Genomic DNA, 144,179 nt, shown 5'->3' with positions numbered 1-144,179 from the left:
GATGCATACTATCAAAACTTAATTCCTAAGTATTTTGATAGCTAATTAAGCTTGAAATACTCTCGATAATTTTTTCTAAATTTTTTTTACTTATAATTATTCATAAATAGAATTCTTATTGTAAAACACATAATAATTATAAAAAAAAATAAAAAATTAGCATTGCAGATTTCTATATCAAAGATGCATTTGATATATCAATAATCAGATTTATAAGTCAATTTTTTCTATTATCATTGAATTTATCATTTTGTTAGAAAATAATGAAATCTACATTGCTATTGATAATTAATGTGATAAGAAAATACTTGTCTTTTACATTTTTTTTTTCTATTCTTGCATTTAGTACAATGTTATAATGGAGTATGATTACACTAATCAGGGAACATGATTTTATCTTCTAACCCTAATGATAGCACCCATTGAAATAAAGTGAGCATTGCTTTCTTGTTACAAATTAGGAAATGCAATCACGTGATTTTTTCACTTGACCTTATGCACAATCATTGAAGATGATTAGGCTGATAATTTCTAAGACATTCATGTTTTCTACTTCTCAAATGGACATTTTTTCACTTGAACTTATGCAGAATCATTGAAAATGATTAGGGTGATAATTTGTAATTTTTCTACCTCTCAAATGGATAGGATTGCTTGGTGTTCTGCTTTTCTCCATTTTGTATTTCCATTTTCTAAAGTCTGATTACACCACTGCTTACCAAAAATCCAACTTACACTTCTGCCAGCTAAGGAATCACTTTTAAATATAGGGAAATTATATATAAACCGAGTTACATTTCTTTCCCTTTTTGAACTATTTTGTTGTCACAAATAGAGCACAAAGGAAGCTAGGCAGGCCCCTTCAAAACACACTTGTTGCCTGTCGGCTTTGGTTAGAGGTGACAATTCGTATTTTCAGATCATGTTCACGTCGTGTCAGTCATGAACATTCGAATATATAGGTCAACTCAAACCTGACCCGTTAAGCTAAACGTGTCAAACTTTCAAACCCTAGCCCAATCCATTTAGATAACGGATTGTATCGTGTCAAATTTTAATTTTGAAAATAAAATCCAAACGGGTCAAAATGGGTTGATTTCGTGTTAAACAGGTTAACCAGTTATTGATATGTTAGCAAACCGTGTCTTAACAAGCTAATCGGTTCGGACTCCAACCCACTAATTCATGTCATATTCGTGTTGGATTTATGGGTTATGTCACATATTGCTACCCCTAATTTTGGTAGACTTACTCCAATTCTTTGGATAATCCAATTTGGAAAGAGCCACAGAATCTAGACACTACTATATTGGTACGAAGTTTTAGAACATAATGGACATTAACATTGTGTTTTTCCTTCCCAAGTTGAAGAACCAAATTCTGACCCTCTTGCTAATCTCCTCTGTATAGGAACAAGTTCTTTCTTGTGGTGGCAGTGAATGGCTACATTTTCAATAAAAATTCAAGTAACATTTACATGTCAATACAAGGTTAAACAGCCATAACTAAAACTCATAAAAAAAAATAATTGAGAAAGATATAAAACTCTCTTATCTCCCATTAACTGGGCTATCAGCTCTGTCATACTTGGGACTTCTTTTTGGTTCAGGTCTAGAACATCAATGGCCATAGTCTAGGCTAGTCCTATTCCTACAATAAGGACTTAGGGATTGCCAGTGATCATATCTTTTATTGGGAAATACATTCTGGTCTCCTCTATGTCCATTTCTTCTATCATCATTATCATCATCTTTGAACTGCATATTCCAATGAAAGGACACGATCCATGAACTTACTTATTGCATCTCGAATATTAATAAACCTAAGTTAACATAAAGTTGGTTTAAAACTAACTGTTAAGCACCCATAAAATAAGTTATAGCAAAGATTTCTCTCTGTTGGTAGTAGGTAACCTCCCATGACCCATGTTGTGTCCAAATAGATGGAGAAGACGTTATTAATTAACTCCCCACCACTATCACAACTTCAAATAAGTTAAGTGTTCATGTGAAAACTCTTTAAATAAGAATTTACGTATGTTAAATTAAGTATGTGGAAAAGTCTACGTACAAAAGATAAAAACTCTCATCTCTCTACAATTTCTTAGAAAAACCATCTAAATCTTTTAATTTTGAAGCATGAAATTTTTTAGGAGATTCTAGTAGCCTCCTAAGCGACGTAAATGTGCAAATAACAAAATGACGTGGGCTGTAAGACAAAGATCCGACCTTGTGGGAATTTTTTTCCTCGAGATAATTCGAATTAATCTTATTTAACATTGGTATCAGAGCTTATGCTGCTTGTTTTCACCAATATGAATATGATTACATGTTGTTTTAAGCTTTGAAATGAGTATAAAAATATGTAATTGATGATATGCCAATATTGTTTGTGTTTTAGATTTTTCATTAGAGTCTACATAATGACATGTTTAAGGTTGAATTATCTACATAAAAATATTTTTTATAATTTAAGAAACATGTCTCTTAAATTTAGTGAAATTTCGTTGCATATAGAAAAAAAAAATCTGAAACCCTAGTTTTTAAAGTTCCTATTTGGACCATGACTTTGGGCCAGCTTTTAACAAACTAAATATTATTTTCTGGACATACTTTTTATAGGATTAGAAATCTGGATTCATAAGCTTTAATATGACATATCATACGCTTAATTTGGACTTAATATGACTAAGTTATGACCGATTGAAAATAAATAGTCGAAATCAAACAAAACGAGTAATTTGGGTTGAGGACGAATACCATGAACAGTATTTTTTTTACTAGTCTCACTCTCGGCCACGAAGAGTGTCATCCGCCCTTGCAATTGCTATGCGTTTATGCTCAATTCACTGACAAACATACAAATTAAGATGACTGAATATTGTGTTTGGACGTCGAAAAATATCGTGAGAGGTAGATGTGATATACACTCTCCACTAGGGTACGTGAAATAGAGGCAAATCATCCTCTAGAGCCAAAATGAAGCCCACACATGTAGGAGGTGCGTGGGGGCACGTGCGACGTCTTTCGATGTCCAATTTTTGACACATGTGGCATGTGTGATCTTATGTTGGTGTCGAAAGTTGATTCATATAATTTTTGTTAGACAAAGAGCTGAAAAAATATTTTTAAATCATTTTTAAAAAAATATATATATATTTTGATAATACTGAAAAAATATTTTTAAGAAAGTTTTCATACTTCCTCAAGTCTAATTTTTCTATAGTATGTGAACATTTATATAAATTAGTTATGGATACATCTATTGAATTATTGTCAAAAACATGTTCATATTGAATATGTGTGATAAACGGTCAATTATGCGTTATTAATACTCTTAAATATCTTGGGTTAAAAGAGCTTTATGTGTTAAAATAAGAGTATTAATTAGATAATGTGATTTAACTTTGTTTGGCATGTGAAATGAACTTCTTGTCCCTAATTAATTTCAGATGGGCTCCTATAGCTTATGATGTTCCAAGTTTAATCAAGAGTTAGAGTTTATCACAAGGAGGCCATGTATAACAGCTGAAGCCCATGTATGAAGGACCCATGGACTTGTAACTAAATAACTAATTGAGGCCTAATAGATGGCCATGGGTAGAGGCAAATGAGGAACACGCCTCATGCTTATCTGCAGTGTTTTGGGAGTGGAACAAAAGAAAAAGCAGGAGCTGCTGCGCACGTTCGTGAAGCTGTAGCTAGGACGTGCAGGCGTGAAGTTGGAGGCACGGGCGTTTCGCGTGAGGGGCTATTCTTCTAATATATACTCAACTAGTTTTTATTTTTTAAAACATTGCACTATTTTTATTTTTCTTGTTTTGGTTCAGAGAGGTATTTGTCATTTTAAGGTTTATTTTCTTTGGGCCATTAAGCAATGTAATTTTAACATTGATGAAGCTGGTTGTGTGATGAAATTGCAGCTGTCTGAGATGGATGAGTTGAGGATGGATGCCTACAACAACTCTAAGTTGGCCAAAGAAAGAATGAAACTTCAATGACAAACACATCTAACGTAAGACTTTTGAACCTGATCAACAAGTATTATTGTACAATTCTCGGTTACACTTGTTCCCTGGTAAGTTAAAGTCTCGGTGGAGTGGGCCTTATGTGGTACAAACTGTTTTTCCCATAGTGCTATAGAGATAATGAATCATCTCAATGGTAAAATTTTTAAGGTTAATGGTCAAAGGCTCAAGCCTTTTATTTCTAACTTTGCACGTGAGAAATCTACTCTACATTTGCTTGATCCTAATTACTAATTTCTTAATCTGTCCATTTCTTTTCACTGTTTTCTTTTGTTCAGTCTTTATTTTTATTTTAGCTGCATTCCTTTCAAAGCTGCCCAAGTACTTCTTTTTCCTCTTTCCTTCAATTTTTCTTCAACTACTTATTTCTTTTGTTAGCTGTTTTGATCCTTAACTACTCTCTTTGTGTAAATTCTTTCATTTCTTCTACATCATTGAGGACAATGCTACAATCCAGTTGGGGGTGTGGAAGAGAATTTATTTTTCTGTTTACATGCCTTAGACATATATTGGTCCACCTTGGGGGATTGTTGGTAATGAGTTCAAAGTAAATTAAAATCCTTATTTTTTAATTTTACATACTGAAAAATGATTTGTTGAGGCCATGGAACATGTGGAGTGTAGTGCAAATCTGAGTATAGGTCAAAAGAGAGCCTTATCCATTTTATTTAGTTTTTAAACAAAGAGAAATATGTCAAAAGTTTTGCTAAAACACACAACACATGTCCAGAATGCTTAGAAAGACTACATTGAATCATTATTTGTTGATTTTCACTTTGGTTATTTGGGAATCTAATAAACTATATCCTAATGGCTTAAGAAGAAATCTGAAGTGTATTAAATGAGAAAATTGACAAGTTAGGGATCAAATTTTGAGAGTTGTAAAAAAAAAGAGAGAGGAGAGAGAAAAGAAAAGAAGCAAAATAAGAAGGTTTTCATGCATGGTTTACATTTGTGTATTAGAAAAGGTTGCCTATTACCGGAGTCCTTACTAAATAAAAGAGTATGCGCCTTTTAAAGTGTAATAGCGTGAAAGCCGCCACTACAATGGTTTTGAATTAGAGTAAGACCATATGGTTATCTCATATTAGCTGTTGTGATTGAAACTATTAATGTCTCTTGGTAGTCAATATTGGAATTCTAACCTTATTCCCATGCACCTGGAAAGCAAAATTTGTTACATTTAAGTCCCTTAGTTGATTAACAAAATGGTGTATAAATCTTCCAGTTGATACAAAAAGTCAGATTAATCTATCTCCAATGTTCTTAAACTTAACAAGTTTATTTCATGGCATGTGATTTTCCAATTTATTGGAATTATAGTTGGTAACTTCCTTTTTGTATGATCTCATTCAATTTATTTGCTAGAGACTAGCAAAAAGTCAGTTGGAGAGTGTGATAAATAGTCAATTATGCGATATTAATACTGTTAAATACCTTAAAAAGCTTTATGTGTTAAAACAAGAGTATTAATTAGATAATGTGATTTAACTTTGTTTGGCAAGTGACATGAACTTCTTGTCCCTAATTAATTTCAGATGGGCTCGTATAGCTTATGATGTTCCAAGTTTAATCAAGAGTTAGAGTTTATCACAAGGAAGCCCATGTACAAGAGCTAAAGCCCATGTATGAAGGACCCCTGGACTTGTAACTAAATAACTAATTGAGGCCTAATAGATGGCCACGGGCAGAGGCAAATGAGGAACACGCCTCATGCTTATGTGCAACGTTTTGGGAGTGGAACGAACAAAAAAGCAGGATTTGCCACACACATTCGTGGAGATGCAGCTGGGACGTGCCGGTGTGAAGTTGGAGGCACGGACGTTTCGTGAGAGGGATTCGCATGAAGCAGAGGGGCTATTCTTCGAATACATATTCAGCTAGTTTTTATTTTTTAAAACATTGCATTATTTTTATTTTTCCTACTTTGGTTCAGAGAGGGATTTTGGCATTTTAGGGTTTATTTTTTTTGGAGCATTCTGTTGTTTTATAAGGATGATCGACTAAGTTTTACAACTTAGGTTGCGGTAAACACTTTCTTTTATCTGAATTTTTGCAAGATTTCTATAGATTTCAAATTTCTTACCTTGCTTTGTTTGAGACCAAATTTTGGGATAAAAATGTTAGATAGATTCTTTGCTCTTATTTTTATTCTATTGTTGACATGAGGCACAACAGACCCTTGAATTAATCAAAGTTTCTATTACCCAAATGTTATAATGAGATTGATTGATGCTTTAGTGAGGATATTTGCACATATACTTTGAGTGTATATTGTTTATAATCTATGAGCTATTAATACCTTAATTGGGTTAATAAAAGATAAGTAGTGCCCAGAATTCTTGTAGAGTGTAGAAACAAAGGAAGCATAAAACCGTGACCCAAGTGTTTGTTAAATCATTTTTTTGGAACTGTTATTTTCAACTTTATATTAAAAATTTTGTTTGTTACTTGTAGGAATTGGAATTAAAGTTTTTCATCGTTTAGAATATTAAATTTTCAGTAGCTATTTCTTTTATGATTTTATCCATCTTTCTAAGATTTACAAAACCGAGATCCTCAAAGTACAATCATATATTTCGTTTTCATTAAATCTCTCTTTGTGAATAAATAAATATTCATTTTGTTCATTGTTTATACATACATAAAAAAAAATACAAAAAGAAAGAATTTTAAACTTCGTTTTACTTCTTCACACTTCTCATACATCATCATACTTTCCAATTTAATTTCACATATACTTTAATAATCTTTTGTCCCTGTGGAATACGATCCTAGACTTATCCTTGATACAACTTGACACTTTTATACTTGGAAGCACATTTGAGACTGAGTCAATGTGTCTCTAAATTTAATGACATATTAAACCCGTCTCATTAGTTGAGAATGTGGGTTCTCTATCCATTGAACCATCATGCATACCACTATGATTGAATATTTGAGTTCATTGGTATTATTATTAAAATTGATAGAGTTGACATTGGTAATTTGTTGGGCTCATGTATAATGTATGTATTATTTTTATGTGAATGGATAAGGTGTACCTTATAAGTATATCAATAATGTGGCATCCCTATTTATTTATTATTTTCCTAGAAAAGTTTTAGTAGGATTTTCTATAGAAATATAATATTATAAATGTAATTTTATTATTGAGACCATGTAAAAGGATGTATTTTACATCTATCGATATACTTTAAGGTCACCTTAATATGATGTACCAAATTATCAATGAAGATTTGGGTGGAGCTTATGCGCAATGTGTTTAGTGCAATGATTATAGATTTTTCATATTTGGTGAATGAATTATATGTGCATGAGTTTTGAGTATTTTTTTGAAAAAAAAAAAAAACTTCTCTATAAATTTTATTCAAAATTAATTTGATATGATATTTAGACTTATATAGTAAAAGATGATTACTTGCTTTTTGTAAAATTTTTGATCTCACTATGTAGGTAGAAATTTCATGGTCTAGTTAGATTTTGGAATAAAATTAAATGTGTTAATGTCAATCTCGCACAATGAATGTAGTGATAATACTCACTAAGAACGTAGTTGTTAACCTTACTAAAGGTAATAAACTAGATGGAATCAACTATGACATGTGGCATATTAAAATCCAATATTTGTTTAATGAACAATAGGTACTTGAAAATTTGTTCCATCTTATGATACAATCTGATAAAGGAAATACTTCCCAACATCGTCATGATATGGAATCCTATCAGGCTTGGGCAAAGAAAGACCGATGTGTGCGCTTTACCATACTTAGCAGCATGCACAATATCTTATTGAGGAATTTGATAACTGCTCAACTGCCCAAGATATATGGAACCAATTGAAAATTGCCTATGGGGAGACATCAGCTACTAGGCTTCACGCTCTCACTTTGATATTTGAGCAGTATGTTATAGATTCTAAACATACAATGACTGAGCATTTGAGGTCGATGTCTACCATTATGTGTATATCAAACGTATAAGGAAGAATTTTCTAATTTTGTCTTTGTATGTAGATGGCATCTTATTACTTAGAAATGATATGGAGATAATGGTCACCACAAAAGAGTGGTTGTCCTCTATTTTTGAGATGAATGACATGGGTGCAACAAATTATGTGTTTGGAATTTAAATTTCAAGTGATCGATCTAGAAAGCTTCTTGGTTTGTCTCAAAAAACTTACATTAAGAAAATTCTAGAACAATTTCGTATGCACAATTCCAAACCCATAAACACTCTAATTGAGAAGGGTTATACATTGAGCCTAGAACATTGTCCTAAGAATGACGAGGAAAAGAAAGAAATGGCCAGAGTTCCTAATGCAAGTGCAATTAGAAGTCTGATGTACGATATGTTGTGTACACGACCTGACATTTGTTTTAAAGTTGGATTGGTTAGTCATTATCAGAATAACCCAGGACCTATTCATTGACAAACAATTAAGAGGATTTTTCAAGACCTTCGTCGGACAACAAACCTAGCAACAAAGATGATAAAAAATTCACGATAGGTTATGCATTTATGCTTAGTGGGTGAGCTATTTCTTAGTGTAGCAATAAACAATTATGCATTGCTCTGTTCGTGATGGAGTCAGAGTACGTTGCTTATTCAGTAGCTGTATAAGAGGTTGTATGGTTGAGGAGATTTTTTCAACACCCAGATGAAGCCGTTAAGATATACAGTAATAGTATGACAACTTTGACATATGCCAAGGATCCTAAATACCATGGCAGAACCAAACACATAAATATTCATTTTCACTACATTAGAGATGTTGTTACGCGAAGTGAGATGATCCTACAACATATCTCTACAAGCAAGATGGTAGTTGATCCTCTTACAAAGGTTACTAGTAGAAATGTTTTCCAAACTCATCGAATTTGGTATATATTGTATTAAGGATACCTTACACTTTATTATATATTTGACACTATAAGTATCTATTGCAGTAAAATTATTGTATTTATCTCATATTATTAATTAATTAATACTAAGTGAAAAGCACATATTATAAAAATGTCACAGGGCAAATATCAATCCACTCATATGGATGATCACCTTGGTACTTGAATAACGAGCAAGAGTAGACAAATCGATTACTTTGGCGCTTAGAAAGCGAGCAAGTAAACATCTTAATTCTTTTGGATCATTCAAGATAAATTTAAAAAATGTCGTCTTAGTTTGGCTAAGATAAGACTTTCAAGAGTCGTGTATGAAATATTTGCACAATTTCATGAGGACTGATTAAAGTGGAATGTGAGATCTTAGGCAGACGCGAGATGAGTGAATGTGTTAAGAAACTCAAGTTAGAACGCCTTTGTGGTGACTAAGCTAATATTCCTACAACGTTTGAATGTGACAAACCCAATTAGGTGGGAGTTCCACCGTAATATATATTCCATATTGTATGTACCATGGACGACCGTATGATGGAGTGATTGGATGAGTCTCTGCTCCATCACTATGTGAGCCCTAATAGATCTATAAATAATCTATTCCTATGCCCTTGAATCTAGAATTATGTCATAAGATGAAAACTTGATATTGCTACTTTAGCATATTTTCTTAGGGCCACGAATGATACGGTCTCGCGGAACATGTTTAGGAAATCAATTAAGTCTAATTGAATTGACATGAGTGTTTAGGAAATATTGTTTGGATTCTTACTTGTTATTATATGTTTCATAGCCCAGGAGATTTTTTTTTTTTTTTTTAAATAAAGGAGGACAACACCTCCATATTTTATTAAAGAACCCTCAGTAAGGCGGAGGAATCACCATAATTACAAGAAAAAACCAATAAATCACCAAGAACTTCTCAAAAAAACTCCTAACGCCTAACGTAAGGTAAACTCATTCTATCCGTACGTATAAGCCCCTTTAATCTCCCCGGATCCACCTCCTCTCCAAAAAAATCCCAAGTTTCGCCACTAGCCCCATGTTTTGATAAAAAATCAGCAATCATATTCACTTCCCTAAACACATGTTTAAACTGAACATTAAGAGAAGAAATAATAGATTGTGCTTCCTCCCAAAAATCCCACAAATACCAATATTTACATGTTCCCGTGATAAACCAGCCCACCACCACACTAGAGTCCGACTCCACCAACACATCTCTCAGCCCCAATTGTTGACAAAGATGAAGACCATCCACAAATGCTCTACATTCAGCAATGGTATTTGTTGCTTGACCATAATAATGGGCAAAACCTCCAAGCACCCTCCCTTACATATTCCGAATCACATCGCCCCCACCACCACCACCACCACCCATCCCTGGATTACCAAGAGAGCACCCATCAACATTAAGTTTGACGGAGGAACCCAAGCAATTAACATTGGTGGTCTTAATCGAATGGGCACCACTGGACAATTTAAAGCTTCCATAATTCTCAAATCACATTCACCCATTGACTTAAAAGATCTCAACCCCCCCCCCCCCCCCAATATCTCTAAAATAAAATATTTAACCATTCGAATGATGCTCTTCCAATCATACCTTGCATCTTCCATGCGCTCCTCACATCTAACTTTTCAAAGAGCCCATGAAATGAGAATAGAAACAATACCACGGAGCCAACGTACCTGTGATGATAAAGAAGCCCGCCACTACCATACATTCACCACATCAACCCATACACGTGACCTTGGTAAATGTACATGGAACACTGCCGCAAAAAAATCCCACACTTTTCTTGGACCCTCTCCATCACAAAGCACATGATCTAAAGTCTCAACCTTATTTGCAATGCAACATTGGCACTTAGACACAGTCGGGATACCCAACTGTTGTATAACATCATCAACCGGAATTGCATTTTGACGTGCCCGCCAACAAAAAAAGGACATCTTCTTTGGCACATGCTCCTGCCATAACCATTTCTTCCAAATGCACAAGCTTCCACGAGATCTAATCAATTGCCAAGCCAACTTAGTAGAAAATCTACCATCAACTGTATACTGCCAAACCAATACATCTCTCCCTTCTCTAACCCGCAAATTTGAATGCAGAATTTTCTGCACCATTTCTTCATCCACCAAGCGTCAAACTGCCTCCAAGTTCCATCCCAAACCCTCCCATACGTTTTGTACAAGCAAGTTTGGATCACCCACAACTGGTAAAGAATGTGCAATCGGTCCCTCTCCAAGCCAATTATCAAACCAGAATTTTACAGCCCCCTCTCGAACTACCCACTTCGACCACTTAAGCATCAATGGCAATATTTCCATTATATTTTTTCAGAAAACAGAGCCTTTTACTGGTACTTCAGCCACTGCTATCAGCCCATCCCCAATGTATTTTTTCCTGAAAAAATCAGACCATAAAGAACCTCCCAAAATTAATTTCCAAGCAAACTTCCAGAATAAAGATTTTCGGACCTCCACAAGATCCCGAATACCCAACCCTCATTCCTCCGTTGGAAAACAAATATAACGCCATGAGACCCATTTTCTTTTTTTCTTCTCCACACTAGACCCCCAAAGAAAATTCGAAAAAATGCTCTTCAACTTAGTAAAAATTCCTTTAGGCAAGTCCATCACTGACAACAAATGTAGAGGCATACTAGCAAGAACATGCTTCAAAAGAATTAATTTACCTCCAAAGGAAAGTAATTTACTCTTCCAACCCGCTAATTTCTTCTGAGCCTTTGCAATAAAGGATCAAACATATTCAAAATCCTTCTTCCAACGTAAAGTGGCATCCCCAAATACACACAAGGCCAAACCCCTTCTATAAAGCCCGAAAGTTGCATCAATTGCCTCTTACGACCATAGGAGAAATTCTTTGAGAAAAAAATAGAAGACTTACTTGGATTAACAAGCTGACCCGATACACTCTCATATTTCCGAATGACCCCCATCAAATTCTTGATAGAAGCCTTACCCCCATTTGCAAAAACCAAAAGATCATCTGCGTAGAGCAAATGAGATATCCTTATTCCCCCATTCGAATTAAACGCCTTTATTTTTCCCGTCTGAAATTCATGTCGAAGCATCCGAGAAAGCAATTCTTCCAACAAAATAAATAAATATGGAGAAAGAGGGTCCCCCTGACGTAACCCCCGAGATGGCTTGAAGAAGCCCTTAGTACACCCATTTAACATTACCGAAAAAACTAGGGAAGAAATAGAATTAAAAATTAGAGACCTCCATTTTTCTGAAAAATCCAAACGCCTTAATCCCTCCAATTAACTCTATCGTAAGCCTTCGCCATATCAATCTTCATCATTACATTTCCCCATCGTCTTCCGATTCAGCCCATGAACAAGCTCTTGAGCAATAGTCATGTTCTCAAAAATACTCCGACCCAGAATAAAAGCTGCTTGTTCCGACGAAACAATTCCCCCAATAATTGGTGCCAATCTAAAAACCATGATTTTTGCCATGATTTTATAAACCACCGAACATAAGCTAATAGGCCTAAATTGACCAAACCCCTCCGGTACATCCACCTTTGGAATCAGAACAATATTAGTGGCACCAAAAAAATTTGTCAAAGGAATACCTTCAAAGAATTCTATCGCCATCTCAAAAAGATCTTGTTTCACAATCTCTCATGCAAGGATAAAAAAACTTGCCGAGAATCCATCGGGGACAGGACTACTATCTTGAGGAATAGACCATAAGGCTGCTTTCACTTCATCCATGGTTGGACTCGCACATAACAGCTCATTATGCCTATTGGTAATAGCAGGCTGCAACAAATGCAAACATTCCTCATTCACGTCAAGTGGTTCCGCTGTGAGTAAATTCTGAAAAAAAATTACAGCCGCATCATGCACTTCTTGAGCTGAGGTCAACTAAGTCCCATCACTAAGTCGCATACATTCAATCAGCTTATTCTTCTTCTTCACCCGTAAAGAGGAATGAAAAAAGGATGAGTTCGAATCTCCCTCCGATAACCATTTAATTCTCGACTTTTGACAACTCAAAATTTCCTCTCGGTTAATCCACATCAAATGCCGATGTTTGCACAAAAACAGCTCACTCTCCCTTTCTTGCGAGAACTCAACACCAAGCATTTCTTCAAGCTCCACAATTCTTGCTTCCACATTTTTAATCTCCACTTCAACTCTCCCAAAAGTTGCAATATTCCACTTCCTCAAAGCTTGCTTCAGTCGTTTCAATTTTTTACACACCCTCACCATAGCACATCCCTCCACCCTCAGATTCCAACACTCCCAGACCAACGGTAAAAAATTCTCATGTGTCCCCCACATCCTCTAAAACCAAAAATATTTAGCCACTCATTCTCTCTGTCTGCAAATAAATTAACATAGGACAATGATCCGAATAAGTTCTCGGCAAATACTCCATACTCGCATCACCAAAAATATCAAGAAACAAAGAATTTGTCAAGACCCTATCCAGTCTAGCCCAAATCCTTCTTCCCCCCAGCCGTCCATTGCACCAAGAGAATTTACACCCCCCAGCAGGGATCTCAATAAACCCACAATCTTGAATACACAAATTAAATTCCTCTCTAGCCCGAGGAGCTCGAAACAAACCCCCAACTTTCTCTTCCTCACTTCGAACAATATTAAAATCACCACCCACAAACCACGGCCCACCTTCCGCATCAAGCTCACACAAATACTCCCATAACTCCCTATGCTTCCTCTGAAAACAACTTGCATAAATTATGGACACCAACACCTTCATATTGCCACACACACACACCATCCAGACAAGACTTGATCAGCCATTGAAATAAACTCAAAATCAAAACTATCATCCCAAAACAGCCAAACTTTACCCCCAACTTCAGCATTATTCACAAAAATTGACAGACACATCCATCTCGCCCATCGCCCACATTTATTTGAAGCAAGAAACGGTTATAAAATCGCCACCATCTGAGGCCTATTTTTATTCAAAAGACACCGAAGCCTATTCTTCGACGAACAAATTCCCCTAATGTTCCATATAAGAATCTTCATAAATAATTAAAAAAAAATTTTGGACCTAGTCCTTCTCTCCATACGGCCCCACTGCTCCTTTTTCTTCACCCCCCTTAGACGTTTGAGAGGAATATCCAACTCCGAGTCCGAATCAAAACATTTATTGGCACCCTCTTCAACAGCCTCATCCGGCTCCCCCTCAGACAACGAGCACCATTTATTAATTCCCCCGTCATCTCGTGCATCCCCCACCCTCGCCAATCTAGACAACGCAAATTCAAGCACTTCATCCACCACTCGCAGCGAACTCCTAGGCGACTCTTCATCAAGATCAACTAGCATCTCCTTCACTGGCAATGAATCAGATTTTTCCTCCGAAATGTCCAACCAACTAGTCGACCTGTGTTCATCAACGGCAACATATAAATCCTTTCAGCACCATCCTTCAAATTACCACATCCCGTTCCCTCCTCAAACTGACTCTGCGAGCAAGTTGCCCCCTTAACATCAACATACAACACTCCCACCACCGACGTCTCCACCCCCCGTTTACGTTGATTAGCCTTACTCAAAATCTCTTCCCGTCGCCTAACACAAAAATGATCCTTCCCCATCCTTACTACATCATCATCAACATTTTTATTTTTATTATCCACTCCCTCTGCCCTCCCTGCTACCTTCCCTGCCTCATTAATATTTTTACTCCCCACTGCTTTCCACACCTTTTTCTCCCTCTCTCTTTCATCCCCCTTTTGGCCATCCTTCCCAACACCCGTTGTAGATACACGATGTTGACGCCCACATCGACTCTCCTCATGCCCCTGCTTCCTATACAGTGAACAAAATAGAGGAATCCCCTCATAAACAACCTCCTGGCGATGACTGGAAGGCATACCCGGAACACCCAACCAGAAACCAATCTTCAACTGTTTAGATACATCCAGCTCAACACAAATGCGCGCCGCCTCAGGCCTAGTGACACACGCAGTTGCATTGTCACGTTTCAGATATCTCCCAAATCCACCCCCAATTGTTCTCAGTATAGACTCATGAAAGAAATTTGGTGGCAAACCTGGAACCAACGGCGAATCTTCTTCCTCGACAAAATCCGGTGTCCATTGGTATACTCTATACGGTGCTCCTGTGATCTCTGAGTTTCCCCGAGCCATTACCGAGATAAAATCCTCCTCGTTGGATAACCAAATAAGTATATTCCGAGGGTTCTTCAATTGTCCCACCACTGGCATTGCTCTCAACCCCCAACGAGATTTTATGAATCCTCGAACGTAATCTAGCGAGGGCCTTCGTCTCAAGAATCTCAATACCACCGAAAATCGGAAGGGCTCGGCCGATTTATTGATCTCTGCTCGGGAAAATAGGAAGAACATTTCTCCATCTACAAATTTTGGGTCTCTGAATGCGATCTCAACCTCAGGAAGCATCTGAGGTCGATCCATGACCACATCTACGAAATCCCTACCTCCACTGAGTACAGCACCCACCCTCTTCTCCAATCTCGTCATCACTCGCTGCTCAGCATCACCATCCTGCCCCCCCCCCTCGCGCAGCCGAGGGGCCTACGTCTAACATTCACAACCCTAATCCCCTATCAAGGTTGAGAGAGAATTAAATTGTGTGCCACGTCAGCTATTATACCATCCAGGAGATTATATCGTTTTGACTTGATTTAATCATCGGCATACTATATAATGTGAGGTCAAGAATTGCTTTGAGTTTTAAACTCGTGAGCGATTAAAGACCTTTGACCTAATGAGATCAAATACTCAGGGACATAGACAAGATGTTATGAATGATGTACTATGTTAGTAAGATAGTGATTTAATATAGTACTCCTACCATTTGCCTTCTTGTTAGGTCGCACGTTTTATTTCTGTATGAGAGATAATTGATTGAGAGATCGGAAGGAGACTATTAATGGGCATAGCACCCATAGTGGACAAGTGGGAGATGTTGGTAGTGGGTAACCCCCTATGGCCCATGTTGTGTCCACATGGATAAGGAAGTTATTAATTAACTCTCCACCACTACCACAACTTCAAAGAAGTTAATTAACTTTCCATGTGAAAAATCTTTAAATAAGAATTTACGTACATTAAATTAAGTATGTGAAAAAGTCTACGTACAAAAGAGAAAAACTATCTTCTCTCTCTACAATTTCCTAAAGAAACCATCTAGATTTCTTGATCTTGAAGCGTGAAATTTTCTAGGAGACTCTAGTAGCATCCTAGCTAAACAACGTAGATGTGTAAATAACAAAGTGACGTGGACTGTAAGATGGGCAAAGATCCTGCCTTGTGGGAATTCCATTCCTTAAGGTAATTTGAATTAACACTCAAAAGTAACTCTACTGAGTCTTGGTAAGAACTTCTTAATCAAGGACAGTGGAAAGCGTACACAATGTAGAATTTTCTAAAGGAAAATACAACCTCATGTTTGTTGCATCTAATGCTTTTGTAGCATCCTCCTATGACTTAAACTGAACAAATGAAAAATCCCTTCTAATCCTTATGTTCAATATTTTCCCATATGGATCGAAGTGCCTCTATAGTAGGGCTATGCATATAATCTGATAAACTGCTAAGTCCGATTAAAATAATCCAACCCGACCCAACTTTTAGCAGGTTTCATCCTTTTAGATCTCCAACCCGACTAGTAGTGGGTCTGTGTTTTCGATGTCAACCCGTTTGACTATAAAAGCATACTTATCTTCAATTTTCAAACCTTAGCCACCCAAATCCGGATGAGAACCCTGCCTCCCATCTAAAACTCGCCGATCAATTTGTACACAAGGTTGCCTTCATTGGACAAGGCGTCTATGTATAGGATAGTCGCATGGCAGAGCTTATTCAGGTCGCAAGATACAGGTAGGAGTAGAGTCTTGGTACGGGTTTTGCGGGCGAGAAAGGAGCATGGGATTGGAGAGTAGGAAGAAGATAGAAGTGGATTGAATATGAACTGGAAGTTTGGATTTTTTTTACAATGAAGCCAAGAGAGTTCACACTCGTGTCGAGGACCATGGTAACGCTCTGTGGGGGCAAACCTACGATTAGTGAGACTGTTAGGGTCACATTGTGGTGGAAAGGGAGTTTGTTTGGAGGTCTTCAAGCAGAACATGGTGAGAGCAGCGTCTGGGCTTTGAGGGGCAATATGACTATTTCATGTGTTGCAAAAACAGAGTGCTGTTGCAGAAACAGAGTGACTGTTTCATGATGAATAATCGCAGAAGAAGAAGGAGAAGCAACGATTGAAGAAAGCCCATGGTGGAAGAAATATCGAACAAAGAATCACCATTTCTAGTCCAATTTAATAACCTTTACTTGCTCCAATAAATACCTTTTCCCAAGCCAAGAGTTGTTTTGGAGAAGATATTGAGCAGTTTTGAGTCCGCCAATGTTTTGAGTCCAATATTTAGTGGGTCTAATATGGTTATTTCAATCCAGTAATTAGTGGGTTTGAACTTGTTTCGTTTTCGAGAAAATGTAAAGGGGCAGGAAGCAGTAATGACAGTATTTTTCTTGTTCATAATATTTTTCTTTGTTTTCTTTAAATCTCGGCATTTCTGTAGAGATCAGCATAATAAAAATTGTAGATAAGATTGAAAGTTGAAATTTGATTAGGGGGGAAATTGGTATTCAATTAAAAAATAAAATGGGTGTAAGGCTCCCTACCCAGATGAAGAAGAAAAACATTCAATATTTTCAATTTTATATTAAAAATAAAAAATAAAATTATAAAACATAAAAATCGAATCATACGGGTTCAGCCCGATTTTATTTTAGATGGGTCAAATCGGGTAGGTTTGATGATTAAAAAACAAAACAATTTCGGGTTGGGTCGGGCAGAGAACTAATCATGGCAGGGCAGGTTGCAGGCCTACTCTACAGGTCCCTTGTCCTGGTATAACTTGATCAATATAAATGACAAATAGGGTTTTTTTATGGCTACGTATTAGCCGAAGATCTTGATCCGCCAATATACCTTCTCAATATTATTTTTAACCCCATGATTAAGATTGATGGCTTCATTAATCGAGCTGTGGAAAATCCACAGACCAAGGACAAGTACTCCCTAAACTTGTAAGGAGAGTAATACACTGTATATTTCCATTTTTTTTATTTGTTTCTTCATTTTCTTTGAATTTTTTGTGGCCGTGGATCGAAGAGTTAATTATATATGACCATGCATGGACATTATAAAAAGGATTAAAATTCAGGCAGATCGAATGTTCCAATAGTAAATTTAGAAATTTAGATCTTAAAATAGAAATTTCCCAATAGTACTCAAGGAGTCATGTCGATCTGTTAAAAAAAAAGAAAAAAAAAAAACCTAAAACACTTTGGCCTCCTTTCTTTCTAAGGGAAGTCTCAACGGAATAGACAAAGGTAAAAATAAAGTCATTTAGCTATTACAGATGAAAAGCTGGTTGTAATGGATTAGGCAAAGTCACGCTGACTGACTTTTAGCTACAGTATTTCTAAAAATAAAGTCAAATTTGCTTGTAACTGTTCAAAGAGCAAATGTTTATTTTATTATTTGTTTAGAACTCTCTCTCCTCTTTATATTTTCTCATGCAACCACCATCGGTTTCTTTCCCTCGAAATTTTTTTTCCCACTTTTCACTTCTCTGCTTCCTTTCATCATTTCACCTCGTGAAATTGTAGAAGGATCAAGGAGCTAGCGGAGAACATCAAAGGGAGGTGAACCACCAGGGACGCTACCGCACCACCCTCTCCTCTCTCTATCTCTGATCCCGTGTGGTCTCTTCCTCTCCCAATTCCAAGTATTTCATCTTCCTCCCACAAGTAATTATCTCCCCATCTGCTTCCCTCTCTCTCTTAAAATTTGTGTGCAGATGAACTTGATCTTGTTTATTAATTTATCATTTGTTATATGGAGAGAATGTTAGGACCGAGGAATTTGGGACTTACCATCTATGAAGATCTTTTTGAGGTTTATTGGGGGGGTTTTAGGGTCTGATTTGGGGCTTACCATCTGCACGCATTGCATCCCACAAGTTATATGCTCTGCAGTACTGCTCGGGCAGAGTTAGTATGTTTCTTCCAAAGTTTTTTTGTGGCTTGGTAATGTTCTAGCTCCTGGGGTTTGCCATGGTTATTGTTTTACTCTGTGTTTAGTTCTCAATGGATCTTTCTTAAGAGTTACAAACAATGTAAGGCCATCCATTTCCTTTTTTTTTTTTTTTTTTTTATAATCACATAGAGCCAAGTTTTTGGGTATTAAAATATGGATGAATTGGAAGCCTTGGCAGTCAAAGACAAGGGAAGGATGTTATTTTAGAGCCCCTTTTTTTGTTTGTCAGTTTGACTCAAATTGCAGAGAGAGTAGGGCTAACAATATATATCACCATATAGAATATTACACTGCAAGTTTGAAAAAGGATTTTCCCACACTATTCATTGACTATTCAGAATGTAATATATACAGAGGCATACAAAACTATTTTAGAAAATAATTGCAATGGTTACAAGAATTATAAAGATCACATCAATGAATATACAATCAGTTTTGATTTGCAGTGATAGCAGAGTATCGTGGACAGCTTGATTGTTGGCTTGATAATTTAATTAAAAAAATTAAAATATTTTTGAAATTATTAATTGCTCATTATTATATAATGAATAAATGGATAATCCAATGTGGAGATTTAATGTGAATAACCAAAGTCAAATTCATCTTATATTATTTTATTGTCATATAATAAAAAAAATAGTTATTCCAATATGGAGACTTATGTAAATGGAATAGTTAAAAGTTAAATTCATCTTACATTCATAAAAAATGTACTTTAGCTAATCCAGTGACAGTGCTCTAACCTGACGGTACATGAACAACATCTTCTGAAGAACGAATTAAATATTGTTAGCTAATTAATTTAGTCGCATTTAAATGATTATAATTGGGAATAATATAATGGTATATTTCAAGAGAGTTTTCATTTAGTGTAAAGTAATTAAAAACGTTTTGTTCATTTCACAGCTTAGATATTAGCATCATGTATTTCTTTTTTTGAAAATTTAGATTTTTTAGTTGGATAATTCTTTTAGAAATCATGATCTATTCCACTACTATGATGAGGTTGCATTACCCATTAATCTTAAATATATTTTTTTTTATTAAGAGATTGTCTAAGGATAATAGAAAGTATATAAAATGGAATGAAAGTAATATAGTACGTAGTGTGTTATGTAGCATTAATTATTTTAATTAAATGAGAAAATTCAAAATATTTTTGTTGATTCAAATATTCGGGCAGCTAGTTACGTACACATAGCATAGCATGACTAATTGAAACGCATCTATTACATGATCATTATAAGATTTGATTTTGGGATTTCTCATCTTATCATGTATATATGCGAATATCATCAAAGAATGTTTATGTATATCATCACATACTATGCATGCATGTGATGGCTAAAATGCTCTCTATATATATATATTGTACGTGAGAGATATTATCCATTAATTGAGATGGTCCATTGGAGTGATCCAATTCCTTTTCAGTAGGTAACTTTTATGCTGGTTTGGTTACAGAACATCAAATTATCTTATTTTATATAATCATTATAATTATTTTAAACTCTAACATAAAATATAATAAATAATTTAATTTTTTTAAATCTTAAAATAAAAATAATATTAAAATTTTATATTATAATAATATTTTATTTAATTTTTAATAAAATATCTCACTTTATTTTATTTTATTTTATATAAACTAGATAACCAAACGAAGCCGTGCAAAGCGTTGAAGAAATATTGTAAGTACTAGCAGTTAAAAGCGAGCAGCAGCTACTTCTTTAAAAGTCTGATCTGCTCAAAACAACCCAAACAGAAAAAGAGTTTTTGAAGTCTCTGATCGCCATTAATAGAGGTTTTGTATAGATCAACAATTAATATTATTATTAGTCCATCGCTGATCAATGCTAGCTTGATCGAGTTTCACCATTAATTAATATTTCAATGGTGAGAGATCAACTGTGAAATTAATGCCTCTCCTGGCGACCGGATACTAATTTCCCAATGCTACCAAAAGCATGCATGAAGGTACGTACGACCAGTTCAAGACCTGTAGGGTCAGATCAATAATTTATAATTTAGTTTTGCGATAAGATCGCAAATCAAATTAAATGTAAGGGAATTTTCTCCCACTAGACTTCGACCCGATACCTGCCCTAGGGCCCAAGCTTGTCCCTAAAAGTAAGTTGTCCGCATAGCGACTTGTATAGTATAGAGAAGAAAGGATAAAGAATCTTTGATCTTTTAACAAGAGAATATCGACGGATTACTAAATACACTAGTAGAGTAAAATAAATCGAGAAATCACGCCACATTAATGACACTACTATCTGAGCTACACGTCACATTAATGACACCGTTACAGAAGTACGCTGTATTAAAGAACTCTAATAAAAGGAACAAAAAAAAAAAGATACAGACTTCATGGGAACAAACACGATTTGTCCCCCCCCCCCACCCCCGACTCTGATATAAATAGTCAGTCACAGATACGAGAAACGATTTCTAATCCCTAGGCTCTCTCATTATTTACAAACTTTCAAGATATTTTACTAACTTTGACATCGTAGACTCCTCGACCCAAGGCCCCTCTCCTAGTTGCTTTCTACTTCGTTTTCGCAGGCTCAGTTCTAAAGACCTGAGTTGCTGGAATCTGGCTCAAAGGCTTGCATAACACGACGTTAACACTAAGAGATAAAGTCATGAAGAGATAGGACAAGTAGACTCAGACTCCTAAGAGGAAAGACATATAGACTCTTAAAAGGAAAGAGACTCAAACTTCTAAAAGGAAAAGGTTTCACAAGGCAAGTTAGACTTAATCACTTCAAGAAAATAAACCTTCATATATATGAAGAGATCCCCCACAAAATGGACAAACTCTCCACAAGCTCTCTACACAGAAGCTCCTTACGCCCAAATTCCACCACACACAGCAACTCCAATTGATCTTCTCTAAATTCCTCCATTGTATTGTGCGATATGTGAGATCATGATAGATTGTAAAAACACACATTATAGTTTATTTCTCCCCCAAATAACTTGTGGACGTAGGCATTAACAAGATTTTTTGTATCTCTCTTTATTTACTTATTTATTATTTACCATATAGATGTATGCGAAGAGCATGATCATGTCATAACCCAAATCATTGTTGTGAGTAAGGGATGATCATTTCATCTCTTCCAATCTGTTGTACAAATTAAGGCATTAACAAGATTGACAGACTTCCAAATTACCCTCTTCCTATACTTTTTTCATCTTCGTAACACTAGCAACTTGGTTTGAATAAACAATTCGCACGTACGTACCATTCATTCGCTGATCTCTTGATATTTTTGTAAACAGTACTGGATGTATGATGATGTGTATATATATTGTTTGTGATCTCGAGTGTAGACAAATGATCAATCCAATGTACGTACTTGCGTGAGTTTTTCCTCCTGATCATGTTCGATCGTGTACAACCTAGGATTGATTTCTCATCAATAAATGGAAAGAGATCATCATCAATGAGATGATCATACTGATCTTTGTGACCCAATCGGGCGGTTGCAAGTTTAAACCGAATTAATGGACTTTTTACATGTTGAACAAAGATCCGATCGAGGAGCCCAACCTTACGTACGAATCTCCCATTCAAGAGTACAAAAGCTATCCTTGATCACTAGTCAAAAGCTGCAGCAACTTCTTAACAACTCTCTGCTCAAAACAACAACATGCAAAAAAAGAAAAAACAGTTTCTAAAACCTCTCGCCTTTTGCAAAGAGGTTTTTATTTTCTTTTCTTTTTTTTTATAGATCAAAGATTCATATTGGTGATCCATAATCGATCCCATAATTCAAATTTCACCATTAATTATATGGAGACCCGCTAAAAGTTGGAGGCACCATCACAGAAGAAGAAACCTTGAACCTCTTACTCCTTGAACCCTCACCAGTACAACTACCGCCAAATACACCCATTTCTGGGCTATCCATCCACCCCCCAATTTGGTGATCCATGATCAACCCATGCTCATGACCAAAACTAACTTCCCCAATATCTGATCCATCTGAATCCAGTCCATGTTGCCTGCCTAACCCAACCCACTCGGCAGTACTGCATTCCGAGACACTCGAGCTTTCCCAAGAACAAGGCTCAGTCTCCACATGGGGTGGCACAACAATGCTTGGCTGCACCAGTACTTTCTCCATGCTGTTGTTGTTCATATCCATTTGGCGGCCACCTTGGTATTGGTTATAATTTCTGAAGTGAAATATCTTAGCAAAAGTAGACTGATCACTCACCCTACTTTTTGACGAGGACTTATTATTCTCAGTAGTGCTCGTCCTTGCCATGATACTCTGCAGGTTTTTGCTTAACCTAGCCTTTAAGGAAGAGAAGCTGAGTCCATGCCGCCCATCAGAATGTGACGGCTGCAGCGCCCCTCCCACGTTACAAAGGGAAGCAGAACCCGACATGCTCGAGTTGATCAGGTTAACCGGAACTGCAAAGTTGGTTCGGGCATTTTCCCCACGAAGAGCTCGAGCAGCTTCATCGTAGGCTCTAGCAGCCTCTTCGGGAGTATCGTAAGTTCCCAGCCACAGCCTTACACGCTGAGACGAGTCCTTGATTTCTGCTACCCATCTTCCTGAGAGCCTTTGTCGAACTCCCACAAATTTCCTAACTGCCACCGGTTTGCTTGATTGAACGTTGGCGTCGGTGGTGGCGGTGGCGGTGTTAACGGTGGCTTTTGTGATTTCAGGCCCAGCCATTATTAGCACAGATCGATCGAGGAGATAGATTAGGCGATCGAGGAGTAGATCAGGTGGGAGAGATTTTGGTTATTGCATGTGAAAAAACACCCTGGCCTCGCTTTGCTAGATATATAGTTCGATCGATCTGGGGCTATGTGTATATATACAAGATAGCTAGGTAGCTGCAAGAAGTAGTACCGCTGATATTTATAATTTTACATGTTGGCATATACCTTTCTCTATGATTGATTTAATTTGTTTCTTTGTAATATTTTACTCTTCAATCGATAATTTTTTGTTTAACATGCATGCAATCTTGTGCATAATATACTTCCAAAATTGCCTCAGCTTTGGCTCCATTAATATATATATATATATATAAAAGAGGGATTAGGCTCGGCTTGTTAAACTACGTACGTCAATATGGTATTTGGAATCTTGGATTATTACGATCGATCTCTATATTAATGTATTTGGCTTCGTGAACTTCTTTTTTAAATCATTATTTTGTTTTAATTGATTTTCTATTCTATTGTTCTAACAAGAACATTGTTAAGAATATAATAAACTAATTAAATCTATAATTTTTTATCGTTTTTGAAACAAGTAGTTATTTTACATGATATCATAGCAAATCAAGCATATATGAGTTTGAATTCTAATTCTATATTTCATATATCTTATTTAATTAAATATTTCATATATTGAATCATTTCGTTACACAAGAGTAATATTAAAATAGATAACTATATCTTAACTATAATTTAATTATCCTTGCTACAAATTAACTATATATGAAAAGTTACAATATGAAGGGCCTTTAATCCAAGCTGGGCCAACCTGAAAGCCAGCCACGGCTCAATATCAAACCGAGCTAGCCAAGCAGCTTGGCCATGGAAAAAAAGGTATATATTACAGAGAGAAGCGGACAGAAGAAAAGGCGGTCGGAGTACGTCGGGTAGTAAATGAAAAAACGGAATGGTAACGTTGCCATCGGAGTTTAGAAAACTCCGGCGGGGAAGTGTTTAGTTTAATAGGGTTTGGTTGTGACGTGGAAGGCTGAACGCTTGGATTTTAGTACTTATATATATATGCATGATTTGTCTGCGCCTCCAACTCTACGTACCGTGTCCTTTGTGCTGTCTGCATTTTCCTCTGAAACTGCCCCTTCATTCTCCGCAAATTCATGGCATCCATTACAAGATCTTAACTTGTTTTGGTCTTGGCTTTTGTGGGCTTAATCGGAAACAAAATTTTCTCTCCGTCTTCACGTCTCATCTGCAGATTAGCTCCGAGTGACGAGGCTTTTGATTCCCCATAACTCCATTACTCTCAAGTTGGAGCTCGCTCATCTTGTCTGCCAGCAACCTGGCTTTTGCGCACATGACGCGTCTGGAATGACACGTGGCACGTGCGAGAAGTGCTTGGTCTCAACCTTGGCCGTTGTCACTATTAATGGACCTAGAAATGATTTTAATTAAGTCATTTTAGATTTATCCACTTTTTCGAAAAGAGTATACAGATAGTGCACACTCTAAGATTGTATATAACATTATCCTAAAAGACCAAGTAGTTCTCCTTGAATAGTTGTTTGAATTTGAGAGTCAAGGGAAAGAGAGATAAACTGATTATCAAATAGTCTCTAGAGTATTTATTAATTAAGGAATAATTGGCTTATGGTTTACTTAATGTATCTATCTCTCTTGTACTACTCTCAAGTTCAAGTAATAACTTGAGCAGATTTTTTTCCGGCCACTTATAGATGGTGCTGACAATTGATAGAAAAAAAAAATATCTTTCAATTTTGGGTAAGAATTTGAAGGACGTTTCAAATGAGAGAGGGATAAATACATAAAATGAATCATTTTATATTTATTGCTACTCATACGTATAACTATTTCGAACAACATTAAATGAGTAATAAATTATGTAGAACCTGTTTTACTCTTAGAGCAGTGCTACTCTGCCGCCCGAGTAGCAACGCTCGGTGTTACCACTTGTTGTAAAACTAGTTTTTTTTTTTCTATTCACATTTTTTTAATGTATTTAAATATTTTAAAAAAATACATCAATACATTTAAAATCACTTTCTTCATTATTCGGTTAAAAAAAAAAGAGAGAGAGAACCAAGTAGTATGGTTTGGGCGGCATAGTAGAGTTTTCCTTACTCTTATCCACTTGAAGAGACATAGTCGATAGGTCTCTAAAATTAACTCATTTATAAAACAAAGTTGTTGATCCTTATAATATTTTTTTTTATGCATATATAGAATAATCTGGCCTAGGCTTCAAAATGTATTGGAGGCGGCTAATTATGTAGGGTACAATGAGGCAGCATGTTCCCCCATTAGATGATCAACTGACTTAGCATTTTGCTAAGTGTTGTTTTTTACTTGATGTTGGGTAGCAAACTCAATCATTATTATGTGCATCGATGATATCAGAAAAATAGAAATTAATGACTGACTCACCCGTGCAAGCGTGCAATGGAGTTGAATCAATCTTTTTTCTTCTTCACTGGTCATTTTCTCATCATCCAAACGGCATCTTCCATCATAAAAGACAGCATCATTCTCCCCTATCTCATCAGCCATTTACATCAAAGATATAGGTAAAAGAACAGTATTGTACCATCAACGACATTAATATATATATATATATATATATATATAATGTGTGTGTGTGTATGCATGTATGACATGACAAGTTCATTGATCCAAAAGTAATTGACGTGGAATGCTCTTTGGTGAGACAGTATTTGGAGAAGATAACACACTTGTTCCTCTGCAGGCTAATAATGTTTAGGTGAAATCCCCAACTGCAGCAATGTTCCATTCTTTAATTTCCAAGTTTATTTTTAGAAAATTGTAAGAGCATTAGTAGTGGACTCAACAAAACTATATTTTGGTCAAAATTTAACTAGGTTGCATAAAAACTCACTGTAGTAGACTCAACAAAGCTATAGTACTGTTTTTAATTTTGATCATTTTCACTGGTCAGATCTGTTGAGCCCAAGTTGCTGGCCAAATATTATTTTGGCATAAAAAAATTCTTCTTTCTCGTGCCCAAATCTCAAATCGTCGTCTCCCACAATCCATTTTGCAACTTCTCTACAACATCTCCCACGACTCCGTCGAAGTCTTCAGATCAACCAAATTCAACATCAACCATATCAATAACAATGTAAACTGAAGGTCTTTCTTTCTTTGCAGTTGTAAGTTCTTGATCTAAAAATGTAAATGTCATTTAGTACAATTGAAGACATCATAGGAATATTCAACTCAGAGGCAATAGTTTGTAATCCCTTTACCATCTCTACATAGAGCTCTCTGAAATTCTACTCCCGGATGCTTCCAAAATTTTCAAGGGCAAAGTTGAAAATTTCCAATTTAGAACCCTAGCTTCCTATCAGTAGAGAGAGAGAGAGAGAGAGAGAGAATAGTTTTTATAGACAGTTTTGTGTATTCGTCAAAATTAGAATATTCAAATTACAATTAAAATTAAAATAAATGAAAATATTAAAATTAATATTTTAATAACATAATGATAGATTTGAAGAGTTTGTTTTTTGATGTTGTTGAAAAATAAATTTATAAAAGTGAATTTCTTAATCAAATTTTGGTCAAACTTTGTTGAATCCAGCTCTAAGTGGTCTAACATAGATGGAATGCCATTTTTTATAATAGTACTCAAATAACCTTGAGCAATAATAATTGCATCGGACCTTTTAAGTCAATAGTATGATCAATAGGCTTCACCTTTTTAAAGTGATTCTATACTACAGACGGATTGTTGGGAGGGACCTGCTAACCCATGCTGCACTTGGCCGCATGCCCTATGGATTAAGTTATTTTTTAAAAAAATACTTTTATCATTATTTTTAAATGACACATGGTATCTAATTATTGGTGCTAACATGGCTATTTAAAAGATTGATAACCATAGGTTAACAAAAGGGTTGACTTGATCAAAGCAAAGCTTAAAGGTCCGAGTAAAAAGTTCAAAATTAGCCTATAGAGACTAATCGGTAAGATAACCAAACAACAAGGACTATTTTAGTCTTGATTGATTTGGTCTTAAACAAAGCAATTTAAAACAACATGGTGATCACACTCAAACCAAGAATAGGGTCTCATTTGGTTCTACATATGAGATAAAAAATCTATTAATAATAGTGAGATAATTTGTAAATAGTAATAAGATTGTTTGAGTTAAGATTTTTATGAAATTTTGAAACATTATGCTACATATAATCACTTTTACGTATTCTTTGCGCACTCCCGTACTTATTGAAGACTACCTACAAATAAACATACATATTGTTATATATATTGGAGAATGCATGTGAACAAGAAGTTCGTATATATCTCTTAAACTCGATATGAGTAAGGCACAAAACAGTAGGGAAGCAAGGGTATATGTCTCTTAAACTCGATATGAGTAAAGCCTACAACCGTGTTGAGTGGTGCTTCTTAGAAACTATTATGGTTGCTTTGGGGTTTGAGAAGAAGTTTGTTGATATGGTGATGAAATGTGTTACTACTGTAAGTTTTTCTGTGCTAATAAGTGGTGAGCCAAAAGGACCTATTGTCCCTAGTAGAGGGTTGAGGCAAGGAGACCCCATCTCTCCTTATTTATTTTTATTATGCACAGAAGGGCTGACTGCCTTACTACAAAAGGCGAAGAGAAACCAAGTGCTTAAGGGGATCAAAGTTTGTAGAAGGGCTCCTCATGTTAACCATCTGCTATTTGCAGATGACAGTGTAATTTTCTGCAAAGCAAATGTTGAAGAAAACAAAACTGTTCAAAGGATTCTTAGTACCTATGAGAAGGCATCGGGTCAGAAGATAAACAAAGAGAAAAGAACTATGGTTTTCTCAAATAATATGACAGGTGCAGTAAAGGAGGAAATTCTGCAGGTGTGGGGGGTTACTGAGGTGCAACAGTTTGAGAAATACTTAGGCCTTCCTCCCATGGTAGGTCGATCAAAAACAAGGGTTTTTTCTGACATAAAGCAGAAAGTTTGGAGTAAATTGCAAAACTGGAAAGACCAACTTCTATCCCAAGGGGGCAAGGAAATTTTGATAAAAGCAATGGCTCTCTCAATTCCAACTTACTTGATAAGCTGCTTTCTATTACCTGGAACTTTATGTAGAGAGCTGGAATCCATGATGGCGAAGTTTTGGTGGGGTCAAAAGAAGGATGAAAGGAGAATACATTGGCTTAGTTGGGGAAAAATGTGTGAACCTAAAGCTAGAGGTGGGCTGGGTTTCAAGGACTTGCAATCCTTTAATATGGCTCTACTTGCTAAGCAGGGTTGGAGGATCCTACTGGCAGAAAACTCACTAATCCATAGGATATACAAGGCAAAGTACTTTCCACATAGCTCTTTTTTTTACTCTAGGCTGGGTCACAACCCTTCTTTTACCTGGAGAGGAATATGGACAGCTAAGAAATGGTTATGGAAAGGATGTAGGTGGAGGATTGGTGATGGCAAAACTGCTAAGGTGTGGTCTGAAAGCTGGGTTCCAGGACATCCAAACCTTTTAAGGGGTGCTGGTGCAATAAGGCTAGGGGAGGATATGGAGACAGTGGATAGTCTATTTGCTAATATAGGGAATGCTGGTTTAAGATGGTGGAATGTAGAGAAGATTCGAGCCCTCTTCAATCCAAATGTAGCCTCTAATATTTTAAAAATTGTGATAGTCCCTAGAGATCAACCAAATAGGTGGGTATGGGCTCAGGAAAGGAGTGAAATTTCAGTGTTAGAAGTGCTTACAGACTCATTAGAAGGCAGTTGCAAGAAAATTCAAGGGAATGCTCTTCAGCTAGCAGAGGGCAGTCTTTGTGGAGAGCAATGTGGAAGATGAAGATACCTCATAAGGTTAAAGTTTTTGCTTGGAGGGCGTGTAAAGACGGGCTCCCAACTCTGTCAAATTTGAAGAAAAAGAATGTGCCAATGGAGGATGTATGCTGTTTTTGCAAAATAGGTACTGAAACCCTTCCTCATGTTTTATTTTACTGCACACAAATTAGACCTTACTGGTGTAGTTTATTGCCTATGGTGGGAGCATGGGGTAATGAATTGTCAGCTATGGATATGGCAACCAAGATACATGAGGATGGTAAGGATGATGATCTAGTTGTACTCTTCCTGGTAGCATGGGGATTCTGGTTTAGGAGGAACAAGTTGGTAAATGAGAAAATTTGTATGGAGCAGAGACAAGTAACTGAGCATGCTTTATCCTTGAAAAAGGAGTTTTATGCTATGCAATCTGTGCTGAGCAGTGAGTTAAGGAGTTTCTGTAGCTGGAAGCCTCCTGAATCTGGTTTTCTAAAATTAAATGTAGATGGGGCTATGTTTAGTGACCTACACAGAGCTGGTGTTGGGGTGGTGTTAAGAGATGATAAAGGAGAGATCATTATGGCGGCTAGCAAGGCAGAAAATGAGGTGGCAGAGCCTGAGGATATTGAACTCTTAGCTATTTTCAGAGACCTTCAACTTTGTGCAAATATGGGAATTCAGAAGATTATAATTGTAAGTGATTGTTTGCTGTTAATTCAGGACCTTCAAAAGGAAGCTGACTTGTCCTCTATGCGTAGTATCTTGTTCTTAGAAACAAGGAAACTGTTATCTTTGTTTACTAAATCTAAATTTCTACATGTTGGTAGGTTAGGAAATGAGGTTGCTCATAGACTAGCTAGACATGCTTGGAATGTTGACTCACTTGATATGTGGTGTGATTATTTTCCAGATTTTCTCTCTCAAACTATTTGGCTTGATAGATATCTGTAAAATGTTTTATTATGAATGAGAATTTTTATTATCAAAAAAAAAAAAAAAGAAGTTCATACTTATTGTCTTTATCGTTTAGTTGAAATATACATATACAAATACAAGTACATACACATATAAATAAATGAACCATATCATCTTGACATGTGTTCAGGTATGCCCAAGCCATGTTTCTAAACAAGTGCAATGGATTTAACATTCCATGCTAAAAAAACTTCTTGCACATCCTTTTCACATGGTATATTAATTGAGAAATGCTATTTATCATCTCCACACCACACACCATGTGATTTATTATTTTTGTCCTTCAATTTAAATGCACATATATTAATGTGTAAAGGATGTGCAAATATGTGTGTTTAAATAGAAGGACAAAAATGACAAATTACATTATGATGTGTGGTGTAGGAGATAATGAGTAGAAATTTTCATATTAATTTGGTTCTTTTAATAAATAAAAAGAAACTAGAGATCACATTCAGAGATCATGGCACAATGATAATTAGGCACACAGCAAACGTACATATACTAAGGGTAAGATTCTCATTTGCATGTCTTGATTTTGAATGATCTGACGACTCTATACCGCCCAGCAATGACAACATACACTATACAGGAGCAAATGTGAAGTTTCACAAAGTCCTCTTTCAAAATCTACACATTTCAATTAAACAAGTCAACATTCACAGTGTATTATTAGCCTATATGAACATAAAGTCCCGCACAAAAGTTTCTCATAGATCCAATAAGCATCCAGATTCCAAATAGAATGGTAATAGTCAAAATGGCAGCAGGCACTTAATATGTGTCTGGAAAGCTAAATATTGAAGAATAGAAGTGATTCAGATGAAAATGAAACATGATATTCCAGGAATATTGTTTAGGTTAAAACGTAACTATTGATATATGACGGCCAGATTGCATAGCATTTGTGATACCCTATATGATAAGAATAAGACTAGGTGGTGTATGAGATCTCACATTGCTTGGAAATGAGAATTTCTTGCTCTTTATAAGGTTTCAATGAGGCTCCAATTGTATCATTGACTAATCATTTTGGAGTATAGGTCATGTGGTTTGGGCCTTCTATTGGGGCGTTATAGCATTCTAGGAACTTTCTAACTTACAGTAGAACTTTCTAGTGCAAGACAACGACAACTAACAACAGAAAAATGTTTTGTTGACACAACTTAAGCAGAAAATGGCATACGAGGTAAGTAGCACGATCATACCTTTACATAGTTGTACAGTAAAAGGTATGACTTTTATAAAAGTATTATGTAAGTATGCCCTTCATTAGATGCCTCTCTTTACATACTCAGGTCATGAAGGAAGTGATTTTTTATTGTCATAATAGATTTATAAATGTCATGATTTTATGCACAAAGTTTCATGTTAGTTGCCTGTATTGTGACAATTAAGGCGGCACCATGAGATTAAGAGGCATATTGCATTGCCAAGATGACCATGTTCGTAGTGCATCCAATGTTGTCATTCTTATGTATGGATTCTCAACACGTGGCTACAGGCAGAATCGGAATATTCGAGATTCACTAACCCTAACTCACTGGGGTCAATAGTTGGTACCGACTAATGAGGAAAAGTGAAAGGCAACTTAAGGCATTTCATGCACAATTCAAATCCATGTTCATGTTATTTATGTATGTAATTATAAGTATACATGCTTTCCAAGATAACCTTGTGTTTATATTATGTTTATTGTATGATATATTGCATATTGAGCATTCGACTCATTTTTGTATATTTTTATATTTTAACCACCTTGGGTGAGAATATTTATGAGGATGGAACTGCGGAACGAGACTTGGGCCAGGGAGGTGAGACAAAGGCCTAGATCATCATGTATAGAGATTTCAATTTATGACTTTTTTTTTTAATAAGTAAACGATTATATTGATATGAATAGGCATAGCCCAAGTACACAAGAAGGTATACAAAAGGTCACACCTATTTAGAGAGAAGTAAAAGAAACAAGAAAATCATGAAAATCGAGGTCACGACAATCTATAGTTGTGGTCCAAAGAAAAAGAGTGCTAACAAAAAATAATCTAAATTCTTCTAGTGAACGCTTATTGTCTTCACATGTCCGGTCATTTCGCTCCTTCCATAGGTACCACATGATACAAATCGGGATCATTTTCCAAACCGTTGAGATTTGTTGGAGACCTCATAGATTTATCCAGCTGGTCATGAGCTCTGTCACTGTGGCAGGCATAACCCAAGTTAACTCCATTCTATTAAACACATCATTCCATAACGTTCCAATAACATCACAATGTAATAGTAAATGATCCACAGTTTCACCTTTTTTCCTACACATACAACACCAATCTATATGAGCACCTTACGTCTCCGTAGATTATCCGTCATCAAGATCTTACCTAATGATGTTGTCCATACAAAAAATGCCGATTTGGGAAACACCTTGTTTCTCCATGAGAATTGCGTATTCTCTGGTTGTGTATGCAACTTATAAAAGGAAAGACAAAATGTACCTTCATCAGTGGTTATCCACGACATCTTATCTGCTCCTTGGGTTCTCGACATCATGGTGTATAGAAGACCAAAGAACTCCTCAATGTTGCCAACTTCCCAAATCTTAGGCAGCTATAGTGAAATTCATATTCCATTGGACTAGGTCCCCAAATAACTCCATACAATTAGCCACTAAGGCATCTTTCTCACCTGCAATCCTAAGAACTTATGGGAATGAATCCTTTAGAACTTGGTCTCCACACCACGGGTCAGTCCAGAATTTTATTCTAGATCCATCACTCAACACCAGTCTAGTATGCCAATTAAAGATTCCCCACCATCTTCAAATGTGTTTCCAAATTCTCACTCCATAAACTCCGTGAACCTCCTAGTGCACCCTCCCCCCCCCCCCCCCCCCCCCCTTCCAACATGCCTCCATATTTGCAATCGATCACTAATTCCATAGGGCTTACGACTTAGTATAATATCTCCACAGCTACTTCTCAAGCAAGGCTTGATTGAAAATCCTCAAATTTCTAATACTCAATCCACCCGAAGAGACTGGAAAACATACATTATCCCACTTGACTAGATGATACTTGAATTCTTCTCTTATCCCATTCCAAAAAAAATCATGATACAGCTTCTCGATACGATTCACCACACTTGCTGGAATTGGGAATATAGATAAAAAAATACATTGGTACATTAGAAAGAGTATTTTTTATCAAAAACTCTACGTGCAGTCAATTTTGCGTACTCCTTGCGCACTCCACTACTGTGATTGTGTGCTTCACTTTTTTTTAATATAAAATAACTACTTTGGCAAATCACATCAATGAAGTGCGCAAATAATACACAAAAATGATTGTATGCAACAGAACTCATTTTTTATAAGGGTGATCTTACCACCTTTCGAGATATATAATCTCTTCCAACCTGCCTAATCCTAAAACAAAGAAAAAAAAGGACATGTCTGTCATTTGAAGTTCATGCTGAGAAAAGTCATCTGCCATTAATGAATCTCAAAGAACTTGATCTTGTTACTTGATTTCCCAATATTACATGGACTAATGACTTATTAGGCATGGATATATACAGGCTTAGCAAAATACCAGAAGACTAAAGAGCATATGTATTGACAGATGTAGCTACAAGGCACTAAGACTCAATAGTGTAACTAATGGTTTTCCTTAAAATAAAGACAGCATTTACAGAATGCGTCACCTGGAAAGTCCTGGCTTATTGCTGAAGTCTTGACGACACCATTTTACTTCATATGCCACCTTCCATGCGTATTATCAATCAGCCATGGCAATCTTTGCACATCACAATATAGTTGACTTATCTCGGTGTGGAGTTGCTTGGCATCAATATTACTGAATGCAGAATCATATATTGTCCACCGTCATTGCTCAATGATGTCCTAACGGTTGATTACGGGAAATATTTTCCTCATTATAACACGGTAGTCAGAATGTTCTAATACAATAATTTACTTGTCATCAAATATTCAATTCCCAGTGCATTTTCACCACAATGTGACTACCAATGAGGTTCTCAGCCAAATGCTAAGACGTTAAGACTGCATTGAACATTGTGACCTTCCAAAGCGTTATTTAATCCTGTAACAAAAGGAGGCTGGAAGCGTAAGGTTCCAAGCACTGCCTGAAATATCTTCAAAGACTAAAGCAGTTCAATTTGCACACCTGATAAAAATATGGTTCCAATCATTGTAGTGCCAGTGCATCAAATCAATGCACAGCGCAGCACTCCTAAAACCCAAACGATATCACCTGGGTTCGATCAGATCTAGAAGGACAAATGACTTGAGAAGAATAACAATTACAAAGAGAGAAAAAATTGATTTGCACAGATGCACAAGAAGAAACATATTGTCTGGCTAGAGGAAAACATTGCGAGCCACTCCATACCACGTAAACCTAACACTTCATTTACAAAAATATCCCCCGCCAATATCTTTATATCTCAACTCATGATATCTACAAAATGGCAGCTAAGGATCAAAAAGGTTAAAATGATCTAGTTAAATAAAAGGCGACGTCTAACAGACTTGGAAAGATTTGGACTTGAAACTTCCCTTTTCCCTTTTGAGTTCTCCACACCCGAACCATCCGAAGCCTTGTCTGAACCTCCTGGTTTCACCTGAATTTGTACTTTGGTTGAACGATAGAATTCAGTGATACTTAGCTGGACACCTTTTGATTCTGGCTTTTCGATGGTCCCTTCAGATCTCAAGCTTGAACTCTTTCTTCGTTTTGATTCTTTCAGTTCCTGCAAAATTTCAAGCATGGAGAATCAGATACACTATAGCTCCAAAAGTAATGGCCAAGTTGATTTATTCAAATATTTTTTCTTTTACTATTCTTTTCTAGGCTCATCTTTTTTTTTACAAGTAAAAGTTTATTAATATCAACAGGTATAGCCAAGTACACTGGATGTATACAAGAGAAAACACCTAGCTAGGGAGCAGAAATAGATACAAGGAAATCATGATTGATTGTAACAACCTTTTTTTTCTAGGCTCATCTTTTATTGGTTGTAAATCTCTAAAGATGACCAAACCACATTCACAAAATCTCAACCAAGACAAAAGAAGTACCCAAATAGCACAGCACAGAATTCCCTGAAATAGCTGATCTTTTTATTTTTATTTTTTTGTGGAAAAAGGGTGTGACTATAGTAGAACCTCACCCACTAGAAACCGGACAGGAAGGGCCTAGACAGTGAAAAGCAGCAGGCACCCCCTCAAGCCGGGTTTGAGCCATAGCTTAGACCGTTTTTTATCGATAAACAAAAATTTTATTGATCATGAAACAGACAAAAGCCCGAGTATACAGGACATATACAAGAGCCATAGCTTAGACCTTAACCTCACTAGGGAATTAAATAAATCCTTAGGCGGCTAATACTAATAGTGTAAGGTGAGTCCCTACTTGGTTTCGAACCCAAGACCTAGTACATGCCAAGCCACTTGGGAGTAACCCAAGGACCATTGAGCCACCACCCTTTGTGGTAAATAGGTATTGCTCCTTACCAGCTATATCTCCAACTTCTTGCACACACATCATTATCTATTTTTCCTTTCCAATTCTCTCTCTCTCTCTCTCTCTCCCCCCCCCCCCCCCCAAAAAAAAAAAAAAGAAAGAAAACCCACTTTTACCCCATTTTTCATTTTCTTTTTCACCTCAGAACCCCTTTCAAAATCAATAAAATTTAATGGATTGGTTATCTTCAATTTTCTTGGCAGTCAATTGTCACTATCTCTTGTTACAACAACTAGCTTGAATAATTAACTAGAGAAGGTTTGGACAGCCGGTTGAGGGATGGTATACCGGGAGTCCTTTGCAAGCTGGACATGGAGAAGGCCTATGACCATGTGAGCTGGGATTTTTTGCTTATGTTAAGGAGATGTGGTTTTGGACATAGGTGGTGTGGTTGGGTTAAACATTGTGTCTCAACCGCTGTGTTAGTCAATGGCAAACCTTGTGGATTTTTTCAGAGTTCGAGGGGTTTGAGACAATGGGACCCATTATCTCCTTTTCTATTTGTTTTAGTAATGGAGGCTTTGAGTCGTATGATGGAAGATGTTGTAAGGGGTGGTTTCTTTGCTGGTTTTTCAATGGGAAACACAGGTTATCCATCTCCCATTTATTGTATACGGATGACACTTTAATTTTCTACGATGTTGACAGTGGAAATATTCAAGCTTTAAGGGCTGTACTTTTGTGTTTTGAAGCAGTTTCGGGTCTCAAGGTGAACTTGGGAAAGTCAGAATTGGTTCCGGAGGAGGAGGTGGGGAATATTAACCATCTAGCTGATTTGTTGGGTTGTAAAGTGGCTGCTCTTCCTATGAGTTACCTCGGACTTCCTTTGGGAGCCTCTTTTAAAGCAAAAACTATTTGGGATGTAGTAGAGAAGGTAGAAAAAAGATTTTTGGGTTGGAAGCGACTTTACCTTTCAAAAGGTGGGAGATGAACTCTTACCAAAAGTACCCTCACCAATCACCGTGCATACTATCTCTCTTTATTTCCTTTACCGGTAGTGGTGGCTAATCGGATTGAAAGACTATGGGGGGGCTATGGGTGAGGAATACAAGTTTCATCTTGTGGGTTGGCCAAAAGTGTGCAGTCTAAAGGAGATGGGAGGCTTGGGGGTGCGTAACTTGATTACTTTCAATAAAGCCCTATTAGGAAAATGGTTGTGGAGATTCCAATTGGAAGAGGATTCATTGTGGAGAATGGTAGTGGGTGGGAAATATTTGTGGTTAGGGGGGTTGGTGTTCTAAGGAGGGTAGGGGGACTTATGGAGTGAGTCTTTGGAAGTTTATTAGAAAGGGGTGGAAGGCATTTGCAACACACACCAGTTTGGAGGTTGGTGAGGGCACAAGAATTAGTTTCTGGTTTGATGAATGGTGTGGTGAGAGAGCTCTGTTTTCTGCATTTCCAAGAGTTTTCAGATTAGCCGGAAATCAACAGGCTGCTGTTTCAGATGTTTTATGTCGAGCCAATGGCACACTGTACTGGAATCTAACCTTTTCCAGAAATGTGCAGGAATAGGAAGTTGAGGAGATAGCAGGTTTTTTCAGTTTTCTTTATTCCAGGAAGCTAGGGGGAATTGGGGGAGATAGAATGCGGTGGAAACATTCAGAGAACAAAAAATTTTCTGTCAAATCCTTCTATAAGGTGCTGCAAGACCACCAGCCCATAGTGTTCCCATGGAAGGGTATATGGAGAGTTCCAATGCCACCTAAAGTTGCATTTTTTGCTTGGACTGCTGCTTTAGGTAAGATTTTGACAGCTGACAATTTAAGAAAATGAGGGATGATTGTATTGGAGTGGTGCTACTTGTGTAAGAAGGATGGTGAATCGATTGATCATATTTCTCTGCATTGTGAGGTGGTGAGGGAGTTATGGGATAGCATTATCAGTAGGGCTGGGTTGACTTGGGTTATGCCCAAGAGTGTGGTGGACCTCCTAGCATGTTGGAATAGGCAACATCATAGCTCTCAGCTGGCGGCGACGTGGAGGATGGTCCCTTTGTGCTTATTGTGGTGTATTTGGTTGGAAAGAAATGAGAGATGCTTCAACAACAAGGAGAGAACAGTGGGGAAATGAAACTTTTTGGTATTTTCTTTGGTTCAATGGTTTTCTGCTATTGTATTAAAGGGAGGGAATGTTCATGAGTTTTTGCTTTCTTTTCAGCTTGCTAGAGTGCAATTAGATGTGTCTCTTTTGTATACTTCTTGTCTACATGGGCTTTGCCTAGTTGCATTCGATCAATAAAGTTTATTACTTAAAAAAAAAAAAAAAAAAAACTAGAGAACATACTTGAATAATACTAAATCCAACAATCAAAAAAGAATTTTAAGTTTGGGCCCGGGGAGGGGGACGTAGCACACCTTTTCACGCAAAAAACTGTCAACCTTTTCTGAAAAAGCAGCCTGAACAAGGTCCATATTTTCATCTGTCAACAGGTAGAAGCAGCCCTCCTCATCAACATGAATCTCTGGAACATTGGGCCCTTCCAATAAATTGGCAGATTCATCAGATGCTATAACATCTTGTTGCCTATCACACTCCTCAGTAGGGATTGTATACATAGCACTCCCCAGAGCAGATGCAACTTTTATCCACTTGACCAAATAGAATGGATGTCCGTATCTGATCTTTACACGCAGTACAGAGTCAAACTCATACTGTCCATACAACAAAGTTTTTACAGGATTTACAGCCATTTCTCTCAAGAAAATGGTCGACAACATGGGAAACATCATCCGCCGAATATAAGATGGCTCCCAGATCTGATTAAAAGCCAAGAAATCAACAAGCATTTCAGTTTTTGGGCTTCCCCATGATATGCAAGGGCCATCTTTTCCTGTAAAAACATTCAAAAAAATCTCTGTTACAGACATGTGCAAGATATAGTCCGAACAAAAAGTTATAAAATGAAAAGAAGAAGAAGAAGAAATTTTTCTAGATTATCAATAATTTTGAATTTGTTTCTTTTTTTGGAAGTCCTAAAGGCTGCACTGAAACGCCGTGGGTCAGATCGGGGAGCCTTGAAATGCAATACCAGTATAAGTAACCTTAAACTAATCCAAACCAAAGGTGGTGACCATATGTTATATGCAGTACCGTATAGCCTCACATGCAAGACCATATAGACTAAGGCCTCGTTTGGATATTCAGATGATATAAGATGAAAAATCTATGAATAGTAATGAGATGGTTTGTGAATAGTAGTAAAATAGTTTGAATTAAGATTTTTATTGGATTTTGGGAAAGGAGAGAGAAAAAGTTGAATAATAATATTATAAAATTAAAATATTGTTAGAATATAACTTTTTAATATTATTTTTGTTTTGGGATTTGAAAAAGTTGAATTGTTTTTTGTGTTTTATATGGAAGTTTGAGAACGTTGTAATGATTAGTAATGATTAGATGAAAAAGTATGAAAAAGAAATTGAAAAGTGTTTGTGTTTGAGCAATGTTTGGATGTTGAGTTGAGATGAGACCAACAATGTATCCAAACAGGGCCTAAGATCTATCAATGTCCCAAGTGGTAACAAAGTCACAAATTCATTAAATTATGGTTAACATATCATTTCATTGATTACTTATTAAAAAAACAGATCATTTCATGGATTATTTAGGCATCTTAATTTATATTCAGTCCAAGCATTTCGGGAAGTTCATGCCAAAAGCACATCACTAACTTTCTGATAAGCACCCCTTAATCCTTGCTATCAAATACTAAATAAGCCAAACAAACTTACCAGCAAAATAACCATGGTTGTCGCACAAATACATTGCAATTATCTTCTCATTGGGAAAATTCGACTGCATTGCAATCTTGTTGCAAACTTTCATTCTCCAATTTTCTTGCTTTTTATGTTCCTTCTCCTTCTGAGCCTGCGATTTAGACACTATTAAATGCTTTTAATGTTGAATAGAATTCACACTCCGCACGGACAAGACAAAAAAGAAAAAGCAATTTCAATTCTCAAGCAAAACAGAGGTTATCCTAAAATGTCACTACGACAGTTTCTGAAAGAAACAATAAAAACACAGCAATAAATAAGGGCATACCACACCACAGGAGGGGCAATCACATTTAAATCCATCTGGCTTTTTCATGCAACCTTCACCATTACTAGTACTGCAGTATTCACAAGAAAACTTAAAATGAGCCCTCTTGCCGCCAGGATGTCCACAGAAGGAACAGTGACAACATCTTATCTTTGGTGAGCTCTTATCCGAACTAGGCGTATGATCATCTAAAGATTTAATGCCACCTTGAAACAGTGGAGTATCCCCATGGCCTATTTCATATAGCCTACAGGAAATATCATCTTCAGCATGGAAGGTATCAATCCCAACTCGATCTAACATTACCACATGTTCATTTCGAATTTACAGCTACAGAAAAAAAATGACCGACATCAGTTAATGAGCACACCTATTCAGTATCTCATCTTCAGCAAAAGCTTGGACAAAGCGAAGAGCTGTATCAAGCCCAATCCCTTGCACCCCGTCCAAATCATGGTCATTGCCAACCAACAGAGATATAGCAATCAAGTGTTTCCTCTTCAACCCAATACCAGCTTCAATATCTGATATGTGGTAGCATTCAAATGGTTCCTGCATACCATGAGATTCTCATGCTTACCAAAAAGGATATTGCAAAGTCAAATGATTTAATCATGAACTGATAGGAACATGAAGAAATTTGTGAACTACAATTACGGCATAGATGTCATTGTCATATTGAAAAGTAAATGATTAGATGACACTTTAAAATGCAACCTAATGCTCAATAAGGGCACAAATAAATCACTTGTACTTACTTTGGAATTGGGCTGAACACATTTGATGACACATTTAGCCCCATAGAGGAATGCATCACTGTCGGCAGTGATGCAAGCATCTACATAACCTTCACTGTTTAACTGTGCACACAATGCTTCTGCCTCTCCTTTTGCTTTTACCACAGGCAACCCAAAAAGCTCAAGCAGTTCCTATCAAGCCACTATTAGTAAAAAATTGCATCAAGGTCCCAAAAGCATCACCAAAAAATCTAGGGAAACTGAAAAACCTGCAACCATCCAAAAGGTGGAATGCAGACTTCACCATACCAAATATATTTAACAAAATTGATGCCAACATAGCTAAAATGATCTTACACCTCAATTCAATGCAAGCCACAAATGAAGTACAAAGACGAGAGCTTGTTCACATAAGTACGCAACTAAATGATGAGCCAAAAAAAAGCCCCTCGGTTGCTAAAAATCTCACAAAAATAAGTTTAATGAGTAACCCTGCAATACCTACAAGGAAATTTGTAAGAACTTCCCCAACACACATGTACACCAAGAAAAAGAAAAATTAATGTGACATATGCTTCAAACTTGTCAGTAACATCCTTATGTTTCTTCATCACAAGTATTGTTACCAAACCTCAACCTCAAAGAATAAACCCCCAAAATGCCTGTTCATAATGTATTGTGCGGGTTTTTAGTTTATAACAGTAATAAACGTTAAAAGTTTTTTCAGTTCATACTTCATATAGGGGGGTTTCCTAGAGTTCACACATACTTTCTTCTACATGTTAAAATATGGACATAAACATAAAATGAAATTAACTGTTTTAACCTCATTTTGTTTTCTCGTGGAACCTCACCAAGTTGGTCCCTTCAGGCCCACCCACCATAAATGAGTATTAGGTAATAAAAAAGAACTCCTAGTCCCAGGATGTCAAATATACAGCTCATCCCAAACCTACCCATTGATCACTAGGTTGCATCCTGATGATGGTGGGTCTATTTCCTCAGTTAGTCAACAATCAGAAGAAGAAAATCCCCAAAAAGAATATAGGTTGATGCACAAAGGGGCGAAACCAGAACTCAACCAAATATGAGTTTATTATGATGATAGAAATTTCTAGAACTTGTGGGTAAGGTATTTGTTAATTGTGTAAACGCCTTTCCGATGAATTTGGAAAAAATGGAATGAAGGAAGCAAATATTCACCTCCATTTATCTTAACATTCGCAAAATCTAACAAAGTTGATTGCAATTATGATGAAATAAACAACCCACCACGCACTCTCGAACACATTTTGAAAATGCACCATTCCTCTCAACCGAAACGCCCTCTTCAGCAACCGGAAAATCTGACAAATCAATGCCAGAAGCACGAAAAAACCTTGCAATTCTTGCCTGCGATTTAAGCGGTGATGGAGTTCCATCGAGGACAAAGACCGGAAATGCACCAAACTGCAAATACCACAGCACCATTGTTATCAGAACAAGTCAGGCAACATTATGTTGTAAAGAAAATGTGGAAAACAAAACAAAATTATTATTTAAACGTTGGACATTTTTTGGGACCCAAAACAAAATTTCCATTTCACTGAGGCTAACACAATCATTTAAGTAATACATCCTACAACGAAGAAAGGAGAAGGATTGCATCAAAACAATAAACAAAACCTCAAAACAATAACAGATTAAAAAAAAGTAGGAACTTCAAAACAAATAACAGATAAAAAAATAAAATTTTCTTTCCCGTTTTTCATTATTTTTTCTTTTCTATGCAGCCAAAGAAAAAATTTTAAATAAGCAAAACGATTTGGGCCAAATAAGACAAGAAATTTATCTCAGCCAAGATAAGTCTTTCAAACCATAAGCCGAAAACTTTGGTTTCTTGGTAACCAAGCAGGAACCGAAAATGAATGAGAGAAGGAGAACCAAGAGCACCTTAGAGAAGAGATTGATGGTACGGAAGAAAGTAAGCCTGATGTGTGGCTTTCTGACATGGGTCTTGATAGCGGTCTCGTGCTGGACGATCCAGAAGGAGAGGTCTACGGCGACTCGTTTGTTCCTCAGGAAATCGAAGCCTTCGGTTCGGGCATAGGGCTTCAGCAAGTCCCAGAAATGCCCTCCCACCCCATTGCTTTTCCTTACAAAAAAATGTGGGTCAGAAGAAAATGTAGGAAAAGAGCGGGATTTCGGCTTGCATGCACAAAGATGGTGACAGTACTCGCAGTAGCTTCACAGTTCGGAGAAGAAGTGGGAGGCGAAAGGGGTTGAATGGGCGAGTGTGTTTATGTATGGGCCTACGGCTGATCCAAAATCCGAAAGTTCATTTCGAATTTGTGATCAAATTATTTCCCTCGTTACGTTTTCTCTTAAATCTCACTTTGTAGCTCGTTATTTATATACAATATTAATATCATTAAATTTATCTAAGAACAACATGTACTAATATCCTACTTAATTAAATTCATAATATAAAATATAGTAATTGAATCTTTTGTTTAATATCATAATCAATAAATCCTGATATTTTAAATTACTTAATACTAATAATATATTATAATTTAGTAAAATACTTAGACTATTTTAAATAAGTCATAAAAATCCCAAATTCTTAAAATAGATTTATTTTTCCATAATTATTCAATCTTACAAGAGATCTAATAAATATTAATATCATTTAAATATTCTTAACATATTTTTTTATTTTCATTCTACAACTTTAATAGCATAATTATATCAAATCTATTAAAGTAAACAGTAAAATTTCGTTCAATAAAACGTTCAAAATAAATTAAACACTTTTGCTACTGAAATTCTAATATGATTTCTAATCTTTCAAATATAATTTAACTATATATATATATATTTATATCTACAATAATTGGTGGAAACATTCGATTAATAAATAGATTTAATCATATTTAATTATACTTAAATTGATACATAATAATATTATTCAAATGGTAAATACCAATAAAATAATCCTATCTCATTACTTTTTTTTTAATGAGTAAATATAAAATAAAAGAACGAAAAATATTCTAACAGGAGATATCTAAATAAATATATGAGAAAAAGAAGAGATAATGGTATTCACTATCATTTTTATCACCATCATTCTATCATTTTATGATGCGAAATTAAATGATTGAAACTATTTATATATATTTTATTTGTCAATGGTATGATTTATTGATACCAAGCTAAAAAATATTAAAAAGATGATAATAATGAAAGACGAGGAATATAACTTCTCAAACACTCTAATGCTTTGTTTGAGAAATGATAAACTACCAACTAAATTCCTACCCTTAAACTACTATTGAATAAAATAATAAAAAGTCTATTTGCACCCGGTAGGGGTAACTCCCGCGTACCCCTCCTTCCACATGTACAAATGAAACGCTATGTTTCATATACACCATCTCACTGAGTCTTTGCTTTCTCCCTCCCTTCCCGTCCTTCGTCATAGACAGAGCATGAGCAACCCTCCCTTGCCTTCGGAAAACCCACAGACAAAGCAACATCGTAGATTTGTAGAAGGGTGAATCTGATTCCCACAGACCACAAAAACATGAAAGTATGATACTATGCAAACAACATATAGTTACAGTTCATCAAGGAAACATAGCATACATCGAGAAAAAAGTCTAAAATAAATAACACCCAAGCTGCCTATCAATTAACGCTTTTACTTCAATTTAAAATAAAAAATTCCCCCAAGCCAAAGTTTGTGAACATAGTGGAATCGTTGACCCTCCATAAACATGGCATTTATAGTCAAGTTATAGGCATATTTGTGGAAAGAAAATCTTAGCAGAAAGAAAGTCCCATGTGATATAAACTAATGAATGATACCCATAGTCACTAATTTACTACATGCAAAGACAGCGAAAAAAATTACCAAAGGCTTCACCAAATTGCACTTTTTATTCACTTCAAGCCCTAGATTAGAATGTTTTGACCCTTCTTCCATGAACAAGATCTTGAAATTTGACAGTGCGTTCGCCTTCAAAATTCAAATAAAAGTCCAATAAAAATGCTGCACCTGAAGCACTAAAAATGTCACTAAAGGCAAGAAATCTGACTTCCAAAATAACATATTTAAAAAGCATCTTGCACCTATTAAAATGAGAAAACCTCAATTAAGTTGAATCAAAATAAACAATGCTCATACCCACAACGATGACCATCAATGCAATCTCTCTTTCAGACAACTCTCTCTCTCTAGATGCTAAAAGGCTCTAGGATTAGGTTTCATTTAGTGTTTTACGAGCTTACTCTTCCTTTCTATTGGGTTTGATTTGTGTTTACATTTTTTTAATATATTGGTTGATGTGACACAATGTCATGTCAATGGATTCTCTTAAAAGTACTCAACGTTAAGTACTTTTAACAGAATTGTAAAATGATATTATTTTAAAATTTAATTTTTATTTTAATTTTGATTTGATTTGATGTATCTAAAATTTAAAAAAATTATATTTTATGAAGAAGTTGTAGATAAATTATGGATGGGTTGTTACCGTATCCTCTTTCTGTTTTGTAATCTAGAACTCTGTGAGCCGACAAATGCATCCACGAGCGCGCACAGTAACCGACGGAGTCCGTGACACTTGAGAAATGAGTTGCCCCTACGGCAACATCGGATCCCTTGCAAGTTGCAGCGTATTGGCCACGTGCAACAAGCCCTGGCCATCGAGGAGCAACCCGACAACATGAAAAAGTACCATCTCTGTTTGATTGATTGCAAGGTTACAAGCCTATGCCCAGTATCTGATCATCGATCCCACCCAGTCCCATTCTGATTTATAAATTCATATAGGAAGGACCCCATGCAACTCTATTGCTGCATATTTTGCAGACCAACCACAGCACAGTTTCTCTTATTTTATTCTCAATCTCATTTTTTGTACATTAATCTGATTCCCTAACTAGCAATGTCCAGTACACTTATTATGATGCCCTCTTTTGTTTTTAGTTTTTTTATTTTTAATTTTTACCGGACAAAGTTGAAAATGATGGGCGTGCATTAAAAAAAAAAGTATTGTTTATCAAATTAATATCTAATTATTCATCTTTAACCAACGAGTAGTAAATATATAACTTCACACTGATAATTGTGTTGATTTAGCTGAAAATGGTATTGGAAAAAGATAATTGTTACAAATATAAAAAGATTATACAAAGTAAATTCATAAACTGTTGTGATTTTATGAAATCCGTTAGATCTACTTGATAATAAAAATAATTTTACAATATGAAATATCACATCAAGTTATATCAGTTTATAAGTTTACTTTTATATAATTTTTTTGTAACCAAAATATTTTTCTTGAAAAAAACATATCACATCCTGATCATCCTGATATATATTTACTTTCTGCTATGGTAAAATTAATTTGTAGGGTTTTTGAGGCTTCAAATCATGAAAGCTAGCATTGCATGTGATGATAGATAGAGGCAGTACTACGTTAGTGCTGCAGATGACAGTTAAGGACTGAGGGAGTCAACGCATTTTTCCCTGACGACATACTTCTGACGAGAATCTCAAGTGCATGCAGCATGCATACATAGATAGGACCAGACCTCCTAAATCTCCAAATCCCACTCTCTTTGATCTATTAATTTAAATCCCCACAAAACAAGAAGCATCCGCGCTTCTACCTTACTTTGTCCTTTTCCTGATTTTATATTTTCATAACTCTCTCGCGCGCACGAGCTTCTTACCTGGAGATCTCCACCCAGAAGCTACCTCTCCCTTTCTTCTTCACCCTTTAAATTCACTTCCCTAGCTCTTCCTCAATCTCATTCCCATTCTCTCCCTTTCTCAGTACACCATCTCTCATGTTCTTATTTTTCCACTCTTTCTGATCAGCTTCTCTGCTAGCTACTGCAAGCTTCATATATAGTAGGCTAATCCACAAGATGAATGTGCAACAAAGAAAAACTCCTGCAAATGAGCGTAAAAAGCCCAGAATGCTGAAAGATTTCCTCAGCGAAAGCTCAGATTCATGTCCTTCAGGCGCCGGATTCAAATCCTTTCCTACACAGCCATGCAGTAGTACTACTTGCAGTACTCATGATCAGTACCATTCAAATCCAAACAACACGATGAAGTTACTCAGAAGCCGATCAAAAGCTGCATCAGCAGCCACAATCTCAGCCGTCCAAGCCCTGATTAACGCGTTTAAGAAATACCCTCCGATGTTCCTGTCGAGAAAGAAGTACTACTCGAGCAGCAAGGAGGCCGGTAGGAGCACTAGCGATATCGATGGAGCCAAAATCAGGTTCAGAGTCAAAGACATCGTACGGTGGTCATCGTTCAAGGACTTGGTGCAGGAAAAATCTAGGCCCTTGGATGTCGCTTCCTCACCCGATGATCATCATCAGCAGTACTATTACTACTGCACCACCACCAACACTAGTAATACGACCTGCAGTTCTTCCTCCGATGGCTCCAGTTGGTGCGAAAGCGACTTCACCTCCTCCGAGTATTTACTGTCGTCGTCCAGCTGGCACGGTAAGTCAAAGGAGTGCGGTGAACACGAGGTCAAAGTTGGTAAAAAATATTTACAATCTGTCGGTAGGGATTGCCTGGAGGTGACAGCAGGGACAGAATCTTACGCTGACATGGAAGTGGGACCTAAGGTAAGAACAATTATTTAGTGACTCGCGTTTATAATTTTTAATATAAAAATTCTAAGTATAGATATTTTTACTAATTTTTGTCTGTATTTTATTAATATAATTGGTTGTATCATTTTTTTAATATAAAATATCTATTTTTTATCAATTACATCAGTAAAATATATAAAAAATATACAAAAATAATTGTATGATACATAACTTTTTTTAATAAAAATTTGGTTGTGTCTGCTGTTGAGGGTGCTTCGATTTGATTATTTACATAGGAATTAATTTTTAAATATATTATTTTATACAATAAAACCATGTTTAATTATTGATGATAAAAATAATTCTGATTTAATATAACTTAATGGTACTACAAGAAAAACGGACATTTGTGATTAATTTATTGCGATTAAAAGATTATTCACAACTAATTTTAATTACAAATAATCATTTTATTGAAATTAACTGGTCGCAAATAAGCAGTTTTCTTGTAGTGTGGGCTGGTCGCTAAAAAGTACAAGATAACATTGATTAAAATAAGTATATAAAATTGGGATGGAGGTCCAACAAATAATGCAAAATAATTATTATATATATTGTTTTGACTAAGCAATATGTTTTTTTGTTCCCTATGCATATATTTTCTATCCATAAACACTGAATTGCATAGCATTTTTTCGTGTCAATTGCTTAAAGTTTAATTTTATCACATTAGACAAAAGAGAAGTTGGGGAGTAACGAGGAAGTTTCTTTCTATAAATTAATCATATTCTTAAATGAAAACTATTTAATACATAGAAATGATTCGTACAATTTTAAGGGAGTAATTCTCGCATATATAAAAATGAATATATATGATATATACATTAAAAAAAAATTATTTTTTAAATAAAATATGCATAACTTATATATACTAAAATTACGTCTAATTAATATTAGTACATTATTCGCCCTTACTTTTAAATGTATAATTAGCATATACTTATTTAAAAAGTAATATTCTGATTTCCACTTGCAACAACATGCCACGTCATCAACAATAATCTAATTAATTTACTGATGATTTTTGTAGAGCATAGTACCATTGTTCCAATGGCTTCAACCATTAAAAAATAAACCTAACTCTATTTTAAGATTCATAAGCTAAGAAAAAAATAGTTCTTCTCACATCAAAATCTGACGAAAAAACATGTCGTTTTTTTATAAATAATATTGGTTATTGTTTCCACAAAAATATTTCTTGAATTCTTTATAACATTAATCTCATTTAGATTCAAAACTATCTGATCTTATCTAATCATTACAACTTTTCGAAACTTTTAAACAAAATATAATAAACAATTTAACTTTTTCAAATTTCAAAATAAAAATAATATATAATATTATAATAATATCTTATTCAATTTTCAACTTACAATCTAAACCTATCAATTGTTTGAAGACTTCTTACATGAGTCTCTGATGAAAAGGTTATAAATAATTAATTAATTTCCCCAACCCATTTCTTTTATGTGTAATATTCAGTATTTTTATGGTACTGTTCTAGTGTTTTCATGAAATTGTTACCAATTTTGATTTGCTGTAACAGATCATAGAGTCGGAATTGGAGGAGAAGGAACAGCAAAGCCCAGTTTCAGTGCTTGATTTTCAAGTTGGGGATAATGAAGAGTCATTCTCGGCTTTTACTCGAAGCCTTGCCTGTGTGGAGAGTAAGTACTTCATCTGATCTGCCATAACGTACATATATATGTTATGTTCATAGGAACAAAATGCTGATCATAAACCATGATGTTTTTCTAACAGGGACAAGACAAAACCTTATGCAAAAGATCCAGCGGTTTGAGAGTCTTGCTAAACCAGAGTCTTTCGACTTAGAGGAATGGATGTCAATGGAAGAAAATACCGAATTCAGAGAATTACACCATGATAATAAGGATGATGAGGATGAGGAAGAAGAGCCAAATGAACTTGAAATGAAGGTGAGAGAGCTGGTGAATCATGTCAAAGTAGATATTGGCAAGGCCAAAGTGGAACAACTAGTACTGTTGGATTTCTTTCTTGAACAGTTGAGTACAAAGAAATCATGTCAAACAAAGAAGGATGATGATGATGATGATGAGCTTGAAAGGGAGATGGTGAGCATGGCAAAGGCATGGATGAGAGGGGAACATAATGGGTTATATGAATGGGGGTTAGATCAGCACAAGAGGGAGGCTTACGTTAGAGAGATGGATAGGAGAGAAATGTGGAGCAAATTCGAAGAGGAGCAACAGGAAGTGGCATTGGAAATTGAGACTCAGGTTTTGGAGTTCTTGGTGGATGAGGTTTTTGTTGATCTCTTCTTACGGTGAAAATGTCTATATATAATCTAATGGCCGCTGGCATTTCCCAAACATTAATGCGCCAATCAGATGATGCCATACCAAGAAATGCATGCTTAAAAGATGATGGTTATATGGATGGGGAATAATACTTTTTCAGTGACAAAACATCATTATCGATCGATATGGTCTTATTCTCTAAGATCAAGTACTAGTACTATTTCAATTTTGGCATGTACCTATGATAGAAGAAATTCTTTTAACATTTGAAGGCATAACTCATGCACAATTTTGTAGGGTCTTTGCAACACTATCACATGAAGCTTATCTTTTGTTTAGCAAATAAACAAGGAAGAACAATTATTTTGTTTTTTTGTCCTTTTATCAGATAAGATCTTAATGAAAAGGTACTAAGTTTCATTTTTTTTTTTTTTTTTCTGATCAAATGGGATATTTGTGATCCATTATTTTGACTCATAAGGGTAGGCTGTGTATGAGATCTCACATTATTTGAGAAGAAAAAGTTATTGCTCTTTTTAATCATGCATGGTTTTTTAATGGGGTCAGCCAATTGTATAATTGACTCGTCATTTCCAAATATAGACCCAGATGTGACTTGGGTCCCCATTGGAGCATTATAATATTATCCAGTTTTATTAATCAACTCTCTCTTTTAGCGGATTATTACACTTTTAAGTAGCAAAAAAAACTAAAGTTAAAATAAAAAAAGCATCTTAAGCCAAAATAGAGCAAACCAGACAAAATATATAGTAGAACTAGAACAATATCTAGAAAGACAGTATCTAATGTCAGAAATGAGGCAAACCTGATGGATCCAAAATGTAAAGCCGAAATGCGTTTGGAAAAGTGAGCAGCAACTGAAAATGTAGCCTCCACACCCACAGCTCCCGAAAGTTTGCAAGGGCATCAGCTAGTCCATTCCGAAAATCTGATTTGAGATAATGGCATGTAAGAAAGAAGGCCAGGATATCTTTCCACATCTCAAAAAAACCATGTGGGAGTTATAGTCACGAAGGGAATGTTGTTTTCAAAGAGCCATTGGGCCTTGGACCTTAATGCATGGTGTTCTAGTTAGGCTGTTTTTGCTGAATATTTTTGGAAAGACAGATGTACCCTCATTTGGGTAGTCATCTCAACCTATCTCATTCAATCTCATCTCATCTCATCTCTAGGGCTGGCTCTTCCATTAGACAAGTTAGGCAATTGGCTAAGGCTCCTAATGGAATTGCCTAAGACTCATAATGGAAGAATGCCTCAATATATATTTATATATATATAAAGTAGAATTTAAAAAAAAAAATTATATATATCCAATAAAAAACTTTAATTAACTCAATGAGAATGACAATATAAATAAGATCAAATATATATTATATCATTATTATTTTTTAAAGGTATCACATATAATAATTATTTTACCTATTCTCCTTCTAAGAATACACTTATCTTTTGTCATTATTAGTTTAATATAGAATTAATGTGAAAATTATAAATAACAAAATTTAATTTTCCAGTGTTCATAAAAGGGTTTAGTATAATCCTTTAAAGAGGCAATGGCTCATTTTTTTTCAAATATGTAAGTTGCTTATAGAACTTTATTGATAATAATGATTATAATTGTGTCTAAGAGTATAAAGTTATTGTAAAACTAGATTTGATAAAATTCTCTCTAAATCAAAAATTTCCTAATAAAGATTAAAGTCAGTTATTAATTGAAAATATGGTATAAAATGTTAATCAATAATTTTACTTTATAAAATGATAGCAATTATTTTTAAATAAAAATATAATATAAAAATAAAAATAATTTTATTTAATTTTACTTTAAAAAAAAAAAGATCTCACTCAGAATTTTAGCCTTAGGCCCCAGAATGTATTGAGCCGGCCCTGCTCATCTCATTTTCATTTCATCTCATTTATATATATAACTTAAACACAAACACTTTTCAATTTCAAATAATTTAATCATTACTTAATCATTGCAATTTTTTCAAACTTCCAAACAATAATATAATTCTAAATAAAATATCTTAACTTAAACCATTTTATTACTATTTACAGACTTCTCATTTCATCTCAACATCCAAATGAGGCCTAGAACTGAAAAGTGAATTCAACATGATGTAAGTTTTTGTATTTAAAATTAGAAAATTGACGTGTACTGATATAGTATGTCAGATTGTAAAATTACTCTTAAAGAAACGCTTTAGCCACAAATAGATTCCACAAAAATAAATTAACAAATTGATGTAGTTTGATGTAGTACGTTAAATTAATCTAACGTATCAAATATATGAAATCACGTCAGTTTATGAGTTTACTTTTATAAACTCTATTTGTGATTGTAACACCTCTCTTACTTTTATTGTAAAGTAAATATAACGGATTATATGAAACTCATTTGAATTGTAGGTCTATTGTAAGTTTAGGACAAAGTAGCATACCATTATAACATGAATAATGCTAGCACAAACACAAAATGCTAGTAGAGAGAATTACCTATCCTTTTACTCTTTCTATTTTTATATTTTCAAACGTCCTTTTGTTTTAAATATATATTTATTTAATAAACTACGTGGGTACCATATCAAGATGGCCACCTAAATGATAAATTTCAAATGGCTCAATAGCAATATTCATCTATCCATATAATTATTAATAGTACTTTAGACGACCACTCGATTAAAATATTAAATTTTTTTTGTCATGGATTGGTCTATATATCCACGCATATGAAATATCAAACCCATATTTTGATATCGTATCATCTTAAACTTTTGAGATGAACGGTGATTATTTAACACCGACAAGATTTTAATACCCAAGCTTGCTTGCTGCATGCTCATGGTGACATTGAAATGACGAAAAATGGCATAAGTTTGGAATTATATAGTTTGAGCAAGTTGTACGTATTTTGTTGGGAAGCATAGAATAATAGTGAGTGTTTGTTTGATTGTTTGGAAATTGGCATGTGCGGAGTCGCTCTTTCTGGACCTACATAGTAATTTTAGATGCAGAAGTATATGTAATTAAGAAAGAAAAGGACTACCTTAACAATACGACATTGTACTTATTTGTATCTTATGTTTATTCCAATGAGATTCATCCATCAACTTATAACTAACCACGTGTCCTATATCTGTTCATAACTGGTCCCGACAATACCTTACGGCATCGTTCCGTACGTTCGTTTGAAGAGATTCTTAATGCAAAAATTAAGCGTTCGCTTATTTTTAGAGATGAGATAAGATGAGATGAGATTAAAATTAAAAAATTAAATAAAATATTATTAAAATATATTTTTTAATAATATTTTTTTTAAGATTTAAAAAAATTAAATTATTTATTTTATTTTGTGTAAAAATTTAAAAAAATTATAATAATAAAATAAGATAAAATGAAATATTTTTTAAAAACAAACGAGACAGTTCCAACTCAGTTTGCAGGAAAGCTACTAATTTTGCCATCTGCTGACTGCCTACGTTGGAAAACGTGTCGTATATTTAAACCCAAACTCTAACGTTTAAAGCGAAAGAGATGCAGGCTCGGATGATTTCACAGATATTTATCTCATTTTATTTTACTCCAACATTTAAATATCATTTAGGCTGTATTTATATGTTAAATTGAATTGAATTATGATGATAAAATATTATTAAAATATTATTTTTTAATATTATTATTTTAAAATTTAAAAAAGTTGAATTGTTTATTATATTTTGTGTTGAAATTTTAAAAAGTTATAATGATGAGTTGAGATGAATTGATGAACCAAAGAAACCCATGTAAATATTTTTTAATTTTTATAAGTTTTCTTTTTTTTTTATTTGATCATTAATTAATCACTATAATTTTTTTAAACTTAAAATTAAAATACAAAAAATAATTCAATTTTTTAAAATTTCAAAACAAAAATTATATTATAATAATATTTTTTAATTTTATAATATTTTCTTTTTTACTTTTCCAAAATTCCGTAAAAATCTTAATTTTATTTACTATTATTTACAAACTATCTCGTTACTATTTAGAGATTTCTCATCTCATTTCATGTTTGTAATTAAATTAGACTATAGACATATAAAGTGTCTTATAATATTTAAAATTGTATAATAATTTTAAATACTCAATAAATATTAGAGACTAATTATCTACACTTCACACGTCTATTTCTTCTTTCACTCTGATGTATTTGACAAGTTAGAGTATCTCAAGTATTCTCACTATTATTATTTACTTTATTATTATTTTTCACTTACTTTTTTACTATTTATTATTTTTCATATATTTTTTATTATTATTTAATATTATTTTATTACTTTTTCGTTACTATTACATAACATTCTCAATACTTTTCAAATATTTTCACTATCCAAATCAAAACAAAAATTCAATGAGATAATCTATGAAAACTTGTGTCATTTGACACCTGTATAAGTTATCTTTTCAAAAACGATAAACACGTGCCGATACACACGTAAATAAGGATTTTACTGTTCATGTATTTGTTTGTGCGGACGGTTGCAACTTGCAGGTGTGCACAGCATAATGAGAAATGCGTCCAGAGCATTAATTAAATTTTTTTTTAGTTTTTAAATAAGTATTTTTTAATAATATTATAAATTTTTTTAAATATTTAAGAATATTAAAAAAATGTATAAAAAAAAAATCATTTAGCCTTATTGGGACCTATCCTCGTGCTATACCCTCGGTGGGTGTAGCATGACTCTAACATAATTCTATCCTCATGTAACATAGATTTTTTTAAGGGTGACAAATCGTATTAACGGGTCGTATTCGTACCGTATTGAAATATGAATATTATACTATATGGGTCAAAACGAATACAACCAGTTAAGTTTAACGTGTAAAGATCTCAAATCCTAACATGACTTATTGACATAACGAATTGACACGACACGATCTATTATGATCCATTATTAATTAATAAAAAATAAGTCGACACGACACGACTCATTTCAACCCGTTATATGTTAATGGGTTGAATTGATCCATTTCAACCCGTTTTATTTTAACCTAATTCACATAATTTCACATTAAAATTAAAATCACAATATCATCCAAACACATAAAACTAAGTAACTAACTACTAATAAAAAATCATTATTATTATTCATCTGTTAACATCTAATAAAATTAAAACCAATATGACAATCTAATATCCTTCATAAAGAAAAGGCCAACTGCAAGCAGAACATTCCCTGTTCCATTGAATACGGTTCCTATTAATAAAGCCATAATACAATACAATCAACCAATATCACAAAGACACAACCCAGCCAAATTAAGTCCCAACTTGAGAAAGTCCAAACTTAAGTCCCAACAATACCAAATACCAAAAATAAAATCACAACAATACCAAATATTAAACATATAAGTCCAAACCTACAATAAACAAGACAAACATAAATATATTGTAATAAAATTAAAGTTACAATCTTAATAATAATAACACAACTAAACTTTTGATTGATTTATAGAAGGAATTAAAGCGTTCACACATTTGATCGTTTCCTTCGTTTCAACTTCCCTCCCTCATTTTGACAACTTGCTAAGACATCTTCTAGCAAGTCCAAGTCAATCAAATTATCGTTCTCGCCTACTGTCTCAGACATCTGACAGGACAAAACAATATTGAAAATAAAAAATCAGCATGATTTTACAAGTGTATAACAATAAAATCAGCATTCACTACTACAATCCATAACAAACAAGCTTCATGATCACTGTAAGCTGGGAAAGTATCTCCTATTTAGATACATAGATTTCAAAGATTAAGCTAATTAAGCTCACATGCATATTAAGCTGGGAGTAAGATCTTTAAAAATTTTGTTTAGAATTCTAGTATCTTCAATACTGATCATAGAGATATAGCTAGATATATGACACTACAAGAAAAATATGCAGTTCCGGCGATTTTTATAGTGTTGCAAAAAGAATCGCTGCAGTAGAGTACTTTTTGCGGCGAGTTTTCGATCGCCGCATAATTTTGTTGAGACAGCCGATTCAGTAGGAAGTGGGCCCCTTATTTTAATTAGTTGCAACGAATATAAGTGTTTTTACAGCGATTTATTTTGCCAGAAAAAGATAACACATGTTGTAACGCTCAAAATCGTCATAATTAGGTCTGGGTGCCAAATTCTCTAAAAATCTTTTCTTTTTCCCCCCAATTTCTTTCCTCCTCCACTTCTCTCTGTTCTTCCCCATTCCGTCTCCATTTGCCTTTCCGAGAGATCAGCTGCTACTCCACCCACGTCCTCCGAACGATTTCATCTCCATTTTCGTGCGACCACCCAAAGGTTTCTCCTTTACCACTTTTTCCTCCCGCGGAAGCTACAATCGAGACAGAATCTCTGAAGCCATATTGTGTCGTGCGATTCGTCTCTTTGAATATGTGGGATTTGGGTCAATTGCTTCCAACTGAGGTTGGTCGAGATTCAGTTGAGGGATAGCGTGGGTCCTTCCGTCACCATAGGTATGGCTGCAACTCAAAAGTGGATTTTTAATGAAACGATTTTGCGCGTGTGTTTCTTTACAAAATTAAAAGCTTTTTGTTTGTAGACTAATTTCTAGCTGTGCAGTTGTGAAATCTACCCCTTTTTTGCACGAATTTTGCATGTATATCTGCATTTTGTGGTCCATATTCAATGTCCGTGGCTTGAACATTTTTTGACCCAGTAAAAAATATTTATTTTGCCAATACATCTTATAGTAATTAGTTGTTACTAAATTATAGATAATCTCAAGTTTCTAGTTCTAATTGTTTTTGGAGTGTACCTGTTTTGATAACACAGTATGAAAATTAATGTTCTGTGTTTCGGTAACATGAATTCCATCCATATTTGGGACTATTCCCTGATGCAGTCACCAAGAGATTCAAAGCCTTGAATTTCCAAAGTTCTGAAGACATCCAAGAAACAATTTTAATTTTATTGAGAAGTTGGCATATATATGTGTGTGTGTGTGTCTTTTTGTGAGGCTAACACAAAAAGACTTCTTTAAGGAAAACACTAAAGACTTGAGGAAATTTTTCAGAAGTATGTCTTCCCCAAGCATGACCCCAAAAATTTTTGAAGATTGATGATCATGTTTTCAGAACTGATAAAAAAGGGATCATGATAGACTGAAAAATTCAATTCATTTTTAAGTGCTCACTAAATTGGATTTTACCTAGCTAGGGCCTGCCTTTACATTAATCATCTTGGGCAAATGCAACCTTCATGTATATAGAAAAAACCCCCTTTACCCCACAACAGACTGCATGTACCTCTTGAGTGCTGGAAAAACCCTTTTTTCTTGTAGTGTGAGTGCATGTAGTCTTAATGCAAGCCATGATCAAGAACAGAATGACTCTTATATTAAGATGTGATTTAAAAAATGATTATATATATATATATAGATATTGAGATATATCGAAAACTCGCCGCAAAAAGTACATAATTGCGATGATTCTTTTTGCAACACTGTAAAAATTGTCGGAACTGCATGTTTTTCTTGTAGTGGATGTTAACATACTTTGTTGCTGGAGATTTGGAGAGAAGCTGGCGGTTGAGCGGCGAGACAGGGTTGAGAAGAATGGGCGGCTTTTTGCAAGTGAATAATGAAGATGAATGTGAGGGAGTGAGTCGAGTAATTGAGAGTGCGGCATGAGTCTTTAGTGTTAGGGTTTTTAGTTTTTAAGTATAAGGGTATTAATGTAAGTTTAACTTTTCTTAATAGGTTAACCCGTTATCGACCCGTTAAATAATCATGTTTTAACAGGTCAATCCGTTTTGACCTAAACCTATTAAAACTAAACTCAAACCCGCTATTATCGTGTCATATTCGTATTGGGTTAACGGGTAGTATCACATATTGCCACTTCTAGCTTTTCCTTTTGTTTTTAACATGAAAAACTAACCTACAACTATGATGCATACATTTTCATTATCAATTCTTGCTACAAAAATTTTGCAACTTTAGGGTCCTGATTATGGAACTATCTCACTCACAGTTGGGCATGCAAGTAAATCCAATTATATATGGGTAATACTACAATCATAGAAGGATTCATAAAGATAAATCTACAAACTGATATAATTTCGTATGATACGGTAAATCTGCTTTAAAAAATAACTTTAAAATATAACGTACTACATCAAACCACGTTAGTTTATAATTTTGTTTTATGAAATTTTTTTTGTAGTTAAAACATTTCTCGTATAAAATTAGGCCCATAACAATTGGGTGCGTGGGTATTTATTTTTATGTAAGTATTTTGTAATGGTGTTTTATTTTTAATATGTTGAGATTTGCATTCGAATAGATACTTAACCACGCTTTCAAGCAACCTTAATTTACTTTGTAAGAAAATTATGGGACCATTTTAATTTTGTGTGCACTATTTTCTCTTTATTTCTCTTTTTTGTTTCAGATCATTTTGAAAAATAAAAAAAAATCTGGAACATAAAAGCTGAAATAATATTTTCGTTAATTAGGAATATATGGCTAGAAATTTGATAACCAATGAAATTCAGTTAGCCATAAAGTGATATTGGTCGCAATGGATAGGATTTAATGGTATGTACTCGGCCAGATACCGAGAGAAGTCATATCCTCTTAAATGCACATCCATTTGAAAGAGACTCTACTTACAACTGGGCTGGAGAACCTAGCGTAATCAAGCGCTCCTTTTGATAGAATTTTTTTATTTTTTTTCTACATTTCTCCTATTCGTTTCGTTCTCTCTCTATTAATTTTTTTTTACCATCTTCTTCCTCTCATTCTCCCTCTCGATTTCACTCATTCTCCCCTTCCCCCCAAGCACAGAGGTACCCCCTTCATCTTCCCCAAGATTCTTACTCTCCCTCCCTCAGTTTGATCTCCCACCGAAGACGAAGACGACCCTCCCTCCCTTCCTCTGCTTCGAACCAGAGTCCGCCCCCTTCATCCCTTCCTCAGTTCTATGCATTCAAGTCGAAACTATTTTTTAGGATTTTTCTGTAGCCAAACGATCCCAAATTTCTTTATCTGAAATATTTTGTTCGTGCAAAAAAATAATTGAAACCCTTGAAATGTTTAGATTATTTTTTGAGTACGAACGAACCTAGAAGGAGAAGGAATAAAGAAATGAAAAGGATCAAACTGTGATTCTGAGTTGGAAGACCCACTCGGTTTGCTCCAAAACAAGTTGGAAGCTGGAAGAAATGAAAAGTAACATTTAGCTCTATACACCATCTGCAGCAAGTTGTAAGACCCACTCGGTTTGCTCCAAAACAATTGCTACCAAGAGTAAATTTGTGAGCTTTGGTGGTAAAGAAATAATGGGTGCCATAGTGACAAACACAGATCAACCTTTTGAAACCTTTAACGATTTGTGATTTTCAGATGATTTGTAGCCTGTCTTCACTGTTTCCTTAGCTTCAGTCTAGTTGTATTTTTTTTTTTAAATATCGACTCACGCCACGTCAGTCGATGTCGCAGGGGTTTCCCACCGGCGGTTATCTATAGAAGAACTGCATTTGAAATTCGATCGTAGTCATTTTCACTGTCCAGTAATTTATTGAGAATTTATCCTGTATTGCATGCATGCATGCATGCCATGCAGGGATGTCGTTGGTTAAATGCACTTAATTTTCTCTCTTATATTCTAATTATAATTATTATAGCTTAAAAATCAATTTTGTATTTTACTATACATCAGTCACTATTCACCCCACATTTTATATTTGATACTTTTTTCATAGAGTGTAGGGTGTGGAGTAGTAAATAGTGACTAATGAAAAAAATTATTATTTTTTAAAACATGTAAGGAGGTATACTCTCGAAAATTTGAGTAGAGGCTACAGAGTTTGGGATATTTCGTTTTCAGATATTTGCAGTCATAGATGGTGTAAGTGTCATGTATTTTTTTAAAAAATAATTAAATAAGTAATTCTACATACAACGGTGAATTACGTAAACGCCGCGTAATCATTTTGAAAAAGAGTGGGATCCACTATTAAAAAATTAATTTTTTTCATGTGAGTCTCATATTTTATTTACTTTTTTTAAAGTGATTACGCGATAGTTACACAATTCGCGGTTGCAAATATATTTTCTCTAATTAAATATAATACCTACATAAAAAAACTAATTTTTAATAGTAGACTCACTTTTTTTAAAAAAGATTGCGCGTCGCTTACATAACTAATGACTGTATCTAATATTACTCATTCTGTTTTTGTAAAAGTAAATTTATATATGAACTTATTTTAAAGTAAATTTATATATGAACTTATTTTAATATAATACGTTAAATTATAATGTTATTTTTATTATAAAATAAATTCGACAGATTATATAGATTCACGTTAGTTTTTTTGTGAAATTTTTGTTAATGTAGCATTTCTCTTTTATTAAAAATATTTCAACTATAATTTTTTTATAATAATAAATGCATAAATTAACATGTTTTAATATAATATGTAATATTTTAAAATTATTTTTATTATAAAATAAATTTAACGAATCACGTAAGTTATTAACTTATAAATTTATTTTTATAAAATATTTTTATAAATAATAATTCTTTTATCTGTGTATGAGATTAGAAAAGACTGAGATAAAAATGAGAAGACCACCAATGTGGTAACTCAGTTGGTAGAACTGATATTTCATGATTTCTAAGACAAAAGTTCGAGTTAAAACATAAGTTAAAACTATTAAAAGTAATAAAACCTAATTTTTAGATCATGAGATAGGTTTTAGACCAACTGAATACTTTAGAATACTGTGGCGATAGACATTTCGCAATAGAGAGATTTTAATAGTCACGTCAAAAGAGAGTTGCTGATTGCACCCGCTTCCATTTTCTGAAAAAATAAAAATGGAAAGACTTTGAGAGGACCTACTTGTATCAGGTGGGACCGACTACCGAGTTCTCTTACCTCAAATTAATGTGTACAAAACCATATCATACACTCGACGCACGCGTGGTTACAACTTATAACCCCTGCAAAGCCTTCCAAAATATTCTGCACAATGCACATCGTATGCAACAGAAAGCCAGAAAATCTCTCTCTCTCTCTCTCTCTCTCTCTCTCTCTCTATACTGCAAAGCGAGAGCTGAGACCAAAGTTTAGAATGTAAAAATCTTCCATAATACTCGTGAGTTTCACATGGTTAGTGTAATCAAACAGATACCTTTTTCCATCTTTCCGCCTCTGGTTTCTCTCTCTGTGGGAGGGTCAACATGCAAATGAACCGGAAGCCGTGTTGGTAGTCTTTGATCAAACTTCGGTACCAATGGTTTCATTTATTTGAACACTCTGATTGATACCCAAACTCAATAGGCCGAGGGAAAGAACCTGTTAGTCTGTGAGTGATTGTTGGAACGAAGCGGAAGTAATGAGGAAAGAGGAGCAAGCACGGTCGTTGTTCGGGATTTCGCTCTCAGACCGACCCAAATGGAAACAGTTCCTCATTTGCTCTGCTGGGTTCTTCTTTGGCTATCTTGTCAATGGTATCTGCGAGGTACTCTCTCTCTCTCTCTCTCTCTCTCTCTCTCGCTATTTGGCCCTCTGTTTGGTAAGTGACTGACAGATAATGTGTTTTGGTAAATGATACAAGGGAGAAAAAAGTCGTTGGATTCTTGCATATCTCTATTTTATTTTTAATTTGCTGACATGGGATTTATTGATTTTTCACTGTTTGGCTGCCGAGAAACGGAAAAGGGAAATATGGCAAACTTTGATTCTTTTAAAGGCGGAAGTACGACGTTTTTTACTGTTTTACTGCATCTGTTTGGTTTCCGATAAAACCGAGCCAAAGAATTAATACGAAAAGCTTTCCTGATTTTTTGAACCGATTGTAATTTCCGGAATGAATCAATTTGATTTAGATACATAATTTTTGTCAGTAGTTTCTGATTCATTCTTAATCTTTGCATAATATTTAGGAGTACGTGTACAACAGGCTCCAATTCAGGTAAGTTGAGTATCGTAGTACTGTTTTATGCGGGACCTCTGATTCTTAGCTTTAATTAAGGATTTTCTTACTATAATTATTCATGATGGATTCATATGATTCTTTTTTTTTCCCAGCTATGGTTGGTATTTCACATTTGTTCAAGGCTTTGTCTACCTGTTTCTGCTTTATCTCCAAGGCTTCACCCCCAAGCAAATGGTGAACCCATGGAAGACTTATGTGAAACTCTCTGCTGTACTTATGGGTTCCCATGGACTTACCAAAGGGTCCTTGGCTTTCCTGAACTACCCTGCACAGCTTATGTTCAAATCCACAAAGGTAAAGAAGCAAATTCATTCGCTTTTTTTAGCTGATTATATATAGATTTCCATGTCCTCAAAGATATTTTCTCATTGTTATGATTTTGGGTGCATTCAGGTTCTCCCAGTCATGGTAATGGGTGCATTCATACCTGGTCTGAGGCGGAAATATCCACTTCACGAATACGTGTCTGCGATACTCTTGGTTGTGGGTTTGATCCTCTTCACCTTAGCTGATGCACAAACTTCTCCAAACTTCAGTGTAATTGGTGTTATAATGGTATCTGGTGCTCTAATCATGGATTCCTTTTTGGGTAATCTGCAAGAAGCAATCTTCACCATGAATCCCGAAACCAGCCAGGTGATTTCATGCCATGTTAATTTCTAATTGGGTGTTTAAATGTGAAAAAGGGCATTCATGAAGAAAGCATGACCTTCATATTTAGTTTTTTACTTTTTCATCTTAATGTGCTGTGCAGACAGAGATGCTGTTTTGCTCAACCGTAGTCGGCCTGCCTTTCTTGATTCCACCAATGCTTGTAACTGGAGAATTATTTAAAGCATGGAGTTCATGCTCAAAGGTAAAAGGGGAAAATGCTTCTTTCTTTTTCCCATAACTACATAATGCATGCTCTAAAGATCTTGTTGATCATTTTCATGATGCAGCATCCATACGTTTATGGAGTGTTAGTGTTTGAAGCCATGGCTACATTTATCGGCCAAGTTTCTGTCCTCTCCCTCATTGCCCTCTTTGGTGCTGCCACTACTGCCATGGTACATTCTTCTCACAAGCTTTTTCCTTTGTTCCATTATGTCAATTTATGTTAAGATAAGGTCTCGTGACATAGGTTCAATCAATTCCATCCATTTTATATATTGTGCTTTCAAAAACTTCCATCAATGCATTATGCATTTATGCTAAAATAAGTGTCACTGGTGGTGGAGTTTTCCCTTTTTCTAGCATCTGACTCTTTTGGGGAGTAACTGCCCTTCATTTCAAGCGTAATGCTAAATACAATCGTGGAGTGTGCAAGCGCCATGTAATCTTTTTGAAAAAAAGTAGGGTCCATTATTAAAAAATTAATTTTTTATCGTGTGGATCTCATATTTACTTTCTTTTTTTAAAATGATTGCACATCACCGACACATTTTACGACTCCAAATATCATTTTTTTTTATTTCAAGGTGCTAATATATGGTGTAGTTTCACAAGTCCTCTCACCCCTCACCTCTAGCTACCCATGTAACATGTGACTTTTTTCAATAACATGTACTAAACATAAAGTGTACTTGGGTTGACATTTCAAAGACAATATTGCAGTTTTTTATACTGTTTTTGTTAACATTTTTTTTTTTAATTTTATAAAACTTGAAACTAGACTTATTTTAAAATTTTTAATAAGGAGTTCTTTTTTCATTTTTGCCAAAAATAATGATTCACAGGTGACAACAGCAAGGAAGGCAGTGACATTATTACTTTCATACATGATATTTACAAAGCCATTGACTGAGCAACATGGGACTGGACTTCTGCTCATAGCCATGGGAATCACACTGAAGCTCTTACCTGATAACAAACCTAACAGGAGGGTCTCCTCCTCTTCCAGTACTGCCCATATTGCGAAGCCTGCTAGCACTGATCAGCAGGAGATAACTGAACTAGAAAATGTAGAACAAGATGAAGAAAAAAGGCCTCTGGTCTGATGTTAAGAACTACTACTGCAACTTCTATAATTTATTCTTTAAAATTATGCACCCTTTAATCAATTAGTTTAGGATTTAGAAATTCTGGTATGGATCGAAAAAGAAATTTCAGTTCTTGAAGAGGTACTTGACTAATGGGTTTAAAATCTGTGAGATTTTCTCTTACATAAATTGAATCCGTTGTAATGGTTCCCGACAGTTTTGGTACGTTCTCATTGATGGCTTGAACAGGTGAGTAGGTTTTATTTTCACTAGCTGCCATTATTTTTTATGTATGAGAAATCCTTACAGACGGTTGGCTGGTTTTCAAACAAAAACAGCCTGTCACTTATAAACTTATACGTAAGCTTTCCACCGTATTTATCCTAAACTATTAAACATCAGAAAATCAATTTGTTTGCAAAAATCACTCGCACCCCCCTTCGAAGGAAATCCCTTACACAGGCCTTTGTCCCTCGCACCCGCACCCCCAATTCCTCTTCGCAACCCCGAATCGCACCTGCACCCCCGAATCACATCCCCTAGGTCGAAGCTTAACCCGAGCACCCCCTTCGTCAAATCGCACCCACACCCCCGTTCGCAATCCCGAATCGCATCCCCTAGGTCGAAGCTCAACCTGAGCACCCCCTTCGTCGAAGCTCAACGCGAAGGAAATCGCCATGAATCGGCGTCGATTGTCCTCCATGCCTTCTGATGACTTTGACTATGATCGCCCCCAGTACAGCTCCTACGCCGAGCCCTCTGCTTGTCGAAGGATTTTAGTTTGATTGTGGATTGTGGCTTGATTGCAGATTTTGGTTTGATTGTGGGTTGATTTTGGTTTGATTATGGATTTTGGTTTGATTGGATTTTGATAGAAAAAAGATGGAGATGATCGACGGAGATGAGGGAGATCGGCGATAAAGATGCGTCGGACTGAGATGGTTGGAGTTGGCGTCGGCGTCGGACTGAGATGCTTGTGTCGGCTTTGGCGTCAGACTGAGGGCAGAGAGACCAGCGAGGAAGAGAAGGCAGAGGACGATGCTGAGAAAGAGAAGGCTAGCACGTACGAGGTGATTGTCAGTGGTGGGGTGTATTTCTCTTAGAGTGTTTTATCCTACGTGACTTGAGATGAATGGAGGGCTGTTTTTGTGGAAAAACCAGCATGACCGGTGTGAAGCGGTTCTCTTTATGTATAGGTTTCCATCTTTTTCCAATATTATGATCATTATTATTTTATGAAAATGAGATGTATAAAAAAATAATAATAATTGAAAAAATGAAAAGAGACAGTTTCTGTTCATTATTGTGGTGAGAAATAATAGTCTTCTTTAAGAAATAAAGATTAAAAAAAAAAAAAAAAAAAGATGGAACAAGGAAATTGAAGGTGGCCACAAATTATAAACGACAAAAAGTGACAGCTCTAAGAAACGTGTTTGCTCAATTGCATGCATGTTCGACAACGTGGAACGCTGCTCTCTTTTAACCCCTTTCGATTCTCTCTTGTCTCTTTATCAAACCGTGAAAAGAAAATTGTGCATGCAGACCTTGAGACCATTCTCACTTCCTTCCCTCTCGTTTTATTCACTTGTGTGACAAAGTTAACAACTCCTTTTTCTTTTTTAGATTCTCTCATCCTCGAGTAATGTTAGATGTAGTGAAAAAAGTTAAATCTACTATTAAAAAATTAAAAAAAATTAACTTATCCCCTAGTAATGTTAGATGTAATGAAAAAAGTGAGATCTACTACTATAAAATTAAAATTTTTAAATGAATCTCGTATTTATTCATTTTTTTAAAATGAGTGTGCGATGCTTTGACACTCTATAATCTTTATAACAGTAAATATCATCTCTCTTATCCTGTAAAAATATTATTTTTTTCCCTTGAAAAGTTTATGAAAGATTCCTCAACTATCCAAGAAATTATAACAATCTTATTATTTCTTAGAAAAACTTAAAAATATATAGAATTTGGTTTTATTATAATTCACAATATAGCCCCAAAATCTTATAAAATTTTGATTTTTCTTGATTTTCTTTTTGAAATTTTATCTATAAAAAAAACTTCAATCTTTTCATGTTTTTTTTGTACTTTATCCTTTTTACATAACTTGCCTTCTGTGTGTTCCGTCTAGTGTGTGTGTGTGTTTTTTATTTTTTATTTTCCTAATAAACAATAAATATATTAAATTTTTGTTAAAAAATAGGAACTCTTATATATCTTCAATTATTGCACGTCATAAATTTCTAATTGATAAATATATTGATAATATCTTTTATACTTCAAAATATGTTTATAATATTTTTTATAATATATATTACAATATACATCATAATAATTTCCCCCCCAATTTCCCAAAGATAAATTTCTGGATCTACCTTTTCCAGCTGTGTGGATTGTAAGCCAGCAGTTTCCCTTTCAAATTATTGCTAAAGAATTTATTGCTAATTTTTTTTTTTTTTTTATAAGTAAGAATTTATTGCTAATTAGTTAAGTGATCTGAGAATCTTAAGGTGATTGACAAAACTATCAATTTATTAAGAGAAATATTTTAACTACAAATGAATTATAAATTGATGTGATTTGATGTAATATATCATATTATAAAATTACTTTTATTATAAAATAGATCTAACAGATCACATGAAATTACATCAATTTATAAATTTACTTTTGTAATCTCTTTATGTGTATATCACTTCTCATCTATTAATAGGAATAGGACTGAAAAGTCTATTAGAAAATTCGCTCAATCTTTTCTTTTGAAAAATGTTTCTATTTAAGTTATTAAATTACCACAATAACATGATAAAATTAACTAACTCTTTTATTTTTTATTTAAAAAAAAAAAACTATTTGTAAGGCTCAATTTAGATTGAGAAAGACTCTCAACCCATCTTATCTCATCTCATCATTATAACTTTTACAAATTTTCACAAAAAATATAATAAACAATTCAATTTTTTTCAAATCTCAAAACAATAATAATATTAAAAAATAATATTTTATTCAATTTTTAACTTTAATCTCATCTTAAAATACTATCTAAATGACAAACGCAGCCATGGGACCCGGGGGAAGGAATGTCTAAAATTAGCATGTTACGATATATCCGGCATTGGTACAATTACCCTTATTAGAATTTTATATCTTTCTAGATATGACATTCATAAGTGTTCATTCCTGGATTGTTCCAACAATTACCATTATTAGAACCAAGATTAATGATTTAGTTCTTTTTCAAAACCTTTTTTTTTTTTTTTTTAATTATAGACACTTCTTTCTCCAGATATGATTTTGTAAAAATAAAAAATAAATATAGATAGAAGCCACTATTGAGAGCATCCATTTTGCACACATGATGTGACATCATCTAGACTACACATCTCCCCAAGTGAGTGTTAAGAACAATTAACTAGAAGCAACCATGCAGTGAGTGCAAAGTATGCACTGCTACAATGGCTTCTCTCTAGCATTACTAAAAAATAAATAAAAACTTTGATAAGTTTTTGTGACAAAAATCTCCTTTGCAATCTATCTCAGCTAACCATTAACTAACGTGAACCAACTCTCTAGAAAAGAAAAGAAAATCATCCTCCAATTTACTCCATCACCACATCGTCTGTGCCAATACGAATCTCCTGCCCATGACACAAATGCATCAAACCGCTATTATTAAACACGTTCAACAAAAACTAAGAACAGGATCTATCTTGCCTGAAAGCGAAAATCTAAAAGATTGGCTTTGAAAGTATAGGGTTTATGAGATACTGAGTGCTGAGCACCTTCCATTACAAAAACAAAATGGGTACAAACATAGGAGATGCAACCTATCGGGTTATACTTTAGTAATTAGAGGGTCATTGCTATGTTTACACTTCTGTGCACCCACCCCCTCTCCGCATCATTTAGCAGGAAAGTCGATCTATTACGGCCACCGAGGTTGCCAGATAAACATAAACTGGAAAATGGTGGAGTATGGTGGTGGTATAGGAACGGGAAGGATGATGATATGGTATTGTTCTAAAATTCACTCTTCACAGAAACTACTAGTTGAAAAACTATTACTATTAGATGAAGTTTTCCCATGAAAAAATTAAGTTGGGGAAATTATTGTAAAGCTTATACTTTTGCCCTACCCTATACTCATATAGAGATCAGTTTCACAAATTAATTTCCGTAATTCATTAATAAAGCGCATGATTTAATCTGAACACTACACAAGTAAAGAAAATTATATCACTATGACACCAAGGAACTGAAACTACGAAGCCAATGGAGCAACATTCAATCCTCAAAATCTCCAGCATTCTCCAGCAAGTAGTTGGCTGCAAATTCCTCATTGTGATCACATGCCAAAAAGGCCTCTATGACCAGGGCTCTATCAAAACCCATTGCCTCTAGCTATATAATGTGAAGATAAAAAGATCAATGCGTATGATAAACACTTGAGGAGAAAAAAAAGTAGCAGCTGAAAAAAAAAATAAAGAGTAGATCTCACTTGTAGAATGAACACATACTCTATCAATGGCCTCCTGTTCAGCCGGGGTGACATTAATGGCACGAGGAATATCTTGCTCAGGCTGATCAAATGCATCCCTGAAAATAACAATAATTATGCTGCCTTTCTATTTAACATTTCTATGTGGAAGTTGATTTGGGGGGACCAAAGGTTCTTCAATCTTAGTACATGAAAACAAAGCGTTCCATTATTATTTCACAGGCACAGAAAATCAAGTTTAAACAAGGAAATAAATCAGGTCCAGAGGTTCAAAGCCTATACAATGGAAGAGTGTCTTATCAGGCTTTTAAGAGATGAATGGTAACCTCACCTTACAATTATGGGGGGGGGGGGGGGGGGGAATCAGGACTTGCATTGTTTTTGCTTCTCATTTGATGCATGGTGATTTAGAGGCAAAGAAATATTGATCGTTAACCTGTTTGAAAGTGATATCTCTGATGTCCAAACTAAAAGCCATACCAATGTTTCCAAAAGATGTTTCTAACACTTATATTCCAAAGTTGTTATGGTGATCAGAGATTATCAACGAAATGATACAGCATTCAAATCCATATGTTTGGGAAATTTTTATTTTTTTGGGCTGGGCAACTAAGGACATAAAAACTGCATTTACCTTCTTCTACACTTTCCAGGGATCTAGAGTTGATAATTGAATCCTTCAAGGCTTTTGAGATCAAGTTATCCAATCACTAGTACTGAAGTCGACAAAGTCTACCACAAAACCCCAGGGCAATGCTTTTACGTACTGGCATTGAAACAAATATTTGCTGAAGATGTAAGACAACAAAGATTGCGGATGAAGGTGATGACAAGAGTGGAGAAACAATAACTGTAGCTGTTTAAAATATCAATCAGTGTTTATATGTTTGAAGATGTTTTACAAGCATTTCCTTTTTTTTTTTTTCCCTATTTCCTTTCATACTCAGGACTTCACTGGATATACATTTATAAGTACTCACCCTTCAGATCCCTCAAGAGGTTCATTTATCAACTGAAGAAACTCCGTTTGGTGCTCCTCAATTAGTCTCAAAAGCTGTGGATTTTGCTTTCCCAGCTCCTGAAGCATGGGCTGCACCAGAAGCAGCAGTTTGACTCCAAGTCATGGGAAACCCAATGGGGTTTAAATATAATAAAAAGGTGATACATACCGGTAATATCTGTGGATTTGATTGCACCATTGAACACAATGCTTGGAACTAAAATGCAAAGAAAAGAAAACCAGTATCATTGTAGAAGTTTGATAAGCAAAGCAGCACCCAAATCAAACAGCATCACTTGGCATCACCACTTATCGGCCATCATGAAATCAAACATGCAACATAGAAATTTATTAGACATATCAACCAGTAAAGCACAACTGATAAGAGTCTGATGTGGTTTGAGTTGTCAGATAATAAATACTTCTATTTTTCCCTCTGGTCAAGCCCCCTGTACCATACTTATACTATGTTAGTGCTAATGCTAATAAAAGGAGATAGAGATGCTCTGACTGGGAAGATCCAGCACCAACCCATCATCCTCATGGAAACAATTATCACAAATCCCACTTGAAAAGGAAACAAATTGAAGTATCAAAAAGTTCTTTCCTTAAAACACCATTATTTTCACTTATAAAAAAATACCATTATTTTTTTAATTCCCAAACACAGAATTAAAAGCTTCTTAAAACATTTTTTTATAAGATAATTTTCTTAATTAGCAAATAACACTACCATGTTTCTTGAATTAAAAAGCAAAAAGAAAGGAATATAACCAGGAACCCACCTGTGGATTGTTTCTAAGAAATTCAAGGGATCCAAGTCCTCCACCACCGCCATCAGCAGCAGCAAGGGTCTCCTGAAAATTCCAGCTTCTTAAACTTAAGGAACACCTAAAAGTAAGTACACATAATGGAAGGCCATCCAACATCTGAATTGTTTGCTTGAGGAAACATATTCAAGGGTGATGAGTTAGGCAATCCAGACACAGGTGCAGTGGCTGCACCTATTCCAGTTGCCTGACTTGCAGGGAAAGGAGCCACTGGTACTGCAATTTCTGCTGCTTCAGGAATACCCTGAAGCTAGATCAACATTAGTAACGTATATGGACTGAGGTTACAACAGAAAAGACGTGGATTTTTAACATACAGAGTATAAGTAATCTCCTGCTCGCTCTGGGTGGTTGTAAGCTGCTCGAAGTGCACGGGCGACTGTTTCTGTCCCAGTTTCCACCGCCGATATCCATGATTTGTTGAATAGTCTGCTCAAGATTACCTTCAGCAACTAAATTAAAGCAGCTTGCCCGTAGGTACCAGTAGGAGCACTGTAATGAGACATAATAACTACATTGTTATTATTATAATATATTCTAAAGTAATAATATTTTTTGTTTTCTGCACCCAGAAACGATGTTCAATTATGTATACTCATTTGTATAGGACAAAAAGAACATCTATTAGTTCAACCCCACCAACTTCCGTATTATTGTGCATATCCATGATAAACAAGCAGTGTAGTATCTGCTGTTGAGTATAGAGCAGCCAAAACAAATTTGAGCTCAAGTTTGATTGCAGAATTTGGATTCAGTCCACGGTTAACTGACCATCAATTCTTTCAATCTGCCAACCATTTGTTTGAAGAAAAAAAAAGTACAAAAATATATGCTTCAGTAGAAAAAAGTGAGCTACTGGACTTACACACTAAGTTCTACAGGAACTGTTATTAGTTTGTGAATTAATCCATATAAACTTCACGTTTAGAATTCTATAAAATTAATAGCAAAGAGATGCATTGTAGTAGTCAGCAGCACCATGCATTCATGGCAGATTCAGTTTAAAGATCAATAGCACGACTATGCATGAACTATAACATGCCCATAATCTTTCATGAGATCGAGAAATCACTTAGTAAAAGGCATATGAATAACGCACAAGCCTTATGAAGAAACACGAATTTCTGATCATACCATGTTGTGCGTTGTTAATTCCTGCAACTGTAGTAAATGAAATATCACCATCTTAAACAAATATACATACAACAATCTCAACGAGAGAACCATGGACACCCTTGTCCATCATTTACGATACTTGAATACATATGAGCCAGAGCACATTTTTCTTACCACCTAAAGCCACAAAAGACTCAGAATGAGTCAAGCACAATGCTATCTCTCGGCAATGAGTATGAACCCCTACCATACACAAGGAGCCTCTTCATTAACACTAGAGTCAGGTTATGTCCAGATAGGCACACCATTAAACTGCCTACTACAATCAAGTTTTGGACTTTAGCAAAACAATGTTCTTCCAAAATATTGTTTCTCACACTTGCTTTTAAGACGTGAAGATCCAATTATAACCTTTACCCCCGCATCCACACCAGAGTGAGAGAGAGAGCAAGAGAGAGAACTCTTCTTACATTGCATTCTTAGATGTATCAGCAATCTTTTATATCACACAGAGAAGTAATGCTTTACATATATCTCAGTATCTCATTTTTTTTTCCATAAAGACCATTAACATGTTAAACAGTTCACACATCATCAGGTAGTAACAAACAAGAGAAAAACAGAGAGAAAGAGGGAGGGAGATAAAGAGAGACTTGAAGTCATTTTGTTTAAGTCAATTTGCTCCTCTACAAGTCCTTAAAAAGATCATAAGAAATCAGTCTGAATCTTTCATTGAGGTTATACTCCGTGATTCAAAGAACATCTTATCTTTTCTTTTTTAATCTAAGTAAAAGAACAAAATCTTATCCCCTCTCCCTCTTTAAGGTAACTGATCAATGGTTTTTTTCATGTCTTGACTATCATGACACCTTGGTTCACCAACTGATTCACCATAAGTTCTCTCGAAGTATTAAGATAAATTCATAGAGATGGAGTGGTACCTAGATGTTGTCGTGTCTGAAGTAAATGAGGTGCTCTTCGAGACCCTGCAAGCAACTCAAAGAAGATTAATTCCTCTAATCCAAAAGCAAGAATTGAAAAACGCTTGTCATGGAAACTCATGGTGGTTGTACAGGAACTTCAGGTGCAGGAGTAGAATTTGAGACAAGCGCAGTTGTAGGTGGATTTGTAGGAGCAGGCTAACATACAGAGGTAAATAAGCAGCTTATACAGAAAACACAAGAAACCAGAGGTATAATAATGAGCAAGAATACCTGAGTGGATGACGCCCCCACTGTGCCCAAGGTTTTACTCTGAAAATATGGAAATAAAATGAGTTTTGGGTACATGAAGAATAAAAATATATTCAGTATATGATCTTATGCAGAAAAATTAGATGATTAAAGACAATAATCTTTTCAAAACCTTTAGAAGACTTGGCAATAGGAAAAAATACAAAATTGGAATCTTAATTGCCATGATGACAGAATAGAACATCCATTAACCAACAACAACCCCAAAACATACATTTTTTTATAAGTAATTCTTCCTTAATTAATTACCCAAAACATACATTTTAAAGAGATGCTTATGAAACACATGCAGGAGTAATGAAAAAGGATGTGGAATCGCTTCCTTTTTGTAGTTAATGCCAGATAACACCAAATAAACTAAATAACAGTGCTCAAGTCCTGGAATTATCAACATATTCTCATCTCCGGAACAAAAATACTAAGCCTCACAAACTAAGAAGGGGAGAAAACAGAGATGCCAACACCAGTACAGGAAACGAAAATAAAACATTCAAAGCTCTTTGGCATCTGAGACAATATCGGAGAAACACAATGTTGGTCCTTCACATTCTAAGCAATGGCTATTTGAGACTTCTGGTCATGGGTGTGTGCCACGAATGCAGAAAATAACTTTTTGTTATACAGGTAGAAACGCATCAGAAATGCTACTGCAATGCAAAACACAGCTCTGAATTTTCAATCACAAGTGTTCAAACACAATTTATGGTTGCCAAATAATGTATCACTTCAGAAATCATTATATAGTTTTATTATGATGGAATATATAATATCACATATCATTAAGAGCTAAGACACACAAGAAGGAAACTGAAATAAACTTTAGAATTTGAAATAGTTTGCTGGGACTTCAGGTATAATTAACTGATTAAGCAGCATATAGTAGCAAAACATGATAACGTCCCAACAGAAGTAAAAATACAAAAAATATCAAGAAAATTACAGAAACGGGGAAAACATACCTTGCCAAGCATGACAACAAGAAAACCATCCTCAGAAACCTTATTCTCTGCCAGGGTGGTTTCGTCTTTCAAGAACTTCCCATTGTGAATTAACAGCTGCAGTCCACATGGGTCATTACTTTTTCCTTGTAAATCTTCAATGTTTTTCTTGACAGCCATAACCTTACAACAAAAGCACCAGAATGCTAATCGAATTTGAGCACAATCTCTTTGTTTGTCGAGAAACCAATGGAATTACAAGAAAATGCGAAACATCTACTGCTCATTTATTCGGTTGCCATAACATATAATTCAATGCCTCAGCCACATTTTTCATTCCTTTATTCCCATTTCTAAAGTAAACAGAAAACCTTACAATAAAAACACTCATAATTCTGGAACTAAAAACCAAGACGAGAAAAAAGAAGGATATAGTGAAAGCACAACTCACGGTGTCGGAGGACTGAACAGTGATTTCGAAATGGCTGCCTTTCAAAGTCTTCACAGTGAGCTTCATTGCCGCGACTGGGAAGCACGAATTATAGTCTTAAACAACGTAGTTTGTAGGGAGAAAACCTAGGAACCGCTCCGAGCAAGCGAACGACCGCAGACCGAGCGAGAGACTGTCTGCGTGTGCGCGCTCTCGTGCTGCAGCAAATCCGAAATAAAATGAAACAGAAAGTGCCGAGAAGTACAGAAGGCCGCACGGGATGTGCATTTTATTTATTTTTTTAATAATTTTAAACATTGAAAAAATAACATTTTACTTTCCCAAACTTTCACTCATTTCTCTGAAATTATATTCCAAACTTAAATAAAATGATTAAAGAGAAAAGATTTGAATCTGTTAATTATACAATCGTTGCGTAATCGTTTTGAAAAAAATAATAAAATTATGATTAACATATCTCATATTTTAAATTAAATATATATTCTGCATTTGATCTGAAATTGAAAGAATCTAATAAGCTCTTGTTTAGATAATGAGATGAGATGAGATAAAAAATCTGTAAATAGTAATAAAATAATTTATAAATAGTAATGAAATAGTTTGAATTAAAATTTTTACGGGATTTTGAAAAATGAGAGAGAAAAATTACATAAAAAAATTGAAAGTTAAAATATTGTCAAAATATATATTTTTAATATTATTTTTGTTTTAAAATTTGAAAAAGTTTAATTACTTTTTTGTATTTATCTAAAAATTTAATAATTAGAAAAAAATTTAAAAATTTAAAATTTAAAAGTATATATTTTTATTGTATTTAGATATTAAAATGTGATGAAATGGATTGAAACCATCTCAACATCAACGGGGCTTAGACTTTAGTTGTCATTCATGTGTTATGAATATGATATTACTTTCATTGTTAAATCATATCTTTTCAATGAAAAAGGCAAACTTATCCCAAACATTATTAGACACAAATATTTTCGAAATAATCATTAAAACTTTTTTAATCTAATCATTAAAAATTTTCCAAATTTTCAAATAAAAAATAAAAAATAATTTAATTTTTTCAAATCTCAAAACAAAAATTATATTATAAAATTATATTGTAACAATATTTTAATTTAATAATATTTTTTATTCAATTTTTTCTCCTTTCTTTTCCACAACCTAATAAATACTTAACTCAAACTATCTTACTACTATTCACAAATCATTTTACTATTATTTACAAAATTCTCATCTCATCTTATTCTCCAAACATCACTTAACATATTTTACATAAATAGACATTACTAATATAATATATCTCATTTTGACTTCATTTTTTTTTTTATTTGTGGCGCATCAATTTGTAAAGTTTATATAGTGGCACTTCTAAAATTACTCAAATAAAGTTTGGTTATATAGATTAGATTAGAAATTTGTGAATAGTAGTGAAATGATTTAAGTTAAGCTATTTTCTGAGTTTTGGAAAATGAGAGAAAAAAAAATTAAATAAAAATATTATAAGAGTCGTGCTAGCGTGCCGCCGAGCTTTGAACGCTGGGCATGCCCTCTAGCACAAAGTTATTTTTTTATTTTTATCTTTATTTTTATATTTTTTTAATATATTTAAATATTTTTTAAAAAATAAAAAAATATATCAATACACTAAAAATCACTTTCTTAATCATTAAGTAAATTTTTTTTTTTAAAAAAATGTAAATATATGAATAATCAAAATGAGAGAACAAACTCAGATAACATACTAGCATTTTCCATATTATAAAGTTAAAATATTGTTAGAATATAAATTTTTAATATTATTTTTATTTTGAGATTTGAAAAAATTGAATTGTTTTTTGTGTTTTGTTTGGATGTTTGGAAAAGTAGTAAATATTATATAATAATTAGATGAAAAATTTAAAAATTTAAAATTGAAAAGTATTTGTATTTAAATAGTATTTGGATGTTGAGATGTGATGAGATAGGTTAAAATCATCTGTGAAACCAAACGAGACCACTTAAGTTAACCAAAGTTGTGTTTTCAACATAATACAATTACTTTTCTTCGTATTGTAACTAATTTGCATACATCTTACCTTTTACAACCATCCAAATGACTTAGCTGAAATCAAATGAAAAGAAGATACTTCAAAAAGAGATTTCACAAAAACTCGTTTCATGCGATACATTGTATCTATTTTACAATCTAACATATTACATCAAACCACGTCACTTTATGAGTATTTTTGAGAAATCCTTTTATACCTAAAGCATTTCTCTTCTCCAAAAGACCATGGGAAAGGAGTTGCAACAACATTTCTATTATCTATCTTTGGGAATTCGGAACTAAATTGGACAAAAAAAAAAATGTTGACCAGGAATGCTCACATCTATCACCTATGAATTGAATGAATGCTAGACACCATGAAAATAAATCCAGAGAAGAGGAATCCATCTTTTAATTCCAATATTGCAGAGATCAGAGTAGGAACAGCTTTCAGAATGTCATAAATGGATATAGATTCAGGACTCTCTACCATCTTTAAGCTTTGATTAAATTTATTTCTTAATTGGGTCGCATCTTATTTATGATATATAGGGTGTAAGTGGTTGGAATTTGAGTTCCTTATTTGTCGCTTCAGCTTGTCTGCTTGACTGGTGTACAGGTCTGTTTGTACTTTGTTTCCTCTTTTCTTGGATGGATTTCTCATTTCTCCCAATAAAAGAAATTTTCATGGTATATATCGAGTGGGAGCTTCTGTATAAAGCATTTATAGTTCATATGTTTCTTCAAAGGCAGAATTTACTCTGCTTTTCATCTATGGCAAGTCTAGAACCAAAATCTTGATAGGGTTTCAAAGTGAAAATACTATTCTTTTGATGACAATGAATTCCGGAGACCGTGCAACGCAACATGTCTTTTATCCAAATAAATCTCGAACCCATAGAGATCTATTCCTACTTACAAAATTTGCAATGTAAAGTTGTTGGAATTTGTTACATTCCAAATCAAGGTATAATGAATAGGTAGCAGCTGACTACAAATAGCAGATGAAGGAACTGTAACAATGTACAATTTGAAAACTTCACACAACTATTTGTTTAGCCATTGCTAAAGCTCCAATAGGTACGGTTGAAGGTACGGTTGAAGCGAGGCAGTTCAAAGAACTTGCAAAAGACTCATTTTTATCAGATCTTCCATGGCATTGCACTTCCAAGTCTTCATCTTCTTCGGGCCAAGAACTGCAGTACGAAGAGTCATCGGACAAGAGCCAATCACCCGAAACAGATGAATCAGTAAGCTCAGAATCAGTCGGAGTAGACACTAGTTTTTCATCCCGAACAGCCAGCAATGCTTCATCCTTCACTTCATGATCATGGTCGCCCACACCAGCCAGAAACTGATGATCCATTAACATCTCAGCCGTGAATCTATACATGGGTTTCCTCACAAGACACGCCTTCAAGAAATCCCTTGCTTCCTCAGAAATCCCAGTTGGAATTTTAGGCAATTCATGCTCATCACCTATCAAACGCAAAAGATCCTCCGTGTTCATCTCTTCCGCCCCATCCCAAGGGGATTTCCCAGTAAGCATCTTACAAACGACACACCCCAGAGCCCAGATGTCGGATGGAGGCTCCTGCATACTCTCCATCACCGTTTCAGGTGATATATAAAGTGGCGTGCCTCTCAAGTAAAGATTCAAGTCCAACTTCCTCTTCTTCTTTCTCTGTGCGGACGACCTCTTCGCTAACCCCAAATCCCCAATCTTTGCCACAAAATTACCACCACCAGCAGTAGCATTGGGCACGAGTAGAACATTCTCGGGCTTTATATCGCAGTGTACGTAACCGCAGTCATGAATGTGAATAAGCCCTTTGAGAATCGACCTTGTATAGCGCTTAACATCGGATTCGGGCAACCGAAAACCATCGGATTTCTCGATTGAATCTGCTAGGGTTCCTCCAGAAGCATACTCCAATAACAAATTGTAAACCATCTCACCGTTTTCTTGGGTAGTAGTCTCTTCCCCAAAGCAGCCAATGATATATGGGCAGCCTCTAACGTTGTCTAGAACCTCTTTCTCCTTCTGAAGCGAACATGAAACGGATACCTCTGCGGATTTCACAGCCATGGAGGACGGGAAACAAGCAAACCGTGATCTCGGTTTCTTTGAAGTGGCAAGAAACACGGACCCAAAACTTCCTTTACCGATCAGTGGCCCTCTCACCCAACTTCCTCCATGACAGCAATTACTCTCCTCTGCCTTTCTCTTCATCTTCTTCTTTTCTTTCTGGCTTTGCGAAACTTTTGCTTAATATTCCCAAGAGTCTTAGGATTAACGAAAAGTACGCTAGGGAAGATTAGAAAGCAGAGAGCCTTTTAGGATTACGAACCAGTTAGGCCGTGTCCTCTGCCTCCTCCTCTTCGTTTCGCTGTTGTATGATCTGCTCGCAAGGAATATGGAATTGTAGAAGGAATAGGAAAGCAGGGAGGGGGTGCTTAGGGCTTCGGTGAAGTTTCCTTTCCTTCAACGGTCGTCTATTTTATTTTGAACCCGTCATTCCCCAACCTACATCATTTAATTATGCTTCATTGCTTCGTTTAGTTTAAAAAATATATATATAATAATATAAGATTATTATATTATTATATTAATATAATATTATGTTTTTAATAATAATATTTTCATTTTTATTTTCTTATTTTGCAATTACACTATTCAAAAAAAGCCCAACGATTAATAATAAAAAATTAAACAAAAGACATCCCAAATAGCATTGGCAACTTTTTTGCTGACCTAGAATTAGATGTGAGCATCGGATTTTTTAGCTAATAATATTATATTATATTATTATAACAAATAAAAATTACTGTAGCTATAACTCTATAGCATTAACCCTATACGAATTTAATTAGGTTATTATTTAAAGAACAAATTATTTTATTACTGTACACCGTTTATGCAGGAAAGAAGTTGGTTTTAGATTTTATAATAAAATATTGCTTTTGATAATGAACAGTGCATCTACAAATTTGAAGATGTACTTAAAATCACTGTAGTTCAAAGTTCAAACTTTTACATTTTGATGAAGCCAATATAGATGATTTTATCTACATTTATTCAAATTTTGAAAATGCATTGGCTTTTAATGAAACCAATGCCAATGCTCTTATACCGCACACTTTTTTTTTTTTTTTTTTAAGAAAGTAAGATTTACCATTAAAAATTTAATTTTTTTCATGTGGGTTTCATATTTATTAATTTTTTTCAAATGAAGTGTACAACACTTACGCATTCAATGATTGCAAATATCATTTCTATATATATATATAGAGTGCGGCTGATGTATAGCCGCACTCTCCGCACACTCCACATGCAATTCTTTTTTAAATGCAGCACACAGTAAACTGCAATAAATATTTTTCCATATATATATATATATATGAGAAAATCTATTTATAAACTTTACTGTTTACACACCCAACACACTTATATATATATATATATATATATATATATATATATATATATATATATATATATATAACAGATTTAGAAGAGATTAAAGCCTGATTTAAAACCATAATAGAGTAGCTTATTCCTTCAAAGATATAGAATTTTAAAAAAATGTTTTAGCCATAAATAAATTTTATAAAAATAAATTCATAAGCTGACGTGACTTAATGTAGTATATCAGAATGTAAAGCTATTTTTATTATAAAATAAATGTAATGTATCATATGAAGTTTATGATTTTATTTTTGTAAAATCTCTCATGACTATATAGCAATTCTCGTATGAAAATTGCGTAAAATATAAAACTCGACTATCTTCTTTCCTTGTTGCTAAAAATTTTAGAGAAAATTTCTTTAAGGTTTGGTCTCATTAATCGAGGTTGCATAGGATAAAGATGATTAATTATTTTCAAATTCTTCTCCATACTTGCTATAAGCGTCTTATAAAAGATGATTCTTTATATGAATTATGCTTTGTTTTGCCTTATACTCATAAACTTTGATTAAAAAGAACTCAAAAATCATTTTTTTTTTAAATGTTAATTGCAAAATTAGTATTTGAGTTTTCATATTTTTATAAATCAAGGTCACAGTTTCACAAATTTGATATCTGAATTTCAAAAATAACAAAAAATTATCTGTGATGAGATTAAAGATTACAAAATTGATAATAATTGGTTAGACATGATTTAGGGAAATTAATCTGATCTCCACGTGTGTACTTCAATATTACCTGTGGTGCTGTCTTTAATTGTGTTTCTTTTTATATAGAGTGACTTATATTCTGATCACTATTGATGTGGCTCACACAATATTCTTTGATTGGTGAAGAGATACTCAAGAATCTCTTTTTTTTTTTTTTTAATGATGTTGTGAATTTTTTTAAAAAATATTTATGATGATTAAAAAAATACATGAAAAAAATAAAAAATAAATAAAATGTACTATTTGGTGAACTCATTCAGATCACTTTTTCGGTGGCTGTAACAGGACTTAAAAACATTCTCTCAAGTTGTTGTACGAACTCGAAGGGTGTATCAATCTTTCTCCCACTAAAAACCCTAAAAAATTTGAACAACAATTTGAAGAAATCTTGATCCATACGTAACAATTATCGCTTTTCGGTAGCGTATATATATGTTCATATTAAACCAATCTATATATATGCTAGGAATTGCATATAAAACTTCTAGTCTGATAATTCCTAGGCAAAGGCCCCTGTGCTGATTTGGGGAAACTTGCAAAAACTATGTACAATGCAATCATGTTGGCAATTTTATCATAAAAGACGATGCCATTTCATGTAGCAGTACTGTAGGACATCGATCAACAACGGATTATTCTTAGATCAGCATTTATAAATCTATGTGAATGTTGTTTTAATTAGCTTGATCTGCAGACAAGGATGAGGCTGCATTATGGTTATTAGACCACAGAAAGAGCCTCCAAAAGGGCCTTTGCTTGCGCTTGGGATGGCATTGGCGACCTCTTGGCTGCCCTGATTCTGATTTCCTCAGCATTTCCCACATCACATGGACATCCTGATATTCACAGCTTTGTACATCATTGTGAAGCTTCAAAAGCCCAGCACCTGCCCAAAGCAAAGGCCACACAGCTTAAAGAAAAGAAAGGGGAAACAGAGCTATAGCAGCTTGAAATTGAGAGCTTTTTTCTTTTCATAGCAGGCGGCCACTACTCAATTGGGTTTGGCTTAAAGTCAAGTCAGCACAGAAAAAGATGTTAGATCTCATCCATCGATTTCGTCACATCAATTTTCCTACTTATAAACGTGTATGTATGTGTATATATACATTTCTTGTGATTCAAATATAGTATTAGTAATGGAATAATGATAGTATGCTATTTGATTTGAAGATTTCAATTCGTACGGACGACCATTTTGTCATTGTCTTCTAGTTCTAGTACTGAATTTTAGCTTAATCAGTGGGATCGATCTCATTTTCTTGTACTTGTGATTATCGAACATTATATAAGAAAAACCAGTTTCAGCAAATCCTATAATATATAATTCTTATAATATATAATTCAGTTTTTTCTTTCCAGAAAACACGATATCCAAAAAGAAAAGGAGGAGGAAGAAGAAGATCAAAGAAATTAAGGAAGAGATATAGAGAGAGGGAGAGAAACAGACCAGTTTTGGGAGGCTTGACAGGATGATGAGGGAAAAGAAACTTGTGCCACAAATCCATCAACTTCTCTCTCACTTTGATCTTCCTGAGCAGCTTCCTTCTCCTATAATTCCCACCACCTCCATCTCCAAGTACTCGGTCCGCTATAGCTCTGAACCCGGCCAGACCTCTTGTCGATCGATCTCTCGAGTTTCTCTATCCACTTGTTATTTCCTACCTTACCACCTACTTTATAGTACAACGTACTCTTTTATCTTCGGATCTATCTGATCTTATACTATTCTTGGGCTGCGTGAGTGAGAGAGAGAGAGAGAGAGAGAGAGAGCGTGTGCATGCATGAGCTAGCAGGTGAGGTCAAAGATGAGTAATATATATTAGAGGTGCCATGCCCACCGGATTTGTCGTCTCTTTAATTATAACTCCTTTTTGTCTCTCTGACCAGTACCGGTGTCCCTAGCTTCGTGACGGTGCCTTCACTTTTTCATCTTCGTTCATTCATTTCTTACCTGCTCTTTCTAATTTTGATTATCTTCCACAGTACTTTTCGTGTTCTAGATCTACCCTTTATTCCAAATCTTTTTTTTTTTTTTTCAAGAACATTCGCAGACAAAAAAGAAAAAAAAAAGAAAAGGTACACTTGCCTTAATTCATCTCTTTTGTCCATCAAGTAACCTTATCATAGAGTAATTTTACGTGTAATTATAAAGTGCATAAATACGATGTAAATTTATAATTTTTTTTTAAAAAAAGTCTGGTCTATTATTAAAAAAATTAATTTTTTTTTATGTGAGTCTCATATTTTATTTATTTTTTTCAAAATGATTACACAACAGTTACATAATTCAAGGTTAAAAATATATTTTCTTCTGATCATAACATTGCCTAGTTCTTCACTACTGTTGACCATCAATAACGTGAGAATTATACGCTTACAGGTTTTTTCACAATTCTTTAACTTGTGACTTAATTAGCATAATTTCCCGCTTTAAAAAATAGAGGTATGGAGTTCGAACTCCCTCTCCCAAATGTATATATATAAAAAAAAAAAAAAAAACTAATTATAAAAATAATATCGTTTTACATAAATACAATCAATTTAAAATATGATTGTATAAAAAATTATAAAAATAATTATTCCTTGATCGTTACTCAAAAGAGTCCTAACATAATCATTAAATAAAAACAGTAAATAATAAACTCGTGTCAATATTTCAATTTGTTGAGTATGTGTTTCGTATTCCCGCAACTAGTCCTTACAACTTGCATAAATCAGAAAATGAGAGTGGCTCGAGAAGATTAGGGTCACCTCTGATATTTAAGTCAATAGCGATAAATCGTTTAAATCCCGTACCCATGCGTTTTGATGATCCTGCTCATTTTATCTCGGGACGGTACATTCGTTACGTTTCTAATAACCATGTGATCGGTCCATGGGTCTAGCGGCCATGTCCCTTCATCAAATATACGTATACGTTTGAATTACAAAGTAGATCATGAAATTGTATAGAACCTTACAAAGTAGTGTACATGAATTAAGGGAATGATGATATGTTGTCTGTCCCAAATGCATCATGACCAATTTCTTATTAAAAAAAAGGAAGAAGAAATTCAAAGTAAAAAAAAAGCAAAAACAACACGTGGTGCAAAAGCTTCTGGAAATTATTCTCATGTCGTCAAGCTTTTTGCGTTGCCGGGGTCTACTTTTGGTGGTTTAAAATCATTGACTTCATGTACGTTGAAACGTGTCGATTTGACTGTTTGAATTCCTCTCATGAGGAAACTTCTTATATAATAATTTTAACAAATTTTCCTTTTTTTTTTTTTTTAAATAAGAAATATCATATATATAATTTAATCTGAAATATTCTATGGGGGTAGAAGGAATATTGGTGTCGGCGGCAACGGACATGGTAAGAAAAAGACGTGATCATATATAGACGAAGTCACGCAGAAGCTGCAGGCTAGGGATGCCTGCCTCCCAAGCTGTCTTTTCCTCATTGCAATAGTATATAAAACGTGGATTATCTAATCATTTGGGCCTTTGGCCGGTTTTGGATAGAAAGATGGTTTTAATTTATTTTATCTTATTATTATAATTTTTTTAAATATTTATATAAAATATAATAAATAATTTAACTTTATTTAATTTTTAATTTTCATCTCAATTCAACTCATCTCATTTCAAATCATTATTCAAATCTCACCTTAAACAAAAGTAGGCATTTTCTATCTGAATAATTTCGATAAAATCACAACTTTATTTATGATTGAAAATTATAGTGCGACTTTTAATTATGTTCGTAAAATGTGACCACTCATATATATATATATATATATATTTTAATGATTAGAAAGTAACTATTATTGAATTTATATTTTTCTTCAATTTTTCTTAATAATTAAAAATACTTATAGGAAAAAGAAAAGAAAAAAACCATTTGCATTGGTGTGCACATATATTTGGTGTGCACTCTAGTATTGTCCTTAAATTAAAGACTTTTTTTAAAAAAAAATTGTAAAATAGCTATGTGACTATTATTATTTAACACAAATATTATCATATACTTTAAAATAGGATTTTTATATTATTTTAATTTCACTTGTTCCTTTAATGACAATGAAGTGATGAATATGATTTCCTAGGAAATTCGCATCAACTATAAGTATTTGCGGCGAAAATGCATCTATTAGCAATAAAATTAAATCGTTGTAAAAAATTTGGACGCAAAATGGCATATATGTTGCAGTGAAGATATCCTTGCGATGATGGTAAATCTGTAATTTTGTGTCTGAAAAAGTAGAAAGAGTGATTCTTAAATACAACTTTAGGTGCCATAAGTTATATCATATTGTGGTATTGAGATTTTAAGTGTATATTGTGAAAGTTCAGCCTAAGCTTTAGAAGTGATGCTACACTCACGGGGAAAGCGTTTTACAGACCACGTGTAAAAGACAAATTTTTTACTGTTTACCATATTGTTCAAGCGCTTACCGCACTTTTGGATTTATTCTATAAAGTAAATCTCGATCTCGTGTACCGTTACAAATTAAATATAGTTTGTAATGGAACTTCTACAAACCATACTGGAACTTTTTAAAAAACTTTGTTGGCAGGGAATTCTAACCGAATATGGCTGCTTTGTTTGTTTGTTTATTTATTTATTTATTTTTAATCCAAGGATATTTCACTTGTTTATCTAGTATATGGGAAAATCTATAACTTAATATAAATTTTTTTTAAAAAAGAAAAAAACTACCTAAATAACTCAATATTGCAAAATAATTCAGATTGACTAAGAAGTTAAAGATTTTCTTCTTTTTTTTTTTTTTTTTTTAATGAAAAAAACAAAACATCTATGACTGATGTTTGGAACTCAGTAAATTATTTTAGTTTTAACTTTTTATGTTACATGTTGGTCTCTCAAGAAATAAATAAATAAATAAATAAAAAACAAAACAGAGTGAAAGATAGTCAGAGGATAGTTTTATTTTAGATTCCATGGTTGAATACTCAGAACAAAAAGTTACAAAATCTTATGTTTGGTGGATGAGAATCATTAATGGAAAGGACTTTGGATGTGAATGGCTTTAAGATTCTTGAGAATTTGGTGGGTTCGGTGCTTAATTTTGAACTTGTTATGATTTTTAATTCTGGAAGCCTCCCCCAACCTAGCTAATTGATTAATCCCAACAAATTAGCATCACTAGTGTAGGGACATGAGAATGTAATTATATTTATTTTTATTTTTTATTAAGATCCTACGTGGCCCATTTTCCCATCCATTATAATCTTGATTGATTGATATTTATAAAGAGAAATAATAGTTGCAATATTACTATTTTATAAATACCCATATAGATCATGATTACCATATCTCAGTACTCTCTATTATCATACCCATATTTTCATTTAATAATAATAATTATTATTAATGGAAAAATATTACTCTTTAATTTATGATTATTAGACCAGTGAAACATATTTTAAGTGATTTTTACATAAAATCATTTAAAATATGAAAAGCTAATAAGTATGTAACATGATAAATGTAAAGCCCCCGCCCCGCACCATGCGGGTGTTGGGGGTTTTTCCCTCGCCCCCCGCCCCCGGGAGGCGGGGGCGGGGGAAAAACCCCCATCCGCCCCGCCCCCGCTATTAAGTTAAAAAAAAAATTTGGTCTAAAAATATTTTTTTAGACCAAAATTATAATATAATTTAAATAATAAATTAAAATTTATAAATACAAAAAAAATTTAAACTCATTAGAGTTAGATTTTGGATTGATTTCTAAGTCCCATATTGCTTAAGGATGACTATTGTATTGCCTTGGCCTCCTATATAAAGATTGGCCTAGGAGGCCAAAGCAATCCAATGACTTGAATATAATTTTAAGTCTTTTATAAATTGTGTATATCTATATACAATATATTTATTTAATATATATAAATAATTTTTTTTTTTTAATGTGAGGCCGGGGCGGAGGAGGGGCGGGGCCCCGCTGGGGTCATCCCGCCCCCGCCCCCGCTATGCCCTCTCTATGTCCCCCGCCCCCGCATGGGCAGAGATGGTTAGCCGCTGCCCACCCCTAAGGAAAACATGATAAATGTTTGCGAATGATTGGAGAGGGGAGATTAACCTAGCTAGCTTGCAATGAATTTCATATTGCTTGTCCAATAAGCAAATCATAAGAGATATTTGCAGAGATTAATGAGAATACCTAAAATATTTTTAGAATATCTCACTACTATTTATTATTTTATTTATTTTTTACCTACTTTTTATTACTATTCACTACTATTTAATATTCTATCATTATTATTTTTTTATTATTTATAGAATACCTGAGAATACGTTAATATCTTTTCTATCAATAAATTTGTAATATCCATATATATATATATATTTGCAACATATTATTATATGCAATATTATTATATACAATGTAATATAATTCAGTTCTATACAAAATAAAAATATATAAGCCAAATAAAAATTAAAAATAAAATCAAGATATGAAAAAAGTGGATAAATAATATTTCCAAGATATTTTTTAGAAAAAAAATAAAATAGAGGTGTTTTAAATGAACAATAAAAAAGAATTTGTATTGAAATGTAAAAGTAAAAGGAAATGAGGGAGTAAATGAAGTATAAATAGCCAAGCTCAAATGCCGGGCATGTAACCGATCGAGAAAAAAAATGGATAGTTAATTGAGATGAGATGATAAAATGAAATGAAAATTAAAAAAAAAAATGAAGTATAAATAATAAAAAAATTGTTTGAAGGATGAACAATACCCACTACATGTTACTGTAGTGATTTGTATTTTACATATTCTTTTATATAATCGGATGGAACTCATTTTATGAATAATTCTTCAAATAATATATATTTTTTTATATTATACATAAACCATTGAGAATGCTCTTAATCTCTAGAAAATAATAATAATAATTTGGGATATCAACATCCTATCATGTTTATTGATGCGTGTGCTTTTCCATTCCATTCCACAGATTCAGGCCATTTTGGAGTGTCATTGATTAGTCATGGTCAATTGTGGTAGCATTTGCTACTGTCTTTTTCAAACCCTAAAATGGTGAAAGTTCGGAAAGAAATGGTATCCCTCTAGACTGTAAACCCATATTCTCCTCCAATTGTTGTGGGGGGAACGGTAATGCAATCTATCTTTTTATTTATGAAAAATTATATTAATCATCTTTACACACCACATACTACAGACTATACTTTTTTTTTTCTTATAAAATGTGTGGTATGTAGATAATGAGTAGAAGAATTCAATAAGTTTAAGAAGAATAAAACCAAAAACAAATTTCAAAAAAAATTAAAAAAAAAAATGGTGTGTGAGGATGATGAATAGCAAATCTCTTTATTTATTAGCTCGATTGTCTCTTACAAAAAGAGGGTTTCAAAACAACATGAAGTAGAGATAAGGGAATGAGGAGTGGATTCCACAAAAAACAATAGCAATAATACATCTCCCCCTAGTTGTAGACTTAAGTAATTAAAGTTATTAAATTAAAAACAATATTCATGAGTTTCGTAATGGGTAGTGTCTTGATGTCATTTTATATTGAGTTGATGTTACTTAATTTAACAAATCATCTCGTCCACATTTAAGAGCTCTTAAGAAATAACTTGATTCCGAACTAATAATGATTTTCTTAATTTCAAGTGAAATGGATAGTATTAATTAGTGTTAACATGATGTTTTTTTTCATCATTTCACTAATCAACAATAAGAAATGCCAAGTGTATTTTAAAAAAACTTACAAACAATTTAATTGTCTACGTGTCAATTATTGATATGCTAAAGATTATAAAATTTAAAATTTAAAATTTGAATTTGAAAAGAAAACTGATAAAATAAATCTTGTAAGTAAAATTGTAAGTACATATATCATTATTCATCAACAATACATTAAGTAATCCATATTTTACATTAATGGGTCTCACCCATTTTAAGTTAAATGAAGAGGCTGGTGACAAAGTTGGATCATAACACGTATTTATTCAAGGCTAGGCACCGACATTGTTGGAGTCGGGAATGCCCTAACTTCAACTCCGAATCCAACTTTGTCGAAGGTCAAATCCGACCTCTAACTTCAACTCCAATTACAGTAGACTCCAACTTTGACTTGTCAAAACGAAGTTAGATTTGAGCTTTTTGATCAAGCTTTTTTTCTTAGGTTCATATTTAACCATTTTTTTTTTTTTTTTTAAATTGTGGACTTTCAAATTTTTTCAAAAATTAAAAACTAAAACTAAATCAATCACTGTTCAATTTTATTAAAAACCTAACCAAAATTGCAAAAATTAATCATTCACTACATGTTATTATACTAAAGTATTACATGTTATTATATTAGTTTCTAACTTATTTCTATACTTAGTATTATATGTTATTATATATTAGTATTACATGTTATATGTTATTATACATTACTAGAACATGTTATTATACTCGTATTATTATACAATAGTATTCCATGTTATTACAAATTTATAGATTAGTGTTTATATATTGGTATTATATGTTGTTATACATTAGTATTTCATAGTAGTCACAATATGATGTTTCCATATACTAAATTATTATTAGTCAATTTAATCTATTTATATTATAGTATAAGCATATCATTTTATAATAATTAGCTCGTACTAGCATTTTATTGAATTTAACTAACTTTATAAGTTCTAATTATATAACTATATAACTATGCTAGTATATATGATTAATATATAGAAAAATGCATATGTTTTTTTATAAATATCATAGTCGGCATTGGAGTCGGAGGGCAAAGTCGGAGTCGAAAAGTCGAAGTCAGTACGGCGCAACCTCCAACTCCGACTAAAAAAAATCCGACTCAAACAAGTTAGAGCGGAGCCAGAGTCGGATTTTTTATCAGCTCTAGTCGGGTCATTAATTTGTCTAGACATATGGTCTTTAGCTAATGGGGAAACAAATAAATATGCAATAGCAAATTAAAGAACCCGAGCGCTCCCAAGATGAATCTCAACAGTTCCATTTAAACAAACACAAAGTCAATAGCATTGAACACACGGAAGCTGTAACGTTACGAAAATTCAACAAAGCCTCACTTTCTAGTCACCAATGTTCTTCATGTATGCTTTCGAGAGTTTAGTATCCATGACAAGCTGCTGTTCTTTGAGGAGAGAATACCCTGATTCCAGTAAAGCCTCTATCGTTTGCTATACAGCCACATGCAGCACAATCACATTGATGTCATCAAATTTCAGATCAATCAAAAGACATTTGAGGCCAAAAAGAAAACAACATAAATAGCAATAACAGAAAAACAAACAAGACAAATACCAGAAAAGAGGATGAGTAATGTGGCTCTGGTTACCTCCAGTAGTTTCTAAACTTTACAAAACTTCACTTTATGATCATTTACTCATTGACAATATCTTGAAGATGAAAGCTCAGTCACACAGTTCACCAAACCAGTCATAGACCCATTTCAAGCAATTATTGTAGACATTTTGGTTAACATCCATAGGTCATTTGAGAATCAGTATCCATTTCTTATTTCTTACATTTGGATTTTTTTTTTTTTTTTTTTTCCATATTTACTCGTAACTTCAGCAGGGCATTCGCAAGATCTGGTTTCCATGTACCAAAGAATAAATAACATCCCAGAAAATTGCCATCTATTTTCGAAAGCCTTACATTTGAATGTCAGTGCATTATATATCAACCAAAACAACCACAACAGGAAAGGAGGCAGGAAAGGATTAATTATGGTTATCCAACCTTACGAGTTATTTGCAATGTCCCCCGCCCCCCGGCTGGGGACCAAAAAAAAAACTAAAAACTTTTAGAATCAACACTCAGTCTGATGGTAGGTTGCCATGTTCACTCTCTCTACAGTCCAAATCAATGTCCAAAACTCACAGATTAGTGGACGGGTCGGGTGCTTGGGGTGTGTCACTCAAACAAATTATGCACATTAATTTAAACTCTCCAGTCTGCACTCCACCGCACCTCCCACTAATTTATTAAATTTCTAGTGGGATTTACATTACAAATTAATTCAGTCCTAGAGTGTTGACTGCAAAGACTTGTAATTTAATGGGCACATTGCAAATAACTCCATAGTTTAGGATGACTAGCTTCAATTAACCCTTGTGTTTTAATATTGCTTGGATTCGGTTTACATTGTTCAATAATCTAAACAAATAGAACCGATCAATTACATAAGGGTGGCAATAAAAAAATAAATTGAAAAGAAAATAGTAGATACGTGCTTACCTTTGGGGGAGTGAATGTGGGTAGTTTTTCATTCTTTTTTCGTTTGAGAAGTTTGTCCCCAAGTTTTTCAACGCCTCCAATCTCATCAATCCACTTAAAAAATGTAAAGTCATTGGAATAAAAAATGTGCATAAAGTATTAGCACCAATTTTAAAAGAAATATATATTTGCCTATTTAGGAAATTAATACTTGGAAGCCTTAATATGGTTAAATTAATTATTTACATAGAATGAACGAGAAAAAAAGGCTAGCCACATCCACACTTAAACTCCAAAACGACTGACCAAGATTGCAATCGAAATTCTTTGGAATCAATATAAAATCCAGTTCCACTTGAAAAAGAACCAATGCATCTGAAGACCCAATAAAGACTCGTATAATTTTCATAATTCATCTATCATATGTAGGATCTAGAGTATTATAATCTCCCCCATTCAAATCACTGGTGTCCTTGACAGGGCCTGTTGCCCTATTGTGACCCAATGCCACATGGTATTACTAGGTCAGCTCTAATACCATTTGAAAACACTCCAAAGAAAAAAGCCACTCACATCTGCGCTTGTATTTTAAAAGAACAAGTAAACCTTACAATTGGAGCTCTTTATAAAGCCCAGTTCCACTGAGTAAAAAATAACATGAAACTCAACATCTTATGACGCCATCATAATTCTCCCACCCAATGTGCACTTTTGAGGCATTACTATAGGCAACACTTCTGATAGTGGGAAACAGTATCTTATTTACAGAGGAAGTCTTGAAAAAAACTAGCTAACTATGTGCCAAAAAAAAATTTATCAAAGTGCCATTCACACTTCGTCCTTGTGCACCCTCCCTCCGGTTCTCTCTCTCTCTCTCTCTCTCTCTCAAAACTGAACAATAATAATTCGTTTATTAAAATCATAAATAATCTCACATGACAGTTTCTCCCTGTTCAGGAGGCCAAGTCAATGCAAGAAAACAAAATATCAAGGATACTAGGTAATAACAAAAGAGAAACTTGAGCATAAGTGCTTGTAATGATGCATGTATCCATATATGTTCTTGTTTTGGTAGGTCTTCACTAGTGAAAAAAAATTATCAATTATGACGTGACTTCCAAATTTAGCTGGCAAGGAGACAATAACAGCCCAATTGAACACCCCTACTGAGATAATCTTTTTTATGTTAATACTATTGCCTCCCTATCGCTCTGTCACAACAAGGTCATCAATATCTAGTGCAACAACAGACAGAAATTTAGAATGATTAATTCCAAATAGGTACTTTATCTTGCCGAAGAGGTTTGATTAAAGAGCACATACTTCAGGATTTTGCAGTAAGTGAAAGTTCAGTGACATCGAGCAAAGCAAGGTAGTTGCTTCAAGCAGCTAAAATTTGTATATAGATAACTGTGGACAATAGGTAATGGCTCCCTGTTCATAGAGTTTCAATGGGATTCGGTAGGTGGAAAGGCTTTAGAATTTTACAATCTTTGTGCAAGAGAACAAGAAAAAAAATGCAATGTTTTTTCAAGACTCACAATTCACACCAGGATATCACATACCTTTGAGATTGACTGGTCATATGTTCGAGACCTAAGAGCTCCATAAAAATCCAAAGCTGCCCAATCAACAGAGCAAAAACACCAATTTGTAAACTACAGCAATAATAATACTTACAACAACGAATCCACACTTTTTAACTCTCTTTCAGCAAGATGAAAAAAAGGACACAATATGAAATAGCCCAAAAACAAAAACAACATCAACAACAATTGCATACAAATTTGTATCTTTTTGTCCTGCCAATATATCTGAGACTTATTTTAAAGGCTGCTATTTCTAGATAGAAAATGTAAAAAATTAATTTCAGCACACATTATTCCAGTGCAGGATTAGTCAAACATTTTCAATGGATCTTCCTTCAATTGGAAGCGTTTTCCACTTAAAATCTCTATCTCACGTTTCTCTACATCTGTTTTTTCTTCTTGTCTTTTAAGGTGTGCCATTAAAACATTACAAAAAGGGAATTGTAACTATGTGCTACCCTTCATACTGTTTATGTGGGCATACTTCGTTTCAGTATACACACATAATAGAGAAAGGAAAGAGATAAGAGACAGAGACAGAGACAGAGACATGCGTGTGTGTTTGTGTTGCCAAGACAATATGAAACCATACCCCTGATCAAGATGAACCAGACAAGTGTGAAAAACCTGCAGGCAAATGGATTTTTATAAGGATAGTTGCCAGCATCCATTATTATTATTATTATTAAGTTTCCAGTATCCGTTATATCAGCTTAAAGCTGATGGTTCTTTCTTTCTTGTCCAAGTTTAAGGACAAATCTAAAGGATTAAAATCTCATAATTACTAGAGATTTTAATCCATAATCTTTCTTGTCCCAGTTAGGATGACTCTCTCTCTCTCTCTCTCCTGATTGAGAAGGTTGAGAAGAATGAGGAGTTGATTTCCATTCTCTTCATTCATTTTCATTTCTCTCCGTAGTTTCATTCGTTGGTTCTTTCCTCTAGCTTTTCTCATCTATTTCGGGGCTTGGAGTTTTTTAGCATGATGAGTAATGTGTCCAGATTATGGGTCGAAGCAAAGTTGTTTGCTTTTCTCAGGTAAGAAATCTCTTTTGTATTTCTGAAAAAAGTAGGAAGTTGACAAAGTTTCTCTATCCCAGTAGATGGATGGTGATTTGGGTGGCTGAGGTGGCGAGTGCTCGAGGTTTACTGGAATCGTGGGGTTTTATCAGACAGAGGGAGGGTGAACGAGCTTTTTTGATTCAGCAATGCCCCAACTCGTATGGTAGATTCGTGAAACTGGCTGAGCATGGAATTGGTGCTGGGAAGGGCATCATAATTATACTAGAAGGCAGGAAAGGGAGAGGACGGGCTGGCTTTGTGGAAAAAATGCGGCAAATGGTGGGCATTCAGTCCTCTGTTTCTGTTCGTGATAACAGAGCAATGGTCAATCGCGGTTGTGCAATTATGGGTCGTAGAGGGGAAGAGGTTCTCAGGGATTCTTCATGTAGAGGGGTTTCCTTTTCTCGTGAAGATTCCTACATGTCAGCGTTGTTCAAGCCGGTGGCATCGTCTGGTTTGAAATAAAATGGAGGGGATAGTGTTTTCTGGAAGAATGGCCCATTGATGGAAGGAAAAAAATGGCGAGGAGAGAAAGCAAGGTGATTTCCAGCATCTTCATACCATTGGTGGAGACAACGGTTGGTCTTCCAAGGCATTGCAGACTGTCAAAGAAGTTGAAGGGTCAGTTTAAGATGCCCAGGCTGAACTGATTGGTTGAAAGAAAGTATCGAAAGCTTGCTGAAGGTGGACACGGGTTTGGCTCTTTTAATGGGCGCAGGCCGTAATGCAATGGTCTATTCCGGCAAGAGGTGTAAGAGTGGGCCTCCTAAGTTGGTGGGCTCTTCTTCTGGGCTGGATAAAGTTAATAAACATGGTGTAGTTGGCTGGAGAAAAGGAATATAACCCGGTCTGATGAGTGCCGAGTTAAAAAATCCAGGTCTTCACAACCCATAAAGCCCGAAACAAGTTGAGGCTCAACCCAAGCTGACAGGTGATCCGTCGTCATTGCCGTCAACACAGATAGGGTGGACAGACTCCGATGACTCCTCTGAGGGTATTCCAATGCCGATTTCTTTTCCGGTGAATGAGATTTCTTCAGATGGGATTCAAGATCCTATTTCTTTTGCTCGGGATGATGGTTCTTGCTGTACGTATCATAGGGAGGGGTCAGTTCCTTCTTCCTCTCTTCTCAGCAGCTTCTTTGTGATAGAGGGAAGGTTGTTGTGTTGGAGGATGTTGAAGAAGGATGACTCAGGGGTATTGTGTACCCAGATTAATGCCATTGATATGCATTGATTATCGGTGATGGGAAAAGATCTGTTTTTTCTTCTCGAGTGTCAGATGAGTTGGATGAGTCTAATGAAGACCCCGATCCTTTATGTTCTATTCCAGGATGGGCTAATATTTCTTCTTATTGGGTGATGAGAAAGGCTGATGAAATTAAGGACTGCGTGGTGATTTCCTATAAAGGATTTGAGGAACAAGTCAGAGCTCTCCTCGTTGCTATTGAGGCAGGTCAGCCATCTTTGGTTAGATCAGCCTCTAAAAATGAGAGGGAATTGAAGAGGTTATCATGCTCAATCAATTATAATATAACGGAAGGGAGTGCGTACAGAGGTAAAGGCAAGGAGAGGGCAGCCAATAGTTATTTTTGAAACCAAAAATGATTTCATGGAATGTTCAGGGGCCGAATGATCTTCTCAAAAGCGCCTCTGGGTGAAGAATTTAATCCGAAAATGGAAGGCTGATGTTATTTGTTTTCAGTAAACCAAATTGAAGTTCATAGATAAAGTTTTTATTATACGTAATCAGTTCATAGATAAAAAATAATAATTAATAGTTTATGTTGGAAAGTTTCCAATTTTTTTTTTTTTTACAAGTAATCAATAATATATTAATAGAGATAGGCAAAACCCAAGTACACAAGATGGTATACAAGAGATAAGATAAGACCTATCTAGGTTGAAGTAAGGGAAACCAAAAAGTCATGAAAATTCAGGCCATTAAAATCTAAAGCAATGGCCCATAGAAATAAAGTAATGAAAAATAGAGTTCTAAGTTCCTCCGGAGACCACTCCTTATTTTCGAAAGTCTAATCATTGCGCTCTTGCCATATACACCACATAATATAGATCGGGATAATTTTCCACACCGTCCTTATTTGTTGAACTTCTCTTGGAAGTGTCCAGCTGGCTAATAGATCTCCACAGATGCAAGCATAACAAAGGATAACTCTATCTGGCTTCCACCCACAAGGCTCTAACTATCTCACAATGTAGCAAGAGGTGTTCCATTGCCTCGCCAGATCTCTTGCACATGCAACACCAGTCTAGTATAACTATCTGGCGCTTCCTCAGATTGTCGACAGTCAGTCTTCCCCAATGTTGTTGTCCGTGTAAAGAAGACCGCTTTCGGAGGCGCCTTATTTCTCCAAATTCTCCTCCATGGGCATGGATTATTTGCGGCTTGGGAACGGGACTTATAAAAGGATCAAACTGAGAAAATGCACCTACCCGCGGGAGTCCACCACATCCTATCAACTTGTTGTTTATTTGACTTCACAGAATAAAGAAGGCTAAAAAAAGCCTCAAAGATGTCCACTTCCCAATCTTGCACCGCTATACTAAACGTGACGTTCCACTACACTTGGTCCCCTGATAGAAGCATAAGGTTCTCTATTGAAGCTTCCTGGTTACGTGCCACTGGGAAAATAGCTGGAAATGCATCATTTAGAGCCTCATTCCCACACCATATATCCCTCCAAAACTTAATGCGAGAACCCCTCCCCAAACCACCTGACGAGATTGGTCTACACACCTTATCCCAGCTGACGAGGTGAAATTTGAATTCATCCCTTATTCCACCCATAAGAAATCACGATACGGTTTATCAATCCGAGCCACTACCCTGACAAGTAATTGGAACAAAAATAATAAGTACGTAGGTAAGTTAGAAAGGGTACTCTTGATAAGAGTCAACTGGCCACCTTTTGACAAATACAATCTCTTCCACCCTGCCAATTTCCTTCCTTTCTTCTCTATGACTGAATCCCATATGGATGAGACCCTTGCGGTAGCTCCAACGGCAACCCCAAGTACGTAATGGGAAGAGAAGCTACCTTGCACCCAAGAATACTAACTAGCTGCCTAGTGTTACTCACATTCCCCACTGGCACTAACTCTGACTTGCCAAAATTAACTTTCAAGCCTGACGCTGCTTCAAAGCATAATAACAAAGTCTTCAATGCCCTCAACTGGTTTCGATCTACCTCACAGAATAAAAGCGTGTCATCTGCAAAAAGTAAATGAGACAAAGCAATAATGTCCCTGTTGGGATCACCAATCGGAAATCCAACCATAAACCCATGTGTAACCACCGTCGATATCATCCTACTCAAGGCCTCCAAAATGATAACAAAGAGAAGTGGGACAAAGGATCTCTTTGCCTTAGACCTCGAGAGCTACTGAAAAAGCCCATAGGGTATAATCAATATTGAGAATCTGGCTGTAGAGATGCACCAACTAATCCAAGAACGGCACCTAGCCCCAAAGCCGCATCTCCTCAACAAATACACGAGGAAATCTCAATTTACGTGGTCATATGCCTTCTCCATATCTAACTTGCAAATAATCCTTATGGAGCCAGCCTTTAATCTGCTATCCAGGCCCTCGTTTGCTATAAGGACTTAATCCAAAATTTGTCGCCCCCTAACAAATGCATTTTGTGGCTTCGAAATTATCTTGCTCAAAACCACCCCCCATCTTTTAGCAAGGACCTTGGAAATAATTTTATACACCCCATTCACAAGGCTAATGAGTCGAAAATCCTTAACCTCCGACGCTCCAATCTTCTTCACGATCAACGTAATAAAAGTAGCATTTAGGCATTTCTCAAACTTTCCAACCAAGGATACTTCCTAAAACACATTCACAATGTCCATTTTCACCACCTCCCAACAAGATTGGAAAAAGCCCATCGAGAAGTCATCTGGGCCTGGAGCTTTATCTTTACCCATACGTCTGACTGCATCATACACTTCCTCATCTTCAAAAGGCCTCTCCGACCAAGAGGCTTCCTGGGGCTCAATAGTATAAAAAACAAGACCATCCAGCTTTGGGCTCCATCCCTCACGTTCTGTAAGCAGTTGTTCATAGAAATCCACCACATGGTCACGAATCAAAGGGGCCTCCTTACACTCCATACCATTAATGTTCAACATTTCGATGGTATTAGTTCTTCTATGAGAGTTAGCAACTCTATGGAAGAACTTAGTACTCCGATCCCTTTCTTTCAGCCACAATGCTCTCGACTTTTTGCGCCAAGAAATCTCCTCAAATAGTTTCTTTCTAATTTTGAAATCAACTCTATCTTGCACAATAGCTCTTCCGGTAAAAGGGCTCTAACCTCAAGTATCCGCTCAAACTGTTGCAACTCCTCCACGATGAGTTTTTTTTCGCTCCCCTATATCTCCAAAGGATTGTGAATCCCAAAGCTTAAGGTCATTTTTCAAAAGTTTTAACTTACAGGCTAGGATGCATGAGGGGTTACCATAAAACTGGTAAGAAGACCACCATTGCCTAACCTTATCCACAAAGCCTTCACTTTTCAACCACATGTTTTCAAGCTTGAAGTATCGACGCCCGCTTCAAATGCCACCACAATCCAACAATATAGGAAAATGATCCGAGCAAAGACGTGGCAGCCTCTTTTGGCACACCTTCGGAGAGTGCACCTCCCACTCCGGTGAGATTAGGAATCTGTCCAATTGGGACCATGTCTAATTATTCGACCAAGTAAAAGAACCCCCCAATAGAGAAATATCTAGCAAGTTTAAGTCAAAGATACAATCTGAGAACTCTATCATTGCTAGGCGCATCCTACTCTCACCAGATTGTTCACTAGGGAATTTGATGACATTAAAATCTCCTATGCACCAAGGAATCTCCCACCAACTATGTACCCAGCAAGTTTCTCCCATAAGAAATGTCTATCGTTGTCTACATTTGGACTGTATATTCCTGCAAAAGCCCACACAAAATTATCTGCCACACTCTTAAAAGAGCATGACACTGTACACTCCCCTCTAACTCCTCCATTTTTTCAACAATTCTTTTATCCCACATCACTAGGATTCCACCCAAAGCCCCATTCGATGCTAGATAGGCCCAATCCGCATAAGTACAACTCCAAACACTTCGAATTAACCTTCTAGAAACACTTTTCAACTTAGTTTCTTGTAAACATACTATGTTAGCCCTCAACTCTCGCAATAAATTTTTATACAAAGTCGCTTATTTGCCTCATTTAACCCGTGGACGTTCCAAGACAGTTTTCGGCTTCATAAAGAATAAGCAAGCCCCTTCCCTTTGGATCTTTCATGGCTTGAGCTTCCTTCATACTTCAGTGACCAAGTTAGGCGGTTGAGCTCTCTGTTTTTTTTTTTACCCTGATTTCTTTGACTGTGTATGACCCGCTTGAATTACAGTAAGTAAAGCCAAAACTGCTCTTCATAACCCACACATTCCATACCTATCCAATCTTGCATTTCTTTCACCTTTTGAAACACCCAATCCGAAACATTCAATTCATTTGGTAGCAAACGGTTCAACGGGATAGGCTCCCCTTCACTGGAAGCCCACTGTAGATTAGGAGTCACCCCCCTTTCTTCCTCCTTAAATAGGTTCTTGCCCTCCCATTCAACCACAGCATTACTAGTGGGAGATTGAGTCTCAGGGACCATCAATACCTCACAGCCATGACTCTGCAAGAGCCCATCATCAACCACCTCCACCCTTGCCCCTCAACCCCTAGAACTTGAGCTTCAGAGCAGAGGTTTCCCGCCTTGATACAGTCAAGATGATCCTCGAGTTGACAATGGGCCTCCGTCTGGGGAGGAGACCCTCCCATCCTGATTATCGGCAATTTCTGGCTGCCTGAAGCAGCAACAACGTCGCACGGTGGCAGGAACTCCACCAACTCGACCTGGTTGTTGTCCCGACAGTCAACTCTCCTTGGATTACAAGAGAAATTTCTATAATTATGTAAATATTCTTAGGAGATATTCTTAGGAGATATTCTAGGAGATTTGTTAGCAATTGTTATTCTTTCATTTATTATTCTTTCCTTTTAGCTTATCTTTGTAGTCTATAAGACATACGGATTGTACCTTATTTTAGAAAATAAGAAATACTATTCCAATTCTTCTCCACTTCTAGAGTTTATGGAGTTGTCCCTATGTGGGGCGGGTTGCGTTGGTTTCTAAAGGGGCGTAAGGTGGAATCACTGTTATGTGAGATAGGAGGGCTGTGGAATTGGTAGATGAATATTTGGGAGAAATTTTGGTGGCTTGTCACTTCAAGAATGTGGAGGATGGGTTTGAGTGGGCATTTGCGGGTGTGTATGACCCTCATTGGGATGGTAATAGGAGATTTATGCGGGATGAAAAGGCGGGTCTTTGTCAATGGTGGGATTTTCCAAGGTGCTTTGGTGGGGATTTCAACATTACTCGATTCTCAGGTGATCGGGGAATCTCATTTCTCTTCTGCAATGGCTGATTTTTCAGACCTCAACTTTGATTTGGACCTTTATTGATTTACCTCTAGCTAGAGGTGATTTCACGTGGTCTAATGGGAGGACATGGACTAGGCTGAACAAATTCTTGGTTTCTTCTTCTTGGGAGGTTCATTTTCTTGATTTATGTTAGAAAAGGCTTCCAAGATTATGTTCAGATCATTTTCCCATTGTTTTCGACTATGGGGGTATCAATGGAGGATGTAGGTACTTTAAATTTGAGAATATGAGGTTGGAGGATGAGGATCTTGTGGATAGGGAGAGGGTTTGGTGGTCTTTGTTTCAATTTTCTAGTACACTGAGTTTCGTTTTAGCTGGTAAACTTAAAGCCTTAAAAAGAAATGGAACGCGGAGGTATTCGGGAATGTAGATAATCAGAGGAAGCTTCTCACAAAACAACTGCAATTTATGGAGGAAAGGAAAGTGTTGGGGAACTTCTGGAGGATAGGGTGAGAAAAGGTGGCGTGGTTGCTGAATTAGAAAAGATCACCCTTTAGGAGGAAATTTCTTAGAGGCAAAAAATCTCGGGTCCTCTAGTTGAAGGAAGGTGAGGTTCCACCAAATGGCCAGCTCTCATCGAAGAAACAAGGCTATTGAGGTTCTACATGCAAGTAGTAGTATTCTTTCGGATCATTCAGCTATGAAGGAACATATTGTGAACTTTTATGAAAAGCTTTTTCTGGAAGAAAACTCATGGAGACCTAAACTTGACAGGTTGGATTTTGAGTCTATTGTCAGCCTAGTGTGGAGTGGTTGGAGAGAGCATTTGAAGAAGAGGAGGTTTTTTATGTCATTAAAGAAATGGTGAGGGATAAAGCTCCAGGCCCATACGGTTTTTCCATGTAATGAACGTTTTCTTGAATTTCATTTGTTTATGAAATTTGAGAAAAGTCTTAAAAGGTGGGGCTATGGATGGGGTTTACAAGATTATCTTAAAGGTTCTTGCTAACCGTATGAGTGTAAATTCTCCCCTCGGTTTTAATTGTCAATGAATGTTTGGAAAGTAGAATCATAGCGAGTGACTCTGGTATTCTTGTCAAATTGGACATGGAAAAGGCATATGTCATGTAATTTGGGAGTTTCTCTTGTATTTACTTGGGAGAGATGGATTTGGAGAGAAGTGCTGTTTGTGGATTAGGCATTGCATTTCGACGGTCAAATTTCAATTTTGGTGAAAGGTTCCCCGGCTGGTTTTTTCTCGTGGTTTGAGACAAGAGGATCCTTTGTCTCATTTTCTTTTTGTTCTTGTCATGGATGCATTAAGTAGAATGATTGAAGCGGCGGTGGATGGGAGTTTCATGTTGGGTTTCTTGGTGGGTGGTGATTCTCTTGGTAGCATAAAGGTCTCACATCTTCTCTTCACTAATACATTAATTTTTAGTGAGACTAATTAGGATCATCTTCGCTCTTTGAGGGCCCTTTTGTTATGTTTTGAAGTTGCTTCTAGTCTTAGAGTTACTTTATCTAAGTTAGAAATGGTTCTTGTGGGTTTGTTTTGGACATTATGGATTTGGCCAACATCTTGGATTGCAAGGTCTCATCTTTACCTATGAGATATCTTGGTCTTCCCTTGGGAGCTCCACATAAATCTTTGACGATTTGGGATTGTGTGATTGAGAAGATTGAGAGGAGGTTTTATGGATGGAAAATGATTTATTTGTCTAAAGGTGGAAGAATTACATTGATTAAGAGTAGATTGTCTAATCTTCCAACGTATTTTCTATCTCTTTTTCCTTTGACCGCATGGATGGATAGTAGAATTGAGAGGATCTTTCGAAATTTTTTGTATTTTGGGGAGGAAAGAAAGTTCCATTTGGTAAGTTGAGATAAAGTTTGTTCACCGGTTTCTTGTGGAGGATTGGGGGTTCGAAACTTGAGGCTTTTCAACAAAGCTCTTCTTGGGAAATGGTTATGGCGGTATCACCATGAGGGGGATGCGTTATGGAGGAATATTAATGATGTTAAATATGGGAAGGCTTGGGGGAGTTGGTGTTCTAATGAAGTAAGAGGTGTGTATGGAGTGGGTTTGTGGAAATCTATTCGGAAGGGTTGGGGGGGAATTTGTTAGACATGTTAAATGTAAGGTGGGTGAAGGAACTAAAATTCACTTTTGGCATGATATTTGGTGTGGCGATATGGCTCTCAAAAATTGCTTTTCCTTCCCTTTTTAGCATTGCAAGAGATCAGGAAGCTGTAGTGGCTGATTCTTTAATCTTTTCAAACAATACTCAATGGAATGTGAATTTTATTAGAGATGTTCATGATTGGGAAGTGAGTGTCTTCAGATTTTTTCAAAAGGTTGTATGACATAAAAGATTGTACATGGAATGGAGGATAGATTGATGTGGAATCATGCTGGAAATTTCAGATTCTCTACTCGTTCATTCTACACGGCGTTGACTTGCCATTCTGTTGGTCAATTTCCTTGGAAGTGCATTCAGAGATCCAAGGTGCCATGTAAGGCTGCTTTTTTTTTTTTTTTTTTTTGGTTGGTGTCTCATGGAAAAATCTTGACAATGGATAACTTGAGAAAGCATGGTCTTATCATCTTAGTTTGGTGCTTCATGTGTAAGAAAGATGGCGAATTTGTTGACCGTTTATATCTTCATTGTGAGGTGGCTAAGACAATTTGGGATGAGATTTTTGGTAGGACGGGTATTGCTTGGGTGATGCCTAAGAGGGTGATGGATCTTTTGGCTTGTTGGAAAGGTATTAAGGGTAGTCATCATATTGCTGCTATTTGGAATATGATTCCTTTATGCCTGATTTGGTGTTTATGGTTGGAAAGGAATGGGCGGTGTTTTGAAGACAGGGACCATTTGTTGGAGGAATTAGAGAGTTTTTCTTTCGAACTTTATGTCTTTGGGTGAATGTTCTTGTTCAGAATGGGGATAATTTTTATGGTTTTCTTTTAGCTTCTATTAGTTCCTAGCTTGTATATAGGTGTTTTCTCTTGTATACTTCCTGTGTACTTGGGCTATGCCTATTTACTTGATTCAATAAAACTTCTGATTACTCATCCAAAAAAAAAAAAACAGAGAGGCTAGATTAAAACTAAAGTCAAAATGACATTTCCGGTAAGCAGATGATTTCCATCATTGAAGCCGCTTGTGTCACAAGGGCTGTTGATATGATCAGTGGCTAAGTGATATGAAAACTCTGATCGCTGGTGCTAGTGATTATTGAATAGGACTGTGGAGGATGATTTGTTTGAATTTACATTTTCAGCTAGAGGGATGCTATTAATGAGATTGTGGTGTTGGATGGATGAAATAGAAGGAGAATCTAGGGGCATAGAATAAAACGTTCTGATTGATGAGATGCTTAGGAAGAAAGCTACTACAAAGTTACAGTGACGCACCTCAGTCTAGGTTTTATGTAGTTAAGGTGATGAGTTTATTTCTTTTTTCCCAATAAAAGTAGGGACATTGTTATCATCAACCTGAAGTTGGGGAGGTTGACATCCATCTCTCCCCCAGCTCTTGTCTACATTGTGAAATTGGGATCTTATGAGTTTATAACTCTTAAGAGTATATACACAGCACTTTCAAGGAAGTACCAAAGCTTTCGTGGATTGAGTATACGCTGAGAAGTGACCAGCTCAAGGCACCAAAACAAAAAAATCCCTAAAAGAGAAGGTCACAAATAAGCTTGATGGTCCAGTTTACAATTCAGACAATCAAAGATATAATTCAGACAATCAAAGAGCTGCAAATAGAAACCTTAATACCTACGTAAAATGTCGAAAGCAAAAGACTAGAATAATTAAGCTTCAACTAGAGTTACTGTTACAGGGTTACTTGTGAATTCCAAGACTTCCATAAACCATAAAATTTACAAAAAGGTGAACTATTCTGAAAGGACATGACAGATAGAATAATTACCTTGATTGGGAAATTTGTCCACTATTCTGATAACATCATCCCTAGAAATGCCATCTTTCTTATACATTTGATGCACAATATTGACAATATCTTCACGGTTAGGCTGCCTGTTTCATGAAGAATATTTCAGTGAGGTTTGGAGACATGGCACCATTATTCCCAAGATGAATGGTAATTTAAAACATCAGCCATGTAAAACAGCAGCAAATGGGGCCTTTTGGTTAAGCTTCCTGAAAGCTTTTAGCTGCCAAAAGTGGGGAAGTATGAGAGATCAGAAAAAGTCACAAGATTTTCCATCACAGCAAGTTCTATTCTTTTCTTGATTTTCAGGGCACTAGGTTAAGGCCTTGTAGTAGGTAAAGGTTGGCTACAGTTTTAAAATTTAGGGTTAGAAGGATTGTGAAGTTGGTAGAAAGTAAAAAGGACAAAAAGAAATGTTCCTATGCTTCACATCGAGATTTTCCTTGCAATCACACCACGGAAGGTTTAACAAATGCCAAAGAGATTACAAGGTTTGTGCTAACATGATTGGGATATGGGAGGCAGGAAAGTTCTACCGTTTGAAGCAAAGACATCTGATGTGATCTTGGAGGAGGGTTGTAAAGGGAATGAATTATGCATCATCGAAAGAAGGATTTCATGCGATCGATAGTGATAGGGAAGGATTTGTTATATTGTCCATAGATTTTTTGATAAGTTGTTATATTGTCCATAGATATTTTGGTTGACCAAGAGAACTAATCTTTTGTGCGAAACTTCAAGAGCTGAACAAAGTTTTATGAGCTTATCATAATTGAAATGAGAAAGGAAGATACCTGATGGTGTCTGAATTGGGTTGAGGTTAGCAGCAAGGTTTTGCTGCTAATCTAAAGGGCAGAGAAGCTCAAGGATGGTTAACTTTTGCAGCAGGGTTAAGAGATTTGCTAGGGGCAATTTTTGGCAAGAATATAAGAAGGAAGTTCCGAAAACCATAGAAGCTTTCAGGTTCTTGGAACTAGAAGATTTGCCATTAGAAACTGTTCACAGCCCCGGGCAGCAGCCTAAGGCTTGATTTTTCTTCCTTGTTCCATGTCCAAACTCTAGTCTTTCCCATGCCTGATTAGATGTCCTATTTGATACCATAAATTCTCTAACTTTTACTAACTTTTGACATTAGGAAACCCTAATTATAACAATCATAGTTTCCCTCAAATATTTGCTGCCATGGAAAATCCTCAACCAAAAGTTTTTTTTCCAGCCACTTTTGGCCTTCAACATTCAATCTTTCAACCATATAGCATTACAACCATTATGCCCAAATAGCTGCGGTTAGGGCGAAGCCCAAAATGACATATCCCTTCCCAATTTGATTTTCTTGAATTGTCGATATGCTGGTAGTTGATTATTTTTGTTCCTAGTCTTTTGAAAAACACAATTCTTCAAGGAAAACAAGTAAATGAGAAGAAAATACTTTTTAAGAGGGAAAAGAAGGGTAACCATAATACCAGTAAAACTTTTCCATCCTCCCATCACGAATCAAGGGAGCATAAAGAGTTGAAAAGTCATTCCCTGTAAAAATGATGGGAATTCTATTTGTGACATCTGAGTCACGCCAATCTTGTCCAATACTCACTTTTGTAGGATTATCTGACAGATTCATCAGTGTTCCAACAACAATTTGATTGTTGACAGTCATTTGAGTGTTTCCTGGATCAGAATGGAAATATATTTTTACTAAGTGAAAAAGTTTTCCAATACAAAGACTACAGTTTATCATTTCTTTTTTAAATTATATAAGTAGAATGAAATTTTATTGAAACAAGTAAATAGGTGTGGCCTATGTACACAGGAAGTATACAAAAGAGAACACCAAGTTACAAGTTAGGAGCTAGAGATGGACGCAAGAAAATCATGAAAACTAGCCCCATTAAATACAATAGCAATTATCATTTCTTTTTCTTTTTCTTCTATTTGATTTAATTCTGATTTTCTAGTTCAGTTAAATAGTAGCCCACCAAATCTACCAATGCCAGCATCAATATCATTGATCATCAAGCAGCTCATCTTGCCCTGCAGAATGAAACTAAATTATGATGTTCAATGGGGGAAGATAGGAACAGACCACAAGAATATCCATTGATGCATCAATATGAAAAAGGAGGATCATAATTGCACGAGATTATAAAACAACTTTTTGTAACATAGTAAAAGCGGAGACTAATACTGGTAGTATTTTTAACAAGACAGAAAAAACAAATAATGTAACAATGATATTAAGCACAACAACTAGTGTAATCGAAAATGGAAGGCATGCCAGCTTCTTCTTTATTTTTTTTTATGAATACAATTTTATTGAGACAAGTAACAAGGCAAAGCCAAGTACACATGAAGTATACAAAAACTGGACCTATTACAAGTCTGGAGCTAGAAAAAGAAAGAAGAAAATCATGGACACTAGTTCCATTAAATACAATAGCTGAGGCCCACTGAAATAAGGAATTCAAGAAAAAACATCTAAATTCATCAAACGAGCATTCCTTATCTTCAAAGCATCAACCATTCCTCTCAATCCAAATACACCACACAAGGCATAAGGGATCACATTCAAAACAGCAGCAATTTGCACATTACCCCTTAAACCTCTCCAGCAAGCAAAAAGGTCCACCACCCTTCTAGGCATCACCCAAGCCAAACCACGCCTATTGAACACTTCATACCATAAAAACCTGATCACATCACAATGTAATAATAGATAATCCACTGATTCACCAGATTTCTTGCATAAGAAACACCAATCCATACAATTAATCCATGCTTCCTAAGATTATCCAAAGTCAAAATCTTCCCTAAAGAAGGAGACCAGCAAAAGAACACACAACCTTTGAAGGCACCTTACTCTTCCAAGGAAAAGGGTGAACCCCATTCGGCCTAGACAGCAAAGTTTTGAATACCATACCGGTCAAGGCACAGGAACGAAATATTTCGATATCGGTACCGTTTCGTGTACCGTTTCAGGATAGTCGATATATATATATGAATAAATTATATATATAAATATATATAAATTATATTCCAAAATAATAGTCTATATATGAATAAATTATATATAAATACATATATATATAAATGATAAATAGCCTAATCTGAATTGGGGTCCAAAAATGAGTTTATAGTTTAAAAAAATGAAAAATAAATAAATGCCGAAATAATAGCCGGTACAGGCCGGTACAAGCCAAAATATAGGCAGGTACGACTGGTATTTGGGCCGGTACGAAATATATATAATATCTGTACCGGACAAGTGATCGGTATGGCATATATCGGCCGTACCGTACGGTACGGTATTTAAAACAGTGCTAGACAGCGTCTTATACAAAGAACGAACTGAAAACTTCCTGTTACCAGTAGGCATCAAGACCATCTTATCTCTCAAACCCCTCCCAATCTGAGTAGCATACAATAAACCAAACAATTCAGAAACAGCCCCCATTTCCCAATCATTCACAGCTCTAAAGAATAGAACATCCAATGAGAAGAGCCACAGGAGCATCTGGATTCTGAGAAATGCGAAAAAGATCTGGAAAAACAGCACAAAGAGCCCTACCACCACACCATGGATCATGCTAAAAACGAATTCTAGAACTGTCCCCAACCACAAAAATAACATGTTTAACGAAAGCATCCCAACCTCTTCTAATATTTTTCCACACCCTCACACCATAAGTACCTCTTGCCTCCTTAGAACTCAATCCACACCCCCCCCCCCCCCCCCCCCCCCCCCCCCCCCCCCACACAAAAAAAAAAGCACTCCCTATATAGAATCAATCACAACTCTCCACAAAGAATCACTCCTGATGATACCTCCACAACCACTTTCCTACTAAAGCTTTATTAAAAATACTCAACTTCCGAAACTCCAACCCACTGCATGACAAAGGAGTACAAATCTTATCCCAACAAACCAAATGAAATTTAGCTTCCTCCCCTATATCTCCCCACAAAAAGTCTCGAAATAACTTCTCCAACCGATTTGCACACCAATCGGAATGGAAAATAAAGACAAAAAATAAGTAGGAAGGTTAGACAACATACTTTTAGTAAGGGTGATTTTTCCCCCTTTTGAAAAATACAAGCTCTTCTAACTTGCCAACCTTCTCTCTACCTTCTCCAACACCCCATCCCAAACTGTACTCGCATTGAACGTAGCCCCCAAGGGAAGCACAAGGTAACTAATCGGCAAAGAAGAAACTCGACAATCCAGAATATTTGTCAACCTACTCATATTACTCACCTGGCCCAACGGTACCATCTCAGACTTTTTCAAATTAACCTTAAGGCCTGACACAGCCTTGAAACAAAGCAGAAGTGCTCGCAAAGTTTGCACATGGCCTAGATTCACATCACAAAACCGCAATGTATCATCTGCGAACAAAAGATGAGAAACCATAACCAAGTCTTCTTGCGGCCCTCCAACCATAAAACCTGACAACAAACCATTGCCAACCGCAGCCCCCAACATACAATAAATGTATTCATCACAATGACAAAAAGAAAAGGAGACAACGGGTCCCCTTGTCTCAAACCATGGGAATTGTTAAAAAAAGCCCTCAGGAAAACCATTCACTAAAACAGAGAAACAAATAGTCAAAACACAATGTTTGTTCCAACCACACCACCTCCCCCCAAAACAACATTTCCCCATAAGATAAAACATAAAATTCCAATTGACATGATCACAAGACTTCTCCTTGTCAAGCTTACATAAAATACCCGACTCACTTGATTTTATTCTACTATCCAGAACTTCATTTGCAATTAATACGGAATCCAAAATTTGCCTTCCCCTAACAAACGCATTCTGAGATTTCGAAATAATCATCTCCATTACATTACTCAAACGATTGGCCAACACTTTAGAAATGATTTTATAGACCCCATTAACAAGACTGATGGGGCGAAAGTCCTTCACATCAATAGCTCCCGCCCTTTTTGGGATAAGAGCAATAAAAGTAGCGTTTTGGCTCTTTTCAAACTTACCAAAAGAGAATAATTCATAAAACACTTCCATCACATCCTCCCTCACAATGTCCCAACAATCCTAAAAGAAAGCCATCGTAAAACCATCTCGACCAAGAGCCTTGTCTCTAACCACCCCTCTTACCACAACAAGAACTTTGTTCTCATCAAAAGGTCACTCAAGCCATTGGGTACTCATAGGGTCAATAGTATCAAACTCTAAACCATCCAGTTCTGGCCTCCAATCATGTTGCTCCGTAAGAAGATTCTCAAAGAAACTACAAATATGCTCCTTAATATCAGAATGATCCGAAAAAAACAGCACCATCAACCTCAATCGACTCAAAAGCATTGTTCCTCCAATGAGAATTTGCCACCATGTGAAAAAACTTTGTACATTTATCCCCTTCTTTTAACTATAGGGCCCTTGACTTCTGCCTCCACGAAGTCTCCTCCATCAAAATCACCTTCTCTAATTCAAACTCAATAAACCTTTTCCTCAAAATCTCATCCTTCCAAAGAATACTACGCTCTACCCGACTCTCCAGCCCCTGCAATTCCTCAATAAGAGTCTCCAGAATCTCCTTTTGTCTATCCACATTCCCAAAGACTGTTCATTCCACTCCTTCAAATCCTTTTTCAAAGCCTTTAACTTACCAACCAATCTGAAGCTCGGGGTACCACGCAATTGATAGGAAGTCCACCGTTGTTACCATATCTTTGAAACCATCAACCACATGCGTTCAAACTTAAAATATCTACGACTTCCATGAATACCACCACAATCCAAAAGAAAAGGGAAATGGTCCGAACAAATTCTTGACAAACGCTTCTAGTAAACCTCAGGGAAATGAGATTCCCACAAAGGAGATACCAAAAACCTATCCAAATAGGACCACGTCCTATTATTGGACCACGTAAAGGCACCCCCCCACAACAGGTAAATCAACAAAATCAACCTCAAAAATGAATTTAGAGAACTCCCTCATTGCCAAGGTAAAACTGGAATTTGACGATCTATCACTTGAAAAACAAATGACGTTGAAATCCCCTCCAACACACAATAGCACATCCTACCAACTAATGAAACCAGCAAGCTCTTCCCACAACAATCTTCTGCTACTTGTTTCACCATATCTTTGAAACCATCAGCCAATAGCCACATGCTTTCAAACTTAAAATATCTACGACTTCCATAAATACCACCACAATCCAAAAGAATAGGGAAATGGTCCGAACAAATTCTCAATAGACGCTTCTAGTACACCTCAGGGAAATGAGATTTCCACAAAGGAGATACCAAAAACCTATCCAAACGGGACCACATCCTATTATTGGACCTCATAAAGGCACCCCCCACAAGAGGTAAATCAACCTCAAAAATGAATTCAGAGAACTCCCTCGTTGCCAAAGTAAAACTGGAATCTGACAATCTCTTCACTCGAAAAACAAGTGACGTTGAAATCCCATCCAGCACAAAATGGCACATCCCACCAACTAATGAAACCAACAAGCTCTTCCCACAACAATCTACTGCTATTGTCCACAACAGGGTCGTAAATACCAGCAAAAGCCCATTGAAAATCGACATCTACACCCACCCCACATAAGAACAACCCCACAAACTAATGATAAGACTTCTATCCCCCAACACAACTTAATTTCCTGCAAACAATCTATATCAACCTTCCATACTCTTAACAAGTTCTTGATATGAGAACGTTTGTTAAGATCATTCAGTCTTAAACATTCCAAGATAGGATCTTTGGCTTCATAAAATCATATTGGTCCCCCTACCCTTGGATCTATCACGACTAACACTTCCTTCCTTTGAGTCATAATTGACAGAACATGTTAATCTCCTTAACTCCCTATCACGTTTTGTAGCCGAAAAGCGGTTTGACTCAATAGCAATAACCAAAGCCCGAAATTGCTCTTCAAAACCTTCACAAGAAATACCCACACAGTCTTGTATTTCTTTTAATTTTTTTATAACCCATGATGAAGATTTAAGACCCAAATTAGCATTAGGGGGCAAGGAGCACAAAGGTACCAAATCAAAGCCTTCCCTCCATTGCTTATCCCGACATTCTGGACAATCCCCATTACCAACAGTAATATGAAACTCCTCCACTTGCCATCATTCCTTGAACCACGGTACCACCATTCCTTGCGACATTAACACCTCCCCTTGCTCAAGACCTTCTTCCCTACTCTTACAACACAACTCGCCATCCCCACCAACACTCATCTGTAATGGTAGATCAAAATGAACTCCAATAGAATCAGAATCAGACGAATGTACACCAAAAAAATATCCAAAGACCTCTGGCGAGATATTCTGTGAAGACATTGGCACCAGAACAGGGACCGATAGCACCCCAGAAGATATTAACAACAACGGCCTTGACGTCTCAAAATTCATAGCACAATCAGCATACTCTACAGTAGTCAAAGTATTCATTAGAGGCTTAGAAGGAGCCGACAACGTGTCTCATCGCATATCCACCCCTTGGGGAAACTCAAGCGACGCCAATGCTAAGTTCTGCATTAGATCCGCCACTTGTGGAGCCTCAAATGATGTTGAAGAAGAGTTCTGCAGCAGGTCCGCCACTTGTGGAGGCTCAGACGACACCGTCGACGAATTCTACAACAAATCTACCACTTGGAGAGGCTCAGGTGATGCCGGTGCCGACAACACCATTTGAGTCAAGGTTCCTGGGCCCAACGGACCCATGACGACTTAGCCCACCATTCTAAACTGGGTTAGGCCTTATTCAAAACAAGCCCAACCTTTTCCTTTCCTTTAAGTGAGCCCACCTCCTTTCTATTAGGGCCATCCACACATAAAAGCCCAGGGACCTTCTTATCATCAGCCTTGGAACAAGATTAGGCTTTCATACTAAATCCCCCCACCTCACGGCCAACCTCCCTATCCAAGCCCAGCTCCTTATCCAACTTTAGCACAACGATATTCATCTTATTGTTTAACCCCATTAATTCCCTCCACAGTGACGCTAGCGACTCTTCATTTTCTCCATCCTACATGCCACCCTCGGGAACCACCTCCCCTCTATTCGTCCCACACAGCAAACCATTAACAACAGCATGCATGCCGACACTCCCCTCTGCCTCCCCCCAACTTTATGCCCAACCGTCCCCTGACAAACAACAGGATTTTAAGTTACTGGAACACGTGTCGGACGCACCAGAACAGACTTGAAGGATTCCATGCCCCTAACAGTCGCCTCCCTCCAATACGGTTTCTTCCATCTCCCTCTATCGACCTACAAGGTTACCAAACGCCACAGCCTTACCTGTGTTTTCCGACCTAGGAACAGAGTAGTCTTTGTTGTAGGCTTCACGCAAGGCACTAGAAAAATTCTGTCCTCTGGAACGATGATGAAGCCCCTTCTACCCCCTCCTCCATATTCCGCAACCACCACAAACTACCATAATAGTTCGAACAGCTCTGAGCCACGAATGCTCAAGAGCTATCTCTGATCATTTTGTAAAACTCCTTGCTATTCCATCAATTGTACAAGCCTTTATCGTCGCTATCAGCTACTCCACCAACTCCCCACTCAGAGAAATGACCCACTCAGAGAAATGAACTTACTAACTTTCCTGCTCCTCTCCGAGATTCTAATGGACCCACCATCCTCTCTAGATAAAATAATTACTTTAGAATCCACCAACAACCTCTTCGTAAAAACCCATTGAATAATAGCAAGAAAAGAATTTCCGACGAGAAAAATTCTCACTAAGACCAGAGATGAGTCATGCTAGCTTTTTTTATCAATCAAGATGAGTTGTAACTAGTACTAGTAAGCCATCTCAATTTTCGTCTTTTCTCTCTCTCTCTCTTTCCCCACTCTATATAATTCTTGACAAACACAATAAGTTGCAGGTTATCATAGCAAAACCCAGTAATATTAGAGCATATAAACGAGGTAGACTCATTTGAATATCACAAGAAAAGTAAACAACAAAGAAAATATTGCACAGTAGATCACATCAGACAATACTGAACTTCATAACCCTAGACATACATATATCAACAGTGAAAATGGTAAAGCTTCTAACTTGGTTCTGGACCACTTGAGATGCTGTTCTATAGCGCTCACGTATCAATTTTCCTGGTTCTCCTGTTAGTTGAAACTATATTTTAAAGACCAAAATTTTATGATTGAAATTAAACGAAATGATGAAAAAATATCTGTTATTATCTCAAAGAAAAGAACAGCTCAATTTTTGTAACATGCTAGAGGAAGAATTGTAAGAAATTGCAACAGAAATGTAATTTTCAAAAGAAAAAAAAATAACATAAGCATGATGACCATAGACTGTGGCAAATAAGACTTACTCTCCCACTCGCCCCCCCAAAAAAAAAAAAAATCAAAAGAAGGGCATGCAACATATAAGATATTCTGATTCATATAAAATGATAAACTATGATAAGACACCATCCTATCAAGATTATAGGACATGATCCATCGTTATATATCTCCTCAAGATTATTTATTTGTCCAATTCATCAGAGATATAGAACATAAAGGCAACAGTCTTTTACATTTGACATGAGTTGGTAGAGTCAAGTGAGCTATATCTTTGTTTGTTCTCAATTGGTAATGTATAGACAAAAAAAAAATATGCCTTTATTTCATGGAAGAAAGCACTAAGTTTTATATTTTTGCACCCTTATCTCTAACTTAGGACCATCTTTATACATTAAGAAGTTTGAATTTTTAAAAGAATCAGTTATTACATGATGGAAGATGGATGAACCCCTATCAATCTTGACAGGGTCCTGCCTACAGTAGTTTCATCAAATTATACCTGTATTTGTTTCTTAAGAATCAAACCTAGAATCTACCCCACCTGACCCCATCCAACGTTTGGCAACTTTGGTTATGGCTCATGATTCATCAAGGCATGCTAGAAACCAATCATACCAGCTCTTTCAGATTCCAGCTCTCCAGCAGACAAAATGACAGGTTCAATTCCCATGGCTTGGAATATAAGTTCAGTTTGAAAAGATTTTCCTTGTCCTTTTCCCCCCCAAATTCCTGCATCAAGTTTCAGCAAAAAAAAAAAAAAAAGTTAAATAAAAACTACATGAGTGTAAAAAAGCAACTTCCCAATTTTTTTCTCTTGTGCTTAGCAAATCCCAAATGAATATCATAAATGTATCGTGTGTAGAATAGAACTACACTTGTCATAATTATTCAGAACATTAAGAAATATCCTGACCAGAAAGGTACTATGATATTCAGAAGAACATTAAGAAATACCTTGAATTCTACTGAATATTATAAATGTATGATAGCATAATAATTAGACTGAAAGTAGTTCACATAAATATGATTGAGGCTAATTATTGGTCATTGCATTTTTTAAAGGAGATCAAAATGATATAGAAAATGCACTTGCAATAGGACCCACAAAAAAATAAACAAATTTCGTAGTTAAATACTTACCAAGGATCAAAGGAACCTTTGTATTGAGAAGATCAGCCATGTAGTTCTTTACAATGTGGGTTACTGCACCAACAGCAGAACATATTCAGAAGAACAAGAGTTTCAACGTATCTAATTAACTATGAATTGAAGGTGCATAATGAATAAGAGACTCCTAATAAAATTATACAATTTTGTAGGCCCACCATAAAAACATAATAAGTAGGAAGGAAAAAATCAATACAAACAATTGAAAGGTTAACATCAAATGTAACTGAGAATAGCCAAAACTTAGGTTGTGTTTGGATTTTGAGCTGAGATCAGCTGAGCTTAGTTCTTTATGAATAGTAGTGAGTTGAGTAGTGGATGGAGTTATGTGGAGCTCATCTAAACTGAGTTTAAAGTGTGTTTGGATGTTAAGATGAGTTTAATACTTTTTATGGGAAGTTGAAAAAAGTTGTGGGTCCCATGTGTAAGAAAGTTTTGAGTTGAGATGAGTTTAGTAATTTAAGAGTTAGGTATTTGGATGTTAGATTCAGCTTAAAATTAGACTGAGCTCAGCTGAGTTTTGCAACCAAATGCAACCTTAAAGTTTTTTACTTGAGAACTCGATGTGACTCAATCACTATTTTTATTTCCATTCCGGCCAGAACGACCAGAATTTGCCATGCCAGAAGAGTAACCCGCACGGCTTAGGTGGGTGTTTCGTCCCAAATTAAATTCCGGCCATTTCGGCCCATTCTAGTTGAATTCCGGTATTCCGGTCGGGTTCCAGCCAGTCTTAGAATTGTTTGCATTTATTTGCTTGCAGAGATAAGTCTTCGTCGTTGTTCTCTTACGTTTGTCCATCATCATCTTTGTCCTTTTCTTGCTTTACCCCCGTAATATCTTGTCAATGGGTTTCAGAAAAAGCATAAAGCATGACTAGACTAGTCAGACTAGAACAAAGAAAAAGACAAAATTAAATATGACCAAACTTACATATACGCTCTCTAACCCATATATAAAATGCTTTTTTAAATGGCCAAGAGAAAGTATATATAAATAAATGTTACATATTTATAACTATTTCACTTTTTCTAATGGATTCACTCATTTTTAAGAAAACTTATATTAGACTAAGGAGAGGTTTGGATAGTGAGTTAAGATGAAAGTTAAATAAAATATTATTTTTTAATATTATTGTTTTAAGATTTGAAAAATTGAATTATTTATTGTATTTTATATCCAAACCTCCTCTTAAGCATTCTAGAGTTATATGTAGCGACTATTACGAAACAGTACACCGAAACGTACTGGTACAAAAATATTCCATTCTAATACCTCAACCAGAACGGAATTCAAAACTTTGGACTCAATAGCTTGGAATGAATGCATGTGAGAGAAAAAATAGAGAAAGAAAGTCCAAAACATCTAGACATAAGGATACCTATAATGTTTATGTCCTTATGAACTTAATGCTAAACATATATGGCCATGATACTCAAGTCTATTTGTTTCATTTTTAAAAAATCATGAATAACAAAAACATTATACAGAAGTCTCTTGGCTAAAAAAGCATTTTGATTCTGATACATTTTATGTTTGGATACATAAAATGTATACCATATCCTTTCAACAAATAACAATTGACAATTCGAGAGACAAAATAAAATCTAACAACCTGGGTATCTTATGCAAGTTGGATATAGAGAAGTCTTACGATCACATCAATTAGGATTTCCTACTTTACTTGCTTAGGAGGTGTGGGTTTGGCGAGAGATGGTGCTAGTGGATCAGGTGGTGCATATCAACGGTGAAGTTCTCAGTTTTGGTGAATGGCAGTCCAATTGGCTTTTTTAACAACTCTCGAGGTTGAGGACAGGGGGATCATTTGTCCCCACTCCTTTTTGTCATGATCTCTACCTTGGTTAATAGTGGCTTTGTGGCTGGATTTTCAGTTGATGACACCAATAGGGGTACTCTTAACATTTCTCACCTGTTGTTCTTAGATGATGCTCTAATATTTTGTGAGGCAGAACAAAACTAGATCCGGGCATTGAGGGCACATTTACTCTATTTTGAAGCTTTAACCGATTTGAAAGTAAACTTCGCCAAGTTAGAGTTGGTGCCAGTTGATAACATTCACACATCCGGCTATAGGCTAACACCCTTGGATGTAAAGTCTCCTCTCTTCCCATGAATTACCTTGGTCTTCCTTTGGGAGCTGCCTCAAGGGCTAAATCGATTTGGGATACAATAATTGAGAAGATTGAACGTAGATTGGCAGGTTAGAAGAGATTGTATTCATCGAAAGGTGGAAGAATCACCTTAATCAAGAGCACTATGTCAAATTTACCAACTTATTTTTTATTTTTACTCCCAATTCCAGCAAGTGTGGCAACCAGTATTGAGAAACTTCATCACCATTTCCTTAGGAGTGGTACAGGGAATGAAATCAAATTCCATCTGGTTAAGTGGGATAATGTATAATCCCCAATCTCTTCTGGTGGGTTGGGGATTAGAAATCTGAGGGTTTTCAATCAGGCCCTACTTGGGATATGGTTTTGGCTATATAATATGGAATTGGAAGTTTTATGGAAGTCGGTGATTGACTTCAAGTATGGAGGTTTGTGGGGTGAGAGGTTTATGGAGTGGGAGTATGGAAACACATTAGACGAGGGTGGGGGGTTTTTGCTCGTCACACTAGACTTGTGTTGGGAGATGGCTCTAGAATTAAATTCTGGTACAACCTATGGTGTGGAGATAATGCTCTTAAGATCTCATTCCCTTCTACTCTATGAGACCGAGCACTCAAGGATTTGGCACGTTGTGGTGGGTAACCTCAGAAAAAGATACATTCTCTGTTCGCTCTTTCTATAAGTCTCTCACACAATCGCAGAACAATCACTTTCCATGGAGAAGGATTTGGAGAAATAAGGCGCCTCCCAAGGTGGCATTTTTTGCGTAGACTACTTCTCTTGATAAGATTTTGACAATGGATAATTTGCGTAAACACAAGCTGATTATAGTTTACTAGTGTTGTATGTGCAAAAAAAGTGGTAAGACTGTAAATCATCTTTAACTGCATTGTGAGGTTGCTAGAGCGTTATGGGAAGATGAATTCAATAGGTTAGAGCTAGCCTAGGTTATGCCTACCGCAGTGGTTGAGCTTTTGGCCAGTTGGACAAATCTAGGTGGTATTCCACAATTCACAATTGTGTGGAAGATGGTTCCTATTTATATTATGTGGTGTTTATGGCAGGAGCATAATGACCGGACTTTTGAAGACAAGGAGCGCTCATTAGAGGAGCTTAGATTACTTTTTGCTAGAACTTTATTTCTATAGGCCAAAGCTGTAGATTTTAATTGTCTTGATTAGGGCTATGCAAAGTCTCTGCCGGCTCCAGCTTCGGCCGACCTCCACTCTGGTTCCAACTCCGACGGAGTCAGAGTAGTCAAAATCGGAGTACCTCCGAAATTTCATGCTGGAGTCAAAGTCCAGAGCCCAGGTGAGCTCTGAACTCAGACTTTAAAAAAAAAAAAAATCATATGTAAGGAGAAACTCGCGAAAGAGTGAGGGGGAGAAGGGAGGTCATGCGTTTTGGACCCCACGCCGTTTTACATCTGAATTTTTCTTTTAAAACCTAACTAAACGATGTCGTTCCATTTCAAGTGGAACGATGTCGTTTTCTTCACACAGGGATCCAAAACGCAGGACCCCCATTCTTGCCCTAACTCTTTCGCGAGCCTTCTCTGTGCTCTCTCTGTTTCTCTCTTCCCGTACGCCGTTACGCGCCGTTTGGCATTGTCGCGAGCCCAACCCCACCGTAGACTACTTCCCATCAACCTTCGCGATGCCATTAAGTATATTACCACCTCCATTTGTTTGATTCGCAATTGGTATTTGGTTTGGTGCTTAATTTGTGATGAATTTGAAATTTAGGGTTCCTAAATTTTGGAAATTTTGTTACCATGACTTCACTGTAAACCTAATTTAATGATACTTGTGATTTTGTTGACCTTTTTTCTGTGGCCTTTTGTTCCTTAATTCTTTGTTTCAATTTGATTGCTCATTAGATGTGAACATCTAATGTTATCCTGAAGTTGTATCACGTAGAGTTCCTGTTTAGGTATTGGTGCATATTTCTTTTTAATGATTTATAAAATTGTTTTTGTTGGGCCAATTTTGGAGACTATATGAAGTGTTTCTTTTTTCTTTGCATATTTATAATATTAGAATTTTGGTTTCTGGTATTCCTTGAATCGATAATCAATTTTGTTTTCCTTGAGAGTTTGGTTTGTACTACTACTAGTTGCTAAACCTGAAATGATTGGATATGTCAACTCCCAAGACCATGATGGCTGTAGTACTCTACATTGTTTTTCTTTAAGCCAATGTGGAGGATGACCAAGGGTGGTCCAGACTTGAACATTGGTCAAGAATTTCATTCAATTGATCAATATTATTTTTTCACTTTCCAGAATGCCTATTTTTAGCCCTACATTGTTGGTTTTAATCTTCTTATTGCTTTGATTGAGCTGTAGTGGAGCTTCGAAAGAAGATTACAAAGTGGCCTATTTTGTAATATTTGGTCCTGATCTTTCTTACGAATTGCTTATTTAAATAGTTAGCTTTATTTCAAATGATTTAATGAAACAATGCTTATATTGACTCATATTAATAGAAACACGGGATGGATTCAGGTAGGCTTCGAATATTATACACAACAAAATTATCAAGTAGTTTTTCTTCTGATCCAAGCGCGCGCGCGCGCGCACACATGTAAACCTAGTATGGTTAACTCATATTCTCACAGCATCTAATATATTAGACATCTTACTGTTTTTTCAATAGATCTAATAGAAGTTTGCTAGCCTTTCCTTTGGAATACAATGTTAGAGTGGTTAAAGTTATTGTGTCGAGTGAATCTCTCCATTCAAAGAATCAGGAAACTTGGTAATTCTTTCTTATAAGATGCCTTTTGAGTTAAGTAGTTTAGGGTCTGAAGTCTACTTTGATTGTTGCATTGCTGGACCTAATTGAATAGTCAAATTTTGAAACTACAGTGCATGTTGTTTTTCTTCTAATTTGTTTGCTTCTACTTTATTTTTTCAGCACAATTGATCTGGGGATGATCACCCACAAGGGGATGCCACAATTCCTACACCAACAGGTAATTCCACCCCTAGACCCACATCTAGAACAACTACTTCCTGTGCAAATAATCGAGTCTCAATAGATGTAGAAGATGAGGATATGCTTAATGGGGAGGAAGAGATGCATATTGATATCGATTGACCACTCCAACCTAGTAAATAAAGGTCGTGGACATGGGAACATTTTACCAAAATTCCCGGTGATCATGAGAACTGGCATGCAAGATGCCAAAAGTGTGGACAACTTTGAGGTTGTCATTCACAAAAGCAAGGCACCTCTGTATTAATAGCACATCTTAGTGATTGCCAGCAATATAAGACACATAATAGGTGGTGGCCACTAATCAAACCAAACTCAGTTATGAAACTTCTACGGTCACTAATGGTACGCAGATTAAGAAACTGTCAATCCCTCAATACAGTGAGAAGATGTTGAGAGATTTGCTTGCAGAGATGATCATTTGTGTTGAGATGCTTTTACCACAGTTGACAAAAAATGCTTCCATAAATTTGTACACACTCTTGAGCCACAATTTTCCATGCCTTCACGGTATACGGTGATGCGAGATTGTTTGAAGAGGTATACCAAAGAGAAGGCGGAGATGAAGGAGATGTTTATTACCACTGGCCAGGGAGTGTCATTTACTACTAATACATGGACGTCCATACAGAATGTCAGCTACGTGTATCACAGCCCACTTTATTGACATTGAGTAGACGTTGCACAAGCAAATTATCAGCTTCAAAGAAATTGTTGACATAAGAGTTCATCCATTTGCACAAAGATGAATGACTATATAAAAGATTGGGGAATTAGAAAAGTGTTTTGTATCACACTTGACAATGCCAGTGCCAATGACACTACAATTGATTGGTTCGGGCGAAATACAACGGTAAAAAAGGATATCATTCGTGAGCACAAGTTTATCCATGTTCGATGTTGTGCTCATATCATCAACCTCATAGTTGCTGAGGGGTTGAAGGAGGTTGATGATTCCATTATCAAAGTCCACAACCTTTTGAGATATATGAGGGCTTCCCCCAAAGGCTTGACAAGTTTAAGGCTATAAGATCACTCCACTACTATTCAATATTTTATCTTTATTTTTCACCTACTTTTCACTACTATTCAATATTTTATCATTACTTTTTCACCATTTTTCACTACTATTCAATATTTTATCATTACTTTTTCACCATTTTTTCACTACTATTTACAGATCATCTGAAATCACCTCGCTACCCAAACGTAGCCTAAGGCAATAGTCAAACAGCTTGAGATCCCATCTTCTAGTATGTTGAGCTTAAACGTTCCGACTCAATGGAACTCTACATATATGATGTTAGATGTGGCGCACAAGTATCAATGACCGTTCGAGCGGATGGAGGTCGAGAATGGGGGCCTAAAATATGCTTTGCTGGAGTCAGTAGGGGGAAGAAGGGGCCTCAGTGCGCTAGACACAGTTGATTAGGCCAATGTGAGATATTTTGTTCAGTTTTTTAAGTTATGTTATGACATAACTCTGCAGATATCTAGTTCCAAATATACTACTGCAATGGTTAGTCTTCAACCGAAGGTGGTAGCTCCTCAGGCCCGACCGGCTTGACATCTTCCCTAGATGACACACATGCACAGAGTTCATCTGTTTTGATGTGAAGGTATCATCAAATCCATGCATCGAGGAATATTATACAGTGTAGGTCTGAGGTTGAGCGTTATTTTATGGAAGATGTCAAGGCACTTAGTGATGCATTTCATATATTAACTTAGTGGAAGGTTAATTCTACCAAGTTTCCAGTCATTTCCCTAATAGCCCAGGATGTGCTAGTCAATCCTATCACTATGGCTACCTCTGAGTCAGGGTTTAGTACCAGAGGTTGCATGTTGGATGCTTATCAGAGTTCATTAGCTCCGACCATTTTGGAGGCCCTCGTTTGCACACAGAACTGGATAAGTGAAACGCCAATTGGACTAGATATCGTTGATGCCGAGAGCTATAGGCTTGAATCAGGTAACTCTATATTTTTAAATGATTATTTACATATTTTTAATGTTTTAATTATTTAACTTATAATTTTTATGATTTTGTAGACCTAGCTATGAATCCTACAAGAATTGCAGATGATTGAGACGGAGCACCGTGGGATGGAGAACCCCTTTATTGGTGAGAAATGAAATACCATTAGCAAAAAAGCCTTGTTTGTTTTTGTTAATTCAAAATAATGTTTTAGTTCTAACTTTTTTTAATTTTCAAAACAATGTAGGATGCTTGGGATTGGAGGCTGATGGTGCTGAAAATTTGAAAATTATTGTCAATTTGTAATTACTAATTTGTAGCTTTTTGTTTTATTCTGATACATTATTACATCGTAAATTGGTTGAAGACTTTGGTGAAGTTGGTTAGGGTTGGTTGTGATTGTGGTGGACGGGTGGTTGTTTTGTGCTGATGTGATATTCATTGTAGTGGTTGACATGTTGTGAACTTGTGATTGTAGAGGTTGTTGTTTAATGTGTGGTTGTGGTTGTGATTGTGCTAATTGTTTTGGGGTTCCTTTGCCTTTTTTATTTACATTGTATTTGTGATTGTGCATTTATTTGTCTTTGGTTTTGTAATGTATGTAATTTAATCATTGTATTTAAATTTTTTAATTATTTTTTACAGCATTTTTTGGAAATGGGAAGCCCACTAGGGTGTTGGTAATTTTTTATAGTATTTCAAAAGCTCAAATATCATAATGGGTCTTGGGCCTTTGGAAGTGGACCCAAGGCATTCGGAATTGGACCTTGGCCCAATCACACGATCGGAGCTCCAAACTCTGACTCCAATCGAAGTCGGAGTACATGATGACCTCCAGTCAGAATTGGAGTCGAAGGTCAGAGGTGGCCTTTTCGACTCCGTCGGAGTTGAAGCCTACCCCTAGCCTTGATTTTCATGATTTTCTTGTTTCCATTTCTTCTTACTAAATAGATGTTACCTCTTGTATACCATGTTGTGTATTTGGGCTGTGTCTATTCTTATTAATACAATCATTTACTTATCAATAAATAAATAAAATCCAAGAAAGAATCGTAATGTATACTTCCTTCTTTTATCGGTAAACAAAATTTTATTGATCATAAGAATGGGCAAGAGCCCAAGTATACGGGACATATACAAGTAATGTATACTTCCTAAAGCATGCAACCAATCAAACAATTAGGAATTTTCTTAATTGAGTTTCAGATCAATTCTACGTCACCAAAAAGTTATTACCAACCCCCCCCCCTCCCCCCCCCCCCCCCCCCCCCCTTCCCTCTCCCCAAGTTGTCCACATAATACAAAGTGGAATAATCCTCCAAATCTCAGCTAGGACATGACAACTAACTGCTGATGTGAAGGACGAACAAATTCAGGCTATATAGGAAATCTGTTAACCGATGACTTTTGGCCAAATGCCTAGACAATTAAAACAATATTAATGTTATCCTCCTAATCAAAACAAAATAATGCAATATGGGCCTTCATAGAGCAGATTATAGGGCAATAAACTGGAACAAATCCTGTAACGAACCAAGTAAAGTGCACTATCTGCATGTACATTCTAATCCTAAAAAGACTATTCAATTTGAAGTTTCCCTATAATCAGTCATAAAACCTAGTTTCACCTAGTAAGTAACTAATCTTAGACCAAGCACCCATGAGTACCTTTTATAACTTACCCACTCCATGTGAGTTATTTATATTCCTAAGTGGGACATGGGTGTTACAACATAACCCTTTTAGGATTTAAAAAGGGAAAATAAAGACAATCACAAAATTGAACTATGACTAGAATTACCGCATCCAAGAAGATTAAAGCTTCAAAACAAAGCTAGGAAAAATTCAATCAGAATAGGAGAAGCTACTAATGTTGAATTCTATCTGAGATAATGTCTCACAAACTGTAATATATATTGGTCAACTACAAGAAGACAAACAAGGCAAAATATCATATAGGAAATATTGCTTTCAATACCCTTCCCAATTTAAGAAGGTATTAAAAGCAATATTTATTATCACTTTTGAAATTGAAAGCCTCCTACGATACCAAACACAAAAATACATCTAGCAATTTGAAAATGACTAAAGTTTAGGCATTTTAAACAAATTTACTAACTGCTTTAACATGATTCAACTACCTTTTGTAAGTTTCATAGAACTTCCAACTCCTTTTTTAGAAGTTTCATAGAACTTACCAACTTTATCCTGTAGATGAAAAGCAACCAAATTTCCTAAATGCTTTAACATAATTCATGATGGCTCTTTTACCCTTTGCAAGTTTCATGGAACTTACCAACTTTATCCTGTAGAAGAAAAGCAAATGGAAAACATAAAAACATCATGCAAGTCATAATTGGCAAGATGCATCAAATCGAAATATTTTGAGAAAGAGAAAAGAAGAATGAAAAAATTCCAGTGGACTCAACAGCATAAATAACAACATTGACAAATCAGAGGAACAATCATCGAGGAAGTCAGAAAATAACAAGAGGTACTAGATAGGCTAACTAATATAACATTTTTGGCAGATAACTTACCGTGGGGGTACTAAAACATGCATAGTGATATATAAATTGATTTTTCATTACCGTGGGGATACTAAAACATGCATAAGCATTTATAAATAGATTTTTCACAGATTAAGCAGTGTAATCTATAAATCTGACTAACATATAATAGCATATTATCAGAAATCACAAAACAGAAAAGAGGGTTAAAAAACATCCCAGCAAAAGTTATGGTGGAGATCATGAGCACCTGGCTCGTTAGAAAATTAGATTTCTACCCCATGAAGTACTGAAATCTGAAAAACCACCATTAAGACAGTGCACTGAATTATAAAAAATAAAATTTAAATAATAATAATAAAAAAAATATATAAAAATTAAATAAAATTTTTAAATTAAAAAAATTTTAAAAAAATTTAAAAAAAAACAAAAAAAAAAAGGAAAAAGATATCTATAGAGCACTGAACCACTTGAAGATTCGCTGATAACCTTTTCGATGGAACCAAAAGAAAGGAAGCGAAGTTTTCAAATAACAAGTTCTCCAATAACCAAGTCCTAAACACAGAAATTGCATGCTCTCAAGCAAACATCGGAAAGGGCCATTCTTGGTTTTATTCTCTTTTATGTTCCTTGGTAGATAGTCTTATTATTCCAATGTAGTGTAATGTAGATGAGGTAGATATGTAGCAAATGTTGAAGTGTCATGTAGCACATATGAAGTCCACGAAATGAAGTACGAGAAAGTAACCAGCCAACCATTGAGTGATGTTCCATCAAAATTTCTGTTGACAAACTTCTTTATCGACCCAAATGAGAAAATAATTTCGTTATATTCTGCCAAACCTCTTGCTATATAAAACCAAGCCTGGAACACATCCTTCTCGAGTTCCAGAAAGGCACGGAGTAAAATTAGTCCTGTGTTTTAGCGTGGCTGAGGCACGACTGGATATCATTATATATTATAAAGCTTTTTCTTTTGCATGGTGCACCAAGCCAGACATCAAATTACCGGACAATAATTCTAAGTGCTCCACAACCAAGTCGGGATAAAACAGAAAAACATAGAAAATTATGCACAAAAATTCATCAAAAACAAAGCAAAAAGAAACAAAAATTACCATGAAGAGAGGAGCGATATAGTAATCGCCTTGAAGGTACTGAAACGACCTCGTCACTTTCTGGCGGTAATCGAACACAATATCCGCTGCAAAAAGATTTGTTCAACAAAGAAATAATTAAAATAGCTAAATGAAGCTAACAAGGAAATTCAAAAATCTGAAAACCCATTTCTTTATTTCTTATTCTTTCTTTGTTTTCGTGCACTTTCACAAGAACCAAACAGGACGTTAGGAAGCCGAAGGGGAAAAAATTACAGTCTCGTCCAAGAAAATTGCCGGCAAAGAGGTCATCGATGACGCCAGCCCGAGCTCCGACCGCGATATTCATGTTATCAGCCTCTTTACCGAGCCTGTAGAGATAGTCCTTCCCCTCCGAGTCCTTAGCTTCCCACGAGGACTGCTTGGAGAGCCTCTTGGGCACCTCGGTTTGGCCGTCTTTTTCACCATCGTCGGAATTCTCAGAAAAAGAAGATTTTGAGCAGTGGAGGAAAAAGGAAGGGGGTGGGGATTTGTTGGTAGGAGGAAGCGAGTGGAAATGGAGGGGAAAACGGGGTTTGGAGGGAAATGGAAAGGAGAGCGCCATTAATTAACAGCAAAGCTGGCCTTTGCTTTGGAGATGGAGAGTGGAAGGCCGTAAGGACGTGCGAGTTGAGGACTACTTGGCACCACGTGTGAGACACGGTGGATTACATAAATTGAATTTAAAAAAAGGAAGGATATTTACGGTGCAAGCTTGAGCATTCTTCTTAAAATAAAAAATAAATTATAAAATTAAAATTAAAATTATAAAAAAAATTATAAATTATAAATTAAAAAATTATGTTTTTAATAGTATATTTTTTTTTAAAAAAATAAATATCATCATTCATTCATTCATCAAGAAAAATTTACATCTATGACTGGATATATGCAAAGATATCCTTAAATCAACCATTTGGAACTCAATTTGTACACTACTGGATTGGTTTAGACTTTACTGTTGCTGATACTCTCTACAGACAAATGTCTGATAGATAACACTCTGCCTAGTTTCAGATGGTTTGGCTAATGAGAGTACCTCAAGTACTCTCAAACACTCTCACTGCTATTCCTTATGTTGGAATATAGAAAACCACATCAAGGAATTGAAAAGGAAATCACAAGAAGCCAAACAAGGGACTTTATTAATTCCTAATCCAGTTTGACGGTTAAGTTAGTTAGCCTCAGAATAACTTACTTGATTGTATCTCAAGTTGTATAAATAGAATACTTTGTACAGTTTATTCATACGTGTAATTTTTCATCCGGTTAATGAGAATAAGCAAAGTTCTCTCTTCCAATTCTATTTTTCTTAGCAATTTTACAAAGTATCATCATGTATAAAGTTTCCGCTGCAACCTTGATTTCTCTGTCTACTTTTATGGCAAAATCTAATTCTAATTCTGATCCTCCTATCCCAAAATTCTTCGAGTTCTTCTACTCCAAGAATGAATCATTCTTCAAGCTTTTATTTCTTGCATCCATCTGAATCTCTGATAATCCAGGTGCTTGTTGGCCTCTGAAATCTTTACTGGAGAGAATTATGTAGCATGGAGTTGCTCTATCTTTATTGCACGTACAATGAAGAACAAGATTGCCTTTATTGATGGCAGCTTATCTCAACCATCTTCTAAGAATCAGACACTTCGAATTGCTTGGCTTAGGGCAAACAACCTGGTTTTGTCCTGACTAATGAATTCGATCTCCAAAGAAATTCATGGAAGTCTTCTTTACTTCACAAGCACCTTCGAGATTTGGGGGGAACTCAAGATTCGTTACCTTCGTAGTGATGGCCCTAGAGTTTTCTCGTTAGAAAAATCACTTAGTTTTATTTCTCAAGCATCAAAGTCTGTCACTGAATATTTCAGTGAATTCAAAACCCTATGGGATGAATACATCAGCTACCGCCCAATTCTAGTTTGTCATTGTGGAAATCTTGAAAGATGTTCTCGTGAAATTTTGAAGAATCTAGCTGAGCACCAACAAGCTGATTATGTAATGAAATTCTTGGTTGGGCTGCATGATTCTTATTCAGCATTGCGTAGTCAACTGCTGCTTCAATCTCCATTACCTTCGATGAGCAAGGTATTTTCTCTGTTACTGCAAGAAGAAAGCCAAAGATCACTAACCAACATTGTTGGTATTTCCCTCGATTCACATATTATGTTTGCTACACAACCTCAAAAGCAAAATTCAACAAATGTTACCAAGTTTCAGAAACCAAGAGGCAAAACTGATGCAATATGTTCCCACTGTGGATATTATGGTCACTTAGTAGATAAGTGCTTCCAACTCATTGGCTATCCCCTTGGCTGAAAGGGTCCTCGAGACAAAAGATTTATTTCTACTCAACCTAGAAATAGAACTTTACAGTTACCTGTTGCAAACAATGTTCCATATTTGGAGTAGGATGCAAGTAATCCCAATACTATTTTCTCTCAAGAGCAAATTCAAAATTTAATTAATCTTGCCAATAGCTTGTCCAATTCAAACATCAACTCCACTCTAGTTGCAAATATTGCAACAACTTCAGGTATTTCTCCAACCTGTAATACAGTATCTAATTCAAAGAATACCTTTACTTAGATTTTGGATACCGGGGCAACAGATCATATGATCTGCTGTCCTAATCTTTTTACCTCCATAAAAATGCCCACTAAACCTTACAAAGTCTACCTTCCAAATGGACAATATGTTCTAGTTGTATTCACTATAAATGTCATTTTTTCACCTGACATAACACTGAATAATGCATTTTATGTTCCTGCATTCAATATCAATCTTATTTCTGCTTCAAGATTGACAAAAGATAACCCACTTGGTCTGTTTTTCTTCCAATCCAAATGTGTTTTGCAGGATCTCAACAGATGGAGGATGATTGGGCTTGCTGAAGTCAAGTCAGGTTTATACCATTTACAACACATACCTGCTGCTACAAAGATTGAGAAGTCTAATTCAATCAGTATACCTTCTATTTCAATTTCTGCTAAAGCTTGTAATGCCACTTCTGATATATGATATCTTAGGTTAGGACATCTTCCAAATTCTAGAATAAAAGTCATCAATTCATTTGATTCCTCTGCAATAGCTTCAAATAATCATATATGTGAAGTATGTCCTTTAGCCAAGCAAAATAAACTTCCCTTTTCTGTATCAACTACTCATTCAAATAAAACTTTTCAGTTGGTGCACTTTGATATTTGAGATCCCTTTTCTACAACATCTTATTCTGGATATTCCTATTTCCTTACTGTTGTGGATGATTATTCAAGATTCACTTGGTTATATCTTATGAAATCTAAATCAGATATTCGAGTTTTGATTTACAATTTCATTTCCTATGTTCAAAATCAATTCAATACATAAGTTCAAATCATTCGGAATGACAATGGTCAAGAGTTAAATATGCCAAATTTCTATAAAAAAAATATATATATATATATATATATATATATATATGGCATCATACACCAATCATCTTGCGTAGAAACTCCTCAATAGAATGGTGGAGTTGAAAAAAAGCATCAACATCTACTTAATGTTGCAAGAGCTCTCCTATTTTAGTCAAAATTACCCTTAACATACTGGTCTGACTATGTGTTAACTGCCACACATATAATCAATAGAACTCTTTCATTGATTCTTAATAATCAAACACCATACTCTCTGCTGTTTCAAAAGTCACCAAACTGCAATTACTTCAAAGTATTTAATTGCTTATGCTTTGCAAATACTCTTACCAATCATCAAGGTAAATTCCATCCTAGAGCTGTCAAATGTGATTTTTTAGGCTATCCACCTAACATTAAAGGATACAAGACTTCAACACTCTAAAAACATTTGTATCCAGAAATGTTACTTTCTATGAATCAATTTTTCCATCTATTCCTAATAGTGATCATACACCTTATGTCTTTCCAAACTTTCCTCAAGTATATGATCACACAACACCAAATACAACACCAAATAATTATTCTCATAATTCTGATGCCATAGATTCTGTCATAATTGATTCTAATACTTCACATACTAACTCTACAAATCTGAAAGGATTAGACATCCTCCCACTCATTTGCAGGATTACTATTGTGGCAACCTGACTCACAAACATTCAGCTGCACAATCATCTCCTAGTTATTCTTTTGGTAAACCTTACTCAATCTTTTATTTTATTTCTAATTCCAAATTGTCTCATAAACACAATACTTTTGTATATGTTGTTTCCACCATATCTGAACCCAAAACCTTTAAACAAGTCATCTCTCAACCTGAATGGAAACATGCTATGGCAAAAGAAATAAAATCTCTTGAAATTAACAAAACTTGGGATCTTGTTATCTTACCTCCAAACAAAATTGCCACAGGATGCAAATGAGTGTATTATGTTAAGTTCAAAGCTGATGATAATGTTGAGAGATACAAAGCTAGATTAGTAGCTAATGAATATACTCAACAAGAGGGATTAGATTTTTTTTTATACCTACTCTCCTGTAGCTAAAATGACAACAGTTAGAGTGTTGTTAGTTGTGGCAGCAATAGAGGGTTGGCATTTACATCAACTTGATGTAAATAATGTTTTCTTGCATGGAGAATTAAATGAGGAAGTCTATATGCAATTACCACCTGGTTTTGCTTCTCCTAATGACCCACAAGTTTGCAAGCTTAAAAAGAGTTTGTATGGTTTAAAACAGGCTTCAAGATAGTGGTTCTAAAAAATGTCAGCCTCATTAATCCAGTTTGGGTTCATTCAAGGCAAATCAGATTCTTCACTCTTCACTAAACATACTTCAGACAACTTCATGGTTCTATTAATCTATGTTGATGATGTGATCTTAGCATCCAATAACCTTGAGCATATTGCTATTGTCAAAAAGTATTTGCATGATTCATTCACAATTAAAGATTTGAGTGAATTAAAATATTTTTTGGACATTGAGGTAGCAAGATCCAAGAAAGGTATTGCCCTATGTCAAAGGAAGTATGCTCTCGATATCCTACAAGACAATGGATTTTCTGCTTCCAAACTAGTGACATTTCCCATGGAATCAAACCTCAAATTGAGTGCACATGATTCCTCTCCACTCTTAACTGATGATGCTATCTACAGGAGGCTTGTAGGTCAACTTCTATATCTAATCATTACCAGACCTGATCTGGCATACTCAGTCCAAGCTTTAAGTCAATTCATGGCTAATCCTAGTACATTACATCTTCAAGCAGCTGAAAGAGTACTTGGGTACATTAAAGCCACACCTGGACAGGGTATTTTCTTGGATGCAGCATCACGCATTTGAAGGCATACTCATACAGTGATTGGGGGGGTTGTCTCGACTCAAGGAGAAGTATCACAAGTTTTACAGTTTTTATTGGTGACTCACTCATTTCATGGAAATCAAATAAACAACCTACAGTAAGTAGGTCTTTTGCCTAATCAAAATATAGAGCTTTAGCCTCTACTACATGTGAGCTCCAATGGCTGGTATACGTTCTAACTAATTTAAACATCCAGCATACCCAAGCTGCTTTGCTTTATATAGACAGTAAGCCAACAGTTGCAATTGCCTCTAATCCTGTCCACCATGAAAGAACAAAACATATTCAACTTGACTGTCACCTTGTTCGAGAGAAGTTACAAGAGGGTCTCATCAACATCATACATATTCCTTCGAAACATTAGATAGCAGATATCCTCACTAAGCCCCTCAGATCTCTGAATTTTCATTACCTCGTTCACAAGATGGGAATGATAAATATTCATTCTTATCTTGAGAGGGGGGTGTTGGAATAGAAAACCACATCAAGGAATTGGAAAGGAAATCCCGAGAAGCCAAACAAGGGACTTTATTAATTTCTAATCCAGTTTGACGGTTAAGTTAGTTAGCCTCAAAATAACTTACTTGATTGTATCTCAAGTTGTATAAATATGATACTTTGTACAGTTTCTTCATACGTGTAATTTTTCATTCGATTAATGAGAAGAAGCAAAGTTCTCTCTTCCAATTCTATTTTTCTTAGCAATTTTACACTTTACTTTATTATTACTTTTCACATATTTTTTCTATTATTCATTACTTTTTACCTACTTTTTATTACTATTCAATATTCTATTATTATTTTTTCATTACTTTTTTATTATTATTCACAAACATTCTCAAACACTTTCGTTATCCAAACCATAGAAAGGGAGGACTCAACCTCTACGGACAAACCGTCCAAGAGACGAACTCTTTTTGTATTTTTACTATACAATAAGGAAAACAATAACGAAAAATGATGAATTACAGCTTGGACTAACTCTGGTTGACTTTAACGGCGCGTGAAGGCAATAAGCTTGTTTCTTTTCAACCATAAAAGTCAGATCTGAAAGATCTGGTGTGGCAATTCCAACGATTCAACGTGTGTGGTGAGAAGAGTTGTCAAAAGGGATGGCGCGTGAGGACCATATGCACATGGTGATTTCTGCAAAACCACAACTATCCTCCGAACGATTTGCAGCCTGAGTCTTCTGATGCACGTCTCTCGAGAGTTACAGAAAAATTATAGATGTGATTTTTTCGACCTTGAAGGAAAAAAAAATAAACTAAGAAATGAGGGACGGACATGGAGAAGGAGGAGGAGAAATGATAAATGAGGAAAGGAGATGGAGAAGGAGGAGGAAGCCGTGATCTAGAGGCCTCCTCCTCCTCTAACAAAATTCAGATCTGGAGGGTTTTTTTTTTTAGTGAGAGAGAAGGTTTCTTTCCATGATCTATAAAATATTACATTTGATTTATTTTTTTAAAATGGAGTAACGAATATTGAAACTTTAACATCTCGTGACTATATCTAACAATACTCTTTAAAAAAAAAATCAAACTACTCAAATATAAATATATTATTTATAGCGAAACTAAAAGAAAAGTAAATAAATATTTTTTTTATCCTAATTGATATGTTAATAATGTCTATGACTAGAAGAACCCTAAACCGAGAATGAAAAGAAAAGGCCAAGATCAACTGACCAGAATTAAACTTGAATGAGTTAATCAGATTACAGCCACCATATTATCATGAACACCTCGTTTTTTTGCAACTGAACTGGAGCAATTGGCCAAAACTGAAAACAGCAGCAAATCAGCCCAAACAGCAGTAGTAATTTCACTCTCAGCAAAAAGGTGAGAGGAGGAGAATTCAGTATGAGGCTTCAAATTACAGCATCCGAGTTTCCAGCCTAATGCGATCCCACATCTTGAGTGGCCATATCAACAGGAATCCCATTGAACAAAGCTTTCCAACAAAAAATATAAATATTTGGAGAAACCAAGTCATCTCACAAAATGAGAGTGAAAGGGCAAAGCTGAATGCTGCACTTGGGGTAATCCCCATACAGATTTAACCAATAAAATATATGCATTATTATGAATCCATAATTTAGCATCAAAACCAGGTCTTTATTTACTGTTGAATTTGGTGACTTCCTGGATTAATTCAAGATCATCAACATTCCGGAAGGTATGAAAGTTCCAGCCAAATAAAGAGCATACATCTTTGACTTTCAGCAGTACTCTCCAAGCTACTTTGGATAGGAAAGCCTTTACCAGCCAAGTGCCTTCTTGGCTCCAATTTTCAAACCAAAAACTCATCTCCTTCACAAATCAACCAACATCTTTCTTACATGAAGAAAGTAAGATGCTTACTAACAGTTTTCATAAATTGAGAACAGAGAGTCACATGCCATCACTCTTCAAGCTAATTTGCAATACTAAGCATGCATGATGTATTTCTTATACCCTCACCCTCTCCTGGAGATCTACATATCTTAAACCAAAGGATCAATTTCTTTCAGAATGAACAGTCACTTCAACACCAAACAACCAGAAAAAACCTAGTGCAGCTTAGACAAGATCATAGCCTTAGGAGCATTGAGACATGAAAGAAGGTGTATGGGTACTGAAGATAACACATGTTTATCAAGGCCACAATATTTGGATCTGCAACTGCCATTAAATAGTCAAGCTTGAATCAAATAGTAGGCGACATTTCATATTTCCCTGCCATGAATGTCTGATAACTTCAATGATGCTTCTCAAGTCCTCAAACGACTGAGCATTCTTGTGCATCATGAAAGAGTACTTGTGCACTTAATAGATACAAACCATAATAATCAGTATTAGGAGAACCTATATATAAGAGAGTTAACGTATGCAAAATACTATTGTTTTAAAATAACATAATCATTATGCTTTGGCTAGTCATTTAATCTCTCTGGCAACCACCATGATCTCCAGTCCATTTTACTCCACATCCATAGCAAAACTGGAATGCACACCTGCAACAATAATAAGCAGAATCTTACATGTAAGCATTCTATGTGACTCATTATACTGTCAATGCTATCAGCTTAAAGAGAAGATAGAGGTAGTGAAGAAGACTGGGAGTCAGCTAGGTTCGAGATGGCTTGAACGTGACCAATTTGAATTTGGACTAGAAAGCCAGAATTCTAGTCCACACTTAACAAAACTTGGTTATTATCGAATCTAGGGTTTTACCTGAATTAAATTGTTTATAAGCCTATGTCATTCTGTAACTCATTGAAACCCATGCTTTGGCCTCTCAAATATGTTAGCTTGTTTATGTTTTAGATAACATAATCTACATAACTATTATGCTTCTAACATAACTAATTTCTGCCAGTCTATATTGAAGATATCTCTGCATCTCCTGTATGAGGGACAGAATTTGTATCCCTTGACAGCCAATCAACAACCCACAAATCAAAGCAACCCAAGAAGGAAGATGCACCAGCAAATAGAAACGATAATCTCTGCATTGATCACCGAACATCTCAAGTCAGTATTTGAAGGCAAAGTGTACAACTTTGTTATTTTATATTTCTTGCCTTTATAGCGTGTATTGTTTCACAATATAATCAGGCAACCATATGTAAAAGCTTGTGCAGTGAAATAAAGAACCTTTCATCGTCCCTGTTGTCATTTAATGTTGTTTTGCACACAGTCCATGGATAGCATTTAATGTTGTGTGATTCATGTATCTTTTCGAATTGTAGAAAGTGTTTGATTAAAAAAATTGTAAAGAAATCTTAATAATCTAGCAGACTGACCTGCAAGTAATATGTAAACAACCTTCAGTCTTTTCCACATAGTATTTGCAACTGGGGCACCTCATCCATCTCCTCTCCCTTGCTAGCTCCCTCACCATAAGATCGTCCCTCCCCCTCTCATCCTCATTCAGCCTCTGGTACTCTTCGCACTCTACCCCTGGATGCCAAGCTACATAACATTGTGCACAGAACAATCTATGGCAGGATGGACACTCTGACTGCCTAATGACTTCTCCTCCTTCGTTATCATTCAACAACATGGCTGAACAATCCTTGAATGGACAGTAAAAAGTCTGGAAAGCAAGAACCTGTGTTTCGCACAGCGCCGAGTCCCACCTTTCCTGCACTTCTTTAGGAAGCACTCGCCTGCAAGCATCGATTGTCAGGACAGTCTCGCAACCCAGTTCGGGGCAAGAAACAACGGTTATGCTCTCTTGGATCTTTGTGGCAACATGTTTGCTAATGCAATCGGAACAAAAGGAGTGAACACAGCTATGGTTTTTGAACATCTCCTCACTATCTTTCCTCTCCGCACAAATTTCACAGAAGCAACTCGATGATTCTCCTGCTTCTTTTGTTTCCTCAACCGGCTCTGGGTTTTGGGTTGAAGAACATGCTTGAATTAATGGTGATGAAAAGGAGGATGAGGATGAAGCCCCCTTGTTTGCATGTTGGGAAGTGATCATGGACCCCATGAGAACCTCTTGGAACTGCAGTTCTTCGGCATACTTTTCATCCGACAGTGGCAAAATCTCATTTTCTTCTTCTACATCAAATAAAATGGACAAGAAAAAGTCATCTACATACATAAGATCACCAACAGCTGATTCTTGAGCCATGGCACAGATTCTGTTTCAATGATCAGCCCCTCCTTATTCTTCTCTCTGCAAAAGATTATTTAATATAATGGAAGTGGCATTAATTTACAAAGACTTAGATGAGAAGATCATGCCAGTAAAAATAAATAAATAAATAAATAAGACTTAGCTGTGAAGATTTGGAACTCCCCCCTCCAAGGGGTTTTAGCTTTTGGACTTTTCTTTTTGACGTACGGGAAAAAGAAAAGAAAAATGTAACGAGCGAAAGTGTCTGACGCCGGATGATAGCTTTTTAAGTTCTGAAATCTAAAACTTTCAAAATTTTAAAAATCTTTTGTCTCATTCTTATAATTTTTTTAAATTTTTATATAAAATAAATAATTTAATTTTTTTAAAATTTTAAAATAAAAATAATATTAACAAATATATTCTAATAATATTCTATTCAATTTTTAATTTTAATTTTAATTCATCTTATCTTTAAAAATAAACGAGATCTGAATCGAATGAATATTTCTTTTGTAACAATTTTTTATAGAACTTGTAAATTTTATTCATCATTCTTATGAGTTATAAAAAATGAGACGAGTAAGTTTGATATAGAAACGATTTTATCTTATTATTATAATTTTTTTAAATTTTTATATAAAATATAATAATTAATTCAACTCTTTCAAATATCAAAATAATAATAATATTAAATAATAATATTTTAATAATATTTTATTTAACATTCAATTTTTATCTAAAACTATTTCATTTCATCTTAATATCTAAAAAATCCTAATCCAAAGGAAAATAACACTATACATGTAAACACCTCAGTTCATCTTGCTGCCATTCGCAACGAGTCGCATGTTAATTCTCTCGTATGGTTATTATTTAGAGTACGTTTGGATGTTAAATTGAGTTGAGTTGAGTTGAGATGATAAAATATTGTTAGAATATTATTTTTTATTATTATTATTATTTTAAAATTTGAAAAAGTTGAATTATTTATTATATTTTATATTGAAATTTGAAAAAGTTATAACGATGAGTTGAGATGAATTTACTTTCCAAACGAAGTCTACAAAACAAAAGGAGGTATCGTTTGGTTAGGGGATGATATGAGATAAAATATAATAAAAATAAAATAAAATATTATTAAAATATTATTTTTATTTTAAAATTTTAAAAAAAAATTGAACTACTTATTATACTTTATATAAAAATTTAAAAAAATTATAATAATTACATAAATGATCTCATCTACCAAACTAAACGAAGTTAACCAAATTTATATACTTGAAATTTGTACGGATCATTATGAGGTAGTGTCGAAGGAAGGAAATTGTAAATAGGGTTAATTTTTTTATTTGTAAAGAGATTGTAATCTATTCTTCAATTTGAAAATAATAAAAGCTTTATGCAGTAACATTACAAACAAAGGCTGATTTGGTTATACAAAATAAAATTATCTCATCTCATCTTATTTTATATAATTATTATAATTTTTTTAAATTTTCACACAAAATATAATAAACAATTTAATTTTTTTAAATTCTAAAACAAAAATAATATTAAAAAAAATATTATAATAATATTTTATTCAATTTTTAATAAAATATCTCATTTCATCTAAACTGTGTAATCAAACGAGATGGAGACAATTAACACAATTGTGCAAAAGTCCTGTGATCGAGCTTTTTTGTCTTTTTTTTTTATTATTATTTATAAAATTCATGTGATATAAATGTTGGATAAAAAAACTTGTACAAAATGTTTAAGCAGAGAAAATATAATACATGTTCAACAAATTTTTTTTTAAAGAGTTGGGGCCACATGTCAAGAGTGACTCCTCCCCAATTATATTATTTTTTCATTGATATATTTATATATCAATTAAATGGTATATTTTTCCATTTCCAATTTTATAGCTATTGAAATGTAACTTCTGATCAATTAAGGCTTCATTTCGAACTCAGATCAATTCACTTCCAGATTCTTCCTTCAGTTTCCATCTCGGTCTTCACTAGGTTTTCCAGTTCAGTACCTTTATCAATGGAATAGATACTAATACATTGGAGAAGAAGATAAATGTTACCACCCATTACAGCAGAATTGTGGGAGAATTTTAAGAAATTTTCCATTAATGATTGGGGTAACGAAATTAAAATAGTAATTTGGTGGTGTATGACGTGAATGGTTGATCGGAGAACGAGCTCTGAGCTTACGCTGCCCAGTCCCAGTTTTGACTACCAGATAATAGATGTTACCCACTAATGAGAAATGACAATAAGGGCACATTTAGACGATGAGATAGGATGAAATGAGATGATTTTATATGAGTTAAATAAAATATTATTTTTAATATTATTATTATTTTATGATTTAAAAAAATTAAATTATTTATTATATTTTATATAAAAATTTAAAAAAATTGTAATGATGAGATGAATTGAAAATGTTTTTGTATTCAAATGAGATCGATTTTGTCACATTATTATTATTATTTTGTCAATTTTTAATTTCTTAACTCATTTGAAGTACAATGTATCAAGTTTTTTATTTTTAGTGGAAAATAAGGTTTCGAACTTCAGACCTCTTTTTAGTTTGAAACTCTCTTTTTAGAGGTTGAAAGTTATGCCAATCAGATCACATGTCTTTGACAAAATACATAATATATCAAGTTTGAAGTGTTCCGTACAAGACATTTAGTAGTTTAAGGATAAAAATGAGGTTTTGAACTCTAAACTTCTTTTTTGGATGTTAAAAATTATATGAATCAGGTTACATGCATTTGACAAAATATATCAAAAAAATTCTATACACAATATATCAAGTTTGAAGTGTTCCGTACAAAGCATTTAGTAGTTTAAGGATAAAAAGTATATTTAATGAGAAATGAAAGGCTGCTAGTGGGAAGATGTGGTAGTCCGATAAATTCAACAACCTCAATGCTAAATTAGAAGACACTAGCTTATTTAAAGCAAGTTCACACCATATTTTGGAGCTCCATGTTAGAACTACTAAAAAAAAAAAACCAAGAGAAAATGTATTTCTTCTCCCTGATCTAAACTACCAGTAATTTGTAATATGGCTTCTAAATATTTATGGACATGTAACCTTACAATTTATAATATGAGTAATGTTACATATAATTTTGAAATGTCTAAGTATCGTGCAGTCACATTGAAAAAAGAGTGGAGTCCACTATTAAAAAATTAATTTATTTAACGTAAATCTCGTATTTATTCATTTTTTTCAAAATGACTGTGCATCGCTTGCACACTCACGACTGCAACTATCATTTCTCTCATAATATAAATTGCAATTTGAACTCGAGAAATGTTATTTTTTATCTAAACATTTTATCATACTAGCCACACCAGTCAATTTGACATATTTTAAATGTCTGTCAATTTAAGTGATAAACATATGAAGCTACTTAAAATATTTCATATTAAGAAATATGATTGAGGATGAAACATCTAAGATCTGAGTATAGCATTACCCTCCGACCTTTTGTTAATCCCATGAAGGTTGAAATGAAAGTAAAATGGTGATGTTACATGAGACAAATTGTAACTTATATTTTGAATTGGGCTAAATAACAACATAACTATTTTGAAGGTTATACTGCCAAAAAGGGTGAATGAAATTTAAGATGATTATCATCCAAATAGGCTGGTTTAGATTCAGAGATAAGATAAAATGATTTTAAATGAAAGATGAAAGTTAAAAAAAGTATTGTTAAAATGTTATTTTTCAATATTATTATTATTTAAAAATTTAAAAATGTTAAATTATTTATTATATTTTATGTGAGAATTTGAAAAAAATCGTAATGATGAAATGAGATGAGACACTTTCTGAATCCAAACGGAGTCTAAATGAAACCATACCAGACCAATTAGCCCATGCCATGTGATTTTTTATTTATTTTTAAATTATAGACGTTCTTGTCATCTATACTCATCGAAGAAAATTATTAAAAAAAAAAAAACTATAATAGGGCATCTACAACATTATTATAATTTATAACATGTTTTTGCATATTGTAATGTATACCTTCTTTTATTATTCTCTTTTTGAGCGTACTGTTTCTTTTTAAATTACATACACTTCACCCATTAGGATTAAATCATGATTTTTCATTCTCTTTTATTATAAAGAAAAATATCGCATATCTAAAAATTACAAACTATAACTACATCCTTACATTTGCTATTTACAAAGAGAACTGCTACCACCACAAAAGAATCATACAAAATTAACTTACAAATTGGTATGACTTTCTATAATACGTTAAAATTACTTTACAATAAAAACAGTTTTACAATTTAACGTATCACTTAACTTTTATGAAATATTTTTGTAATTAAAATATTTCTCTCTACAAGAAGGGAGATACTAGTTGAGCTTAAGTTTAAAATAAGTTTATGGTGGTAGTAAAAGTTAAGAACCTACAAAGGGTTATAAAAGATAAATAAAAAAAATAAAAAATTCTACTCATCATCTTCACATTACAAATCACATATAATTTTTTAATTTTTAATTTTTTTCTCTTATGAAATGTATAGTGTATGAATGATGAGTAGAATAATTTAATTAGTTTAGTAAGAATAAAACAAAAAAAAAGATAAAAAAAATAAATATAATATATAGAGATGATAAATAACAAAGCTCTAAAATAAAATAAGACCTACACAATTTTGGGTTGGACTTTCATGCATGCATGAAAAGTAAGTGGGCTGAAGAGTTGAAAACCCTCTTACCTACAAAATATTTTTTTGGGTGCGGCCGCGGTTGGTGAAGACTGTCGTCATGCAGCCATATCATGGCACGGTAGGTAAAGGACAAGACTGCTTAGAAAAGTAGCACTCCCTCAGCCATTTCTTTAGACTTACACTCCCCTCCACCCGATACCCCCATTTTCACCAACCCAACTACGTTTATAGCCTCAAGCTCATATTTCCCTACTCCACCAACTCCCCCCAAGAATAAATAAATAAGAAAATTTGCTTATTCCATCACGTCCTTAGCTCTCTCTACCAACCTCCATCGTTATCTCCTCTTTGATCACCTTTATACTCTCATTATCTTCGCCTCCATCCCCCTCACCAACAAGAAGATCCAGCATTCTCTTTTGATTCTTAATTCCCATTTCTTTGTTTTCAGCTAGCTCTAATGGCTCCTATCCAAACAGAGCAGCCAGGAGAACTCATTTTCCGGTCCAAACTAACCGACATTTACATCCCAAAACATCTTCCTCTCCACTCCTATTGCTTTGAGAACATATCCGAGGTCGGCTCCCGCCCGTGCTTGATCAACGGTTCGACCGGCAAGGTTTACACGTACTATGATGTTGATCTCACCTCGCGCAAGGTCGCTTCTGGCCTCAACAAGCTCGGCATCCGCCAGCGAGATGTTGTCATGCTTTTGTTACCCAACTCGCCGGAATTCGCGTTCGTTTTCCTCGGCGCGTCGCATTTGGGAGCCATAACCACGGCTGCCAACCCTCTTTACACAGCTGCAGAGATCTCAAAGCAAGCGAAATCTTCCAACGCAAAGCTCATCATCACTCTGGCTTGTAACTACGACAAGGTGAAGGACTTGGCTCACGAAAACGGTGTCAAGATCATGTGCATCGACTCGCCACCGGAGCAGGACTGCTTGCATTTCTCGGAGTTAACTCAGGCCGACGAGAACAGCATCCCGAAAGTGGACATCGGCCCAGACGACGTGGTGGCTCTGCCATACTCGTCGGGACGACGGGGTTACCCAAAGGCGTGATGTTGACGCACAAAGGGCTGGTAACGAGCGTGGCGCAACAGGTCGACGGCGAGAATCCTAACCTCTACTTCCACAGCGAGGACGTGATACTATGCGTGCTGCCATTGTTTCACATCTACTCCCTGAACTCGGTCTTTCTCTGCGGGTTGCGAGCTGGTGCTGCTATACTGATCATGCCCAAGTTCGATATTGTTTCATTGCTGGAGCTGATACAGAAACACAAGGTGAGCATCATGCCAATTGTCCCACCGATTGTTTTGGCCATAGCTAAGTCCCCAGATCTCGAAAAGTACGATCTATCTTCCATAAGAATGCTCAAGTCTGGAGGAGCGCCGCTGGGAAAGGAAATTGAAGAAACTGTGAAGGCCAAGTTTCCCAATGCAAAATTTGGTCAGGTATGGATCCATTCCTCATCCTATCCTATTTTTGGGGTCTTTGTTCATGTTCTTTTCTCATTTCAGTACCATATCTTTGCCTTTCAAATTAAAACGTGATCAATGCATCTGGTAATTTAAATCTAATTAGAAACCTTGAAATTTAATTTAGAAAACAGAGATGATGCGACGATTCTTTGAGGATATAGATAATTAGTTAGCTAGCAATTCAATAAGGGAAATGCCAAGCGCATCTATTAAAAATAAAGAATTCTACTGCTTATTTTTACGTATTTTTTACGTATTTTATTAGTATTATTGGTTAAAATAATTATTTTATATTTAAAAAAATAGTACAATTAATTATATTAATAAAATATATAAATAATATATAAAAATAACTGTAGATAAAAAAAAAAAAAAAAAAAAAAAAAAACGCACGCAAAATACAAAGTCGGTGCACAGCACACCATCGGTCCCGTAGATTCAATAATGGAGGCACAGAACAAGTTAAAGATTCCATCCTCTTGTTGACTGGATGGTCCAACTTGGACGATTCTGAATGCCATTCATCGAACTAGTGCTGACCCAAAACCAGCAAGAAAACAAAAAAAATCATTAAAAAAAATTAGAAAAATGATTTATATAATCCTAAGGAGTAAATCGTGCAAGACTGCAAGGCCCTTTAAATAAAACTTAGATAAATTGGGACCCACACAAAAAAAATAATAGGCTTCACTTCTTTTAAAATGATATACATACTTTATAATTATATCTAATATTATTCAAAAATTTAATGTAGGTGAGATACCGTCTCCTAAGTTAAAGAGATTCTATACAACCAAGTTGTCTATAACACTAATATATATACACATACACACACAAATAATTATTTGCAATCACTCCTAAACTATCAATTTTGACAATCACCCCAAACTACCAAAAAATGGTAATGTACCCCTATTCCCCTTAAAAATATGAAATTACCCCTTAAATTTCTCGAAAAAGGCCAAATGTTCTAGTCAATTAAAAAACTTTAAATATATATTTTTTTTTTCAAAAAAAAAATATTCTTTGATAATTCTTATTTCTTCAAGGGTATTTATGTAAGATTTTTATGAAAGGAATGAAATGAAATTTTTTTGTGTATTTTACCCATATATATATATATGTATGTATGTGTGTGTGTGTTTATCTAGAAAGAAAATATAAAAATAAATAAAAGAATATTCGGATGGGTCTATATGCATGTTATAATTAGCCCATAATAGGAGATTATACAAATTAAACAAAAAATTCCTTTAGCACTTGGAGAAGTATTTTTTATCACTAGCTTAACATAGAACTGACTCAGATTCAAAAAAAAAAAAAAAAAAAATGCTTAAATACAGGGATACGGAATGACAGAGGCAGGTCCAGTACTATCAATGTGTTTGGCATTTGCCAAAGAACCATTTGATGTGAAATCAGGAGCATGTGGCACTGTTGTGAGGAATGCTGAAATGAAGATCGTCGACCCAGAAACTGGTGCCTCTTTGCCCCGCAATCAACCGGGAGAGATATGCATCAGGGGAGACCAGATCATGAAAGGTACATTTATTGTTTTAAGATCATGAATGACTATTTCAATTATAAATGTTTTAAGATTCGATATTAAGATTGTATGTATGTCACGTTACCTATTGATCGACATCCTAACGATCGATCGGACTAAGGCTGTGTTTGGCTTCCAAACTCAGTTGAGCTTAGTTGAGTTCAATCCATTCCGTCTTAGGCTGCGTTTGGATGTTGAGTTGAGCTGAGCTGAATTGTTAATATTTGATACATTTGGTGATATTCAGGTTATATTAATGATCCAGAAGCTACAAAAGGAACCATAGACAAAGAGGGTTGGTTACATACAGGCGATGTTGGCTTAATTGATGATGATGATGAGCTCTTCATTGTAGATCGGTTGAAGGAACTGATTAAATACAAAGGGTTTCAAGTCGCCCCTGCTGAACTTGAAGCCTTACTACTCACCCATCCCAATATCTCTGATGCTGCTGTAGTCCCGTAAGTTAACTTATTCAAAGCATACATGCATATATATGTACATTTATGTAGGTATATATATATCAATGACTATAGAAAAAAGTCTATTTGTAAGCTGTCAGTGTGGAGAGTTTGAAAACAAATTTCTTGCAAATCAAATTCTGCCACGTAAAGCTGTGTGTTCTCCACACCGACTTGCAAATAAGAATACTCACGAAATTAGTTATACATTAAGTCAGCATACACATCATGATCAATAACGTACGTTTGCCATCTTCAGCATGAAGGACGATCTAGCTGGAGAAGTCCCAGTTGCATTTGTTGCAAGATCAAATGGTTCTACCATCACAGAGGATGAAATCAAGCAATTTGTGTCTAAACAGGTGATTTTTTTTTAAAAAGTCTTAAATCTTTTTAAAAGCTTAGGGAATCTTTATAAATAGAAAAATGATAGTTGTAGTTGTGAGTGTGCAAGCGCCGTGTGTTTCATAATTTTCTGATGGTAATAATGCATGCAGGTGGTGTTTTATAAAAGAGTTAACCGTGTGTTCTTCATCGAAGTCATTCCCAAATCACCATCGGGAAAAATCTTGAGGAAAGAGTTGAAGGCAAAACTGGCTGCAGGCTTTTCAAGTTGAATTCACATATTGCAAGGCTTGGGGATCAAGAATCATGGCAATTTGAAAGCTGCTGCTGCTGCTCAACTTTGCTATCACGACTGATTTCTTTGATTATTCTGTACTATTTGAAATGGAAGACTGTCTAAAAAATCCATTGCAATTGCAAGAACTTTTACTTCACATAATAACAAATATGTAATCATATTTTTTTTTTCGAAATTTCGTTTTATGAGGGATCCTTTATATTGCAACATTCGATGCACATTATTAGGGAGCATATTATCTGACTCTCTAAGGTGGGAATGCATCCTCAAGTGAAGTTGGAGGCTACTTGGCTTACAAGCTCTGATTGTACATGTAGACATTTGAGTTATGTGCCTATTGGATCTCATTGAAATATACACCATGGAAGAATTATACCTCACAGTTGCTCCACAAGTGAATCCAGTTTATTGAGTTTTGATCAATACGAATTCGTCTCCACACACGCGCGGTGGTTGAGTGTGCTACGTAGATGGTCTAGAGTCGCACTCAAAACGCCTGCATCTTTGACGCTTTTTGAGAAAAAAACAAAAACAAATTATTTTTAGAGAGAAAAATGGTTACCCCAAGACACTAATAAGTTTAAAAATCATTCCCACTTGGTAACATTCGGCTGGCCGGCTGTAAAGACCAGCTTTCATTGTCCCTAATTCCAGGTAAACGCCTGAGTAATGTTGGGCGTTACCATTTTGTAGGCTTTGTATGGTCTCCTCTTGAAATTTGGATATATTGAATAATAGAGAGCTCCGCCAACTCGTGACTGAGTTTTGGAATTTTGGAAAACCATGATTATAT

At 35.2% G+C, this 144,179-nt stretch overlaps 8 protein-coding genes, 1 long non-coding RNA gene and 2 pseudogenes across 12 annotated transcripts; 3 read left to right on the top strand and 8 right to left on the bottom strand.

Moving 5' to 3' along the window:
* Positions 1–22,843: 22,843 nt before the first annotated feature.
* On the bottom strand, positions 22,844–23,746 carry LOC121246551 (ethylene-responsive transcription factor ERF010-like). Its single transcript, XM_041144725.1, has one exon. The coding sequence runs from the start codon at positions 23,744–23,746 to the stop codon at positions 22,844–22,846; it is 903 nt and encodes a 300-aa protein (XP_041000659.1).
* An 11,119-nt stretch (positions 23,747–34,865) lies between these two features.
* On the bottom strand, positions 34,866–45,596 carry LOC121246550 (flap endonuclease GEN-like 1). The gene is made up of 10 exons (XM_041144724.1): positions 45,502–45,596; positions 44,294–44,413; positions 42,802–43,093; positions 42,142–42,318; positions 40,891–41,061; positions 40,503–40,684; positions 40,133–40,379; positions 39,820–39,955; positions 38,443–38,918; positions 34,866–35,315 (listed from the first exon to the last, which is right to left on the bottom strand). Exons 1-10 carry the CDS (start codon positions 45,594–45,596, stop codon positions 35,064–35,066), a joined length of 2,148 nt encoding a protein of 715 aa, XP_041000658.1. The 3' UTR covers positions 34,866–35,063.
* Positions 45,597–46,479: 883 nt separating this feature from the next.
* LOC121245112 lies at positions 46,480–50,187 on the top strand. The gene is made up of 3 exons (XM_041143430.1): positions 46,480–47,514; positions 49,088–49,208; positions 49,303–50,187. Exons 1-3 carry the CDS (start codon positions 46,792–46,794, stop codon positions 49,848–49,850), a joined length of 1,392 nt encoding a protein of 463 aa, XP_040999364.1. The 5' UTR covers positions 46,480–46,791; the 3' UTR covers positions 49,851–50,187.
* A 10,644-nt stretch (positions 50,188–60,831) lies between these two features.
* Positions 60,832–64,060, top strand: LOC121247674 (UDP-galactose/UDP-glucose transporter 4-like). Of its 2 annotated transcripts, XM_041146076.1 has the most exons (7): positions 60,832–61,355; positions 61,780–61,808; positions 61,925–62,126; positions 62,226–62,468; positions 62,587–62,688; positions 62,774–62,881; positions 63,551–64,060. In XM_041146076.1, the coding sequence occupies exons 1-7, from the start codon at positions 61,230–61,232 to the stop codon at positions 63,809–63,811; spliced, it is 1,071 nt and encodes a 356-aa protein (XP_041002010.1). In that variant the 5' UTR covers positions 60,832–61,229; the 3' UTR covers positions 63,812–64,060. The 2 variants fall into 2 exon arrangements, with proteins under 2 accessions (XP_041002010.1, XP_041002011.1); XM_041146077.1 differs by lacking the exon at positions 61,780–61,808 and having other exon boundaries at positions 60,841–61,355.
* A 3,056-nt stretch (positions 64,061–67,116) lies between these two features.
* LOC121245107 lies at positions 67,117–68,697 on the bottom strand. Its single transcript, XR_005936540.1, has 2 exons — positions 68,295–68,697; positions 67,117–68,197 (listed from the first exon to the last, which is right to left on the bottom strand). It is a non-coding gene; the product is annotated as an uncharacterized LOC121245107 (long non-coding RNA).
* A 688-nt stretch (positions 68,698–69,385) lies between these two features.
* Positions 69,386–73,481, bottom strand: LOC121246548 (annotated as a pseudogene).
* Positions 73,482–76,806: 3,325 nt separating this feature from the next.
* On the bottom strand, positions 76,807–78,390 carry LOC121245764 (mitogen-activated protein kinase kinase kinase 20-like). The gene is made up of 2 exons (XM_041143620.1): positions 78,269–78,390; positions 76,807–78,169 (listed from the first exon to the last, which is right to left on the bottom strand). The coding sequence occupies exon 2, from the start codon at positions 78,148–78,150 to the stop codon at positions 76,957–76,959; it is 1,194 nt and encodes a 397-aa protein (XP_040999554.1). The 5' UTR covers positions 78,151–78,169; positions 78,269–78,390; the 3' UTR covers positions 76,807–76,956.
* A 2,203-nt stretch (positions 78,391–80,593) lies between these two features.
* Positions 80,594–81,792, bottom strand: LOC121247144. Its single transcript, XM_041145488.1, has 2 exons — positions 81,544–81,792; positions 80,594–80,982 (listed from the first exon to the last, which is right to left on the bottom strand). The coding sequence occupies exons 1-2, from the start codon at positions 81,599–81,601 to the stop codon at positions 80,771–80,773; spliced, it is 270 nt and encodes an 89-aa protein (XP_041001422.1). The 5' UTR covers positions 81,602–81,792; the 3' UTR covers positions 80,594–80,770.
* Positions 81,793–89,073: 7,281 nt separating this feature from the next.
* Positions 89,074–125,260, bottom strand: LOC121247140 (ribulose bisphosphate carboxylase/oxygenase activase, chloroplastic). 2 transcript variants are annotated; one of them, XM_041145481.1, is made up of 12 exons: positions 124,856–125,259; positions 124,601–124,686; positions 123,269–123,278; positions 113,837–113,899; positions 113,312–113,425; positions 112,443–112,504; positions 105,356–105,410; positions 104,846–105,047; positions 103,362–103,468; positions 91,882–91,937; positions 90,338–90,430; positions 89,074–89,274 (listed from the first exon to the last, which is right to left on the bottom strand). In XM_041145481.1, the coding sequence occupies exons 1-12, from the start codon at positions 125,181–125,183 to the stop codon at positions 89,167–89,169; spliced, it is 1,284 nt and encodes a 427-aa protein (XP_041001415.1). In that variant the 5' UTR covers positions 125,184–125,259; the 3' UTR covers positions 89,074–89,166. The 2 variants fall into 2 exon arrangements, 1 of the variants encoding a protein (XP_041001415.1); XR_005937219.1 differs by lacking the exon at positions 89,074–89,274 and adding an exon at positions 92,460–92,532 and having other exon boundaries at positions 90,369–90,430; positions 124,856–125,260.
* A 7,354-nt stretch (positions 125,261–132,614) lies between these two features.
* LOC121247141 (probable E3 ubiquitin-protein ligase RNF217) lies at positions 132,615–134,800 on the bottom strand. 2 transcript variants are annotated; one of them, XM_041145483.1, is made up of 2 exons: positions 133,719–134,800; positions 132,615–132,926 (listed from the first exon to the last, which is right to left on the bottom strand). In XM_041145483.1, exons 1-2 carry the CDS (start codon positions 134,555–134,557, stop codon positions 132,854–132,856), a joined length of 912 nt encoding a protein of 303 aa, XP_041001417.1. In that variant the 5' UTR covers positions 134,558–134,800; the 3' UTR covers positions 132,615–132,853. The 2 variants fall into 2 exon arrangements, with proteins under 2 accessions (XP_041001417.1, XP_041001416.1); XM_041145482.1 differs by lacking the exon at positions 132,615–132,926 and adding an exon at positions 133,173–133,421 and having other exon boundaries at positions 133,719–134,647.
* Positions 134,801–139,485: 4,685 nt separating this feature from the next.
* Positions 139,486–143,764, top strand: LOC121247139 (annotated as a pseudogene).
* Positions 143,765–144,179: the final 415 nt, after the last annotated feature.

This window comes from Juglans microcarpa x Juglans regia, chromosome 1S (genome assembly GCF_004785595.1).
Source record: "Juglans microcarpa x Juglans regia isolate MS1-56 chromosome 1S, Jm3101_v1.0, whole genome shotgun sequence".
Lineage (NCBI taxonomy): Eukaryota > Viridiplantae > Streptophyta > Magnoliopsida > Fagales > Juglandaceae > Juglans > Juglans microcarpa x Juglans regia.
This window is presented reverse-complemented; position numbering and strand designations above follow the sequence as displayed.

Bases quoted from the DNA above. Each gene is read 5' to 3' on its own strand.
- LOC121246551 (XM_041144725.1), bottom strand. From the start codon at position 23,746: ATGGCTGGGCCTGAAATCACAAAAGCCACCGTTAACACCGCCACCGCC.
- LOC121247141 (XM_041145482.1), bottom strand. From the start codon at position 134,557: ATGGCTCAAGAATCAGCTGTTGGTGATCTTATGTATGTAGATGACTTT. The intron at 133,422-133,718 runs GTCAGTCTGCTA...TGATCAATGCAG, and splicing joins TGTTTACATATTACTTGCAG to AGATTATCGTTTCTATTTGC.
- LOC121246550 (XM_041144724.1), bottom strand. From the start codon at position 45,596: ATGGTACTTTTTCATGTTGTCGGGTTGCTCCTCGATGGCCAGGGCTTG. The intron at 43,094-44,293 runs GTGAGATGGTGT...CGAACTGTGAAG, and splicing joins AGGGAGAAAGCAAAGACTCA to CTACTGCGAGTACTGTCACC. The intron at 40,380-40,502 runs GTGTGCTCATTA...TATTTCCTGTAG, and splicing joins GAAGATGAGATACTGAATAG to GCTATATGAAATAGGCCATG.
- LOC121247140 (XM_041145481.1), bottom strand. From the start codon at position 125,183: ATGGCGCTCTCCTTTCCATTTCCCTCCAAACCCCGTTTTCCCCTCCAT. The intron at 112,505-113,311 runs GTATGATTGGTT...TTCAACTAACAG, and splicing joins GCTGGAATCTGAAAGAGCTG to GAGAACCAGGAAAATTGATA. The intron at 91,938-103,361 runs GTAATTATTCTA...TTGATTGGGCAG, and splicing joins GGACAAATTTCCCAATCAAG to CTTTGGATTTTTATGGAGCT.
- LOC121247144 (XM_041145488.1), bottom strand. From the start codon at position 81,601: ATGGATTTGTGGCACAAGTTTCTTTTCCCTCATCATCCTGTCAAGCCT. The intron at 80,983-81,543 runs GTCTGTTTCTCT...TGCTTTGGGCAG, and splicing joins TGTCAAGCCTCCCAAAACTG to GTGCTGGGCTTTTGAAGCTT.
- LOC121245112 (XM_041143430.1), top strand. From the start codon at position 46,792: ATGAATGTGCAACAAAGAAAAACTCCTGCAAATGAGCGTAAAAAGCCC. The intron at 47,515-49,087 runs GTAAGAACAATT...TTGCTGTAACAG, and splicing joins ACATGGAAGTGGGACCTAAG to ATCATAGAGTCGGAATTGGA. The intron at 49,209-49,302 runs GTAAGTACTTCA...TTTTTCTAACAG, and splicing joins AAGCCTTGCCTGTGTGGAGA to GGACAAGACAAAACCTTATG.
- LOC121245764 (XM_041143620.1), bottom strand. From the start codon at position 78,150: ATGAAGAGAAAGGCAGAGGAGAGTAATTGCTGTCATGGAGGAAGTTGG.
- LOC121247674 (XM_041146076.1), top strand. From the start codon at position 61,230: ATGAGGAAAGAGGAGCAAGCACGGTCGTTGTTCGGGATTTCGCTCTCA. The intron at 62,127-62,225 runs GTAAAGAAGCAA...GGGTGCATTCAG, and splicing joins TTATGTTCAAATCCACAAAG to GTTCTCCCAGTCATGGTAAT. The intron at 62,469-62,586 runs GTGATTTCATGC...TGTGCTGTGCAG, and splicing joins TGAATCCCGAAACCAGCCAG to ACAGAGATGCTGTTTTGCTC.